Source organism: Saimiri boliviensis, chromosome 21 (assembly GCF_048565385.1).
Source record: "Saimiri boliviensis isolate mSaiBol1 chromosome 21, mSaiBol1.pri, whole genome shotgun sequence".
In the NCBI taxonomy this organism is placed as follows: domain Eukaryota; kingdom Metazoa; phylum Chordata; class Mammalia; order Primates; family Cebidae; genus Saimiri; species Saimiri boliviensis.
The window spans coordinates 8,980,820-9,122,713 of NC_133469.1; the positions used below are offsets into that span (position 1 = coordinate 8,980,820).

At 51.7% G+C, this 141,894-nt stretch overlaps 1 protein-coding gene and 1 long non-coding RNA gene across 2 annotated transcripts; one reads left to right on the forward strand and one right to left on the reverse strand.

The window, feature by feature from the left end:
• Positions 1–50,272: 50,272 nt before the first annotated feature.
• On the reverse strand, positions 50,273–60,739 carry LOC141582601 (uncharacterized). The gene is made up of 3 exons (XR_012515474.1): positions 60,590–60,739; positions 58,038–58,169; positions 50,273–57,940 (listed from the first exon to the last, which is right to left on the reverse strand). It is a non-coding gene; the product is annotated as an uncharacterized LOC141582601 (long non-coding RNA).
• Positions 60,740–65,828: 5,089 nt separating this feature from the next.
• NFAM1 (NFAT activating protein with ITAM motif 1) lies at positions 65,829–110,744 on the forward strand. Its single transcript, XM_003932803.4, has 6 exons — positions 65,829–66,017; positions 84,088–84,417; positions 87,476–87,588; positions 98,238–98,336; positions 107,021–107,110; positions 108,850–110,744. Exons 1-6 carry the CDS (start codon positions 65,897–65,899, stop codon positions 108,907–108,909), a joined length of 813 nt encoding a protein of 270 aa, XP_003932852.1. The 5' UTR covers positions 65,829–65,896; the 3' UTR covers positions 108,910–110,744.
• The last annotated feature ends 31,150 nt before the right edge of the window (positions 110,745–141,894 follow it).

Here is a 141,894-nt window from a genome sequence, read left to right on the forward strand (position 1 = left end):
ATCACAAAGCTGCCTCATTTGTTTTTATACTTGTGAAGTCTTCTGCTGGGTGACTATTCCACAGTTGTATTTATCTGCCCTCTACAGAGAGAATATTGGAATCTTTCCCACTTTTTGCTTTGCAGACAATGCTTCAGTGAGTAGCACAGTCACAGATAACCGTGAGATAACTTCCCAGAGGTGGGAGAGCCAGGGCAAAGGCTAAACACATTTGTCATTTTCTGCATGTTTCCACAACACCGGACTGTCTCATTTTCCTTCCCTCCTGCACTAGACAAGCCCACCTCCTTCCCCGTGGCCTTGGCAGATGAGAGTATCTGGCTTTTGAAAGTGTGTCAATTAGATAGATGAGAAATTGTATCTTATGGTGCTTATAATTTTTTTCTTTTTATAAATTGGCTTAATCATCTTTTTATATATTTAAGGATCATCTGTATTTTTAATGTCCTTTCTCTTCCCCCTCCCCTGGATTTCTTAGAACTTTTTTTTTTTTTTTTGAGACGAGGTTTTACTTTGTCACCCAGGCTGGAGTGCAGTGTTGCAGTCTTGGCTCATGGCAACCTCCACCTCCCAGGTTCAAGTGACTCTCCCTGCCTCAGACTCTGGAGTAGCTGGGATCACAGGTGTGTGCCACCATGCCTGGCTAATTTTTGTATTTTTAGTAGAGAAAGGGTTTCACCATGTTGGCCAGGCTGGTCTTGAACTCCTGACCTCAGGTGATCCACCTGCCTTGGCCTCCCAAAGTTCTGGGATTACAGGTATGAGCCACTGCTCCTGGCCTAGAACTTTTTCTTTCTTTTTTTTTTTTTTTAGAGACAGAGTCTCACTCTGTCACCCAGACTGGAGTGCAGTGGTGTGATCTCAGCTCACTGCAACCTCCACCTCCTGGGCTCAAGTGATTCTCCTGCCTCAGCCTCCTGAGTAGCTGGGACTATAGGCATGCACCACCACACCCAACTAATTTTTGTATTTTTAGTAGAGATGGGGTTTCACCATATTGGCCAGGTTGGTCTCAAACTCCTGACCTCATGATCTGCCTGCCTCAGCCTCCCAAAGTGCTGGGATTACAGACACGAGCCACCATGCTTGGCCTATAATTTTTTTTTTTTTTAAAGATGGGGTTTCAGCATGATGGCCAGGCTGGTCTTGAACTCCTGACCTCAGGTGATCCACCCACCTCGGCCTCCCAAAGTGCTAGGATTACAGGCGTGAGCCACCGTGCCCAGCCAATTTTTGCATTTTTAGTAGAGATGGTGTTTTGCCATGTTGGCCAGGCTGGTCTCAAACTCCTGACGTCAGGTGATCTACCTGCCTTTGCCTGCCACAGTGCTGGGATTACAGGCATGTGCCACTGCACTTGGCCTGAAAGTAAATTTGAAGGCATTTTTTGTAATTAATAAAGAAAACCCAAACAGAACCAGGCTGCAGCCAATCACAACCAGCCAACCAGCCATTTGATTATATAACTAGGGACCTCTTACTGACCCATATTCAAATAAGTTAAATGTTCAGCAGTAGCCGATCAGGTAGTTTCTTTGCCTTGTTTCTATGTTCAGCCTATAAAAAGTCACTGAGCTAGGCACAGTGTATCACGTCTATAATCCCAGCACTTTGGGAGGCCGAGGTGGGTGGATCACCTGAGAGCAGGAGTTTGAGATAAACCTGGCCAACATAGTGAAACCCTGTCTCTACTAAAAATACAAAAAATTAGCTGGGCATGGAGGTGGGTGCCTGTAATCCCAGCTATTTAGGAGGCTGAGGCAGGAGAATCACTTGAACCCAGGAGAAGGAGGTTGCAGTGAGCCAAGATTGCATCATTGCACTCCAGCTTGGGCAACAAGAGTGAAACTCCATCTCTAAATAAATAAATAAATGCAACAACAACAACAATAACAAAAACCCAACTCACTGCCGTGTTGCTGGGGTGGAGCTCGTACACTCCTTTTGGTTTGGTGCTTCCTGATTCATGAATTTATTCTTTGCTCAAATAAACTGTTACATTTATTTTGTCTAAAGTTCTTCTTTTAAGCCTGTGAAGGCATTTGGCAGCTTTGATCAAAGTTACCTATCAGCAGACATTAAGTAGAAATGACCCTTCTTAACCTGGGTGGGCTTCATCCAGTGAAGCCTTAAGAACAAAAGCAGGGCTGGGCTCAGTAGCTCACACCTGTAATCCCAACACCTTGGGAGGCAAGATGGGTGGATCACTTGAGCCCAGGGGTTCAAGACCAGCCTGGACAACATACTGAGATACTGTCACTACAAAAAAATACAAAAATTAGCTGGCATGGTGGTGCACACCTGTTGTCTCAGCTACTCAGGAGACATAGGTGGGAGGATCACTTGAGCCTGGGAGGTTGAGGTTGAGGTTGCAGTGAGCCATGATTGCACCACTGCACTCTAGCCTGGGTGACAGAGTGAGACTGTTTCAGGAAAAGAAAGAGAGAGAGAGAGACAGAAAGAGAGAGAGAGAGAGAGAGAGAGACAGAGAGAGAGACAGAGAGAGAGAGAGAGAGAGAGAAAGCATAGGTTTGTTGAAGAAGGAATTCTGCTTCAAGTCTGTTCAAGACTGTGACCTAGAATTCCTGCCTGAGTGTCCAGCCTGCAGCCTGCCTACAGATTTCAGACTTGCTAGACCCCACAATCTGTGAGCCAGTTCCTCAAAATAAACCTCAATCTCTCTTTGTGTGTATATATATATATATATACACACACACACACACGTATATATATACATGTATTATTGGTTCTGTTTCTCTGGAGAACCCGGAATGATTCAATTACCTACTCATCTTGCCATCTAGATCATGTGGCATATAATGGGGGAAAATGACCATTAAAGTTTTTGACAGGGCTTTGGGCTGAATTGCATGTGTCCACCCCCTCCCCAAATTCATATGAAGCCCTAATCCCCATTGTGATTGTACCTAGAGACTGGGTCTTTAGGAGGTAAGTAAGGTTAATTAAGTCATAATGGTGGGGCTGTAGTCCAATAGGTCTGTGGTTTTCTAGGAAGAAGATTGCTGTCTGTTCTCACTTCTCCCATGTGAGGAAGCACAAGAAGGCAGCAGTCTGCAAGTGAAAGAAGGAGTCCTCACCAGAACCTGACCCTGCTGGCACCTTTGCCTTGGCCCTACCATCTTTAGAACTGTGAGAAAATAAATTTGGGGTTTTTAAAACCCACTCAGTCTAGGGTATTCATTATGGCAATCTGAACTGACAGAGACAGACAGCAACATTTTCTGTCAGAAAATCTGGATTAATACATTTAGGATACTCAAAGAAAACACAAACTGAGCCAGGATTTTATAACTCGTCAAACTAACTTTTAAGTATAAAAATAGCAGATTCTCAGTCTGGATGCAGTGGCTGATGCCTGTAATCCCAGCACTTTGGGAGGCCAAGGCAGGTGGATCACTTGAGGTGAGGAGTTCAAGACCAGCCTGGCCAACATGGAGAAACCACGTCTCTACTAAAAATACAAAAATAGCTGGGCGTGGTGGCACATGCTTGTAATCTCAGCTACTCAGGGGGCTGAGGCAGGAGAATTGCTTGAATTGGGGGCAGGGCAGAGGTTGCAGTGAGCCCAGATTGCACCACTGCACTCCAGGCTGAGTGACAGAATGAGACTCTGTCTTAAAAACAGCAGCAGCAACAACAACAACAACAACAACGAAGATGTGCAGGAACCCAGAGAATATTGTTTCCAAAGCGTTTCCGGAGGAATTGCTAGAAAATGAGCTTCAGACAACCAGAGCGACTAAAAAGACATTGACATTAGCCTGGTGTGAACGTTAAACATAGGTTTACGTGGAGAACTAAGAGAAGATGAGGGGTAAAAGGGAGAGTATGGAGTGTAATGCTTACACTCGCCAACAACAGACACAGTAGACCTATAAACCAGGGGAGGAAATGGTGTGGGCATATGTTTACAATGTTTTTTTTTGCCAGGCTCGGTGTGGCTCAGGCCTGTAATCTTCAGCACTTTGGGAGGTCAAGGCCGGTGGATAGCTCGAGGTCAGGAGTTCGAGACCCCTTGCCAACATGGTGAAACTTCATCTCTACTAAAATACAACAATTAACTGGGTGTGGTGGTGGGCACTTGTAATCCCAGCTACTCAGGAGGCTAGGGCAGGAGAATTGCTCGGACCTGGGAGGCAGAGGTTGCAGTGAGCTGAGATCGAACCATTGCATTCCAGCCTGGGTGACAGAGCAAGACTCAGTCTCAAAAAATAATAATAAAATAAAATAAAAACTTTTTTGAACTGTTTTTAGTGATCATATGGAGTGGTAATGTTATATTTTTATTCTAAGAATGTTTTTGAACATGGGACAAAGCAATTAGTAATTGTGATTTTCAAATTTTATCATCCCCTGTCGCCAGATAACTGAATTCTCAGTGGAGGGAAAAGGAGTTACAGATATGAAACGGAAGAGAATGAGTAACATCCTGTCTCCTGAATTTGAATCAGAAGTATCAGTATGTTTCATGAGGCATCTTATCTTAAAAATTATATAAATTCACATATACACACAAACACACACACACCTTGTAGTTGTGTACTTTGAAAGAGTCTTAACAAAAACAGAAAGCCTTAATCTGATTAACGCTCTAGATGCAATGACCAATTTATAGAAAAAAACACACGTGTGTCAGGCGCAATTGCTCATGCCTGTAATCCCAGCACTTTGGGAGGCTGAGATGGGCGGATCACCTGAGGTCAGGAGTTCGATATCAGCCTGGCCAATGTGGTGAAACCCCGTTATCTACTAAAAATACAAAAATTAGCTAGGCGTGGTGATGGTTGCCTGTAATCCCGCTACTCAGGAGGCTGAGGCAGGAGAATCACTTGAACTCGGGAGGCAGAGGTTGCAGTGAGCCGAGATTATGCCATTACATTCCAGCCTGGGCATGAGCGAAACTCCGTCTCAAAAAAAAAAAAAAAAAAGAAAGAGCCAGGCGTGGTGGTTCAAGCCTGTAATACCAGCACTTTGGGAGGCCGAGGTGGGTGGATCACGAGGTCGAGAGATCAAGACCAACCTGGTCAATATGGTGAAACCCCGTCTCTACTAAAAATACAAAAAATTAGCTGGGCATGGTGGTGCGTGCCTGTAATCCCAGCTACTCAGGAGGCTGAGGCAGGAGAATTGCCTGAACCCAGGAGGCGGAGGTTGCGGTGAGCCGAGATCGCACCATTGCACTCCAGCCTGGGTAACAAGAGCGAAACTCCATCTCAAAAAAAAAAAAAAAAAAAAGAAAGAAAGAAAGAAAGAAAGAAACTTGTTAACCTATACCATAGGAATGTAATTAGCAAAATCCAAACTATGGGAAGCAATACAAATTAACCATTCCAAATGTTTCAGTATAAAATTGCAAGAGAGAAAAAAGAGATGCAGGGAGAAACCTGTAGATTTAAAGAGACTCTTGACAAGGTTTCTCCATGTTGGTCAGGCTGGTCTGAAACTCCCGACCTCAGGTTATCCACCCTCCTCTGCCTCCCTAAGTGCTGCTGGGATTATGGGCATGAGCCACCGTGCCTGGCTTAAAGAGACTCTTAAAACCAGGTGGTACTAACTATAACATTTAAAGAGACTATATTAATTTTCTATGCTATGCAACAAATTTCTATGCTATGCAACAAATTTTTCTTTTTTAAGTAACAAGGTCACTGAGGCTGGGGTGCCATGGAGAAGTCATAGCTCACTGCAGCCTTGAACTCCTAGGCTCAAGCCATCCTCTTGCCTCAGCCTCCTGAGTAGCTGGGACTACAGGCACACACCATCACACCAAATTCAACAGCTTCAAATAATGCTCATTGTTAGCCCGCAATTGGGTAGGTCTGTAATGGACTGAATTGTGACTTGTTCCCCCACCAAATTCATATGTTGAAGTCCCAGCTGCCACCACCTCAGATTGTCATCTTATTTGGAGATAAGGTCCTCCCAGAGGTGAACAAGTTAAAATGAAGACATCAGGCTGGGCCATGTTCCAATATGACAGGTGTCCTTAAGAAAGAGGGAAATTTGCATATACACATCCGTAGAGAACATCAAATAGAAATAATGTGGTTACTTATTTATTCAGACGAAGTTTCACTCTTGTTGCTTAGGGTGGAGTGCAATGAGGCAATGTCGGCTCACTGCAACCTCCACCTCCCAGGTTCAAGCAATCTCCTGTCTCATCCTCTCAAGTAGCTGGGATCACAGGTGCCCACCACTACGCCCGGCTAATTTTTTGTATTTTTAGTAGAGACAGGGTTTCACCATGTTGGCCAGGCTGGTCTCGAACTCATGACCTCAGGTGATCTGCCCACCTTGGCCTCCTGAAGTGCTGGGATTACAGGCGTGGACCACCGCGCCCGACCTCTCTCTGTGTTTTTACATCATCTTTCATCTGTGCGTGTGTCTCTGTGTCCAATTTTCCCTTTTTGAAAGGACACCAATATTACTGGATTGGGGCCCACCCTGATAACTTCATTATAACTTGATGACCTCTGTCAAAGTTTTATTTTCAGGCTGGCCGAGGTGGCTCATGCCTGTAATCCCAGCACTTCGGGAAGCCGAGGCGAGTGGATCACCTGAGGTCGGGAGTTGGAGACCAGCTTGGACAACATGGAGAAACCCATCTCTACTAAAAGTACAAAATTAGCCAGGCGAAGTGGCACGTGTCTGTAATCCTAGCTACTCAGGAGGCTGAAGCAGGAGAATCACTTGAACCTGGGAGGTGCACGTTGTGGTGAGCTGAGCTCGTGCTATTGCACTCCAGCCTGGGCAACCAGAATGCGACTCCATCTCAAAAAAAAAGTTCCATTTCCAAATAAGGTCATATTCATAGGTACTGGGTGTGAGGACTTCAGTGTATCTCCTTCTTTAAGGGGACACAATTCAAGCCATAACATGAGTATATGGGATTAATTATACTAATCCCCATTTTTTGTATATATTTGAAATTTTCCCTAATGGGGGTAACAAAACAAAATGCTTTCATATCCTGTTTTCCCCTTTCATTTCTCAGTTCAGCTCTATATCAAAATTACTTGAGGGTTGTCCCTTCTAATGGACCCTACACCCTCTCTGCCTGTGTCCTTTATTTTTGGACAGACTCTCACTCTGTTGCCAGGCTGGAGTGTAGTGGCACCATCTCGGCTCACTGCAACCTCCGCCTCCCCGGTTCAAGTGATTATCCTGCCTCAGTGTCCCAAGTACCTGGGATTACAGGTCTGTGCCACCACTCTGGCCAATTTTTGTATTTTTAGTAGAGACAGGGTTTCACCACGTTGGTCAGGTTGGCCTCAAATCCCCAATCTCAAGTGATCCACCCACCTCAGCCTTCCAAAGTGCTAGAGTTACAGGTGTGAGCCACCATGCTCAGCCCCATCCGCCTTGAACCTACCTTCAAACAGGCTCTTCCACCAGTATCTATCAGGTCAGGGCAGGAGACCAGACAGCAAAGTCATCCACTCCTGATTTCCATCTTCACAGAAACTGGGTGAAATAATACATCTCTGTTGTTTTAGGCCACTCGTTTTGTGCAATTTGTTATGTATCAATAGACATCAGTAGATGACTAGCAGTAACATTATACTCCATAAAACAAATGGCCTGGTCTCTTCAAAAACTCAACATCATGGGGAAAAAGGGATGTTGGCTATTTTAGATAAAAAAGGTTAAGGCCAGGTGCGGCGGCTCACACCTGTAATTCCGGCATTTGAGAGGCTGAGGTAGGAAGATTACTTGAGCCTAGTTGCTCAAGAACAGCCTAGGCAACATAGTGAGATCTTGTCTCTACAAAAAAAAAAATTAAAAATTAGCCAGGCATGCTGGTTGTGACCATAGTCCCAGCTACTTGGGAGGCTGAGGTGGGAGGATCAATTGAACCTAGGAGGTCAAGGTTACAATGAGCTGTGATCACAGCACCCCCACTCCAACCTGGATAACACAGTAGACTCTGTCTCGTTAAAAAATAAATAAATAAATAAATCGCAGGCATAGAGTCTCATGCCTGTAATACCAGCACTTTGGGAGGCTGAGGTGGACAGATCGCCTGAGGTCAGGAGTTCAATACCAGCCTGGCCAGCGTGGTGAAACCTCGTCTCTACTAAAAATACAAAAATTAGCTGGGCGTGGTGGTGCGCATCTGTAATCTCAGCTACCCACGAGGCTAGGAGAATGGCTTAAATCCGGGAGGTGGAGGTTCAGTGAGCTGAGATCATGCCATTACACTCCAGCCTGGACAAGAGTGAAACTCCATCGCAAAAAAGAAAGAAAGAAAAAGAAATGTGTTAACCGATACCACAGGAATGTAATCAGCAAAATCCAAACTATGGGAAGTGATACAAATTAACCATTCCAAATGTTTCAATAAAAAATTGCAAGAGAGAAAGAAGAGACACATGGGAAATCTATAGATTTAAAGAGACTCTTTTTTTTTTTTTTTGGTAGAGACAGGGTTTCTCCATATTGGTCAGGCTGGTCTCAAACTCCTGACCTCAGGTTATCTACCCTCCTTGGCCTCCCAAAGTGCTGGGATTATAGGCGTGAGCCACCGTGCCTGGCCTAAAGGGACTCTTTTTTTTTTTTTTTTAATTTTATATTTTAATGAAGATGGGGTTTCACCATTATGGCCAGGCTGGTCTTGAACTCCTGACCTCAGGTGATTCACTCACCTCGGCCTCTCGAAGTGCTAGGATTACAGGCGCGAGCCACCGCGCCCAGCCTAAAGGGACTCTTAAAGCAGGCAGTACTAACTAATATTCAGAGAGACTATATTAATTTTTAAAGTTATGCAACAAATGACTACAAGTTTAGCGACTTTTTTTTTTTAAGAGACAAGGTCACTGAGGCTGGGGTACCATGGAACTCCCTGCAGCTTTGAACTCCTGGGCTCAGGCCATCCTCTTGCCTCAGCCTCCTGAGTAGCTGGGACTACAGGCACACACCATCACACCAAATTCAATAGCTTCAAGTAACGCTCATTGTTAGCTCGCAATTGGGTAGGTCTGTAATGGACTGAATTGTGACTTGTTCCCCCACCAAATTCATATGTTGAAGTCCCAGCTGCCACCACCTCAGAATGTCATCTTATTTGGAGATAAGGTCCTCCCAGAGGTGAACAAGTTAAAATGAAGACATCAGGCTGGGCCATGTTCCAATATGACAGGTGTCCTTAAGAAAGAGGGAAATTTGCATATACACATCCGTAGAGAACATCAAATAGAAATAATGTGGTTATTTATTTATTCAGACGAAGTTTCACTCTTGTTGCTTAGGGTGGAGTGCAATGAGGCAATGTCGGCTCACTGCAACCTCCATCTCCCAGGTTCAAGCAATCTCCTGTCTCAGCCTCTCAAGTAGCTGGGATCACAGGTGCCCACCACTATGCCCGGCTAATTTTTTGTATTTTTAGTAGAGACAGGGTTTCACCATGTTGGCCAGGCTGGTCTCGAACTCATGACCTCAGGTGATCTGCCCACCTTGGCCTCCTGAAGTGCTGGGATTACAGGCGTGGGCCACCGCGCCCAGCCTCTCTCTGTGTTTTCACATCATCTTTCCTCTGTGCATGTGTCTCTGTGTCCAATTTTCCATTTTTGAAAGGACACCAATATTACTGGATTGGGGCCCACCCTGATAACTTCATTATAACTTGATGACCTCTGTCAAAGTTTTATTTTCAGGCTGGCCGAGGTGGCTCATGCCTGTAATCCCAGCACTTTGGGAGGCCGAGGCTGGTGGATCACTTGAGGTTGGGAGTCTGAGACCAGCCTGATCAATGTGCAGAAACCTTGTGTCTTAAAAACAAAACTAAACAAAAAGTATTTTAAAGTTGTTAAAATTAGTTTAAAAATGATTAAAAACATTGCATAAAATTACCTTCAGGTGGCTGGGTGCGGCGGCTCATGCCTGTAATCCCAGTGCTTTGGGAGACAGGCTACTCTGGGCCAAGGGTGCAGGAAGTGTAGAGACCACAGGGGAAGGTCCCTGGTGTCCCTGAAACTATATGCAGCCACCAAGGCTCTGGGGCAGAGCCAGCCAACGGAGGTGCAGGAGATGGGTCAGGGCCACCATGCCAAGTCAGGCACAGGCCACAAAGAGACATGCAGGCCATCAAGACATGACCTTCATCCTGTGTGAAATGGAAGCCATTGGATGGTTTTGAGCAGAACAATGGTGTGAGCATCGTTCTAACTGGATCCCCTGTCCAGGGAGGAAAGCGGGCTGAGGGGAGCCAGAGCAGGGGGTTGTTTGGACCAGTGGGGGCGCCAAGGTGGTCAGGTTCAGAATCTATTCTGTGTGTGTGAGAGATGGAGTCTTCCCCTGTTGCCTAGGCTGGAGTGCAGTGGCACAATCTTGGCTCACTGCAACCTCTGCCTCCTGGGTTCAAGCCATTCTCCTGCTTCAGCCTCCTGAGTAGCTGGGATTACAGGCACCTGCCACCACGCCCAGCTAATTTATTCTGCATTTTTAGTAGAGATGGGGTTTCATCATGTTGGCCAGCCTGGTTTCAAACTGCTGACTTCAAGTGATCCACCCTCCTCAGCTCTCTAAAGTACTGGGATTACTTTTGTAATCCAGAATCCTGAAGTGGAGCCAACAGGATTTGCTGATGGGTGTTATGAGAGTGGGAGCAGTCAGGGATGACCTGAGAATGCTGGCCCCAGGAGCTGGAGGAAGTGGTAGCCAGGAGCTATGGGCACAGCCAGAGCTGGCTTTGTTGACTTTTTCTCTAATGCTGATCAGCTGCTGACCTACTTTTCCTGAAGGTACATTGATATATCACACCCAGGGCCCACGGGCTTTGCTGGTCTGAGATCAAGTGCCCTTTCTCTTGAAGTGTTTGCATAATCTCTGCTTCAATGCACTGTAGGTGGTGTGCACGGTAGAGTTTTACTTTCAGGAGGAAATTTATTCCACAACTGTAGCTGCACGTCTGCTCAAAGATATTAACTTGCTGTGTTACTGACTCCTGGCATTCCTTATGACTGTATGGCTTTGAACTTCATCTGAAGCTTCTACACTCTGTGGCCTTTTTTTTTTTTTTTTTTTTTTTTTTTTTTTTTTTTAATGGAGTTTTACTCTTGTTGCCCAGGCTGAAGTACAATGGTGCGATCTCGGCTCACTGCAACCTCCAGCTCCTGAGTTCAAGCAATTCTCCTGCCTCAGCCTCCGGAGTAGCTGGGATTACAGGCATGCACCACTACTCCTGGCTAATTTTTGTATTTTTAGTAGAGATGGGGTTTCACCATATTGACCGGGCTGCTCTCAAACTCCTGACCTTGTGATCTACCCGCCTTGGCCTCCCAAAGTGCTGGGATTACAGGCATGAGCCATCGCTCCCAGCCACTCTGTGGCTTTGACTTGGCCCTCCTCTGCTACCTTCGATGATTCTCAGGGGCTGGTTTAATTACTTACCTCTTCTTCATACCTACCTACCTTTTTTCTTTTTTTTAAGACAGTCTCGCTTTGTTACACGGGCTGGGTAATCTCAGCTCACTGCAACCTCCGCATCCCAGGTTCAAGTGAATCTCATGCCTCAGCCTCCTAGGTAGCTGGGATTACAGGCATGCACCACCACGCCCAGCTAATTTTTTTTTTTTTTAATTTTTTGTACAGATGGGTTTTCGCCATGTTGGCCAGGCTGGTCTTGAACTCCTGGCCTCAAATGATCTGCCCACCTTGGCCTCCCAAAGTGCTGGGATTACAGGCATGAGCCACCGTGACCGGCTGTATGCCTTGTATTTTACCCAACCTACCCAGGACATTTTTTTTTCTTGAGACAGAGTCTTGCTCAGCCCCCCAGGCTGGAGTGCAGTGGAATGATCTCAGCTCACTGCATTCTCCGCCTCCTGGGTTCAAGCAATTCTCCTGTCTCAGCCTCCTGAGTAGCTGGGATTATAGGCACCCACCATCCTGCCCAGCTAATTTTTCTATTTTAGTAGACAGGGTTTCACCATGTTGGCCAGGAGGGTCTTGAACTCCTGACCTCAGGTGATCCACCCTCCTCAAAAACATTTTTTTTTTTTTTTTTTGAGACGGAGTTTCGCTCTTGTTACCCAGGCTGGAGTGCAATGGCGCGATCTCGGCTCACCGCAACCTCTGCCTCCTGGGTTCAGGCAATTCTCCTGCCTCAGCCTCCTGAGTAGCTGGGATTACAGGCACGTGCCACCATGCCCAGCTAATTTTTTGTATTTTTAGTAGAGACGGGGTTTCACCATGTTGACCAGGATGGTCTCGATCTGTTGACCTCGTGATCCACCCGCCTCGGCCTCCCAAAGTGCTGGGATTACAGGCTTGAGCCACCGCGCCCGGCAAACATTATCTTTTTAACATGCAATCAATATTAAAAGTATTGGAATGCTTTACATCTTTTTTCCCCTTTATGCCAAGCCTTCGAAATCTGGTATTTTATACTTATAGCACATCTCCATTTGGACCAACCACATTTCTTTTTTTTTGGAGTTTCACTCTTGTTGCCCAGGCTGGAGTACAATGGCGAAATCTTGGCTCACTGCAACCTCCACCTCCCTGGTTAAGTGATTCTCCTGCTTCAGCCTCCCGAGTAGCTGGGATTACAGGCATGTGCCACCATGCCTTGCTAATTTTGTATTTTTAGTAGAGATGGGGTTTCTCCATGTTGGTCAGGGTAGTCTTGAACTCCCAACCTCAGGTGATCCACCTTCCTTGGCCTCCCAAAGTGCTGGGAGTACAGGCGTGAGCCACTGTGCCCGGCCAAACTAACTACAGTTCACAACTTAATGGCCGCACGTGGCTAACTGCCACAGTTTCGCACAGTGTATTTCCAGGTACTTAGCTATCATGCACAGTCAGCATCCGTCTTAGCTGGAAGCTTGTTTGTAATGCAGAATCCCAGACCTACTCAGTCAGAATCTGCTTTTAACAAGATACTCAAGTAATTTACACACAGGTTAAAATGTGAGACGCATGGGTGGTTGGCCATTGTTTTTGTTCATTCTGGAAAGTATACTTGCGTTTTTCAGACTGCCTGTCTTAATTTTGGCTCTGAAAGCACAGTCGCTTCCACTATGATGGTATCTGTATCAGAGTCCTCCAGAGAAGCAGAACCAATGGGATATATATACAGAGAGAGAGATACAGACAGAGGTTCATTTATTTATTGAGACATGGTCTTGCTCTGTTGCCCAGGCTGGAGTGCAGTCAGGCAGTCATGGCTCACTTCAGCCTCCACCTCCCAGGCTCAGGCAATTCTCCTGCCTCAGCCTCCTGACTAGCTGGGACCACAGTATGTGCCACCATGCCTGGCTAATTTTTACAAATTATTTGTAGAGGCTGGGTATGGTGGCTCACGCCTATAATACCAGCATTTTGGGAGGCCAAGGCAATCAGATTGCCTGAGGTCAGGAGTTCAAGATCAATCTGGCCAACATGGTGAAACCCTGTCTCTACTAAAAATCCCACCCCCGACACCAAAAAAAATAGCCAGACGTGGTGGCATACACCTATAATCCCAGCTACTTGGAAGGCTGAAGCAGGGGAATTACTTGAATCAGGGAGGTGTAGGTTGCAGTGAGCCAAGATCCTGCCACTGCATTCCAACTTGGGTGACGTAGTGAGACTCCATCTCTCCATCTCAAAATATATATATATTTGTAGAGACAGGGTTTTCCTAGGCTACCCAGGTTGGTCCAAACTCCTGGGCTCAAGCGACCCTCCTGCCTTGGCCTCCCAAAGTGCTGGGATTACAGGCAAGAGCCACCATGCTTAGCCACCTAAATGATACTCTAATAAAGTTTAAAGACAAGGCAAAGAAATCCCCAAAATATGCACCCTATGCCCCCAAGACAACTCTCAAAAGTTCGGTCAGTGACATTGCCACTGACTTCACTGCAAACCCTCCCTGGGCTCCCAGGCCTGTGCAGGTGTGTACCCCGGCCCCTCTTGGTGGGTGGCCCACGTTTCTTGGTCACTGTATGGCTGTGGCCCCGGCAGGGGCCAGCGGTGTCCACATTCTGTGAGCCTGGGAGAGATGTGGTGCCCTCGGTATTGAGCAAAGATCCCCCCGTGTTTAGGGCTGCTGCTTCCTTGGACAAATGGTGAAGAGAGATGCTCCGGGGAGGTGGGTTGGGGGTGGGCATGAGTCCCATCGCGCCCCCAGGCCTTCACCCAGCGTCCCACACATTGGGACTCCTACTGTGGTCAATGCCACTGCCACCGTGACTGCACATTAGCTCGAGTGTGTAGCGCCATCACCCCCATCGGCCTCTGATTTCCTTCAGATCAGCTGCTTCCGGCTGAAGAGCTTTCTCATACTTCATGGGGAGGCCTCTGGAAAGGATTGCAAAAACAACAGACTAGCTCCATCTACCAAGATGGCGGTATGAGTGAGCACCAGGCCCGCCACGGCCCGAGCATCAGGAGGACAGGCTGGGGTCTTTCAGCTGTGTGGAGGAATAAGACCTACTGACACCAGGACTGGTGCCCAGCTGGGGCACTGGCTGCCAGCCGGAGAATGCGCACTGCTGGGATGCGAGTCTGTATGTGAGCAATCAATTGCAAGGCGGTAGCATCCTGCTTAAGGGCCCCTTCTAGACAGCCCAGACCAACCGTGCGGTTGGTTATTGTTGTTTATTTTTGTAGAGATGGGGTCTTGCTATGTTGCCTAGGCTAGGTCTTGAACTCCTGCTCTCAAGCAATCCTCCCCACTTGGGCTTCCAAAGTGCCGGGGTTACTGACACGAGTCACCACACCTGGCCTGCTATTTTTATTTTTTACTTTTTGGGATGGAGTCTTGCTCTGTTGCCCGGGCTGGAGTGCAGTGGCACAATCTCAGCTAACTGCAATCTCCGCCTCCCAGATTCAAGCAATTCTCCTGCCTCAGCCTCCCGAGTAGCTGGGACTACAGGTACCCACCACCATGCTCAGCTAATTTTTGAATTTTTAGTAGAGACAGAGTTTCACCATGTTGGCCTGGATGGTCTTGAACTCTTGACCTCAGGTGATTTGCCCATCTTGGCCCCTAAAGTGCTGGGATTACAGGTATGAGCCACCATGCCTGGTCCTGTTATATTATTATTATTATATTTTTTTGAAACAGAATCTCGCTGTGGCACCCAGGCTGGAGTGCAGTGGTGTGATCTCAGCTCACAGTAACCTTGCCTCCCAGGTTCAAATGATTCTCCTTCCTCAGCCTCCCAAGTAGCTGGAATCACAGGCATGCGCCATCACGCCTGGCTAATTTTTGTATTTTTAGTAGAGACTGGGGTTTTGCCATGTTGGCCAGGCTTGTTTTGAACTCCCGGCCTTGGGTGATCCTCCCGCCTCACCCTCCCAAAGCGGTGGGATTACAGGCATAAGCCACCGCACCCGGCCTGTTATTATTTTTTTTAAATGGTAGTTATCCATATAAAGTTTTAGAAGGAAGGTTGCAGGCATCTGTTTGATCCTAAATAGATCATCCTGCTCCCCTACTGCTGTCCCTATGGAGGGTTTGTGGCTCTGCTTTCAGCATAATTAATTCCTTTCCCACTTCACAGCTTTGGAAAGGACACAGTGGAGGCTGTTAGTATGTTGTTCTCCCAAAAGGTACCTGTAAAATCCAACACAGACCAGAAACAATGGGGAGTGAACTTTTATTGAAGACTTGCTCAGTGGTTGGTGGACCTCGTTTGCCTAAGTGTGTACTTTACAATCCCGTAGCCAGCCAGGGCAGGACCCAGGTTGCTGGTTTCACAGCAAGCCTAGGTGTCAGTAGAGGCACGTATATAGACAGCAGGATAGGCTTTTTCCTCTCTCCTTTGCTCCTGGAAAACTGCCTCAGCTCCAAATAGGATATTACAAACTATATTAATGGGTAAATAAAAGCTAGGAAAACTGTGCACCTTGGCTCATGCCTGTAAGCCCAGCACTTTGGGAGGCCGAGGCGGGCAGATCACAGGGTCAAGAGATTGAGACCAACCTGGCCAACATGGTGAAACCTCGTCTCTATTAAAAATACAAAAAATTAGCTGGGTGTGGTGGTGAGTGCCTGTAATCCCAGCTACCTGGGAGGCTAAGGCAGGATAATTGCTGGAACCCGGGAGGTGGAGGATGCGGTGAGCTGAAATTGCACCACTCCACTCCAGCCTAGAGACAGAGTGAAACTCTGTCTCAAAGAAAAAAAAAAAATTAGCTGGGCATAATGGTGGGCTTCTGTAATCCCAGCTACTCAGGAGGCTGAGGCAGGAGAATTGCTTGAACCCAGGAGACGGAGGTTGCAGTGAGCCGAGATCACGCCACTACACTCCAGCTTGAGTGACAGAGCAAGACTCCATCTCAAAAAAAAAAAAAAAAAAAAAAAAAGATAGGAAATAGGCAACACTGTCAATGTCTGACAAACGCTCTCTTTAACAGTGGTGCTGACCAGGCACAGCGGTTCACGGCCATCATCCCAGCACTGAGGGAGACTGAAGGGGAAGATCGCTTGAGCCCAGGATTTTGAGGCTGCAGTGAGCCATGACTGGACCATTGTGCTACAATATGGGTGACAGAATAAGACCCTATCTCTGAAAAAGAAAGAAAGAAAGAAAGAATAGGTAGATACGTATTCAGGACAAATGCCTATCGATAGCTATTCACACCTTGCAGCAGGGTTAGGAGTTTTCAGTTCCCACTCTCAGTAGCTTTCATCTTTCTTCACACCACCACACTGGCCTATCAGTCTTTTTTTCTGTGTGTGAGATGGAGTTTCACTCTTGTTGCCCAGTCTGGAGTGCAATGGCGCAATCTTGGCTCACTGCAGCCTCTGCCTCCCGGGTTCAAGTGAATCTCCTGTTTCAGCCTCCTGAGTAGCTGGGATTACAGGCATGCACCACTGTGCCTGGGTAATTTTTGTATTTTCAGTAGAGACGGGATTTCACTGTGTTGGTCAGGCTGGTCTCAAACTCCTGGACCTCAGGTGATTCACCAACCTCAGCCTCCTAACATGTTGGGATTACAGGCATCAGCCACTGTGCCCAGCCAAAGTCATTTGTATGTTTATTATTATTTTTTTCTTTTAAAAAAATTTTTAGAGACAGGGTCTTGCTACACTGCCTAGGCTGGAGTGCAATGGCTATTCACAGGCACGATCCCAGCGCACGGCAGCCTTGGACTTCTGGGGTTGAGTGACCCCCCACCTCAGCCTCCCAAGTAGCTGGGACTACAGGCCCATGCCACTGTGCCCAGCTTGTATGTGTTTTCTAGGGTCATCGATTCATTCAGCAAAACTGTGTCGAGCGCCAGTGGAGCAGCAGTGAACCTGCCCACGAGGCCCATGGCGTGAGGCCAGGTCTAAACAGAAAGGGAGAGCCATTTAGCGGACTTTCACGAAGTGAGGCCCAAGGTTTGAACAGAATGCACTGGTGAAAGGTTAGATCACAGAGCCCAGTGTGCGCTGAACTCTTAACCTTGTGGAGCAAGAAATGAGGGCCTCCAGGTATGAAATGATTTGCTCGCTGTCTCCTGTCTGCAACCTGCACATTTTTCCTCTAGACCATGCCTATTGTATTCTTGGTTTAATTTTTTAAAAAAGACTATTTTGGGGGAGTTTTAGGTTTACAGCAAAATTGAGAGGAAGGTACATTTATATGATTTTTAAGCCTTGGAGGAAGAGAATTTTTTTTTTTTTTTTTAAAGACAGAGTCTTGCTTTGTCACCCAGGCTGGAGTGCAGTGGCAGAATCCCAGCTCACTGCAACCTTTGCCTCCTGGGTTCCAGTGATTCTCTTGCCTCAGCCTCCCCAATAGCTGGGACTACAGGTGTATACCACTATGCCCAGCTAATTTTTGTATTTTTAGTAGTGATGGGGCTTCATCATGTTGGTCAGGCTGGTCTCAAACTCCTAACTTCAAGTGATTCACCTGCCTTGGCCTCCCAAAGTTTTGGGATTACAGGCGTGAGCCACTGTGCCCAGCTTCAAAGGTAATAATTTTATTTATTTATTTATTTTGGGACAGAGTCTCACTCTGTCACCCAGGCTGGAGGGCAGTGTCGTGATCGTGGCTCACTGCAACTTCCACCTCCTGGGTTCAAGTTATTCTCCTGCCTCAGCCTCCTGAGTAACTGGGATTACAGGTACACGCCACCATGCCCAGCTAATTTTTGCATTTTTAGTAGTTTCACTCTGTTGACCAGGCTGGTTTCAAACTCCTGACCTCAAGCGATCCACCTAGTTGGGCCTCTCAAAGTGCTGTGATTACAGCCCACCTTGCCCCACCCTCAAAGGTAATAATTTTAAATTGTTGAGAGTTGGTCCACATTTTCTGTGATTACACAATTAGTAGGCATAAGGATTCTGGAAAATGTTTCTTTTGTGTGTGAATATTTAAAAATTTTAAAACTCACAGATGCCTTGTATAGGCTGTATACTGTGCATGACGTGAGTGGGCTTAATGGTTTTCTCTCAAAGGTGCTTAGCAAATATTTTGCAACTGGTAGTGGGAAGCTCAGTTAGCCTTGGTGAGAATCTCGGTCTTAATTCACTTTGGGAGGCTGAGGCAGACAGATTAACTAAGGTCAGGAGTTCGAGACCAGCCTGGCCAACATGGCGAAATGCCATCTCTACTAAAAATACATAAATCACCCAATGCGGTGGTGCACACCTGTCATCCCAGCTACTTGGGAGACTGAGGCATGAGAATTGCTTGAACCCGTGAGGTGGAGGTTGCAGTGAGCCCAGATCATGCCATTGCACCCCAGCCTGGGCTACAGAGCAAGACTCTGTCTCCAGAAGAAGATGAAGAAGAATAAAAGAAAAAAAAAAAAAAAAAAAAAAAACAGAAAGGGGAATGAGCCATCGCAGAGAACAACTGTGTTTTGTGAATGGGTCCCAACAACGTCACTGCTGGGAGCGGGTGCCACCCGCTCAGCCCCTGCGGAGCTGGGGAGCTGAGAGGAAGGGGCACACGTGGCAGGGGGGCCCGGGCTGCAGGTGCGGGGCCTCATTTTCTTTCCTTGTAAAGTGAATTCCCCAAAGGGTTCTGCTGCTTTTGCTTGGCAGAGCAAGGGAAAATAAAGACATTTTAAATGAATTCCATTGTCTTTCCTGGCGACAGAGCAGCCTCCCCCAGCTTGTCTCCGTGTCTCTGCAGCCCTGTAAGAGCAGTTGCTCCCTTCTCCTCTTAAAACACTGCGATAATGAATAGGAAGAAAAAGTGCTTGTTGCAAAAGGCCGATTATTATAGGTCTCCCAGCATTCTGCATCCACCTGCTGAGGAAATCATGGCTTTGAGTGTGCAGAGATTTATTGCTATGCAAGTTCATTTGCAAGTGTAGAAGATAGGAACAGACTAATGTTGAACTGCAGAGGCAAAAATGGTAGAGTGTTTGAAGGGGTGCGGCCAATTCTCCCCCTAATCTCTCCTTCCCATCCCAAGGGCAGTAACATCCTGCATCCCTGTGGCCACGCCCTGCATAGCGCTGTGTAGCTGGCACATTTTCTAGGACTTGAGCTAACAGGAGCTTGAGGTCGTTGGGTATTACAAGCATAATGTGTAGGACAGCGCTCATTCAACAAGAGCCGCTGGAGAAGGAAGCCCTTCCAAGACATGGGTGGCCCTGAGCTTGAGCTTAGCTCAGGCAAGGTAGTAGATTGGAAAGAGAAGTGGAGGCAGGCTGGTTGTCTTCCTCACACACATGCTGTGGCCTTGAGGAAGCTCTGTAGACTCTCAGGGCGCCAACTACTTCCTTTTCCAAATGGCCAGTAGCCTCCTTGGGCTCCTTGAGTAGGGCCAAAGGCCACAGCAGTGAGGTTGGCTGGTGGGTGATTAAGTTTTAGGGCGTTCAAGGCAAAGCACCACACAGTGTGAAATACCATTGCATAGCATGAGCTTGTGTGTATGCCAATTCGTTGGCATAAAGATCAAGGCCAGGCATGGTGGTTCATGCCTGTAATCCCAGCACTTTATGAGTCTGAGGAGGGTGGATCTCTTGAGCCCAGGAGTTTGAGACCAAAAAATACAGAAATTAGCCAGGCGTGGTGGCAGACACCTGTAATGCCAGCTACTCAGGAGGCTGAGGCAGGAGAATTGCTTGCACCTGGAGGCAGAGGTTGCAATGAGCCAAGACTGCACCACTGCACTCCAGTCTGGGTGACAGAGTGAGACTCCATCACCAATAAAACAAAAAGTCGGCTAATTAGCACACTTCATTTCATCTTTGACCTTCATTCCCCCTTGCCACGTAACATAACATATTCGCGGGTTCCAGGGATTAGGACATGGACATCCTGGGGAGGCATTGTCCTGCTACCACAGTGAGGATGCTACTTTAATCAAGGTGGTCAGGGAGGGCTTCTCTGAGTAGCTGGTATTGAAAGGAAGATCTGTAAGCTAAGAACCAACCACATTAAGTGGCAGAAGAGCTTCTCAGGCAGCAGGAGTGTTTAGGAGCAGACGGGATCCAGAGAGGCTCCAGCACATGGAGGTTGCAGTGAGCCGAGATCGCACCACTGCACTCCAGCCTGGCAACAGAGCAACACATCATCTCAAAAAAAAAAAAAATCAGGGCCAGGCGTGGTGGCTCACGCCTGTAATCCAAACACTTTGGAGGCCAAGGCGGGTGGATCACCTGAGGTTGGGAGTTCAAGACCAGCCTGACCAACATGGTGAAACCCCGTCTTAAAAAAAAAAAAAAAAAAAAAAAGAATATTATTTTATCTTATTTTTTAATTGGCACATAATTGCACCTATTTATGGAACACACAGTGATGTTTTGATACATACAAGGTGTAGTGATCAGCTCAAGATCATTAGCATACCCATCTTGTCCATCATCTCTGTCATGTCTTTGCGCTGGAAGCATTCAATACCCTCTAGGTCTGAGAGTTTTTTAAGGATTGCCTTAGATAATGTGGGAGGAGGCTGGGCACTGTGGCTCATGCCTGTAATCCCAGCTCTTAAGGAGGCAGAGGCAGGATAGCTTGAGCCCAGGAGTTCGAGACCTGCCTGGGCAATATAGCGAGACCCCGTTCTCAAAAAAAAAAAACAAAACAAAACAAAAAAACAAGGATGATGTGGGAGGAACCAAACTCAAGGGCAAGAGGCCAGAGGAAGGGAAGCCTCTGAGCACTCCTAGGACCCCCAAGGATCTTGTTGGTAGACTCAGGAAATTGAGGTTGTCAGCCAGGTGCAGTGGCTCATGCCTGTAATCCCATCACTTTGGGAGACTGAGGAGGGTGGGTCACCTTAGGTCAGGAGTTCAAGACCAGCCTGGCCAAACATGGTGAAACCCCATCTCTACTAAAAATACAAAAAAATTAACCAAGTATGGTGGTGCACACCTGTAGTCCCAGCTGCTCGGGAGGCTGAGGCAGAAGAATCGCATGAACCGGGGTGGCAGAGGTTGCAGTGAGCTGAGATGGTGCCACTGCACTCCAGGCTAGGTGACAGAGAAAGACTACATCCCCAAAAATAAAAAATAAAAATAAGAAAAGAAGGCCGGGCGCGGTGGCTCAAGCCTGTAATCCCAGCACTTTGGGAGGCTGAGGCGGGTGGATCACAAGGTCAAGAGATCGAGACCATCCTGGTCAACATGGTGAAACCCCGTCTCTACTAAAAATACAAAAAATTAGCTGGGCATGGCGGCATGTGCCTGTAATCCCAGCTACTCAGGAGGCTGAGGCAGGAGAATTGCCTGAACCCAGGAGGCGGAGGTTGCGGTGAGCCAAGATCGCGCCATTGCACTCCAGCCTGGGTAACAAGAGTGAAACTCCGTCTCAAAAAAAAAAAAAAAAAAAAAAGAAAAGAAAATTGAGGGCCGGGCGCGGTGGCTCAAGCCTGTAATCCCAGCACTTTGGGAGGCCGAGGCGGGTGGATCACGAGGTCGAGATCGAGACCATCCTGGTCAACATGGTGAAACCCCGTCTCTACTAAAAATACAAAAAATTAGCTGGGCATGGTGGCACGTGCCTGTAATCCCAGCTACTCGGGAGGCTGAGGCAGGAGAATTGCCTGAACCCAGGAGGCGGAGGTTGTGGTGAGCCGAGATCGCGCCATTGAACTCCAGCCTGGGCAACAAGAGCGAAACTCCGTCTCAAAAAAAAAAAAAAAAGAAAAGAAAATTGAGGTTGTTATCAAACAGGAGGTGGTATGAGTGAAAGGGGAGTAGTGATATGGATACGGTTTGGCTGTGTCCTCACCCAAATCTCGTCTTGAATTGTAGCTCCCATCATTCCCCCGTGTTGTGGGAGGAACCATGCAGGAGTTTTCCCCACACTGTTCCTGTGGTAGTGAATAAGTCTCATGAGATCTGATGGTTTTATAAGGGGAAACCCCTTTTGCTTGGCTCTCATTTCTCTCTTGCCACCACCATGTAAGACCTGCCTTTCACCTTCTGCCATGATTGTGAGGCCCCCCTCAGCCGCATGGGACTGTGAGTCTGTTAAACCTCTTTTCCAGTCTTGGCTCCGAGACACAGTGACATGTGTATTTAGTCTTCTACCTGGTTTCCTGACACATAATTTCTAAAATCCTTGGAACCTCTGAAATGACAGTGTCATTTTGTATGCTAATGATTGGCTGGTGACTGGCAGCCCTCCAGGTGGTTTCTGGAGGAGGCCTGGTTACCTGGAAGACCAAGACAAGATTAGAGAATTGGGACTCTGAGTCCCACCCTTCTATCTCCCCAGAGGGAGAGGGGCTGAAGTTTGAGTTGATTACCAGTGGCCACTGATTTAATCAATCATGCCTACATAATGAAGCTTCCAAAAAAACCCAAAAGGACCGGATTCAGAGAGCTTATAGATAGCCAAACATATGGGGGCTTCCAGGAAAATGAACGGGAACACATCCACGTGCTGAGGGAGGCCTCCCAACTCCATGGGGACAGGAGCTCCTATGCTCAGGACCCTTCCAGACCTTCCTGTAGATCTCTTCTTCTGGCTACTTTTATATTTTTTAATTTTTTGAGATGGCACCTCAGGCTGTCACCCAGGCTGGAGTGCAGTGGTGCAATCTCGGCTCACTGCAACCTCCGCCTCCTGGGTTCAACCGATTCTCCTGCCTCAGCCTCCCGAGTAGCTGGAACTACAGGCATGCGCCACCATGCCCAGCTAATTTTTATATTTTTAGTAGAGATGGAGTTTCACCATGTTGGCCAAGATTATCTTGATCTCTTGACTTCATGATCTGCCCACCTTGGACTCCCAAAGTGCTGGGAGCCACTGCACCTGGCCAATAAAATCCTGTCTCTACTAAAAATACAAAAAATTAGCTGGGTGTGGCAGTGGGCACCTGTAATTCCAGCTACTTGGGAGGCTGAGTTGGGAGAATCGCTTGAACCTGGGAGGCAGAGGTTGCAGTGAGCCGAGATTGCACCACTGCACTCCAGCCTGGGTGACAGAGCAAGACTCCATACAAAGAAAAAGAAAGAAAAGAAAAGAAAACCTGAATACCAGCAATACCAAGATGCCATGGCAAAGTAAATAAAACTTTTAAAACAATGGAAAAAAAAAAAAAGAAAATAGGCTAATCTATTAGTAGAGATAGGAATTCAGGTGCACAGCGGTGGGTGGCACTCAGCGTTGGAAGGCTGCAGACCTCTCCAAGGCCACTCTGTAAGGAAGAGAAAGGAACATGACAAAAGTCATATGGTAGCTGAGAAGTATTTGAAAATAAATGATGAGAAATGGATAAATTCCTGGACACTTGCCTCCTCCCAAGCCTAAACCAGGAAGAAGCCGAAACCCTGAACAGACCCGTAACAAGGTCTGAAGTTGAGGCACCAATTAAGAGCCTACCACCCAAAAAAAGCCCAGGTCCAGAGGGGTTCACAGCCGAATTCTACCAGACATACAAAGAGGAGCTGGTACCATTCCTTCTGAAACTATTCCAAATAATCCAAAAAGAGGGAACCCGTCCCAAATCATTTTATGAGACCATCATCCTGATACCAAAACCTGGCAGACACTCAACAAGAAAAGAAAACTTCAGGCCAACATCCATGATGAGCATAGATGCAAAAATCTTCAATAAAATACTGGCAAGCCGATTGCAACAGCACATCAAAAAGCTAATCCACCATGATCAAGTAGGCTTCATCCCGGGGATGCAAGGCTGTTTCAACATACACAAGTCTATAAACGTAATTCACCACATAAACAGAACCAAAGACAAAAACCACATGATTATCTCAATAGATGCAGAGAAGGCCTTTGACAAAATTCAACAGTCCTTTATGCTAAAAACCCTCAATAAGCTAGGTATTGATGGAATGTATCTCAAAATAATAAAAGCTATTTACGACAAACCAACCGCCAATATCATACTGAATGGGCAAAAACTGGAAGCATTCCCTTTGAAATCTGGCACTAGACAAGGATGCCCTCTCTCACCACTCCTATTCAATATAGTACTGGAAGTTCTAGCCAGAGCAATCAGGCAAGAAAAAGAAATAAAGGTATTCAATTAGGAAATGAGGAAGTCAAATTGTCTGTATTTGCAGATGACATGATTGTATATCTAGAAGACTCCCTCATCTCAGCCCAAAATCTCCTGAAATTGATAAGCAACTTCAGCAAAGTCTCAGGACACAAAATCAATGTGCAAAAATCACAAGCATTCCTACGCACCAATAACAGACTTAAAGAGCGCCAAATCAAGAATGAACTGCCATTCACAATTGCCACAAAGAGAATAAAACACCTAGGAATACAACTAACAAGGAACGTGGGGGGAAACAGGGGAGGGACGGTGTGGGGTGGGGAGTTGTGGAGAGATAGCATGGGGAGAAATGCCAGATATAGGTGATGGGGAGGAAGGCAGCAAATCACACTGCCACGTGTGTACCTATGCGACAATCTTGCATGTTCTTCACATGTACCCCAAAACCTAAAATGCAATAATTTTTTTTTTAAAAAAAGAAAGAAAATAAATGATGGCTGGGTGTGTGGCTCACGCCTGTAATCCCAGCACTTTGGAAGCCCAAGATGGGTGGATCACAAGGTCAGGAGTTTCAGACCTGCCTGACCAACATGGTGAAACCCCATCTCTACTAAAAAATACAAAAATTAGCTGGGTGTGGTGGTGCATAGCTGTAATCCCAGCTACTCAGGAGGCTGAGGCAGGAGAATAGTTTGAACCTAGGAGGTAGAGGTTGCAGTGAGCTAAGATCACACCATTGCACTCCAGCCTAGGCAACAGAGCGAGACTCCGTCTCAAAATAAATAAATAAATAAAATAAAATAAAAATGAATGAAATGTTCCTGGAGACTCTGAAATATCTGACAGAAAGGGTTTTGGAGATGCTATTGTCGAACCTAAATAACAGATAGAGACTCTCTAAAGGAAAATGATACTTAGTTGGGAATGGTCATTGCAGTGGGAATAGGTGTGGTATATCGAGGGAGGTGAGGGAAGGCAAGAGTTAAAGGAAACCTTAGGAGGGTTTCACGAGTTATTTTAAGACAATTATCCTTGGCTTCAAGGATCAATCACAAGGACAGTTTCAGTCCAATACAGGACAGGCAGTCGCTGGGCAGATGCCCTCACAGAAGTGTTTTTCTGTGTAAGATTATGGTGGCCTTTGTGTAAAACTGCAGCTTTACAGAGAATTGTGTGACAGTTCTTGTTATCATCCATCCATGCATGAAAGCCTCACGTTCATCCCTGGCTCCATTTGTCAGGGTTTTAACATAACTGACTCTATTTTAATTTTGATGATATTTCCATTTCCCCTTTTGATCAAGATCTTTCTCCAAAAACAATGCTGATCGATCATTCTGTAGCTGGGTTTTGATATCACTTGGTGTTGGGAAGAACCAGTCCTAGGCTAGTCTGGTCCCAGGTTAGAGGGGGTGATTGGCAACTAGGAGTCAATGTCAAAACCCTTTTAGCCACATTTGAATAATAAGGGAGGCTTGGAGGGGGCGGCTCTCAGGCTAGATCTACCTGGAGTCCGTTGTTCTGTTCATTTTTGTTTGTTCTGTATTTTTGGGGGTCTCGTCTCAAAGCATTGGGTCAGCATTATTTTGTTAGGAGTTACACTTCTGCAGAAATCCGACAGGTACAAAGTTTAGAAAGAAAACTACAGAGGCCGGGTGCAGTGTCTCACACCTGTAATCCCAGCACTTTAGGAAGCTGAGGCAGGCAGATCACGAGGTCAGGAGTTCAAGACCAGCCTAACCAACATAGTGAAACCCTGTCTCTACTAAAAATACAAAAGTTAGCCTTGTGTGGTGGTGCATGCCTGTAGTCCCAGCTACTTGGGAGACTGAGGCAGGAGAATCGCTTGAACCTGGAAAGTGGAGGTTGCAGTGAGTGGAGATCGTGCCATTGCACTCCAGCTGAGGCAACAGAGTGACACTTTGTCTCAAAAAAAAAACAAAAAACAAAACAAAAAAAATAGGCTGGGTGTGGTGGCTCAAGCCTGTAATCCCAGCACTTTGGGAGGCCAAGGTGGGTGAATCACTTGAAGCCAGGAGTTTGAGACCAGCTTGGCCAACATGGAGAAACCCTATACAGAAAAAAATACAAAAATTAGCAGGGCATGGTGGCACATCCCTATAATCCCAGCTACCCGGGAGGCTGAGGCAGGAGAATCACTTGAACCCAGGAGGCAGAGGCTGCAGTGGGCCGAGGTCGTGCTACTGCACTCCAGCCTGGGCAAGACAGCATGAGTCTGTCTCAAAAATAAATAAATAGATAAACAAATAAAATGGTAATATGAGAACCCTAGTTTGCTTAATAGTTTTGAGCTATGAACCTAGACTTAAAGAGAATACACTGAATAAATCGAATGACCATGGAGCACTAGATGACACCTGCTGTAACCAAGTGGCTTGTTTTCTTATTTTGTGTATTTGGATCTCAGCTTCCCGGCCTGAACTTTATCCAGGTATGGCATGTGGTATTAGTAATAGCACAGACAGTTCCTTATCCAGCCAACAGATAACACAGAGCAAATTCATCATCTAGTATCCCATGACCGGGTTGAAGTAAAGCAAAGTGAGCAACAGTTCTATAAGGGATGTTGCCCGTCACCCACTAGGTGGGCTAAAGGATCTCTTAGGTCAGGTCCGTCAAGTTAGCAGCAGAAGCTACTGAGGGTGAAGTTTCAATTGCATCATTTTCCTGCCAAGTGAAAAAGGAGGCATAAGCAGGGAAAAATTAAGAGGGACAAGAGTCTCATAATGGGGTCTCGTGTTGTCTTGGGAAAAGCCACCCACAGCATGAAGCCACCAACTTCTTGTCCTGGTTTGCTGTTAGAATGTCTCTGGTCATGGCATTGGGCACTCTAGAGCCTTCTGTGTGGCCCTTATATCACACACAAGACTCACCCCTTAAAATGCATTTAGTTTCAGCTTATAGTGCCTTAGGAACAGAGCAATTCCCATTCTTAGTTTTCCACGAAAGCAAGTTGGATTGGAGGAAACAAAAAGAATTCAGGATCAGCTGGGTGTGGTGGGTCCAGCCTGTAATCCCAGCACCCTGTGCATGCCTCAAGCAGGGTAAAAAATCTTTTTTTTTTTTTTTTTGAGGCAGAGTTTCACTCTTGTTACCCAGGCTGGAGTGCAATGGCACGATCTCGGCTCACCGCAACCTCCGCCTCCTGGGTTCAGGCAATTCTCCTGCCTCAACCTCCTGAGTAGCTGGGATTACAGGCACACGCCATCATGCCCAGCTAATTTTTTGTATTTTTAGTAGAGACGGGGTTTCACCATGTTGACCGGGATGGTCTCGATCTCTCGACCTCGTGATCCACCCGCCTCGGCCTCCCAAAGTGCTGGGATTACAGGCTTGAGCCACCGCGCCCGGCCTGGTAAAAAATCTTTATGCTGTATGCAGGTAGATGTGCACAAAAATAGAACTAAAAATGGTCTAGAACCCTTGAGTCAGCAAGTCCCCACTCTTGCTAATGGCAAAAGAAAGAGGAAAAAGGGCCGGGCGCGGTGGCTCAAGCCTGTAATCCCAGCACTTTGGGAGGCCGAGGCGGGTGGATCACAAGGTCAAGAGATCGAGACCATCCTGGTCAACATGGTGAAACCCCGTCTCTACTAAAAAAAAAAAAAAATACAAAAAATTAGCTGGGCATGGTGGCGCGTGCATGTAATCCCAGCTGCTCAGGAGGCTGAGGCAGGAGAATTGCCTGAGCCCAGGAGGCGGAGGTTGCGGTGAGCCGAGATTGCACCATTGCACTCCAGCCTGGGTAACAGGAGGGAAACTCCGTCTCAAAAAAAAAAAAAAAAAAAAAAAAAAAAAAAGAAAGAGGAAAAAACACCACGAACATGCTCATCAAAGCCAATTTAGTCTCCAGTCTACAAAAACTCCCTTCCTCCTTAACACACCAAGATTGAAGTTCAAGTTCAGGTTCAAGTTCCCATTCTTAGTATTCCATTTATTATTTTATTATTAATAATAAAAAATATTAATACATTTAAGATAGTATCTGTCCGGGTGTGGTGGCTCACGCCTGTAATCAAGTGTCTCTCCCTGCTCCTTTCTGAGATGCTGTTGGGATGCAGGGGAGCCAAGGCCCCTCCTGGCTCCTGCCTCTCAGCCATGGCCAGGGTAGTTCCTGGGCCTTCTGTCCTGGTGCCCACGAAGTGATACCATCACGCCTTATTCTCAGGCTCCAGCCTCAATCTTCTGATTCATCGGGGCCTCGGCTGCTTTTCCCACTCCACAATGGAAAGTGTAGGATCTGGGAGGCTGCCTGCCAGCCCACCCTCTAGACCCTTTCCTGGGCATTTCCAAACCATGCCTGGGCAGCCAGTGTCGCTCTGCCACCATGCTCACCACATGCCTTGCCACCGTTTTTTGTTTGTTTGTTTGAGATGGATTTTGGCTCTTGTTGCCCAGGCTGGAGTGTAATGGAGCAATCTTAGCTCACCACAACCTCTACCTCCTCCTGGGTTCAAGTGATTCTCCTGCTTCAGCCTCCCAAGTAACTTAGTGCTACAGGCATGCGCCACCACGCCCGGCTAATGTTTTGTATTTTTGGAAGAGATGGGGTTTTACCATGTTGGTCAGCTGGTCTTGAACTCCCAAACTCAGGTGATCTGTCTGCCTCGGCCTTCCAAAGTGCTAGGATTACAGGTGTGAGCCACTGAGCCAGCCTGCCACCACTGTTTTAACCCCGAGGAGGGAATCAGGACCCTGACATCTGATCTGTATCTTCCTACTGATGGGAACTTCCCTAAGTCACATCTTCTGACCTTGTGCACTGCTTGTAATCCAAGTCCCAGATTCTGTTCTTTACCTCTTAAAGCAGAGCCTTTGGAATTTAGAAAATCTTTCTTTTCTGAAAGCTCAGTTTCAAGAGTATTAAATCACATCCACTCGGAGCCAGTCTTAATACTTAAAGGTGAAAAGGTCATTCTCATCACATTCCTATGATGAAAATCATAATTATCCTTGAGGCCAACAGAAGCTTCTGATTGAATAAGAGAAAGAAAAAAATATTAATACATTTAAGATAGTATCTGTCTGGGTGTGGTGGCTCACGCCTGTAATCCCAGCACTTTGGGAGGCCCAGGTGGGTGGATCATTTGAGGTCAGGAGGTCGAGACCAGCCTGGCCAACATGCTGAAACCCGGTCTGTACTAAAAATACCAAAAAAAAAAAAAAAAAAAAAAGTAAGCCAGGCATGGTGGTGCATGCCTATAATCCCAGCTACTTGAACACTGAGGCACGACAATCACTTGAACCCAGGAGGTGGAGGTTGCAGTGAGCCAAGATCATGCCACTACACTCCAGCCTGGGTGACAGAGACAGACCCTGTCTCAAAGGAAAAAAAAAAAAAAGAGAGTATCTCTCTTTTACTTGTAGCATAGCACTTACAACAAACATATTAGAATTGTTCCATATCTGTCATCCTAAATAGAGAGGAGTTACTTGAAGGAAGAGCAGCACAAATCGTTTTTTGTTTTGTTTTGTTTTGTTTTTGAGACAGTCGCACTGTGTTCTTCAGGCTGGAGTGCCTCAGCTCACTGCAACTTCTGCCTCCCGGGTTCAAGAAATTATCCTGCCTCAGCCTCCTGAGTAGCTGGGATTACAGGTGCGCACCACCATACACGTCTAATTTTTGTATTTTTAGTAGAGACGGGGTTTCACCATGTTTGTCAGGCTGGTCTCGAACTCCTGACCTCGTGGTACACCTGCCTCAGCCTCCCAAAGTGCTGGGATTACAGGCATGGGCTATTGTGCTGAGTAGGTATAAATCTTACTCACTTTTTATGTCAAGTCCTAAATATTGTGCCTGGCACTTTGTATGCCCACAGAAACTATTGGATAGATGGATAAATGAATGGGTGGGTGGATAGATGGATGGATGGATGGATATGTGTGTGGGTGAATGGATGGGTAGAAGGATGGGTAGATGGGTAGGTAGGTGAATGGATGGGTGGGTGGGTGAGTGGATAGGTGGGTACGTGGGTGAATGGCTGGTGGATGAGTGAATGGGTGGATGAGTGAGTTGTTGGCTGGATGGATGGATGAGTGGATGGATGTATGGGTGGGGGATGAGTACAAGGGTGGATAGATCAAAAATAAAATGAGGATAAAAGAGATTGGAGATAGACAAAGGAAGAGGTCATATTTTTTTTTCCTTGATGCCAACAATAAAAACTCTTAAAGCATCTCACATGTACCATGACTCGCACCCAGACCACAGGAGACTTCTTGCCAACAGCCATGTGAGTAAACCTCCTTGGATAGATGAGTAAACCTCCAGCCCCAGTCAAGCCTTCAGATGAATGCAACCCCAGTGGACACCTTGACTGTAACCTCATTAAGATCTTGAACCACAACCACCCAGACAAGCCATTCCCAAATTCCTGACCCACAAAAATTGTGAGATAATAAAAACATCTATTGCCTTAAGCCACTAAGTTTTGGGACACTTTGATATGCATCAATAGATCATTAATATACCTAGCAAACTTCTACCCATACCTCATTGGCCAAAACTGTGTCTCTTGGCCACCCTGAGATACAGAGGAAGTTGGGAATATAATATGGTAGTTGTAGTCATTTTAAAAGGACCATATTGGGCTGGGCGCGGTGGCCTATGCCTATAATCCCAGCACTTTGGGAGGCCGAGGCGGGTGGATCACGAGGTCAAGAGATCAAGACCATCCTGGTCAACATGATGCAACCCCGTCTCTACTAAAAATACAAAAAAAAATTAGCTGGGCATGGTGGCGCGTGCCTGTAATCCCAGCTACTCAGGAGGCTGAGGCAGGAGAATTGCCTGAACCCAGGAGGTGGAGGTTGCGGTGAGCCGAGATTGTGCCATTGCACTCCAGCCCAGGTAACAAGAGCGAAACTCCATCTCCAAAAAAAAAAAAGGACCATATTATTATCCTGAACAAAATCATGGTTCTATTCATAAGGAAATGGGGCAGAATGGATATTGGCTATGCTGTTGGCAGTAACAGCCAGAGGAGGTTGTATTTTAGCCAAACCTCACAGGGTGCAAAGGAGAGGAAGGGCATTTGGAGCTGAGAAAACAGCCTAATCAAAGCTATGGAGGCAAGAGAGTTCCTAACAGGAGCAGGGAATAGCTCCTAGTAAATTCTGGGTAAATGCTAGCCCATCATTATTAATATACATAAGCAGAGGATTCTGTAGAAAGGATTAGTATTTTAACCTAAACTGTAAATAAATATTGCATTACAGAATGAGGCATGAAACTGACTCATAAATGTGAGCTATCGTTCTTTCTGAATCTCTGCTCTAGCTGTGTTCAGTTCCTTCTCTTCATTCCTATCAAGTCCATGCTTTGTCTTGTGTTTGCTCTGCCGCTTTTGCCAGAGGTCTGCCTATTTCACAAGCCTTAAAGACCCAGCTGCAATTTTGTGGATCCTCTATTCATTTTTTCTTTGATTAATTTCTGTTTTTATCTTTTTTGTGGGGGGGGGGGATGGAGTTTCACTCTTGTTGCCCAGGCTGGAGTGCAATGGCATGTTCTTGGCTCACCACAACCTCCACGCTCCCAGGTTCAAGTGATTCTCCTGTCTCAGCCTCCCGAGTAACTGGGATTACAGGCATGTGCCACCACAACTGGCTAATTTTGTAATTTTAGTAGAGATGGGGTTTCACCATGTTGCTCAGGCTGGTCTCGAACTCCTGACTTCAGGTGATCCGCCCACCTAGGCCTCCCAAAGTGCTGGGATGACAGGTGTGAGCCACCACATCCTGACTATTTCTGTTTTTATCTTTATGATTTTCTTGTTTTCTTTCTTCTAGTTTTGTTTTTGTTGTCTTATTCTGTTCTTTTTCTTACTTTTAGAGTTGGATACTTAGCTCATGAATTATGAATTTTTTTTTTTTTTTGAGACACAGTTTCACCGTCACCTAGGCTGGAGTACAGTGGCATGATCTCAGCTCATTGCAACCTCTACCCTCCCAGGTTCAAGTGATTCTCCTGCCTCAGCCTCCCAAGTAACTGGGATTACAGGCACGTGCCACTGCACCCAGCTAATTTTTATATTTTTAGTAGAGGCAGGGTTTCACCATGTTGACCAGGCTGGTCTCGAACTACTGACCTCAAGTGATCCACCCACCTCGGCCTCCCCAAGTTCTGGGATTACAGGCTTGAGCCACCGTGCCCAGACTTTTTTTTTTTTTTTTTTTTTAAAGACAGGGTCTCACTCTGTCATGTCACCCAGGCTGGAGTACAGTGGCACAAACATGGCATGCTGCAGCCTCAACCTCCTGGGTTCAAATGATCCTCCTGCCTCAGCCTCCCAAGTACCTGGGAGTACAGGTGTCCACCACCATGCCTGGATAATTTTTGGTATTTTTGGTAGAGATGGGGTTTTGCCATGTTGCTCAGGCTGGCTTTGAACTCCTGAGCTCAAGCAATCTAACTGTCTTGGCCTGCCAAAGTATTGGGATCACAGGCGTGAGCCACCGTGCCTGGCTGAATCTTCCTTCTTTTCTGATGTGCTCAGTTCAGGCTATGGATTTTCCTCTGCATTCTCCTTTATTGGTACCCTTTGAGCGTTATCACACCGTGACTTAGCTTTCAGTTCTAAATATTTTCTGATTTCCCTTATGATATCTTCTTTAACTTTTATGTTAGGCAATCCATGAATTTAGAATTTAAAACATAGGGATTTAAAAAATCGTTTTATAATTTATCTCTAACTTGATTGCATTGTAGCCAAATACCAATCTATTTTATGTGCTGAGCCTGACGTTGTGACCTAACACATGCAGTCTAAAAACACTTTTTAAATTTCAGTCTTAAAATTGTTTCTTCAAAGACAACATGTACAATTTTTATAAAATTACCATGTGTGTTTGGAAAGATATATTCTCTAATTCTTGGGTATAGGAGTCTCTTATTACCCATTCATCTTTTGGAGAATATCTCCATTTCGGCCTGCTTGGTCTATCAATTCCTGAGAGATGGAAAGAATGCAGATGATGACTTTCTACTGTAATAACACATGTGGCAGCCATGGACCTATGCTGCTCAGCTTCCCCTTCAAAGGGACCTCCTGAGGGGAGTATGCTGGGCAAACAGCCTTCAGACCACCGTGGTATTCAAGCCAAAACCACATTCCTGTCCCTCCGACCCCAGTTACTCGCAGCCAGTGACTAATCACCAAGGGGCTACTAGGACCACAACTACCTAGTGTGAGCGTCCTCCTACGAGGAGTCACTGCTCGGAGACTCTCCATCTGTCTGGCCAAGCTTGCTCAGAGTCCTGCTGCAGCCTGAGGCTTCCTCCTTCCCTTCCTCCCTCCCTCCATCCTTTATAAGTCAGACCTGCCTTTGTGGCCTGAAGGTTCTCCTAGCCTGCAGCTTCTTTGCTTCTTTTTCTTTTCTTTTTTTTTTTGAGACACAGTCTTGCTCTCTTGCCAGATTGGAGTGCAGTGGTGTGATGTCAGCCCACTGCAACCTCTGCCTCCTGGGTTCAAGTGATTCTTCTGCCTCAGCCTCCCAAGTAGCTGGGATTACAGGTGCATGCCACCACACCCTGTTAATTTTTGTGTTTTTAGTAGAGATGGGGTTTCACCATGTTGGCCAGGATGGTATCGATCTCTTGACCTCGTGATCTGCCAACCTCAGCCTCCCAAAGTGCTGGGATTACAGGTGTGAGCCACTGCACCCGGCCTTGCTTCTGTTTTTTTTGAGACAGGGTTGCACTCTGTCTCCTAGGCTGGAGGGCAGTGGCATGATTACTGCTCACTGTAACCTCCACCTCCAGGGCTCAATATGATCCTCCTGCCTCAGCCTCCCAAGTGACTGGGACCACAGGCATGTGCCACGATGCCTGGCTAATTATTTTATTTTTTGTAGAGATGGGGTTTCCCTATGTTGCCCAGGCTGGTCTCAAACTCCTATCCTCAAGCAATCCTCCCACCTCGACCTCCCAAAGTGCTGGCGTTATAGGCGTGAGCCACCACGCCCAGCCCCTAGCCTGCTTCTGCACTCTCCCCTTCATCCTGGTGTATCTAATGTGTATCTAATCTAATCTCTTGTGTATCTAATGCCATCTTGGTGTTTATGTCTTGGAATCCAAACTAGCCCAGGGAATTTGTTCATTTCTCCTTGTAATTGTGACAATTCTTGACATATTTTGGGGTGCGCAGAAGTTCAACTTCTTATATATTCTTGATGAATTGTTTCTATTATTGTATATAACAATCCTCCTAATTCTTAATAACACACTTTATTACGTATCTATGCCCCTGAACAATACGTAGTATCGTTCTATATTTTTTTCAATTTTAAAGTTACTGTTTTGAAGTATTCCTCTCCAATTTATGTTTCTGAGATTTACTCATGTAATCAACTATATGTAAATACATATAGTTGCAGTTTATTTTTACTGCTTTACATTAATCTGTTGTCAGCATAAAACACAATGTATTTATCTCCTCTGCCACTGAAGAACAGTATTTTGTTTAAGATGGAGTTTCGCTCTTATTGTCCAGGCTGGAGTACAATGGTTCAATCTCGGCTCACCGCAACCTCTGCCTCCTGGGTTCAAGCAATTCTCCTGCCTCAGCCTCCTGAGTAGCTAGGATTACAGGCACACACCACCATGCCCAGCTAACTTGTATTTTTAGTAGAGACAAGGTTTCTCCATCTTGGTCAGATTGGTCTCAAACTCTTGATCTCAGGTGATCCTCCCACCTTGGCCTCCCAGAGTGCTAGGATTATAGGCATGAGCCACTATGCCTGGCCCTGAAAGGTTTTTTTAAATGTAAATATAGTCAGCTCTATCACTCATTTAATTTATAACGTGTACTTTTAGTGTCTTATTTAAGAAATCTTTTGCTACTCCAAGGCTGTAAAAATTTATCCTGGCCAGGCATGGTGGTTCATGCCTATAATTTCAGCAAATTGGGTGGCTGAGGATGACTTAAGGCCAGGAGTTCAAGACCAGCCTGGACAACATAATGAGACCCCATCTCCACAAAAACAGAATAAAATTACCTGGTCATGGTGGTGCACACCTGTAGTCCCAGCTACTCAGGAGGCTGATGCAGGAGGATCACTTGAGCCCACGATGTTGAGGTGGCAGTGAGCCTTGAATGCACCGCTGTGCCATAACCTGGGCAACAGAGCAACACCCTGTCTCAAAAAGAAAAAAAAAAAACTGATCACATTTGGGCCTCTGATTTTTTGTGTGTGGTATGAAGTTGGAATCCAGTTATATTTTCTCCCATTTGTAAAACAAATAGTCCCAGTATCATTTGTTGAATACTGCCATTGTTTTTAGACCCTAAGCAAATTGTTGTTGTTAGTACTATATGATGGGATCAATGGCTGCTTTGGTCCGTTCACCTTTTTTCAGTGTCTTTGCTCACTACTATTTCCATTTGGGAATTCCTTCTCAATATTTTTCACAAATTTATATTTTTTTTCAAATGCTGAAACCCAAGAAAAATCAGGGGGAAAGGATTAGAAAACTCTATGAGAATTAAGGCTTAATGGAAATAGAAATGTTTTTGGTTCAGGCCAGGTGCAGTGGTTCGCACCTGTAATCCCAGCACTTTGGGAGGCCAAGGAAGGAGGATCACCTGAGGTCAGGAGTTTGAGACCTGCCTGGACAAGATGGTGAAACCCCATCTGTACCCAAAATACAAAAAATGAGCTAGGTGTGGTGGTACGCGTCTGTAGTCTCAGCTATTAGGGAGGCTAAGGCAGGAGAATCACTTGAACCTGGGAGGCAGCAGTCGCAATGAGCCAGGATTGCACCGTTGCACTCAAGCCTGAGCTACAGAGTGAGAATCCATCTCAAAAACAAAAACAAACAAAAAAAAGAAGGCACCTTGCCCGCAGCTGTTGCCATGTTGTGACCATGGCCCTGTCTGCTGCTGCAAGACATTCTTGCAAATAAAATAATTATTAACTTGTCTAGATGCATTATATACTTCATGTAAATTCTGTCATATCAATGGTGCTCCAAGAACAAGTTTGGAAATCAAAATAAGTCTTGCTGGGCACAGTGGCTCGCGCCTGTAATCCCAGCATTTGAGAAACTGAGGTGGGCAGGTCATGAGGTCAGGAGTTCAAGACCAGCCTGACCAACATGATGAAACCCTGTCTTTACTAAAAATACAAATATTAGCCTGGTGGGGTAGCACGTGCCTGTAATCTCAGCTATGTGGGAGGCTGAGAAAGGAGAATCACTTAACTGGGAGGTGGAGGTTGCAGTGAGCCAAGATCATGCCACTGCACTCCAGCCTGGGCAACAGAGCGAGACTTCATCTCCAAAAAAAAAAAACCCAAAAAACAAAGTAAGTCTTAAAATTGGCAACTTTGACACATGAAGTACTGTAAACCTTGCTAGGAAATCCAAATGTTACATTATTTGAATATTGCCCAATAATGATCACTAGCTTTTCCCATGTTGTGATATGCCCTATAGGCTATATTTCTTTATAAACAGTATTAAGCTTCATGTTTCTTATTTGTTAAATACGTTTTTAGGTCATTGGGTTAAGAGTATGAATCATATTGGAAGCATTTTAGGAATAACTTATGATTTGGGGAGTTCCCAAGAATTCCTGGGAATTCTGATTGCTTAATTTCTGAATCGTAAAGTTTAATAACTGTCAGAATTTGGAAACAGCTTTACTCACTTGAGGCAATGCTGCTTACTTGAAAAGCACGTCATTGCTTCTATTTTTAGATTTTTTATTCCGTCAAAAGAGAACTGGAGTAATGTCATAATTTTTTTTTAGAGAAGGGGGTCTCACTGTTGGCCAGGCTCGGGTATGTGGCACAATCATGGCTCACTGAATCCTCAACCTCCCGGGCTCGGGGGAACCTCCTGACTTAGCCTCTTGAGTAGCTGGGACTACAGGTGCACACCACCACGCGACGGCTAATTTTCAGATTTTATGTAGAGATGGAATCTCACTATGTTGTGCAGCCTGGTCTTGGAACTCTTGGCCTCAAGTGATCCTCCTGCCTCAGCCTCCCAAAGTGTTGGAATTATAGTAATGAGCCACAACGTCTGGTTCTCCACTGCAGCTTCTTCGGTTGGTATAGCATAGTGTTCAAGAATGTGGGCTTCTAGCTGGGTGCGGTGGCTCACGCCTGTAATCCCAGTACTTCGGGAGGCTGAGGTGGGCGAATCACGAGGTCAAGACATCGAGATCATCCTGGCCAACACTGTGAAACCCTGCCTTACTAAAAATACAAAAATTAGCTGGGTGTGGTAGGGTGTGCCTGTAGCCCCAGCTACCTGGGAGGCTGAGGCAGAAGAATTGCTTGAACACAGGATGTGGAGGTTGCAGTGAACCGAGATCACACCACTGCACTCCAGCCTGGTGATGGAGAGAGACTCTGTCTCAAAAAAGAAAGAAAAAGAATGTGGGCTTCTGTAGCTACACTTTGACCTGTGACCTTGGGCAAGTTTTAAACCCCTCTGTGACTCAGTTTCCCCATCTGTAAAGGGAGTATGATAGTAACTGCACCCAGTTCTAAGGGTTAACATGAGAATTAAATAAATAAGAGGCCAAGTATGGTGGCTCAACCTGTAATCCCAGCACTTTGGGAGGCCAAGGCGGGCAGATCACCTGAGGTAAGGAGTTCATGATCAGCCTGGCCAACATGCTGAAACCCCGTCTTTACTAACAATACAAAAATTAGCCAGGTGTGGTAGTAGGCATCTGTAATCCCAGCTACTCAGGGGGCTCAGGCAGGAGAATCACTTGAATCTGGGAGGTGGAGGTTGCAGTGAGCCGAGATTGTGCCATTGCACTCCAGCCTGGGTGACAGAGTAAGACTGTGTCTCAAAAAAATAATAATAATAATTAAATAAGAAAAGGTCTCTAGAACAGTGCCTGTTCTACAGCAACCACTCAATAAATGAGACTTCCTATTCTTTTTTCAAGTCTTTTCTTCCCCTGGGTTGACTTTTCTCTTTCATAAAGTACCTTTTTACTAGTACAGAACTTCCAGTGAGCATGGAAAAAGGCCTCTATCTTCATTCTAAAATACATATATTTTTGTCCTCAACCTACAACAGTAATTTAACTAAGCATAGGATTCCAGGTTGACAGTTCCTTTAAAGACACTGTTTAGCCATCTTTGGAGATTTTGGGTGGGTTGAGAAGTCTTCTGTCAGCAGAATTGTTACCTGAAGGCCAGGTGTCTTTTTTTCTGGTTGTTCCTGTGGTTGTCTTCTTGTCTTTTGTATCTTACAGTTTTCTGTATTTTCAGTAGAGATGGGGTTTCATCATGTTGGCCGGGCTGATCTCAAATTCCTGACCTCAGGTGATCCTCCCACCTCAGCCTCCCAAAGTGCTGGGACAAACCATCAATTCGAGGTGATGGGAGCAGTGACAGAGGTAAGCCAGGATACTGCGGGACTCACCGAGGGTGACAGAAACTTCCTGGAGACAGCGAAGTTAGAGCTCGGCTTTATAGATAACTAGGAGTTGGCTGGGAGACAGTGGTGGCAGTAACATCCCGGTAGAAGAGACAGCTTGTGGAAGGTCACGGGCATCACGGAGCACGGTGGTGCCTGAGAGAAGCAGTAAGCAGTTTGGTATGGCTAAAGATTAAGGTCATGTGGAGGACCAGCTCCGGCAGGGTTTGGGTGCCCTACGGTTTTCTCCCTGTAATTCTCATGCACTTAAAAAGCAAACAAACAGACCAAGTGTGGTGCCTCATGCCTGTAATCCCAACACTTTGGGAAGCCGAGGCAGGTGGATCACCTAAGGTCAGGAGTTCGAGACCAGCCTGCCCATGGTTGAAACCTCAGCTCTACTAAAAATGCAAAAATTAGCTGGGTGTAGTGGTGTGTCCCTATAATCCCAGCTACTTGGGAGGCTAAGGCACCAGAACTGCTTAAACCTGGGAGGCAAAGGTTGCAGTGAGCCAAGATTACACCATTGCACTCCAGCCTGGGTGACAGAGACTCCATCTCAAACAAACAGCTTTATTGAGATTTAACTTACATATGGTAAAATGCACCTGCTTGAAGTATGCAAGTCCGTGGGTTTTAGTGTACTGACAGAGTTGTGTCACCATAACTAACTTCAGGACATCCCACAGAAAAGCCCTCTGGGCAGGGTTTTTGACAGGGTCACAGCCTGCCCAAATTATATCTCTGGTCAGTTTGGCAGCAGAGCAGAGACGGGCTTGAAGGAGACAATAAGGGCCTCATCAAGCCAAGAACATGAGCAATCACACAGCAGTGATTGTGCACAAGGGCTAAAAATTTATAGCAGTGGTGGAGGAAATACACTCCATCTCTTAGATTCTTCTTTGCCAGGAAAAGAATTAGGTTATGAAGACGCACGTCATTTTTTGCTGGCTATTTAGTGGTGGTTCTACAAATCAGTATTATGGATGATGTTGCTTATTTACAAAGAAAAAATGACAGATCGGCCATATCACAGCGAAATCCAGAATGCTGAAGTTTCTGCAAAATGGGAACACTACAGAGCACTGTCCAGATGTTTCCTGCAGCAAAACCCGAAGGTGGTGTGGACCAAATCCAGGGCACAGGCTCTGTCCTTGAAGGCTCTGCAGGGGGCTGCATTCACACTGAAGTGCTGAGTCACCCATGAATCCTGTGCTGTGAGGAGGGCTGCCTCTGTCCAGCGCAAGTCCAGGCTCCTTAGGGAGGAAAGGATCAGAGACAGGCACACCTTTGCAGTGGCTTTGCCGTCAGGGGGTCTGATTCAAGCCTGTTGCAGTGGTCATTGATCAGCTAGGTTTTTTTTTTTTTTTCTTTGAGATGGAGTTTTGTTCTTGTTGCCCAGGCTGGAGTGCAATGGTGCAATCTTGGCTCGCTGCAACCTCCACCTCCTGGGTTCAAGTGATTCTCCTGCCTCAACCTCCAGAGTAGCTGGGATTACAGGCATGCGCCACCAAGCCCAGCTAATTTTGTATTTTTAGTAGATATGGGGGGTGAGGGGAAAGAAAAAGAAAGAAATAGCCAAAAGAACTCTGGCTAATAAATAAATAAATAAATAAATAAATAAATAAAAGAAAAAAAGAGACGGGGTTTCTCCATGTTGGTCAGGCTGGTCTTGAACTCCTGACCTCAGGTGATCCTCCCGCCTTAGCCTCCCAAAGTATTGGGGTTACAGGTGTGATCCACTGCACACGGCTGATCAGTTAGGTTTTTAAAATTGCAATGAAGAAGTAAAAACAAAACTAAATTAAACTGGCTTTACCAATGCAAGGGACTCTAGTCTGACATCATATTCAACTACGGTCATGTGAAAAGCCTCTCTTTACAAAAGCAGAAATTCACGATAAAAATCTTACTAAATAAAGTGCCGGTGCATGGCTGTGTTAGCAAGAAAGAACGTAATATCCCCAGGGGCCAGAAACGAAGAGGGAGAAGCCAGAGTGGTGAGCACAGGGTTCTGTCCTACAGCCGCCTCCAGGAGGCAAAGGTTATCAGAGCCAGCAACCCAGGGGCTTTGGTTCTGGTGGCTGCGTTGAGACTGAAGGTTAAGATCTTCAGCTGACAGAATTAGAGAGTTGAAACTATGTCTCCTTGCAAAAGCCAGACTCCTCTGAGGGCAGATGTCTCAGTGAAAGACGGGCTAGAAAAAATCTACTCTCTGGCACAGGGAGATAACAAAAAGCTTGTTTATCATTGCAGGGGCATAGAGCAATAGCGACCTGGGGAACATGCTACAAAAGAATCCCTTGAAAAATCCAAGCCTCATGTCTGTACTCTGAGGGAGTCTGAGGTCCAAATTTGTACTCCATGCATGGTCTGGGATTCCTATGCCAAGAGAAGAGAATTGGTGCCAGGCTGGTGATAACCCTGGGCCACCTGGTGAAGCAGCTGCAGAATGGCTCTGGAGGGGCATTTTTACAACCCCAGCAGCAGGAAATTCCCATGCAAAAACCAAGCTCCCTGAAGATGAGCTCACAATCAAATCTCAGTACACACACGGAAAGCGGTCAGCAGGAGCACACGGACAGGTGCTGCACACAGAAGGAATAGAGGCCGAGACTAAGATAACAGAACAGCAGGCCAAAAGAGAGCATCGATGAGGATGCTCATGCCGATTCAAGGCCAAAATAAAATATTCAAGCTCTCAAGAAGATAGTGATACATCATGACACCAAGAACAGACAGATTCTTCTTTTCTTTTTTTGAGATGGGGTCTTGCTCTGTCACCCAGGCTGGAATGCAGTGGTTCAGTCTCAACTCACTGCAGCCTCTGCCTCCTGGGCTCAAGTGATCCTCTCACCTCAGCCTCCTGGGACTACAGGCACATGCCATCATGCCCAGCTAATTTTATTTATTTATTTATTTTGAGATAGCGTCTCAACCCGTCACCCAGGCTAGAGTGCACCTCCCACCTCAGCCCCCTGAGTAGTTGGGACTACAGGCACAAGTCATCAACCACAGGTTACTTTTTTTTTTTTTGAGACAGAGTTTCATTCTTGTTGCCCAGGCTGGAGTGCAATGGCACGATCTCCGCTCACTGCAACCTCCACCTCTCGAGTTCAAGTGATTCTCCTGCCTCAGCCTCCCGAGTAGTTGGGATTACAGGAACCCACCACCACACCCAGCTAATTTTTTGTATTTTTGGTGGAGACAGGGTTTTGCCACTTTGGCCAGGCTGATCTTGAACTCCTGACCTCAGGTGATCGGCCCACCTTGGCCTCCTAAAGTGCTGGGATTACAGGCATGAGCCACTACTTCTGGCCTTTTTGTATTTTTCTAGAGACAGAGTTTTGCCATTTGCCCAACCTGGTCTTGAACTTCTGAGCTCAAGCAATCCACCCAGCTCTGTCCCCCAAAATGCTAGGATTTCAGGTGTGAACCACCATACCTGGCTAGATGACAGATTTGAACAATATTTATGGACGAAATGACATGGAGTCTGAGATTTACCTCAAAATAATTCAGAGTGGGGAGCTATGGGAAGGAGCATGGACTAAACAAGATGGGATATAGGTCGATACTTGTTGAAGGTGAATGGTAACTACACAGGGCCAGGCACTGTGGCTCACACCTGTAATCCCAGCGCTTTGGAAAGCCAAGGTGGGAGGATTGCTTGAGCCCAGCAGTTTCAGACCAGCCTGGGCAACATAGTGAGATGCCATCTCTATAAGAAATAAATGAATAAACAACAACAAAAAAAAGGTTCATAAGTACATAGAGGTTTATTCCACTGTCTCTAATTTTATATACATTTGGATTTTCTATAATAAAAATTATGAAACAAACAAAACATAAAGCTCCAAGTAGAGCTTCTAGAAACAAACAATATCAATAATGAAATTTAACACTTAGGACAGGCTTACTGGCAGATTGGACACAGATGAAGAGAGAATTGATAAACTAGAAGATATGAAAAAATATATATCCAGAATGTAGAGAGAGAAATAGACAAAAAAATGTAAAAACTTCAGGAGAGACTGAGAGATTCAGACACGCAGAGAATAAATGGAAAGTTATGCTGCTTATTTAACGGGAATTCCAAAAGAAAACAAAAGGGGTCGGGTGTGGCGGCTCACGCCTGTAATCCCAGCACTTTGGGAGGCTGAGGTGGGACGATCACCTGAGGTCAGGAGTTCGAGATCAGCCTGGCCAAAATGACGAAACTCCGTCTCTACTGAAAATACAAAAATTAGCCAGGCGCGCTACAGGTGTGGTGGCGAACACCTGTAGTCCGCATCTCTATGACCTGTCTTGGTGCTTGGTACCTCCAAGATGTCAGTATTTGCTCAACTGGCCTCAGCTGATCTCGTGGGTCTCTCTATTGAGTATTGAGCCCGCTACAGAAAGCAGGTGTTCCAGCCGAGCACGTGGGCAGCGCCAGCTCACCTAGAGCTACGGAAACACGAGGTCCTAATTCCTTCCTCGCCCTCCTCTTTCGCTTTTTCTTAACCTCCGATTTCACAGTTACCAATTAGCAATTTGGAAGAACCACCTTCCCTGTCTTTCTGAAATGCATCTCTGCTAAGGTACCTTTCTCTTGGGTAAAAAACCAGGGGACTGCATGTACTAAGTGAATGGGGGAGGGGAGCCAATTAACATTCAGCTAAGAGAAAAAATGATTTCTCCTATCAGCAGTAAAAACTGACAGCTCTATCAGAAAATGAGCCGGGGGAACCACAAAGCCTGGCGAGGCAGGGCGGGGAGGGAAGGCGTCTGCAGGCCTAATCAGGAGTGATAAAGATGGCTAAGGGCACAGTCCACTACTGGGAGCCAGGGAATCACTCAGGCATCCAAAGGAGTTACCTCAGGAGGTGGAACCGTTGCCATCCACCTCGTCCCTCCTGTCTGATCCTGCCCCAGGCAGGAGCACCAGTACTGCTCAGGTTTTATACCTGAAACTTAGAGCTCTGACTCTCCTAACGGCCTCTCCCTGTGCACTCATTTCCTCTGACCTTATCATAAAAGGAGGCCACGTGACGTCTATTTATGGCAGCGGATGGTCTGGGGAGAGGAGGCTCAGTGCACCAATTCCAGGGCTGATGAAATTGCCCTGGCCCTCTGGATCTCTCCCCGCCATGAATGAATAAACAGGCTTGGGGGCAGGGTGGTGAAATCAAATTCCAGTGTTATCTGACATACAAGTTCCTTCTTGAGTACCACATAGGTAATTTGTTATAAATCAGAGCTTAAAAACCGGATCGGATTTCATTGAGCTCAATTCCATCCATTTAAGATGAGAAGACACCCTCATTCAGCGCGGAGGCGAAGAGAGTTAGCTTTTAAAAAAGTAACCACAGGCCGGGCGCGGTGGCTCAAGCCTGTAATCCCAGCACTTTGGGAGGCCGAGGCGGGTGGATCACGAGGTCGAGAGATCGAGACCATCCTGGTCAACATGGTGAAACCCCGTCTCTACTAAAAATACAAAAAATTAGCTGGGCATGGTGGCACGTGCCTGTAATCCCAGCTACTCAGGAGGCTGAGGCAGGAGAATTGCTTGAACCCAGGAGGCAGAGGTTGCGGTGAGCTGAGATTGCGCCATTGCACTCCAGCCTGGGTAACAAGAGCGAAACTCCATCTCCAAAAAAAAAAATAAATAAAAAATTAAAAAAATAAAAAATAAAAAAGTAACCACTTACCTTCTGCTTGAAATATAAGCGCATTTTGTTAAAAAAAAAAAAAAAAAAAAAGAGGATGCCAGTGAGATTGAGACAGCAAGTGATGGAGAGAGCGCTAAGACCAGAGGAGGTTATTTGTTTTAACTGGAAACAGCAAGAGGCAGTTTTCCGTCATGTTTTGTGTACAGTTCCAGGCCATGTGCCCTCTCTCATATATGATAATGAAACATAAAGACATGCGAACAAGTTCAGTGCCTGAGAGCATCGGCGCCTCCCTCGAGGCATCTGTGCGCCCAGCATGAGGATGTAGGAAAAAGGAACAGTCTCAGGGAGCCCGTGCAGGGATTTGATTTCTCTACACACTTGTCTTCAGCAGACACTAATGTGGGAATGCGGAGAGGTCCAGACCCGGCATCTTCAGAGACCATAGCTCCGGGGCTCTGGTTTTCTGAATCACTCCCAAATGCTTTTGAACTGGGATTTTTAAAAAATTAGGTTTCTTGTCTAAAATGTTCTACTTTTTTTGTGTTCTTAGTACAGGAGGTATAACGAGGCAGTTAAGTATTTAATACACAAGCATTTGGACTGGCACAGTGGCTCCTGCCAGCAATCCCAGCACTTTGGGAGGCTGAGGCAGGTGGATCACCTGAGGTTGGGAGTTCGAGACCAGCCTGGCCAACATGGCAGAACCCCATCTCTACTAAAAATACAAAATTTAGCGGGGTGTGGTGGCATACACCTGTAATACCAGCTACTCAGGAGGCTGAGGCAGGGAGAATGGCTGGAACCCGGGAGGTAGAGGTTGCAGTGAGCCAAGACTGTGCTGCTGCACTCCAGCCTGGGTGACAGAGTGAGACTCTGTCTCAACTAAATAAATCAGTAAATAAGTAGCACTCAAAAATTGGTTCTAAAGGCCAGGCATGGTGGTTTACTCCTGTAATCCCAGCACTTTGGGAGGCTGAGGCAGGCGAATCACAAGGTCAGGAGATCAAGACCATCCTGTTGAAACCCTGCCTCTACTGAAAATACATACAATTCGCCGGACATGGTGGCAGGCCCCTGTAATCCCAAATACTTAGGAGGCTGAGGCAGGAGAATCACTTGAACTTGAGAGGTAGAGGTTGCAGTGAGCTGAGACTGCTCCGCTGCACTCCAGCCTGGGCAACAGAGCGAGACTCCATCTCAAAATAAATAAATAAATAAATAGAGACTTCCTGCTCACAGGGAGGCAGACACAAAACAAGGCAAACAAGACAAACGAGAGCACTGCACTAGGCTGGGCGCGGGGGCTCACATCTGTAATCCCAGCACTTTGGGAGGTGGAGGCAGGATTGCTTCAGCCCGGGAGTTTAAGACCGATCTGGCCAACATGGTGAGACCCCCATCTCTACAAAAAATTAGCTGGGCCTGGTGATATGCGCCGGTGGTCCCAGCTACTCAGAGCACTGAGGTGGGAAGATCACTCGAGCCCAGGAGTTTGTGGTTACAGTTAGCTGTGATTGCACCAGTGTTCCAGCCTGGGCAACACAGCAAGACCCTGTCTCTCAAAAAGAAAAAAGAAAACAAATTTAAAAACACTACCCTGATCGGGCACAGTGGCTCATGCCCATAATCCCAGCACTTTGAGAGGCCCAGGCGGGTGTGTTGCCTGGGATCAAAAGTTTGAGACCAATCTGGTCAACACAGTGAAACCCCGTCTCTACTAAAAATACAAAACAACGACAAAATAAAACTAGCCAGGCATGATGGCCTGTGCCTGTAATCCCAGCTACTCAAGAGGCTGAGAGAGGGGAATTGCTTGAACCAGGAAGGTGGAGGTTGCAGTGAACCTGGGTGACAGAGCGAGACTCCATCTAAAAAACAAAACAAAACCCTGTGCTACGTGCCAAGGGCAGGCAGAAGGCAGGGAGGGAGATGGAGAGTTTTGGGAGGGGACACTTTTAGATGAGGTGGCTGAGAAAGGCCTCTTTAGGAAAGTAACGTTTCAATAAAGCCATAAGAGGTGCAAAGCCGTGAGCGTGGGTGACACAGACCCCACCTCCAGGACTGAACGTACCAGGACTGGGAGGAAAAGCAGCTCCCACTCAAGAAGGCGGCAGCGGTGCACGGAGGAAAACAACGCTGCAAAATTCACGTCTTACCCCTTGGAGCAGAGCAGGTCAGATGCAGCTTCAGCTGCTGGGAGCCGGTCCCCGGCTTGTGCCACCCTCCTCCCCGCCCCGGCCTGGAGTCCTGCAGCGTGACCCAGAAACAGTGCCAGCAGCCAGGCCTGAGGAAGTGGTGCCTGGCCGTGCAGACACGGCTGGTTGGAGGGAACCCTGGACAGGGCCACATGATGACTTTTCTGGGATCCTTCCTCCACTTAAAAAAAAAATGTAAAAACTGTATATTATGTCTGCATGGCTACAAAGATGAATCTAACCAGGCTGGGCTGGTTATAAATCATTCACAAGTTTTTTTCTGGTTTTAATAAAATAAAGACATTTTTGTGGGTCCACAGTGCCCTCAGACACGGTACCTGCTGAGCCGAATGAGGATGTGGGCTCTGCCTCTGGAGTTGGTGTCAGGAAGCTCTTGCTTCTTCCTTTGCAGGATCAGCAAGGGGTCACTCTGGCTTTTCCCATGGCAAAGAAACTTCCCATGGGCACCTGCACATACCCCAGGCCTCCTCTCTGCCAAAGCAGGAATTCCTGTGCCACCTCCTGGGGAGGGCAACCCAGCAAATGAGCCCCCTTGCATGGGTGGGAGTTGGTGACTGTTCTGTTTTCTGCAATAGTTCATGTTTTTGTTTTGTTTTGTTTTTAAAGACAGGGTTTCATCATGTTGGTCAGGCTGGTCTTGAACTCCCGACCTCAGGTGATCCGCCTGCCTTGGCCTCCAAAGTGCTTGGATTACAGGCGTGAGCCACCGTGCCCGGCCGTTTTTTGTTTTTTGTTTTTGAGGCAGAATCTCACCCTGCTGCCCAGGCTGTAGTGCAGTGGCTCAATATCAGCTCACTGCAATCTCTGCCTCCTGGATTCAAGCGATTCTGCCTCAGCCTTCCTAGTAGCTGGGACTACAGGTGTGCGCCACCACACCCAACTAATTTTTTTGTATTTTTAGTAGAGACGGGGTTTCACCAAGTTGGCCAGGATGGTCTTGATCTCCCGACTTCATGATCCATCCACCTCAGTCTCCCAAAGTGCTGGGATTACAGGCCTGAGCCCCCGAGCCTGGCCCTTTTCTTTTTTGGGGGATGGAGTCTCCCTGTGTCACCAGGCTGGAGTGCAATAGTGTGATCTCAGCTCACTGCAACCTCTGCCTCCTGGGTCCAAGAGATTCTCCTCAGCCTCCCGAGTAGCAGGGACTACAGGCACGCACCACTACACCCAGCTAATTTTGTGTGTGTGTTTTTAGTAGAAAAGGGGTTTTACCATGTTGGCCAGGATGTTCTCAATGTCTTGACTTGGTGATCCACCTGCCTTGGCCTCCCAAAGTGCTAGGATTACAGGTGTGAACCACCGCGCCCGGCCACAATGGTTCATTTTTTGCATCAACTTGACAGAACCACGAGGTGCCCAGTATTTGGTTCCACATTATTCTGCGTCTGTGGTGAGGGTGTTTCCAGCAAGATAAACATTCGCATTGGTAGACCGAGTAAAACAGAGGGCCCACCCTAGTGCGGATGTGCCTCATCCAATCCTACAAAAGCCTGAATAGAGCAAAAGACAAAGCCAAGTGTGGACGCAGCTGGTAGTCCCGACTACGCAGGAGGCTGAGGCAGGAGGATTGCTTGAACCCAGGTGTTCGAGACCAGTCTGGGCAACATGGTGAGACCTCATCTCTATAAAAAGCGTTTGAAAACTTAGCCAGGCATGGCACACTTGTAGTCCCAGCTACTCAGGAGGCTGAGGCAAGAGGATCATTTGAGCCCAGGAAATCGAGGCTATAGTGAGCCACATTCATACCACTGCACTCTAGCCTGGGCAACAGGGAAAGAGCCTGTTTTTTACCAAAAAAAAAAAAAAAAAAAAGTCCAAGCCCAGTGGCTCACTCCTATAATCCCAGCAGTTTGGGAGAGTGGGTGGATTACCTGAGGTTGGGAGTTTGAGACCAGCCTAGCCATCATGGTAAACCCTGTCTCTACTAAAAATACAATTAGCTGGGTGTAGTGGGGGGCACCTGTAACCCCAGCTGCACGGGAAGCTGAGGCCGGAGAATTCCTTGAACCTGGGAGGCGGAGGTTACAGTGAGCTGAGATTGTACCACTGCACTCTAGCATGGTGACAGAGCAAGACTCCATCTCAAAAAAAAAGAAAAAAGAGGCCAGGCGCGGTGGCTCAAGCCTGTAATCCGAGCACTTTGGGAGGCCGAGGTGGGTGGATCACGAGGTTAAGAGATCAAGACCATCCTGGTCAACATGGTGAAACCCCGTCTCTACTAAAAATACAAAAAATTGGCTGGGCATGGTGGCACGTGCCTGTAATCCCAGCTACTCAGGAGGCTGAGGCAGGAGAATTGCCTGAACCCAGGAGGCGGAGGTTGCGGTGAGCCGAGACCGCGCCATTGCACTCCAGCTTGGGTAATAAGAAACTGTCTCAAAAAAAAAAAAAAAAAAAAGAAGAAAAAGAAAAAGAAAAAAGAAAAAGTAAGAATTTGCTGTCGGCCTGACTGTGAGCTGAGCAGGTGCACTGGTTTTCTCTTGCCTTTGAACTTGGACTGCAATGGCACTGTCAGTGCTCCTGGTTTTTTCTGCTTGCTGACTGTAGATCCTGACTGCCAAATCTTCTCAGCCTGAGCTGGGCCAGGGCTCAGGGTAATTAGATGGGGCAGCTGGGGCTTCCCAGCAGCAATTTTTGGGCAAGTCAAGCTAAGACACCTCCTTGAGAATTGCTCTGCAGAGAACTGCCAACTCCAGGCAGTAAGAGGTGAAGCTGCCACACCTTTGCCTAATTCAGGAACACAATCTTTGCCTTTAGAAATTCTCTCTGCTGTTATGTTGAGGGTGGAATGGAAATAAATATAATGTTTCATGCAAAGCAAAAAAATATGATATAAGGATTTTGGGCTGGGCCGGGTGGCTTACCCCTGTAATCTCAGCACCTTAGGAGGTCAAGGTAGGAGGATCCATTGAGCCTGGGATTTTGAGACTAGTCTGAGCAACATAGTGAGACCCTATCTCTTTAAAAAGAGAGAGAGAGAGAGAGAGAGAGAGAGAGAGAGAGAGAGAGAGAGAGGACTTTAAAGTCTTACTTTGGCATTTACTATTGATTTCCAATCATTTGGGATTCAATCATCCAGTTTGAGCACCACTGAAGCCTTTTCTAGGCTGTTTTGATTCATCTTTTCATTGACACTAATCTTGGTACTTCCTAATATTAATGAAAATAAAAGGAAATGAGAGTGAAACAACAATTTTACCTTCCTCTATTAGCTTCTGAGGGAAAAGGCACAGACAAGAGAAGGCTGGGTGACCAGCTGGCATTCGCTTCCCTGTCAGGTGACCGTGACATCCCCGCATCGTGGAAAGGACCCTGAGAGCTGGCCGTGCCTGCGTCTTGGCTCACTGCAACCTCCGCCTCCCGGGTTCAAGCAATTCTCCCTGCCCCAGACTCCTGAGTAGCTAGGATTACAGGTGCGTGCCACTACGCCCAGCTGTTTTGTATTTTTAGTAGAGATGGGTTTTGCCATGTTGGCCAGGCTGGTCTGGAACTCCTGACCTCAGGTGTTCCATCAGCCTTGGCCTCCCAAAGTGCTGGGATTATAGCAGTGAGCAACGGTGCCCAGCCTTTTTTTTTTTTTTTTTTTTTTTTTTTAAGAGACAGGCTCTTGCCTTGTTGTCCAACCAAACCTCTTAGCAAGTCGGACTTACGGACCATTAGAAACCCAATCAGGAACTCAAAACCTCACTCCCAGGTATACACCCAAGAGAAGTGAAACTTACATTCACACAAACACTGGCACGTGAATGTTATGGCAGCTTACTGATAATTATTCGAACCTGGAAATCGCCCACATCCTTTACCTGGTGGATAGGTAAATACACCACACTCTATCCAGACAGCAGAACACTACTCAGCAATGAAAAGGAATCATATGACAATGTGAGTGAGCCTCAAGTCATGACGCTCAGAGAAAGAGCCTGGACTCACACGATCCCATTTCCAGGATTCACTGGAAAAGCAAAGGGAGAACAGAGCATGGTTGCTGGGGCAGCAGGGGGGTTCTGGGATTGATGGGATGTTCCCTGTCTTGACTGTGGTCATGGTGACAGGACTCTATGCATTTGAACTATATACCAAAAAAGTGAATTTTACTGTGTGTACCTTGAAACCTATTTAACCATTAAAAAATAAAAATTGAGGCCGGACGCGGTGGCCTATGCCTGTATCACCAGCATTTTGAGAGGCCGAGGTCGGCAGATCACAAGGTCAGGAGTTCAAGACCAGCCTGGCCAATATGGTGAAAACCCATCTCTACTAAAAATATAAAATTTAGCAGGGCGTGGTGGTGGGCGCCTGTAATCCCAGCTACTCGGGAAGCAGAGGCAGGAGAATTGCTTGAACCCAGGAGGCAGAGGTTGCACTGAGCCAAGATCATGCCACTGCACTCTAGCCTGGGCAACAGAGTGAGATGCCATCTCAAAAAGAAAAAGAAAAGAAAAGGGCACAGTGCTGAGCGTGGATTTCAGATGCCCTATTTCAGGAAACACAAACAAGTCCAGATTCTCCTGGCTGTGGCTCTGAGCTTTAGATGTTTGCAGAGTCAGAAGAGTGACAAAGGTTACAGGTGAGCCTGCGGGAGTAGACACCTTTGTGGAAGAGGGACTGGATGAAATGATTAGCTTTTTCTGTATAGGTTTTTGGATGATGTCACTTTGTGATCTCTATTTGCTGTGGCACCAGCAACCCTCACTGGGTCCTTGGCTCTGCCCTGTTCTGTTCTGCCTCCTCCTTTGCCAGTGGGGTTTCCGGGTTTCTATCCTGAGCTCTGTGCCAGGGTCCAACCCAGCAACCTGCAGCCCTGAGGTCTGTAGGTCCCCATGTGGGCACTCTTGACCTCCTAGGCTTCACCGATCTGCAGACCTCCTCGCCAGTCACTCATGAACTTGGCTGAGGCACAGCTTTTCAGATCCCCGGGGACCCCTCCTCTCTTCCCTCCCACGGGGTTCTTGTGAAGCTCGAGGGAGAAAATGGTTGACAAACGGTTTTGCGAAACTAGGATTGGTTACCAAATGGGGAAGCTTATTACTGAAGACACAGATGCAGAACATTCAAGCAGGGAGCCATCAATCTCCTCTGCTGTCAGGAAGGCTGGGGGAGGGGCGGTGGGACCCAAGACAGCAGGAGCGGGATGCCACCAAGTTCTCAAAGACCTCATCTACCCCAGCCCTTCCTGTCTGGCCTCCAGGCGGCACCAGATCTCCACCCAGTGTGTGACCCTCTGCCCAAGCATTCAGTGGACCACCCCCCAACACACACACACACACGCACACGCACACGCACACGCATCCCTCAGTGAGATTCGGGCAGAGGGGAAGACAGCCAGGGGCCGTGGGGACTCAGGGGTGAGAAAGGGGCTGGCAGAGAGCAGGGCGTCCACCCAGAGTCAGGTTCAGGGCCGCATTGATGTGTGGCCAGGGTGCAACACAGAATTCTGCAAGATTCAGAACATCCCTCAATCACCACATTTTCAGAAAATGGATGAAAAGCTGATCAAACAGACGTTTGATGCCAGGATGAAGAGGAGCTGGATCCTGCACCATCGAGCTGGAGGCAAAGTATGGGCTGGAGTTCCCCACAGCTGGAGCAGGAGTCCTCTGTCATCGTCTAGTCTGAAGCAGGAAATGCAAGAAGGCCCTTGGTGTCTCCTTCAAGCCCCAGCCCGAGCCCGAGCCCGGCTGCTGAGAGCCCAGGGTGTACGGGGGCACGTTCAGGCCCGGGCGACGGGACTCTGGGAGCTGGGCTTGCTGGTCCAAGCAACTTGGAGCACAGGCCAGTTTGCAGTTCAGCTCAGAATCCTGATTCAGAAAAACCACCACTTCTCCATGCCTGGGGAGATATGTGGACGCCCCAAACTGGGCTTCTGGGGCCACCCCAGCAAAACCCTAAATGACAGAATTGCCCAGATAGAAGTTGGCAGGCCTGTTAGCGAGACTAACCCCATACTCATCCATGCCCTCTTCTAGTTCACAGGGCACTTTTGTGGCAGGGGAATATGAACTATTCTTGCTAATGAGGATGGTGATGCTCACAGGACCCGCACTGCTTGTCCAACGCCCCACAGTTAGGAAGTGGCAGAGTGGGGCCTTTAACACCCAGATTCCTGCCTCTGAGTCCTGAACAGTTGCTTCAGAGGCTGAGCCTTCGGAGATGATAAAACAGGAGTTTGGCTGCTGAGCCCTCTTTGGGGCACTTTCTCTAGAATAGCCAAAAAGTGGTCCCCAGATGCCACTTGCTTGTATGTGCCTGCTACGCCAGTGCCATTCAGTAAAAAGAAAGTGTTTTGTTTTTTGCTGCTGAATTGTAATATGTAATTGCAATGTATGTACATAGTCATATGTTTCTGTAAAGTTTGCAGAGGTGAGACGTCAGTTAGTCACACTAAGCCAGCTTGGTGGCACACCACATGCCTGTAGTCCCACTGCTCAGGAGGCTGAGGTGGGAGGATGGCTTGAGCCCTGGAGTTCAAGGGTGTGATGAGCAGGGATTGCACCACTGTACTCCAGCCTGGGTAACAGAGTGAGACCTATCTTTAAAAAAGAAAAAAGACCCCGGTGAAGTGGCTCACAAAGTAATCCCGGTACTTTGAGAGGCCAAGGCAGGAGGATCACGAGGTCAGGAGTTCGAGACCAGCCTGAACAACATGATGAAATCCCATCTCAAATAAAAATAAAAAATTAGCCAGGTGTGGTGGTGTGCGCCTTTAATCCCAGCTACTAGGGGGGCTGAGGCAGGAGAATCACTTGAACCCAGGAGGCAGAGGGTGCGGAGACCTGAGACCATGCCATTGCACTCCAGCCTGCGTGACAAGAGCAGGACTCCGTCTCAAAAAAAAAAAAAAAAGAATCCAACCTGGGCAACATAATGATAGACTCTGTCTCTATGCATGTCTGTATATGAATAAAGTTTTAAAAAATGATAAAAATAACTTCAGTTAGTTTAAGTCTCTTTCCACTCTGATTCCCCTCGTTCCCCCTCCCGTCCAGTTGGATGGTGTTGGACTGGCTGTAGGTATTTTGGGAGAAGTTGGAAATAGTTCAGAATTCAGGGATATTTCATGTGGTTCACAGTTCTATCCATGCATAGCTCAGTCATTGCTGGCTGTCCGGGGGGACAGATGGCTTCCAGGAACACACCCACCAATGAATGAATGAATGAAGAATGAATACAATGATCATGACAGAAAAAGATTAAAATTTCTTGCTGATTTGGCATCAAATACTGACATCAACAAAGACAACATAAGACTCAGAACAGGTCCCTGTAATGAGAGCATCAAAGCCTCGCTTGGTAACCAGTGTGGTCTATCCAAAGAGCATTTAAGGTCAGGTCCCACAAGAGCAAACTTGACATAGCCATGCCCTGAACTCTTACTGCTACCATATAAAAGAAATGTGATCAAAGTTTGTATTTTCTCTATAGAAAACGGCATTACAAAATCCTTGATGTACAAGGAAGCGATCAGGTATAGAAAAACATAGGGAGGCCAGGTACAGTGGCTCATGCCTGTAATCCCAGCACTTTTGGAGGCCGAGGTGGACAGATCACCTGAGGTAAGGAGTTCGAGACCAGCCTGGCCAATGTGGTGAAACCCTGTCTCTAGCAAAAATACAAAAATTAGCCGAGCGTGGTGCGCACACCTGTAATCCCAGCTACTCGGGAGGCTGAGGCAGGAGAATCGCTTGAACCCAGGAGGTAGAGGTTGCAGTGAACCAAGATCGCACCACTGCACTCCAGCCTGGACCACAAGAACAAAACTTCATCTTAAAAAAAAAAAGAAAGAAAGAAAAAGGAAGGAAAGGAAAAGAAAAACAGGCCTGGAATGGTGGCTCACGCCTGAATCCAGCAGTTTGGGAGGCTGAGGCAGGTGGATCACCAAATCAGGAGTTTGAGACCATCCTGGCCAACATGGTAAGACCCTATCTCTACTAAAAATATAAAAATTGTCTGGGTGTGGTGGTGCACATCTGTGGTCCCAGCCACTCAGGAGGCTGAGACAGGACAATTGCTTGTACCGGGGAGGGCGGAGGTTGCAGTGAGCCGAGATTGCACCACTGTACTCCAGCCTGGGCCACGAAAATGACACTTAATCTTAAAAAAAAAAAAAAAAAGAAAGAAAAACATAGGGAATGCATTGGTGGTCAAGCGGGTGATACAAAACGCCCTGTTATGTTTCTGAGTGGCTTGATATTTACCAACCTTCTAAAATTTGTAGTGTCATTTGTATTCTTCTTCTAAGGGGCAGTCAAAACACTGTCACACCTAATTTTGTTTTTGTAATTGTGTTTGTGTCTTGCTTTTTTTTAAGGCAGAGTCTCGCTCTGTTCCCCAGCTGAAATGCAGTGGTACAATCATGGCTCATTGCAACTTCCACCTCCCAGGTTCAAACAATTCTCCAACTCAGCCTCCCGAGTAGCCAGGATTACAGATGTGTGACATCATGCACGGCTAATTTTTTGTATTTTAGTAGACAAGTTTCACCATTTTGGCCAGGCTGGTCTTGAACTCCTGACTTTGTGATCCACCCGCCTCAGGCTCCCAAAGTGTTGGGATTACAAGCGTGAGCCATCATGCCTGGCCAGTAATGTCTTTTTCTAAATCAAAATGACAAGTGTACAATCTCAGCCAATTAGCAAGGTGCTGGGATGAAGATGGGGCCTCACCCTAGCCTTGTCGAGGGGTCTTCCAAAACAGCTCCCTCCCTCTGGGCCACCCAAATGGGTCCCTGTGGGGAAGGAAGGGCCCTGCCATGAGGGAAGCACAGGGGGTTCCACATCACCAGACACCCACAAGATACCCATGTAGGGACAGGCATCCACATCCCAGGAGGAAGAAAGGGCCTCCTGGGGCCCAGAAGGGGCACAGCAGAGGGCATCCTGCAGCTGGCTGGCCCTGACCCCAGCTGGAAGGAAATGGGGGACCCAAAAGGAGCCAGGGGTTTCCCAGGAGCCGTGTGTCCATGGGGAGGGGACCACAGTTCCACCGACCTCCATCCTGGTTAGACCCCATCTGGGCACAGGGAGTGCAGGCTGGGCAAACCCCCCATGGAGAAGGGTCTGGAAGACACGCTGGGGGTCACACAGGACCAGGGATGTCTTGGCATGGAGAAGGGGAGGCTGTGGGGCCACAGATTCCCCGTCCACACCTGCCGGAGATGCTGGGGAGAAGGACCTGGTGACAACTTCCCAGGGAAAGGCCTGTTCACCAGGCCAGGCTGTGGCAGCGGGGACCACTGGGGGTGAGCGGCGGCCGGAGCCTCGGCGCCTCCAGCGAACCAGGGACCCTGTGGGGAGGGGCTGGCCACCCGGGAAACCGCTCCCTCCACCAGCCCTCCTGCTAGGCTTCGGGCCTCACCTGGGAACCCGAAGTGAAGGGAGAGGAGGGTCCGGCAGGGTCTTCTCTTTCCAGGTGCCCTCGGCGCTTGCCTGCGCCGCCATGGGGCTTCCTTAACACCCACAGAGTTGAACGAAAGGGAGAACCCAGATCCGAACCACCTGCCCTCTTTCCTCCGCCCACCAGTCAGCTCCTTCCTACTTAGGGCCAAACGCAGCCTCAGATTCTGACCTCCACACTCTACGAGTCGAGTCCGTGTGACCCAGGTCCTACTTATCTTCAATTAAATTTAGTGGAATCACCGAGGCGCCCTTTTCACCTGTGCGTTAAGAGAAAGGGCTCCACCTTCACGCGCTCATTCAGGAGATTCCCTGGCTTGGGCCTAAGTACCTACAAAGAGGAGGGGGGCCTTCAGCAGGTGGGGGGGGAATCGAGGGGCTACACTGAGCTCCCATCTAAGCTGGAAGCGCAGACACTCCCAGAGTCTCCCCAGGCAGTGTGGCTGATCCTAGATGACAACCCCAGCCCCACCTCCATTGGCCGCGTGGCCTTAAAACGGCTGCTTCCGGCCAGGTGCAGTGGCTCACGCCTGTAATCCCTGCACTTTGGGAGGCTGAGGCAGGCAAATCACAAGGTGAGGAGCTCGAGACCACCCTGGCCAACATGGTGAAACCCTGTCTCTACTTAAAATACAAAAATTAGCCAGGTGTGGTGGCGGGCACCTATAATCCCAGCTACTTGGGAGGCTGAGGCAGGAGAATCACTTGAACCCAGGAGGCGGAGGCTGCAATGAGCCCAGATCGTGCCATTGCACTCCAGCCTGGGTGACAGAGTGGGACTCTGTCTCAAAAAACAAAAACAGCAACAATGAAAAGAACCAGCAACTTCCCGTCTCTGAGTTTCCTTGTCTGCAAAATGCAGACATAATAGCACCTGCCTCACAGGGTGACTTAGAGAGAGGACTCAGCCAAGTGTCTGGCAAGGGTGATTCCTTCCCCACCTTAGGTCACCTCTTCCTCATCTTGCCCTCACCCTCATTCAGTGGCTATGCCCAGCAGTTGGTGGCCCAGTGCCCAGAAGGGGGTCGGAGGAGGCAGGAAGGCTTTGGGGACGTGGGACCAGGCCCTGACCAAGGGCCTCCCGCCCACTCCCAGGCCAGCCGCTCCTGGCAAGTGCCCGAGTCTCCGTCCCACGGGCAGCTCCGAGATGGCCTGGCCCCGTGCTCCCTGTGTGACACACAGTGAGCAGACACTGGGCGGAAAGAAAGGCAAAGGGAAGCCCAGGGGAAGCAGGGACTCGGGCACAGGCTCCTTGCCAGGCAGAAAAAGCCCCAGAACACTTACCTTTTGCCCCAGGGGAGTTTCCTGAGGAGGGGGGCTTCTGACAAGTGAAGGCTTCAGTCACCTGTGCCTGCTGGAAAGATCTTGGTCCTAGCCAGGCGTGGTGGGTCACACCTGTAATCCCAGCACTTTGGGAGGCCAAGGCAGGTGAATCACCTGAGGTCTGGAGTTCAAGACCGGCCTGGCTAACATGGTGAAACCCCATCTCTACTAAAAATATAAAAAATTAACCAGGTGTGGTGGTGGGCACCTGTAATCCCAGCTATTTGGGAGGCTGAGGCAGGAGAATCACTTGAACTCAGGGCAGGTGGAGGTTGCAGCGAGCCAAGATCGTGCCATTGCACTCCAGCCTGGGTGATGAGTGAAACTCCATCTCAAAAAATTAAAAAATATAAATCATGGTCCTGAGATCCAAAAGCGGTTTCTCCCTTCCTCTGATTCCATTCTGAAAATGGAGGGCAGGCTGGGATTATTGTGTATCAGCACTCCCCTGGGAGATTTCTGGTCCTAAAACAGCATCTCACCTGTAATCCCAGCTACTCAGGAGGCTGAGGCAGGACAGTCGCTGGAACCGGGGAGGTGGAGGATGCAGTGAGCCACGATCACGCCGCTGCACTCCAGCCTGGGTGACAAGAGCAAACTCCATCTCAAACAACAACAACAACAACAAAACACCCAGCATTTCTTTAGTGTTGCAGGGCATTTTGTACAGAACAGACCTTCGAGTCCAGTGACTGCAGGAAGTCTCTAACTTCCCAAAGAGCCGTTCCCACTCAGAAACCGGATTGTAAATGATGTGAGGCTTCGGGGAACCGCCCAAAAGCTGCTGAACTCTGAATGCCGCTGACAATCTGTACATGGGAAATGAAAACAGTAGAAATCGATACTAGTTGCAATACTAGTAATTTCTGAGCAGAAAAAATAAATGGTTTTATGCATTTGACTTCAGCTGCTGGAGAGAGCAAGGTAGTTTTCATCGGAGGAGGCCCAGGAGAGGGGGAGGCCTTCTCATTCTGCTTCCCTTGGGCCCCCTCCAGCCTCCGCCTCTCAGCCTGGATGGGACACCCTAGCCCCTTATCTACTCCTGGAAGCTTCTTATAAAGCCTTCCTGGGACAGGTTCACACCTGTAATCCCAGAACTTTGGGAGGCCAAGATGGGTGGATCACTTGAGGTCAGGAGTTTGAGACCAGCCTGGCCAACACAGTGAGGCTAAGGAAGGAGAATCACTTGATTGCGGGAGGCGGAGGTTGCAGTGAGCCAAGATTGTGCCAGTGCACTCCAGCCTGGGCGACAGAGCAGCACTCCATCTCAGAAAATAAATAAATAAATAAATAGAGCCTTCCTGAACACCTGGACCTTCTTGGTGGGCTCAGCCCGTCATGTTGGGATGTGACTTAGAGTGGATATCAGCCTACGCCCTACATGGCGGGCACCCAGCACAGGGCCGGCCCACAGCAGTGCCCTGGAGAGTTTGTTGGATGAGGGAATGAGTGACCTGAAATTCCTGTGGATCATCGAAGGGGCCTTCTGGACTCCTGCAAGAATTAGACGGGCTGGCCTGGGTTCTTTGCTATCCCTGAACCTAGGGCAGTCTGACTCTGACCCAGGTCTGCTCAGCTGTGCCATTATCCTTCCCAGCCCTGGGGCGGTGGAAGAGCCGGCCTAGCCACAGGGCAACGGGAACAGAAAGTAAGAGGCAGTGAGAATAGATGGCCAGCTGAGAGGAGAGGGCAGAACTTTCCTGAGGCCTGAGGCTGGTTGGGGGGAGCCCCCTGAGAATCCCCTGCAGCTGCCCTGACCCCTGCACCCGGCCTCTGGAACCTCATTGGGAGCAGCTCCAAGACCAGCCTCTAATTGCTCTGGCTAGTGGAGAGGGTGGCGGGGGATGGGGTGCTTGGAGGGCCTCGATTTCTGGCTCCTCCCCCGGCCCCTGCTGCTCCTCCCAGACCTGTCACCTCCATAAACTTCCTTATCCATAACCACACACTCCTCTTCTCCCCTTGGGGACCCTCCTTGTTCTCTGTGACTTTCCCAAACCCCCCTCCCCTCTAAAGGGACCTACACAATTGAGAGGATGAATAAAGATTAAAGGCAAAACAACTACTTTTCTATTTTTTTGAGACGGAGTCTCAATCTGTCGCCAGGCTGGAGTGCAGTGGCAAAATCTCTGCTCACTGCAACCTCTGTCTCCTGGCTTCAAGTGATCTTCCTGCTTCAGCCTCCCAAGTAGCTGGGACTACAGGCATGTGCCACCAGGCCCAGCTAATTTTTGTATTTTTAGTAGAGTCAAGGTTTCACCATGTTGGCCAGGCTGGTCTCGAACTTCTGATCAGGTGATCTATCCACCTGCCTTGGCCTCCCAAAGTGCTGGGATTACAGGTGTGAGCCACTGCACCTGGCCTAGAACAACTGCTTTTCTTTCAACATGTCACTGTTTGCAAAATGCTCTCACTTCCATTACTCTCATTGTTCTTCACTAAACCCTTATAAAGTCGGTATTTCACCCCCATTTTGAGGATGCAGAAACTGCCCCCCACTCCAACGCCTGAGGATACAAGGCTGTGGTGCAAACTGAAGTTAGCTCACACCAGATCCCTTGCCCTTCCCAGGAAAAGGCGCTGACCCTCCAAAGAGGAGGGAGAGGGGAGGGAGTGGGGAGGAATGAAAGGTTGTGGGCAGGCCGGGCGCGGTGGCTCAAGCCTGTAATCCCAGCACTTTGGGAGGCCGAGGCGGGTGGATCACGAGGTCGAGAGATCGAGACCATCCTGGTCAACAGGGTGGCACGTGCCTGTCATCCCAGCTACTCAGGAGGCTGAGGCAGGAGAATTGCCTGAACCTAGGAGGCGGAGGTTGCGGTGAGCCGAGATCGCGCCATTGCACTCCAGCCTGGGTAACAAGAGCGAAACTCCGTCTCAAAAAAAAAAAGAAAGGTTGTGGGGAGGGGAAGGCAGGGAGGGCGGGCAGGTGGGGGAGGAAGGCGGGAGAAGGAAGGAAATGGGAGGGTGGAGGGAGAAATGGAAGGGAGGGAGGGAAGGAGGGAGAACTGGGGGGGAGGGCAGGTGGGAGGGGGGAGGAAGGGATGGAAGGAAGGAGAGGGAACAAGGGCGGGCGAGTGGGGGAGGGAGGGAAGGAAGGTGGGAGGAGGAAGGGGGAGGGAGAAGTGGGGGGAGGGAGAAGTGGGGGAAGGAGAAGTGGGGGAAGGAGAAGTGGGGGAAGGAGAAGTGGGGGAAGGAGAAGTGGGGCTAGGGACAAGGGAAGGGAGTATCAAACCTGTCTCAGACTTGAGAAGTGCTTGTTTCTGTTCAAATGCGTATTTCCTGGCCCTGCAACTCTGCGGGGTGGAGCCAGCGTCTGCAGATTAGTGGCAGCCACACACACCCTCTGCCCACGGGAGACAGAAGCTCTGGTCTTACAGAACTTTGGAACTGTGGGTGAGGAAGCATGAATAGGCTCACGGGAAGCTAATTGCTTCCTTAATTGGCTGAACCCACGCTGGGGAGCCCTGCCCGGAAAGTCCCGGTTGCTGGAGGGATGGGACTGGTTTGCCTGGCGGCCAATAACCGGCTCTGCTGGAGGCTGCCCCGGAGGAGATAGTGCGGCTGTCCCAGAAGAAACAGCCTGAGGGGAAACGGCCGGGCCCCCCTGGGTGCCCAGGAAGGGATTTAAAAAGAGGCGAGCTGAGGTCCCGAAGCCGCCACGCCCTGCACCCCGTACTCACCGCCCCCGCCCCCACCGGCACATTCCTGGTTCTGCCTGCACCGGAGCCCCCCGGAACTCCCACCGCGCTATCCCACGGCCGCTCAAGCCTGTCCTGATCTTGCTGGGCGGTGACCTCAGGGCAGCCCGGGACCCCTAGAGGGGGAAAAAGGCTCACGGAGAGGAAATCTCAAGTGAGCGCGTTCCCATGTCTACCACCAGGTGGCACCATCAGCACAGGCCAACCCTGGGGCCGTCCTGCGTGGCCAGGAGGGGCAGGCGGTGGCACCGTTAATGGGGGACTTGGTGGCTCTGGGGTCTGAAGTCCGAGGGCCTCCTGGTTCTGTGCTCGTCTCTTTGAGGGACATGGTTGTGACAAGGGCCCGAGCCTCCCAGAACCTTGGCACATGGTGGACGTGGTGGAATAAATGTTGAAAATTGTGGCCAGGCGCCGTAGCTCACACCTGTAATTCCAGCACTTTGGGAGGCCGAGGAGGGTTGATCACTTCAGGTCAGGAGTTCGAGACCAGTGTAGCGAACATGGTGAAAAATCTATTAAAAATACAAACTAGCCAGGCGTGGTGGCATGTGCCCATAATCCCAGCTACTCTGGAGGCTGAGGCAGGAGAAGCTCTTGAACCCAGGCGGAGGTTGCAGTGAGCCTAGATCGCACCACTGCACTTCAGCCTGGGCAACAGAGCAAGACTCCATCTTAAAACAAAGCAAAACAAATTGTGCCACCTTTGGGTTTTTTTGTTTGTTTTATTTTTGGAGACAGAGTTTTGCTCTGTCACCCAGGCTGGAGTGGCTCACTGCAACTTCCTCGGATCCTCCTGCCTCAGCCTCCCGAGTAGCTGGGACTACAGGCACATGTTGCCACGCCTGGCAATTTTTTTGTTTTTATTTTTTAGTTGAGATAGAATTTTGCTGTGTTGCCTAGGCTGGTCTGGAACTCCGGAGCTCAGGCAATCAGCCTGCCTCGACCTCCCAAAGTACTAGGATCACAGGCGTGAGCCACTGCGCCCAGCCTCACCTTTGTTTTCTGTTTCTTCCACATCTTGAAGATTCCTGCTGGCGTGGCAGGGCTGACCTCCCAGAAACTGAGCATAGCAGGGGAGGTCTCATCATACCGTGGTATGTGTCCAGTAGGAAATCCCCGGTCCCAGGTTTGCCTCCAGTCCCCTCTGTGACCCGGAGCAGGTCATTCACTCTGTTTTTCTCTCTCACTAAATGGGTCAGATGAGGAGTATAATAACTGCCCTGAGTGAAGGACCAGGTGAATTACAAGCGAGCGCAGCAGTTAAAGCCAGCTCCCGGGAGCTGGGACCCTGGTTCCACTGCTTCCTTGCTGTGTGGCCTTAAGCAAGTGCCTTGTGTTCTCCGAACCCCAGTTACCTCATCTGCAAAGCAGGAGCAGTCATAAATGACACCTCCCATACAAGGTTTCTGTGAGGGCCGAAGTACATGAAAAGCCTTTAGAACTGTGTCTGGCATCAAACAAATGCTTAAGAGCCAAAAGTACAGGCAGCTGGAACTGAGAGGGGATTCTGGAGACGGGCCAGGCCAGGCTTCCAGCCCAAGCAGCCTGTGGGTGGATGGCCTGCAGGTGGGTCTGCCTGCTTCCGGTGGGGTCAGCACGACCCAGCTACGGGCCACTTCGAGGCCCAAGAAGGCCCCAGAGGCAAACCCAGCTGCTCCTAGGATGGAGGCTACCGTTTTGAATGTGGGGTGTTTAAGAGAAAGGATGGATCAGGCCCTCATACCCCGGGACCCTTTCTGCCTCAGCTAAGCCAGCTCAAAGCATCGTTCCGAGGGGCTCCTCCTGCGGGTCGGCTCAGCTCCTCGTGGTGCTGGAGTCTTTGGGGAGGAAGGAAGTGATTTCCACAGCCGAAGTGGGGAGCAGGGGAGTCCTCTTCCCACGGTACTTCTGCTTCCTGTGCAGAAAGGAACCAGGAAGAGCTGAGGACATCACCGTGTCCTGGCTGGAGGCCCCTCAGCCACCACTTGCTCACTGAGGCATTTGAAAATCCTGGAGGGAGGCCAGGTGCGGGGACTCATGCCTGTAATCCCAGCACTTTGGGAGGCCAAGACAGGTGGATCACCTGAGGTTGGGAGTTTAAGACCAGCCTGACCAACATGGAGAAAACCCTGTCTCTACTAAAAATACAAAATTAGCCATGCGTGGTGGCGCATGCCTGTAAATCCCAGCTACTCAGGAGGCTGAGGCAGGAGGATCGCTTGAACCCGGGAGACGGAGGTTGCAGTAAGCTGAGATCATGCCATTGCATTCCAGCCTGGGCAACAAGAGTGAAACTCTGTCTCAAAAAAAAAAAAGAGGGGCCTGGATGTGCTGCGGTTTTCTTTGCTCCCGAGGAGGATCAGGGCCAGACACGAGGCCCCAACAGCGTAGCCAGGGCTTCTGGGCTCCTCGCCAAGGCCTGTCTCTGCCTCTCCCTCGGAGGCTGCTTGGCTGCAGTGTCTCAGAAACTCCGAAATGAGCTGGGACCCTCAGCTGCCTCTTGTCCAGTCCCGTCTGTGCTCCGAAGCCCAGGGCCTGCCTGGGGAGGGTGCAGGCCTCCTCCCACCCCGCCCCCAGAGCCCCAGCTCCCCTGAGGCCTCCTGTGTGCCAGTGCAGTGTCGGGCACCCGCCTTCACGTCGAGCCTGGAGGAAGGCCTCTCCCTGCCTTACGATCAGTCATCCGCCCATTCATGCACCCCCTGGCCAGGCACAAGGAGGAGCGGGGAGGAAGACAGGCAGCTCAGGCAGGCAAGCATGGAAACCAGGTGTGCAGCAGGCTAGACCCAGACTCAGAGCTCCCAGGAGTCCGGGGTGCAGAGCTGGAGTGTGGGGGGCACCATCACAGGCCAAGGGGCTTGTTGTCTGAGAGGCAGGGGCAGCGAGCTGGCACCAGGGCAAGGGCAGAGGCCGCGCTGCGTTGGAAGAGCAGGCTCCCGTGTTCCGAGGCAGCTGGGCACTTGGCTGCTTCCCGGTGCCAAGTCATAACAAGACTTGTGGAGGCACAGACCAATGCTTTTCCAATGCTCCCTGTGTGCCCCAAGGCATTAACATCAGGTCTATCACCATGGCATTGAGGTGCTTAGACAACCTGCTACCCCCAGGAGCCGGGAGTAGCATGAAGCAGCCAATCTGTGTCTCGCTGTGACATATGAGAGAATGTATCATTGTGATGGATCAACAGTCAATATCACTGGAGTCCTCGCCCGCCCCCGGCGCGGTCGGAAACGTCTCCTGTTCTTACATCTTCCTCCCCCCGTGGGCGGCCCCTGCCCTCGCCAGCCTCCCATGCCCTTGGCGTTGGTGGAAATGTCTTTCTGCTTTTGTTGTCCATGTTTGGAACAGCCCAGGGAAAAGCACTTGTGTAAAGAACCGAACTGGCCCTCCTGATGTCATCACTGGGGGCTGCAGCCAGGCACGTCTGAGCAGGTGGCATCGGGTGGGAGAAGGCTTGGGCATCATGCAGCTGGCAGTTCCAATGCCCGCCCCATGGACCTGCTCTGATCCTGGGCACGTTGTTTTGCCTCCTGGGGCTGTGGTCTTCTCTTTTGTACAATTGGGATCATCATATTTATCTGGTGAATGAAGGAACACTTTAAAGAAGGGAGGTCAGTGCTTGGCACACGCTGAAACTCACATGTTCCTGCCTGCGTCCCCCAGGTACCAGGTGCCTCCAGCTCCACCACTGATCACCACACCCCAGCCCCTTTCCTCTGTCACTCCAGACACGCAGGCAGACGTGTGCGTGCCCAGTGTGCCGAGGGTGAAAGGCTCCAAGTCTGCTGAGGAAGGGGTCCGGGCAGCAAACAATTTCTGTCCCAGGCTGATGCTGCTAGAGAACAGAGGCTGTGACCTGCAGCCAGTGGGGAAGCAGCCCACGTGTCTTACATTGGGAGGTTGAGTGAGCTAAGGTTTAGGGAGGCCACAGGGAGGAGCTGATGTTAGAGATGGACCGGAGAGGAGGCAGCCCCTTGCCCTCTGCAGGGGACCCACAGAGACCTTTGCTGGGTGAATGATAGGCAGCCTGCCTTTCACACCCCCTAGGTGTTTGGCCCTCTCTGGCGCTGGGAACATGAGGCTCCTGCCCTTCACCCCAGCCTCCCTACCAACTCCCACCAAAAAACCTACTCTTTGGTCAATACGTGATTAAGGGATTCTCAGAATATTCTAGACAAGTTTGTGTGAACATGCTTGTGGTCATTTTAAAACTGTTTCAGGCCAGGTGAGGTGGTTCATGCCTGTAATCCCAGCACTTTGGGAGGCTGAGGTGGGCGGATCATGAGGTCAGGAGTTTGAGACCAACCTGGCCAGCATGGCGAAACTCCATCTCTAATAAAACTACAAAAATTAGCCGGGCATGGTGGCATGCACCTGTAATCAATCCCAGCTACTCAGGAGGCTGAGGTAAGAGAATCGCTTGAACCTGGGAGGTGGAGGTCGCAGTGAGCCGAGATCACACCACTGCACTCCAGTCTGGTGACAGAGTGAAACTGCATCTCAAAAAAAAGCGTATCAGAAGTGAGAGGCTAAACCAGGGCCCGAAGTTACTCATGGAGATCCCATGACCCCTCTGCATGGTCACCAGTGTCTCCTGGACAGGGCCCCAACTGGAAAGAGCCCAAAAAGGGGTGAAGCCCACTGGGGCTTGAACTGAGTCCGCACCCCCAGCTCTTCTTCGGCCCGTGTGGCCTGGACCTGGTTCCTCATCTGGTGGCCACCCCTGCTGGGCTGTTCCCGCTTTGCTGCAGAGCGGAAGGTTGGGGCTGCCAGGGAGGAGCTTCATGGGGAAAGCAAAGGGGAAGCTGTCAGCGCCAGCTGTCCCCTCCTGTGAACTAAAGAGTCGCCTTGGACAGGCAGGCCCCCGGATGGAGAGCCAGCCTCCGAGGTGGTGGGCGCTGCCCGGCTCCGCATGCCCTCCCGGGCCCCCCATGGCCCCCCAGCTCCTCCTTGGCCTGCTGCTGTTGCCCGGGACCCTGCAACTGGCAGGTATAACATCCATCCTTCTCTCTACTCTCTCGCTCCAGAACATCAGAGCGGCTTTCATCCAGCCCTGCGCTGCTAATTCCCAGGGACCTGTCTCTGGGGATTTGCTGGTTGTCATTTGAACGCTGCAGACTTCACAGGGGAAGCCTTCAGGGAATGAGAAGATGTTTAGCTAATGCCTCGCCAAGGTGGCTTTTAAAGGGGCGGGGGACAGCTTCCCCCCAGCATTCTGGACTCTTGGCCCTTAAACAAGGAGGGTGGGCGCTGTGTGGCTTGGGTCAGGAGCTCGGGCAGTGGGGAAGGACAGCTCCCCACCCGAGGAATCTAACGCGGCTGATGCGGTGGAGCCTGCATTGAACCTGGCAAGAGGCGGGGCCGCCCTAGGGGGTTGTCGCCAGTGTTGGCCAGGGAGAGAGGTGGATACCAGGGCAGGATGGGAAGCTGCTCCCAGAGGCACAGAACTGTCAGTCACTGGAAAGGTTCGCACCTCCCGGTTCCCGAAATGAAGTAGAGGCCGAGTGTTTTAGGATGTGAGCATGTGTCTTTCCAGGCCAGTGGTGCTCCTTTCCTGGTCCCAGGCTCTCAGAAGCTGTGTGGCCAGAATTCAAGCCAGGCTGTAGGGTAGGTGGCCTCAGGGCCAGTTCATCAGGCCAGGGAAGGGCCAGGAGGGTCCCATTCCAGGGATGCCAGCACCAGGGCTCAGTGAGTTCTGCCAGATTCTCTCTGCCCCTCCTTGGCAGGGCAGCAGCCAATCCCCCCTCTGGCCAAAGGGTGGCCTCCACTGTGGAGACCAGCTGCTTTCCCTTCTATTCTCTTAGAGTTGATGAGGTTTCCAGGAGCTGCCCCATCTGTCCTGCTGCACCCCCTCTCACTACCACGAATTAGCCTTTCTGGGGCCCTTAACAGGGCAGGCACTGGCCACCCTCACAGCACCCCTTGGGGCCACTATTTTCCTCATCTGCACATTTTAAGGACAGGGAAAAGGAAGCCCAGGGAGTCCAGTTCATTTGCTCAAGGCTGTTATAAGTAAAATTTTCAGTACCGCAAAAGAAGTAGCACTTGAATATAAATTTCCTCAGCAAGGGTACAGCTCAGCCGGGCAGGGTGGCTCATGCCTGTAATCCCAACACTTTGGAGGTTAAGGCGGGTGGATCACGAGGTCAGGAGTTCGAGACCAGCCTGACCAACATGATGAAACCCCATCTTACTAAAAAACAAACAAAAAAAATTAGCTGGGCATGGCGGCATACACCTGTAATCCCAGCCACTCGGTAAGCTGAGGCAGGAGAATCGCTTGAACCCGGAGGCAGAGGTTGCAGTAAGCCGAGATCGTGCCACTGCAGTCTAGCCTGGGAGACAGCGAGGCTTGGTCTCAAAAAAAAAAAAAAAGTGTGGCTCACAGATGGAACAACAGTGAGCACACACACAGATAAGGGAGGGAAGGGGTACTTACTCCTGACACAGATTGCTCTACTGCATCATTCCGCTATTAAATTCCCTTTTATAACAAGGCCTAGCCAGTAAGTATAGGCCAGGCTCAGCCCCAGATCGGCCTCAGCCCCAAGCTGAGCCCCTCAGCCAGTGGGCTCAGGGGCTCCCCTTACCTTTGCAGAGAATGTTCTTCCCCAGAAACATACCCTGGGGAGGCAAGGGCTGGCCTGTGCGAACCTCCCCGGCTAGAGCCAGAGCCCAGGACACCATCTCCTGTAATCCTGTGGCCGCCCCCCACCCACACCACAGACGGTTGGTGCAAACACGGCCAGACCCCGGAAATGCAGTGTTGGTGTCCATGTGTCTCAGCTCACTGTCATTCTTAATTTAATTTCTCCCCAATTCCCATCCTTTCCCTTTGGGTGGTTCATCCTCCCCAGAAGACACCCAGCGCACCCTGGTAACCAAGCGGTGGGAGAGGCTTTGGGGGTGCTACTGAGGAAAAGCTCTTTTGTCACAGTCTCAACTACAAACAAAAACAGATTCCCAGCGCCACCCCCTCCCACCCGCTATTGCAACAAACGTTATACAAAAGAGAAACTGTTCTTTCGCAAGAGGTGAAAACACCCTTACGGTGTCCTAGAGTCCCTTGGAACAGCAGACACCCCCACCCACTTTTTTTTTTTTTGAGATGGAGTTTCGCTTTTGTCACCCAGGCTGGAGTGCAATGTTGTGATCTCGGATCACTACAACCTCCACCTCCCAGGTTCAAGCGATTCTCCTGCCTCAACCTCCCAAGTATCTGGGATCCCAGGCACCCGTCACCACATCTGGCTAATTTCTGTATTTTTAGTAGAGTCAGGGTTTCAACATGTTGGCCAGGCTGGTATCAGAGTCCTGACCTCAGGTGATCCACCCTCCTCAGCCTCCCAAAGTGCTGATATTGCAGGCGTGAGCCACTGAGCCTGGCCCAGTTTGAATTTGAGCTCTGCTACTCACCCAGGCGCCCTGGGCGGATCACTCATATCACTATACCTCCTCTGTTAAATGGATGTGATAGCGCTGCCCGCCTCATAGCACATCCTGAGGACTGAGAGCCCAGCATGTGATTAGAGCTCAGTGAACATCAGCCACCTGCCAGCCTCGCCAGAGCCATGGAGACTTGAGATTGATGAGCCCACGGCCTCCAGCTCATCCGGGGTGCCCGCTCCTGCTCCCAGCCATCCTCCTCCTCCCAGTTGAGTCGGGACTTGGGCCTGCCCTCTGGCTTTTTGATCCCCCTGCAAAGTCTGCTTTTATCAAAGGCAGCCACTGGTGGTGTCCCCAAGAGGGGAATTGTTGGGGGCTTGGCTTTTCTGGGAGCAGCTGCAGCCCAGCTTCTGTGGGCCTCTGTGCTCCCTTTGGGGCTGGACAGACCTGAGTTCCAGGCCTGCCTTCTTCTGGTGACGGCTGTGGGACCTGAGACAATAACGTAACCTCTCTGCACCTAAGTGTCCTCTGCAAATGTCAGTCCCCTTTCTCTTTGTGGCCTTTTCAGAATTCTGGGCTGTATTTTTCTCTCAAATATCCATTGAGAAGGACCTGTTCTAGGCACCTGGAGTGGGGGAACCCAGAGGTGAACAAGCCACAGGCCCCACTCTCAGCCTAATGGGACCATGAGCCTCGGCGGAAGTTCCAGACAGGTTTGCTCTGGACCCAGGTGTCATCGTGCTCTTTGTTGTGTAAAAGATGTTCCAGGCTGGGCGCGGTGACTCATGCCTGTAATCCCAGCACTTTGGGAGGCCAAGACGGTGGATCACCTGAGGTCAGGTGTTCAAGACCAGCCTGGCCAACCTGGTGAAACCCGTCTCTACTAAAAATACAAAAATTAGTTGGGTATAGTGGCGGGCACCTGTAATCACAGCTACTGGGATTCTTCTGAAGCAGGAGAATCATTTGAACTCAGTGGCTGGGCTGGATTTCATTGTCGAGAGGTTGTAGCAAGCTGAGATTGCACCACTGCACTCCAGCCTGGGTGACAGAGTGAGACCCTGTTAAAAAAAAAAAAAAAAAAAAAAAAAAAATGTTTCAGGCTGGGAGCAGTGGCTCATGCCTGTAATCCCAGCACTTTGGGAGGTCAAGGCCAGTGGATCACTTGAGGTCAGGAGTTCGAGACTAGCCTGGCCAACCTGGTGCAACCCTGTCTCTACCAAAAATACAAAAATTAGCTGGGCGTGGTGGTGTGTGGTATTTGCCTGTAATCTCAGCTACTCGGGAGGCTGAAGCAGGAGGATTGCTTTAACCCAGGAGGTGGAGGTTGCAGTAAGCTGAGATCACACCACTGCACTCCAGCCTGGGTGACAGAGTGGACTCCATCTCAAAATAATAATAATAATAAGGCTGAGACCTCCTGCCTCCCTTCCCGCCGCTCTGGACCTCTATCTGGAAGAGCCCCTGTTTTTCATCTTTGTCTAATCCCAATAAAGGGTTTTCGAGGCAGAGGCAGGCGGGAGAGGTAGGGGAGTGCTGGGAAGGCTGCCGAGGAGTGGGGGCAGAGTGGGAGGTGCCTGAGGGAATGAGCGCTGAGAGCCCAAAGGCAGGGCCAGGAGTTGGGGGGAGAGGCTCAGCTGACCGGAGGGGAAGCCTGACACAGCCGAGGGATACAGATTGTCATTGGGCGGATCATAAACACCCCTCAGGTAGGGGTCCACACACCCTCCCAGCTGCTTCTGTCTCACTGCTTTCTCCTCTGTCATTGTGAACTGTCACTGTGAACTGTCACATAGAAAAACACCATGCTGCATGGTAAGCACTAGAAAACAAAGTCCCAGGTGACTCCCACCAGGTCAAGAATGAGAACATCCCCGTGGCTCAGGCATCCCGCCCCCGCAAAAGGTACCCCCATCCCAGCTGGTAGGGTGATCACTTACTGGCATTTCTTCGTAATTTTATCATTAGGACACATCCCTAAACCCTAAGGACTAGCTTCGCCTGTTTGTGAACTTTGTGTAATTGAAGGTTATGTATGTGTTCTCCTGTGACCCGCTTCTCTCATTCAGCATTATGTTTGTTAAGATTCATCCACTCCACTGTGTGGCTGAAGTTCGTTTTTGTTGCTATGGATAGAGCGAGGATTGAAACCACGGCCGGTGGGTAAACCCAGCCCACTGCCTCTCGTATGGCCTGTGAGTTATGAATGGTTTTTATATTTTTAAGTGGTTGAAAAAATCAAAAGGGAATGTGCGGACTCACGTGGCTTCTAATCCTTGACTCCCAGCACGGGGCTGGCACCCAGCAGCTGCTTAGGGAACGGTGACAATCAAGGATGAATAACGCCCTGAGCAGGGTGGAGACGAGATGCCACAGGAGGGGCACCTGGGGGAGGAGATGGGATGGCTAAGTGGTCGTCCTGGTAGGAGGTGGGGCTGGGGCAAGCCCCTCCGCCCTCCCTGAGCCCTGGCTCCTCTCCAGTGTGGGTAGGGTAATGAGAGCCTCCCTGTGTAGTGAATGGGAGCGAGGACACAGGCATCCTGGGGAAATGTGGACCCAGAGGCAGGATCTGACCCTCTGCTTGCTCCTTGTGGATCTAAGCGAGGCCGTACCCTAGTGGGGACATGGGCAATGGGACCCAGATGAGACTGAAGCCAGAGAAAGCGACCAGGTGAGCCTGGTGTGAGGGAGGAGAGGGAGATGGACATGAAATTGACAGGGAGGGCACCTGGCCTCCTCGTGAGGTCTGAGCAGCCTGGATTTGGGTCCTAGGAGCCTTTGGCCAAGTCACCGGAGTATGTTGAGCCTCCACCAGCCCCCCTGTCTGGGCGCTCAGCATCCTCCCAGGCAGCAGCAGAAAGGCACTTCCAGCACCATGATGCCTCAGGGCCTGGCACCTGGGACCCCTCAGGGAGGGTCTGTGAAGTTTTGGCCCTGGGGATAGGGCTCGAGGCACAGTGCTCACCTTCGGTCCTGGGTAGTGGGTGACCTGCCCACCAGGCTCCTCAGGGCCCAGCCACCGGCCCCGCCTACTCCTCTGCACCCTGAGACTCAGGTCCTTGCAGGCCAAGGGGCTAACCAAGGCCTCCGCAGTCCTCCTGCAGGCAAGGGGAGATTCACTGTCCCTGGACACAATCAGGCTGCAGCCCCGAAGTCGCCTTTGCCAGAACAGAGCTCCTGGAGGGCCAGGCCCTGTCTGAGCTGGTTCTCTGAGGCTGTGTCCAGCATCCTCCGTCACAGAGGAAAGGCTGCAGAGTCTTGGCTGGGACGTGATGTGCTTGGCTTCTGCGGGTCTGTTTGGTGAGTGGCTGCACCTGGGGGCTTCATTCTAGGGCTTGGGGGCTGTGCAGGGTGCCCAGAAGAGGTGGAAGAGGCGGAATGCTGATCCTGGCTGAGTTCGCCTTGTACTCCACTGCACGTGCTGGGGTGGAGGAAGGGCAGGGCCTGGGCCACATCTGTGCTTGCTGCTGGTGAGCCCGCGGTCAGGGGTCTGCAGAGCATAACCGCAAACAGCCTGACTGCCATCAGCAGGCCCCTAGCCCCGGTGCACCCAGATGAGACCCTCCTGAGCCCTGGGCTACTTCCTTCCTGGGCTACTGCTCCTTATGGCGGCCACACCCACCTTTGAGGCTGGCTGGAGGCTGAGGACTCCCTGTCCCTGGAGAAGCCAGCCACGCCCACTGCCCTGAGACTTTGCTCTACACTGCTCGCTGGATCCGGAGGGTGTCCTCTCACTTGCCCACCTGGTGATACCCAAGCTGTCTGTCAAAGTCAAATTCATAGGCTCTTCTGTAGTACCCCCTCTGGCCCCCTCCTCGCCCCGAACCAGCTCAGTTCCTCTCCCTCTCCCCCGAGGTGTCACCTGTGGTCCCGAGCACACAGGCGCTCAGAGGTACGTGGGCATGACTGAGCTCACTGGAGGCACGTGAGGCTGTGGGCAGAGCCGAGGAACAAGCATCCGACTTTATGAGGCAGGCTGTGTGAGAAAGCTGGGGAAGTGCAGACAGCGCACGCAGGCTCCCGAAGCCTGGGGATGGAGGTGGAGAGGCGGAAGGTCAAAGAGCGGGTCTGCAGGATTAGGGGTGAGGCCAGACACCTCAGGACCCACCAGCATCTTGGCTAATCTCCTCGGTGGCAGCAGAGCCAGCCAGCTGAAAGCATCCCGTGGTGGGCAGGAGGAGGCGGGACGGGGAGGGAAGTGGGGAGCTGGCAGGGCGGAGGAAGTCGAAGGGGAGGGAGGGGAGGGCAGGGGAGGACGGAGGACTGGAGACGTTGTGTGCCTGGAGGCTCAGGGATCTTGGGGGAGGTCAGGATAAAAGTAAGCTCGCCAAGTTGTCCAGGGAAAGGAATGAGTGTGTTGACAGCCAGAAGCATGTATATTTTAAAAGGAGGCTAAAGTTTAACAGATCCCACAGAAGGAATCACTAATGTGAGGGAGAGTTTCAGGGGCTGAGGGAGACCGGAATTCTAGTATTTCTCTTGTTCTTGTCCTAAAATGCAAATGTGGGCTGAGTGTGGTGGCTCACGCCTGTAATACCGGCACTTTGGGAGGCCAAGGCGTGCGGATCACTTGAGGTCCGGAGTTCAAGACCAGCCTGGCCAACATGGTGATACCCCCTTCTGTGCCAAAAATATAAAAAATAAGCCAGGCATGGTGACACATGCATGTAATCCCAGCTACCTGGGAGGCTGAAGCAGGAGAATTGCTTGAATCTGAGAGACAGATGTTGCTGTGAGCCAAGATTGCACCATTGCACTCCAGCCTGGGCAACAGAGCAAGACTCTGTCTCAGAAAAAAAATATATACATAGATAAATAATATACAAACATGATCATATGACCTCCCAATTTCAAAGCCCTTAGCCAGGTGCGGTGGCTCACACCTAATCCCAGCACTTTGGGAGGCCGAGGCAGGTGGATTGCCAGAGCTCAGAAGTTCGAGACCAGCCTGGGCCACACGGTGAAATCCCATCTCTACTGAAATACAAAAAGTTAGCAAGGTGTAGCAGCGTGCACCTGTAGTCCCAGCTACTCAGAAAGCTGAGGCAGGAGAATTGCTAGAACCCTGGAGGCGGAGGTTGCTCTGAGCCAGGATTGCACCACTGCACTCCAGCCTGGGCAACAAAGTGAGACTGTCTCAGAAAAAAAAAACCCTCAGAGGCTCCACCAGGTTTCCAGGGCTGTGTTCTAACTGCTCCGCTCTCCGAGGCATCCTTCTCAGGATGTAGCCCCCTCCCAGACACAAATCCTTCCTTTCAACTCCACCAAGGTGCACTGCTCATTTCAAGGATTTGAGAAGCTTCACCTGAGAACTTTCTTGCATTTAAAACCTCCCTCCACACCCCTCCCCCAACTGTCTGCCTCCTGCTCTTTCTTCCAACTTCAGCTTCCTAAAGGGGTGGGGAGAAAGATAGCAAAATGCTCACAGCTGTGAGGTCTGCGTGGCAGAACTGTTCCGCTGAATAAGTTCAGCTTGCTTCTTGAGATTTTGCTGTCATTTCTAAAATGTCTTTTTTTTTGTTCGTATGTTTGTTTTTTAAGAGATGGGGTCTCAGCACGTGTGGTGGCTCACACCTGCAATCCCAACACTTTGGAAGGCTGAGGTAGGCGGATCACTGTCTCAGTGGTCAGAAGTTTGAGACCAACCTGGCCAAGACGATGAGGTCATGATGTCAGGAGTTCAAGACCAGCCTGGCCAATGGGGTGAAACCCCGCCTCTACTGAAAATATGAAAATTAGCTGGGCATGGTGGCACGTGCCTGTAATCCTGGCTACTTGGGAAGCTGAGGCAGGAGAATTGCTTAAACCCTGGAGGCAAAGTTTGCAGTGAGCTGAGATCGTGCCACTGCTCTCCAGCCTGGGCGACAAAGTGAGACTCCATCTCAAAAAAAAAAAAAAAAAAAAGACAAGAGGAATGGGGTTTCACACTGTCACCCAGGCTGGAGCGTGGTGGTGCAGTCATGGCTCACTGCAGCCTCAAATCCCTGAGCTCAAGTGATCCTCTCACCTCAGCTCCCAGAGCAGCTGGGACTGCAGGCACTACCACCTTGCCCAGCTAATTGTAATTTTATTTATTTATTTATTTTTCCAGAAACGGGGGCTTGCTATGTTGCCCAAGCTGGCCTTGAATTCCTAAGCTCAAGTAATCCTCCTACCTCGGCCTCCCAAAGTGCTCGGCATTTCTAGAATTTCTAGTGAACATGTTTCACTTTGTTACTAGGAGGTGGACGGGCCTTGGCTTTCAAAACAGGCCAAAAGAATTCTAATTTAAAGAACAAGTCATGACCCACCCTCCAGGGGTTGCCTTTCCAGGAACCCCTTGCACCTCCCACGCTGAGCTGCCCTCTGCCACCCCCAGCTCTGGCAGCCCAGGGTGCTTGCTTTCTCCTACTCTTTCTGTCTCCATCAGTCAGCTCCCTTCCTGGTGGCAGGAGCTGGCCCTCCTTGGTGAGACTTTGAATGGACACACACTCCCTGCTGAAGGAGGCACCCTGGGGGGCTGTTTTCCTCACTTCATTTTGCCCACTCCAGTTCAGAGACAGAAGCAGACCCCACCCCCACCCTTTCGGCCCTATTGCCACCTTCCACCCCATCCTGATGCCCCACTGAGGGTAGAGAGGCGGATATGAAAGGAGAGGCTGAGTCCCCTGATGACCCAGGCCGCACACTCCAGAGTTGGAGTGACTTGATCTTCTTTAGACCTTCTTTTTATGTCTGTTTGTTTTTGTTTTGAGACAGAGTCTTGCTCTGTAGCCCAGGCTGGAGTACGGTGGCATGGTATTGGCGCACAGCAAACTCTGCCTCCCGGGTTCAAGTGATTCTCCTGCCTCAGCCTCCGGAGTAGCTGGGACTACAGGCGTCTGCCACCACGTCCAAATAATTTTTGTATTTTTAGTAGAGACGGGGTTTTGCCGTGTTGGCCAGGTTGGCCTCAAACTCCTGACCTCAGGTGATCCGACCGCTCACTTTTCCAAAGTGCTGGGATTACAGGCATGAGCCACAGAGCCCGGCCTGGACTTTCAAAACAGGTGAAAAGGAGGCCACTGCTGTAGAGACGCCAATAGACCCTTGTGAGGCTTATTCCCGATCCAGACCCTGGACATTCTGCACTTGGTCTGTGTTTCCGAGTGGCCACTGTATGCCCTGATTTGGGGGTCTAGAGGCATGAAAACGAGCTGTGGACGGGCTGTGGAAATGGCCACATCTTGATGCATCTCTGTAATTTGGAGGTGCTGAAAGATGTGACAGGCTGTCCAATGGCGCCATTCCAAAGGCGACGATGCTAAAAGCTCTGAAATAGTCTCGGTTCAAAGGTTGCCTTCCAAGGCCTGCGACGTGCCCCTCCCTCGCCAGTCACTCAGCCACACGCCTTCGCATTTGAGGCCTGCGTCCTGCCCGCCTGCTCGTCTGTGGCATCCTGGGAGCCATGCTTAGGCACATGGCTGGGGCTCTGTGATTAAACCGCCAGCCCCAATTGCAGCCTTTCAGATGGGCCTTTAAAATGGCACAGCTCTGAGAGGTGCCAGAATTAAATTGGAGGGCAAACTCCATCCCTAAAATAAAGACCGTGGGAACTGCTGCCTTCTGTAGCTGGGCAATCAAAGTGTTTTCCTTTAAAATCGACCTAAGTCGGAATGGATACCTTTGATCAGCGTGTCCGGGTCCTCACGCCCTTGGCTCACAATGCTCGCTGGATGCCACGTGGGGATTCAGTTCCATGCAGGGGGAGCCAGGACGGAAGCCCTGACCCATGGCTTGTGATGAGAGGAGCCTCGGCAGCTGGAGCAGCGGGAGGGACTGGGGAGATGGCCGGTGGCAGATTCCGAGGGTGAGAGGAAGCCGTGGAAGCATTTTCTTTTTTCTTTTTAGTTTTTGAGACAGTTTCACTTTTGTTGCCCAGGCTGCAGTGCAGTGGCTCGACATCCGCTCACGGCAGCCTCTGCCTTCAGGGTTCAAGCAATTCTCCTGCCTCAGACTCCTAAGTACCTGGGATTACAGGCACGTGCCTCCATATCCGGTTAATTTTTGTATTTTTAGTAGAGACAGGGTTTCACCGTGTTAGCCAGGCTGGTCTGCAACTCCTGACCTCAGGTGATCCACCTGCCTTAGCCTCCCAAAGTGCTGGGATTAGAGGCATGAGCCACCTCACCCTGTCACAGAACCAGTCTGTAGAGGGTTTGTGAGGTCTCTTCTGTTTGGGAAGCTGCAGGCTTTGCTGGAGCTGAGGGAACAGTCCCCCGGTGCTTAGGGCCATTTCCAACTAGCATTGCCCCCAGGCTGCTGCGTGTTGCTGGCCCTGTCTACTTATTATATGACCCAAATTTAAGGCAACAGCCTCTGAATTTCTGACTCCCTTTAAAAAAGTATATTTCTTTCCAGGCGGGGCATGGTGGCTCATGCCTGTAATCCCAGCACTTTGGGAGGCTGAGGTGGGTGGATCACAAGGTCAGGAGTTTCAGACAAGCCTATCCTGGCCAATATGGTGAAACCTGTCCCTCTAAAAAAAAAAAAAAAAAAAAAAAAAAAAAAGAAGAAGTGTATTTCTTTCCTTTGAGAATTTTTTCTCTTGCTTGCTTTGAGGGGTTTGTTTGAGATAGAGGTTCGCTCTTTTACCTACGCTGGAGTACAGTGGTATGATCTTGGCTCACTGCAACTTCCACCTCCCAGGTTTAAGCGATTCTCCGGAGTGCCTGGGATTAAAGGTGTCCCCCACCATGCCCAGCTAATTTTTGTATTTTTAATAGAGACAGGGTTTCATCATGTTGGCCAGGGTGGTCTCAAATTCCTGGTCTCTGGTCATCCACTCACCTCGGTCCCCCAAAGTGCTGGGATTACAGGCATGAGCCACCACACCTGGCCTGTTTGTTTTTTGAGACAGGGTCTCTCTCTGTCACCCAGGCTGGAGTGCAGTGGCATGATCATAGCTCAATGCAGCCTCAAATTCCCAGGCTCAAGTGATCCTTGAGTAGCTAGGACTACAGGCGTGCCACCACACCTGGCTAATTTATTTATTTATTTAGTAGAGACAGGGTCTTGCTATATTGCCCAGGCTGGTCTTAAAGCCCTGGGCTCAAGAGATCCTCCCACCTCAGCCTCCCAAATTGCTGAGATTCCAGGTGTGACCACCACATGCAGTCTGAGGTTTAAACATTGTTGTATAGTATGGTATAGTTTAGTATAGTATAGTATAGTATAATGGTTAACAGTGGTGTGGCAGGCGCAGTGACTCATGCCTGTAATCCCAGCACTTCGGGAGGCTGAGGTTGGCGGAGCACCTGAGGTCGGGAGTTTGAGACCATCCTGACCAACATGGAGAAACCCCGTCTGTACCACAAATACAAAATTAGCTGGGCATGGTGGTGCTTGCCTGTAATCCCATCTACTCGGGAGTCTGAGGCAGGAGAATCGCTTGAACCTGGGAGATGGAGGTTGTGGGGAGCCTAGATCACGCCACTGTACTCTAGCCTGGCCAACAAGAGTGAAACTCCGTCTCAAAAAAAAAAGAGAGAGAGATAGTGGGGTTACAGACTCAAAGGGACCCAGCTTAAAATCCCATGTCTACCACCACTGTTTGGGCAAACATCTTCCCTCCTCTGAGACTCAGTTTTGTCATCTGCAAAAGGCAACAGCATTCCCAGGGGACGTTGGCTCTTCTGATCACATAGCAGAACAGTAATGCCTGAGAGTCTGTGCTGTGCAGGAAGCCAGACACCCAGGAGTGGCTCAGGAAGGAAGCGAGCAAGTCCTGGAGATAGACGGGGGACCCCAAAGCCCAGGAGAGGAAGGAGTGGGTAAGACATCCCCGCAGCTGGGATAGCACAGGTGACGAAGCCCGACATCTACGCGGAAGTAGGTGAGTGAGGGCCAGAGAGCGGCCAAGCAGGGCTGTGCAGGGCCTGTGAGGCAGGAACTGGATCCTCCCGGCCAGGGACTTTCCATTTCTTTAGCAGTGGCCCAAAGTTAAGAGATGCATGTTTTAGCGTGACCCTGTCTGAACCCAATTGTATGAATATAACCGAAACCAGAAGGTCACAAACAGTGCCTTTACTACGAATGAAATGCTTCGTGTTCTATTTTTTTTAATTGCTTGTCTTGACCCTGTAAATTGATTTCAGACTCCTTCCTGGGTCTCCTCCAGCAGGGAGCCTCTGCCGGTTCAGGCAGGGCAGGAGCGGGATGAGTTTGTGGATCACTAGGGGCTCAGAGCCACAGAGGCAGCCCTGGTTGGGCGGGAGAGGGGGCGGGTTGGGAGCTGTTGAGGTGGAGGGGTGGGGGGCGTGTGCCGGCGGCGGGCAGGTCTGATCCTGAACATCAGTGAGCCACAGGAAAGCTGCCAGGTGGACACACAAAGACGTGGGGGCGCATCCCACCAGGGACTCACTCAGTGTGGGGTCCCTGTGCCAGGGGTGGGAGGATGGTTAACTCCACCCAGCTCTCAAACCACAAGTTCAAGCAGCCACAGATTCATAAGAAGAACTGGAAAAGGAAGGACTCAGGTACCCTCAGGCGGTTGGCAAAGTCTTTCCCAACAAGGGTGGGAGAAGAGGAGCTGGAAGCTGTGGGCAGCGGGCTGTTCATGCCCAGAGCCCTCACATACCACACCACTGAGGGGACTTCAGCTGGGCCAGGCCAGCACCCAGGATGGGGATGGTGCACAAGCCTGGGTCAGGGACAGGCCCCTGGGGGTCCTGCTGCTCCTGGACCATCAGGGCCTGTGTCCCTTGTGCTGAGGGCGTGTCATTTAACCACGAAGAAGGGTAGGGTATGTCATTTAACCCGGGCTTTCCCAAACCCCCAAATTTGCCTCTTTTTTTTTTTTTTTTTTTTTTTTGTGAAACAGAGATAGCTCTTGTTGCCCAGGCTGGAGTACAGTGGCTTGATCTCGGCTCACTGCAACCTCCGCCTCCTGGGTTCAAGCTATTTTCCTGCCTCACACTCCCAAGTATCTGAGTCTATAGGCGTGTGCCGCTACACTGGCTAATTTTTTGTATTTTTAGTAGAGATGGGGTTTCACCATGTTGGCCAGGCTGGTCTTGAACTCCTGACCTCATGTGGTCTGCCCACATGTGCTGAGGTTACAGGCTTGAGCCACCACACCCAGCTGGCATTTGCCTTTGAAAATCCTCAAGGAGGACTCCCTGCCTCATTCTTGTTCCCTGGAGAAAGGCAGCCTGGCCCTTGGCAAGGAGCTGGGTTCCAGGTCCAGTGAACCCCGCCACAGCCCCTAAAGGTTGGCATTGTTGCTCTCCCTGTGTTGCAGGGAGACACTGAGGTCAGAGAAGTTAAGCCGCCTGCCCAAGGTTGCACAGCCTGGAAGTGGCCGAGCCAGGAGCTGAATCCAGGCCTGTTGCCTCCAAAACCTGGGCTTTCCCAGATGCCTGCACTCATCGCCCCTGTTTCTGGCCAGGCCCAAGGCTTCCTCACAGTGTGGGAGAGACTTCCCTGGAGCTGCAGGGAAGTGAGGGATGGGGGAGTGTACCGCCCCAAAACACAGTCTCCGGTATAGCGGCATAGCAGGGTGGGCAGACGGAGCAGGATGCATGGTGCTGCCCAGATGACATGTCTGTGCTTGCAGCCATGTGGGGGTGGGGAGCCACAGGGAGGAGCTGAAGGCTCAGAACAAATAGCCAAGCCCTGGGGTGGGGCCCTCCCAGACACCTGTGGCAACCCTGCCTCTGGTGGCCCTGCTGCCCTCCTGCTCGACCCTGCTGCCCTGCTGCCCTCCTCCCCCATGGTCCTCAGCCGGGTGCCCTCTCCCCTCTCCCTGTACCATCCCGTCCACATTCACCAGGCTGGAGAGGCTCCTATCCGGAAAACTCCCCAGGAGCCAAACTCTCCCTGCCCCTGCAGCCTTCCCTCCCAGCAGGGCAGAACAGGCCGGGGAGTTCACACCCTCACCGGCCCCTCCTCACCCTCTGCTCCAACTCTGCCCTCCCCAAGTCCCAGGGGAGCTCCTTGCAGCCACCTCCAGGCCCTGCTCTCCACCGGGAGGGCAAATGGAGAATCCTCCTAAGTTCTCTAAAAGGTTGGCATCCAATCCATTCCCTGCACAGAAAACTCCTGGGGCTCCTTGAGACGCTTCCTCCCTGCGCCCCAGGGCCAACCCCAGCTTCACCTGCCCCAGGTCCCTGGGACCTGGAGAATGACCAGAAAAGCAGCGGGAGCAGGTCCTAGGCCCTCTAGACACCTTGGTGTTGGAGGGCTTCTCCCTGCAAAACCTAGTTCCTCCAAGTCAAAGTACTATGGTCACCGGAAGTCACACGAATCCCAGTTCTTCACATCTCTAACCCTGTGTAACAGACGAAACTTCAAACTCTGACGCTGAAGTGGTTCTCCATGTCACCCACGTCCTGTGTGAGGGGGAGGGGCGAGGTCCCTCTTCTCTTTCCTGCCCAGACCCCCTCCTTGTTCGTCCCCACTGATCAAGCTGGTGGAGGTGGAAAAGACCTGCCGCGTCTGTCAGGCGCGTGGGAGGCTGGCCCTGGGCTCTGGGTGCTTGTAGAGTTGGCCTCAAGTCCCGTGGGGCATGGTCATGGCCTGCTCAGGACCCCCATGGAAGTGCTACAAACCAATGACAGCTGAAAAGCATTTGTGGACTTGGAAATGACCATGACACCTATCTTCAGCACTGAGCCGTCATGGGGAACCGCTTCTAGTTGGCAGCCAACCAGGGCCTGGACCCTCTACGGCCTGTACCCTGAAGGGGCCTCTGGGAGGCACGGGTCCAGGAGATGGGGTGGGAGCTGGGCAGTTGCAGGGGTCCAGCTCAGGGGTACTGACACCCAGTGAAAGGAAGGCTCAGGGGAGGCAGTGAGCCGCATCCAGAGGCCAGAGCCTGGAGGTCTTGGCAGTGCCTGCAGACTTGCTGTCCTCTCCCTGGGTTTTTTGGCCTGATGTCTCCAGACTGTCTGTTGTTATTGATGGAGCTGGTCAGAGACTGCTTCCTCTCTTCACTTTTTAGAGACAGCAGTTTCATCAGAGGTCTGACGTTTTTGCTTCAAAACCTCGCCTTGCTGTGGCAGACCTGAGCCAGAGCCGAGCGTTTTCATGATCCTAACACTCTGACCTTAAAATAACACATCCCAAAAGAATACAGAACAATGGCCATCCGATTTTATAGATTTCCCTGGAATTATAAAGATCGGCTTAATTGTGATAGCAGAGTTCATCGTTTTCTAGAAGGATACTTCAGACGGGGAGAATTTTTAAAGACAGTCGGTCTGAAGTCTTCCTGCCCAGGAGGAACAGGAAGGTTTCATGGTGCTGACTGTGTCTGTCCCCCCCCTGGAGTGGCCTCTTAGCTACACCGTGAGGAGGAGCAGGAGGCCCCGGTGAGGAGACAGAGGTCACAGGTCGAGGGGCCCCCAGGATAGGGGCACAGAGGGGGAATTGGCCTGTGAGTGTTGTGTGGGGCTGCAGGGTGGGGTCGGTGGCAATGTCATTTGTGGTTCACCCCACCCCTCTTGTCTCGTACAATTTTTTTTTTTTTTTGAGACGGGGTCTTGCTCTTGTCACCCAGGCTGGAGTGCAATGGCACAATCTCGGCTCACTGCAACATGAGCCTCCTAGGTTCAAATGTTCTCCTGCCTCGGCCTCCCAAGTAGCTGGAATTACAGGCTCCTACCACCATGTCCGGCTAATTTTTGTGTTTTTAGTGGAGATGGAGTTTCGCCATGTTTGGCCAGGCTGGTCTCAAACTCCTGACCTCAGGTGATCAGCCCGCCTGGGCCTCCCAAAGTGCTGGGATAACAGGCATGAAACACTCTGCCCAGCCTGGGGGCGTCTCTTTTAGTGGCTCAATAAGAAGCTCAAAATATCAGCGTGGCTAAAGTTTTGAGTGATTAACTGAAACGCGGGGCCGACTCCGTGTCTGTCCTGCATCTTCCAGAAGGCTGGCCTCCCTTTGGGACGCCCCTCCCAGAGCTCTGGCTCAGAGTTGAACTGAAGAGACCTGGGAAGAGTCAGCCTGGCCTCACTCCAGCCCCACACCACAGGCAGCGCCCGCACCTCACTTTCCCCAACAAAATAAATCTTGCGGCTCCTCTGAGCATCTCAAACACACTATCTTCTCCCAAGTAACAAACCAGCCTGCATGTTCTTGGCTGCTGGCTGCCGACCTCAATTTAGAACTGTCTGCTGCTCAGCTGCTAGAGAAGGCAGGGCCTGGAGCGCCTGGGAACGCTGAAGCTGAGGGCCCTGAGCAACTGAAGTCTGGGGCAGAGGGTGGCTGCTGCCCCCAGCTCAGGATCCAAACAGCATCTCAGAGGCCTGCAGCAGGGGTTAGAGGCCCCCCAGGGAGGGCTGTTGCTTTTCGAATTTTCAAACTGTTTTCTAAAGTGCCTCTGATGATTGGAGGGGAGGGGTGGCTCCTGCAAAACTGGCCTTGTCACGGTCGGTTGACATCATGATCACAGCCAAAATGGTCCCACGTGGAGCACCTCTGCATTGTTGGAAAAACCACTCTCAGGATGTTGCCTGTTACACTAGATAAAAACCTAACTGGCTGGGCGCGGTGGCTCATGCCTGTAATCCCAGCACTTTGGGAGGCTGAGGCGGGTGGATCACCTGAGGTCAGGAGTTCCAGACCAGCCTGACCAACATGGAGAAACCCCATCTCTACTAAAAATACAAAATTAGCCGTGTGTGCTGGTGCGTGCCTGTAATCCCAGCTACTTGGGAGGGGAGGTTGCAGTGAGCTGAGATCACGCCACTGCACTCCAGCCTGGGCAACAAGAGCGAAACTCCGTCGCAAAAAAAAAAACCCAAAAGCAAAAACCTGACAAATCCTTCCCCAGTCCAGGAGAGGTTTGTGTCTCCTGCCACCTGTGTGCCCTCTTCCCCTGGCACGGGAGAACTGTGGCTACACCTGTCTCCCTCCCTGTCTATCGCCAGGAAATGCTTGGGCTTCTTTCTTTTGTTTTCTTGCCTCCTTCTTTATTTCTCATCCATCACCAGCTTTCACTCTTCTCAGGCCTGGGCATTTATTCCACGTGGCCTCTTGGATTTCGGGAAGGAGGAGGGTTAGGAGAGCAGGCTCTGGTGTCTCCCAGCCCTGAACGCGGTTGGAGCTCCACTCTCTACCTGCTGAGGGATCAGGAGCTAGGTGCCTCAGCTCCCTGCGCCTCAGACTCTTCCCCTTTGTAAAACAGGGGCTCTCATTTTGCCTAGGGGTATATTAGGAGAGGCAGAGCGGTGTGCGTGATGCGCCTGGCACAAGTCCGACACACAGCCAGTGCAGGAGAGGCAGGGGCTGCAGCTGCAGAGGTGGGGGCACAGGAGGCATGAGACTTGTCTTTTTTTTTTTTTTTTTGAGATGGAGCTCGATCTTGTCACCCAGGCTGGAGTGGAGTGGCATGATCTCAGCTCACTTCAACTTCCGCCTCCCAGGTTCCAGCGATTCTCCTGCCTCAACTTCCCCAGTAGCTGGGACTACAGGTGCCCACCACCATGCCTGGCTGATTTTGTATTAGTAGAGACCAGGGTTTCACCATGTTGGTCAGGCTGGTCTCAAACTCTTGACCTCAGGTGATTCGCCTGTCTCGGCCTCCCAAAGTGCTGGGATTACAGGCGTGAGCCACCGTGCGTGGCCACAAGCCTTGTTTTAACCTGCAAGTGGGTGGGACTGAGGCAGCCTCAAGTGACCTGTCATTCTCTCCCTTTGCTTCCCCTCCAGGAGGACAGTCAGTGACCCACAGCAGCCTGCCCATCATGGCCTCCCTGGCCAACTCACCTGTCTCCTTCACCTGCAGGGTCACCTACCCGTACACCCCCCAATTCAAGGCTTTCACAGTCAGCTACTTTCACGAAGATCTCCATGGGCAGAGGAGCCCTGAGAAGCCAACCAACTGCCACCCTGGACCGGGCACAGAGAACCAGACCTACACCCTGAACTGCCTGGTCACCCTTGTGCCGCCAGGCGCATCAGCCACTGGCACCTACTACTGCTCTGTCCACTGGCCACACACCGTGGCAAGAGGCAGCGGCACCTTCATTCTGGTCAGAGGTGAGGCTTCCTCTGTGGCTTTTCCGGGAGCGAAGGACCCAGAGATTTCAACCAGCAGTTTGGGACTCCAGATCAGAAATAGAGAACGGGGCCAAGTGTGGTGGCTCATGCCTGTAATCCCAGCATTTTGGGAGGCCAAGGCGGGTGGATCACCTGAGGTCAGGAGTTTGAGACCAGCCTGGCCAGTATGGTGAAACCCTGTCTCTACTGAAAACACAAAAATTAGCTGGGTGTGGTGGTGGGTGCCTATAGTCCCAGCTACTTGGAAGGTTAAGCCATGAGAATTGATTGAACCCGGGATTTGGAAGTTGCAGTGAGTGAGCCTAGATTGTACCATTGCACTCTAGCCTGGGCAACAAGAGCAAAACTCTGTCTCAAAAAAAAAAAAAAAAAAAAAAAAAGGAAAGGAAAGGAAAGCCGGGCACGGTGGCTCATGTCTGTAGTCCCAGCACTTTGGGAGGCCGAGGAGGGAGGATCACCTGAGGTCGGGAGTTCGAGACCAGCCTGACCAACATGGAGAAACCTCATCTCTGCTAAAAATACAAAAAAAAATTAGCCAGCATGGTGGCACGTGCCTGTAATCCCAACTACCCAGAAGGCTGAGGCAGGAGAATTGCTTGAACCGGGAGGCAGAGGTTGCCGTGAGCCGAGATCGAGCCATTGCACTCCAGCCTGGGCAACAAAAGCGAAACTCCATCTCAAAAAAAAAAAAAAAAAAAAAAAAAGGCAGTGGCTCAAGCCTGTAATCCTAGCACTTTGGGAGGCTGAGGTGGGTGGATCACCTGAGGTCAGGAGTTCAAGACCAGCCTGGCCATCATGGTGAAACCCCATCTTTAAAAAAATACATAACAAAAAACATGGAAATAGAGAATGGTTTGCCTTCTCTGCCGGTGTTGGCAAAGCAGGACCGAGCCTTTTCAGGGAGCCCCGGCCTGCAGCTGTGCCAGGGCTCCACCTGCGTATAGAAAGGGAAGGCCTGGCTTGCAGATCGGCCCCTAGATGCCTCTGGAAGGTGACCTGAGAGAGCTCACCCGGGCCCTTGGTCTCAGTGAGCATGGGCATCATGGTTTGGTGGACTTCTGTAGAACTAGCCAGGTGCATGTATGTACTTGTGGGGGCCTCGTGTATGTGAGCACTTGGCTCATGTATAATATACCTTTAGAGGTACAGGTTTTTAGTTTTCATCACGTTTTCTTATTTTTATTTATGTATTTATTTATTTTTTCTGAATCCAAGGTAAGATATTTTATTTATTTATTTTTTTGAGGCAGAGTCTCACTCTATCACCAGGCTGGAGTGCGGTGGTGCGATCCCAGCTCACTGCAACCTCTATTTCCCAGGTTCAACCAACTCTTCTGCCTCAGCCTCCTGAGTAGCTGGAACAACAGGCGAGCGCCACCATGCCCGGCTAATTTTTTGTATTTTTAACAGAGACAGGGTTTCACCATGTTGGCCAGGATGGTCTCAATCTCTTGACCTTGTGATCCACCCACCTCGGCCTCTCAAAGTGCTGGAATTACAGGCGTGAGCCACCACGCCTGGCCATCTTTTTTTTTTTTTTTTTTTTTTTTTTTTTTCCTGAGACGGAGTCTCACTGTGGCACCGAGGCTGGAGTGCAGTGTTGCGATCTCAGCTCACTGCAACCTCCACCTCCCGGGTTCAAGCATTTCTCCTGCCTCAGCCTCCCAAGTAGTTGGAATTACAGGCACACCCCATCATGCCTGACTAATTTTTATATTTTTAGTAAAGATGGGGTTTCACCATGTTGGCCAGGCTGGTCTTGAACTCCTGACCTCAAGTGATCCACCTGCCTCGGCCTCCCAAAGTGCTGGGATTACAGGTGTGAGTCACCACAACCAGCTAGTTTTCATCACATTCTCAAAGGAGTGATGACCCCAAAAGTTATGAGGGAGCCCCTCACTGAAGCCCTGATTCTCTGACCTACCTCTGCGATCCCCTGGAAGGAGCTGGGGCCTTCCAAATCCCATAGGCCTAGGTTTGCACACCTGTCCCGCTGCTTGCCTGATGTGAGCTTGGGCCTGGCCTTCCTGGCAATCCTCTGCCTTCCAAGGACTTGGATGAGGATGAGGGAGATGGTGCCCATACGGGCTGGTGGCTGACTATAGGCGGTGCTGGGGAAATCACCATGTGCCTGGCACATGGCTGGCACTCCGTGTGTTTTTGCCAGCCAGATGGATGGATGGATGGGGTAAAGGGGAAGGAGGAATGGATGACAGCAGGAGGGACCGGAGGATGGCACAGGGAGGGCTGGACCTCACCTAGCCCTGGTGCAGCGCCCCAGCCCGTCAGTCCCAATATAAACCCACCTCCTTCAGCCCTAGCCACATCCACCCCTATTATCAACACCTCACACCAGGAAAAGAAGAGACCCCGAGAGGGGAGACAACTGGCTCAGAGCCCTACAGGCAGCCCTCAGGGGAGCCAGGTCACTGGGGCACCGGGAGAGCAAACGAGGTGGTCCCTGTCCTTACAGAGAATCAAGGCAGTGAACATGAAAAGGGCCAAGGCGAGGCCAGGTGCAGTGACTCACACCTGTAATCCCAGCACTTCGGGAGGCCGAGGCGGTTGGATCATCTGAGGTTGGAAGTTCAAGACCAGCCTGACCAACAGGGAGAATCCCCATCTCTACTAAAAACACAAAAATTAGCCCAGCATGGTGGCGCATGCCTGTAATCCCAGCTACTCAGGACGCTGAGGCAGGAGAATCACTTGAACCCGGGAGGCGGAGGTTGCAGTGAGCTGAGGTCCTGCTTCCAGCCTGGGCAACGAGAGTGAAACTCCATCTCAAAAAAAAAAAAAAAAAAGGCAGAAAGAGAGAGCGGGGGGTTGGGGGGGGGAAGAAAAGGAAAAGAAAAAAAAAGGGCCAAGGGGAACAATGAGGGCCCGAGGCTCAGATCCCGGGGGCCCTAGTGGGGTGTGGAGTGCGTCAGCAGGGGAGCATGGAAAACAGCGTCCTGGGTGAGGGAGAATATCAGGTGGGTGTGCCCCACCTTCTCCTGGGTCTCTGACCACTCTGCTCCCCTGCCCTTCCTCCCAGACACAGGGTACCGAGAGCCCCCGCAGATCCCTCAGAAGCTCCTGCTCTTTGGCTTCACCGGCCTCCTGAGTGTCCTGAGTGTTGTGGGCACAGCCCTGCTGCTCTGGAAGAAGGTACGCCATGAACACTCACAGCCACGCAGCCCCTCCACCCCACACACCACAGGCTGGGGGCGCCTCCAGGGAGCAGAGAAGCTGCTGTGTCCTTGCCTGGTGAGGGCACATTCACATCTGTAGCAGGTGGCCCTGGTGGCCCCTTGTACTGGAACTGAGGGCACCTCTCCTGTGCCACTCCCTGCACTGCCATGGGGCCCCGTTTGATCTCGTTGCAGGAAATCGGGGCTCTGCAGGCTTTTCCGGGTCATGGGTCCCGCTGAGAACCTGAGAGTTGGGTTCTCAGGTAGCAGGGCCTCCTGCCTACCATTCCAGCTCCGCAGATTAGGGAATCCCTGCCCGGGTGTTTTGATCCCAGGAGGCTAGAAGGGAAGAAGGGGCTACCAGCTACTGGCACAGGTGCCCTCCCAAACACCCTTCCACACGCCCTCCACCATAGCTCCACAGAGAGGCTTCTTCCCATTTCACAGCTCTGGAAGGTGAGGCTCAGAGGTTGTGATTTACCCAGGGTCAATAGTAAGTGTGCGGCAGAGTTGGGGCTGGAATGCAGAGTGGGGTAGCTGGGTCCAGCTCCTTACCTGGACAGTTCCTGCTCACACTGCAGGTGGCCCCTGCCTGTGGAGGGAGCCTCTCTGCTGGCCCCCCATGCTCATTGTTACCCAGCCCTGTGGATTCCTCTTCAATGCAGGCCCGCCCTTCCTACCTGGTAGCAAGTACCAGGAGGCCAGAGGCCAAGGCAGTCTTGTCTGAGGGCTCCATGCCCAGCACATGAGGGTGCTCAGGCAGCGTGCTGAAGGAAAGGATGCAGTACCCGCTGGGTTTTCCCAGGCTCAGGGGTGCAAAGATGGCAGGTCAGGGCTCCTCAGAAGCTGCTGTTAGCAGCTCAGGCTACTGCTCCACCCTCCGGGAACCTTCTGGGCCAAGCCTGAGGGCAGCTGAGTCAGCAACAGCCCTGGGTGTGAGGGGAGGGCAGTGGCACCATCACCAGGGCCTTCCTGGGTCAAAGAAGGCTCAGCCCCTGCATCCAAAGGCCAAGATCCTACCACACCCAGAGACGAGCTCTCTTCCATGGGAATTCATGTGCTCATTCATTCAGCAAACACCCAACATCTTCAACATTCCAGGCCCTGTTCTAGGCACTCAGGATGAAGCAATGACCAAACTGGAATCCTGAAATCTCCATTTCTGAGGCTGGGCACGGTGGCTCAGGCTTGTAATCCCAGCACTTTGGGAGGCTGAGGTGGGCGAATCACTTGAGGTAAAGAGTTCGAGACCAGCCTGGCCAACATGGCAAAACTCCATCTCTACTAAAAATACAAAAATTAGCTGAGCACATCAGCAGGTGCCTGTAGTCCCAGCTACTCAGGAGGCTGAGGTGGGAGAATCACCTGAACCCGGGAGGCAGTAAGCCGGAATCATGCTACTGCACTCCAGCCTGGGTGATAGAGCAACACTCCATCTCAAAAAAATAAAGAGGCTGGGTGCAATGGCTCACGCCTGTAATCCCAGCACTTTGGGAGGTTGAGGTGGGCAGATCGCTTGAGGCCAGGAGTTCAAGACCAGCCTGACCAACATAGCAAAACCCCGTCTCTACTAAAAATACATAAGTTAGCTGGGCATGGTGATGTGTGCCTGTCCTCCCAGCTACTCGGGAGGCTGAGGCAGGAGAATTGCTTGAACCCAGGAGGCAGAGGTTGCAGTGAGCTGAGATGGCATCACTGCACTCCAGCCCCTGGGCAACAAAATGAGACTCCATCTAAGAAAAAAAAAGAAAGTTTCTTCTGATTGTGGTTTTGAATTAAGGAAAAAGAAAGTAAGAAAAGAAAAGCTGTTTTTATTAAATTGATATTCCCACTGAGGCGAGACAGACGATGAACCACCCAGTGAATAGGTCATTTAACTCAGATGGGATAAGTGCTGGGGGAAACTCAGCCTGGGAACGAAGAAGCACCTGGAATGAAGCCAGGCAGGTGCACACCGGGCCGGGCGTGTTCAGCGGGAGAACAGTAGGAGCAGGTGCTCTGAGGCAGGAGCTGCAGCGGGGCTGAAGTGGCTGGTGTAGCCTGAGCTGAGTAGAGGGTTGGGAAGTGGAAGGAGGTGCGGCCAGGTAGGGGCATTGAAAGGACTTTAGCCCTTACTCTATGTGAGACAAGAGAGGGGCTGGGATCGGACCCAGATTCTAACGGAGCCTCTGGCTGGGTGAGGGACACCCGGTGAGGAGCTACTGCAAAGTCCAGGCAGAGGAGACAGGAGCCGGGACCAGGGTGGCCTCAGGGAAGCGGTGAGTGAAGTGGGTGAAAGGCTGAGTGGACCCAAAGGGACTCGGCAAGGAGGTTTGCTCTGCTCTCTCCGGGGTGGGCCCGAGCCTGGGGGCGTCTGGATCTGGGCCTGGCGGGCAGGTGTCTGGTGAGCTGTGGACTGGAAGAGCGGGCGAGGAAGCTGAAGGTCACAGCTTGCCTGAACCACCGCCAAGTGTCAGGCCTGGGACTGGAGTCCATGCTTTAGTTTCCCATCCTTGTCTTTAGGCTGAAGATGTCATTGCTTTTCCCAAGAAGGCTCTGAGGTGCTCAAAGAGCATGAACTTGGCCGTGTTCACCCCCAGTTGCGTCAGGGGCTGCGTGTCCTGCCCTCTGTGAGCTGGTGACTAGGTCAGGGCCTCAGCCACGATGCTGGCTCCCCTCCTTCCTGTGGGACTGACCCTGGCGTGACTGGTCCTACTTTGACCTTGCCCTGTTGATGCGCTTCAGGGTGAAGTGAGCCGCAGGCCCTGAGTACCACTGTGAAGTCCAGGAGGGCTCTGGGCTCAGCCTTGACTCCAGCCCAACCAGAGAGACCAGCTGAGCCAGGAAGACCCAAGATGGGTGGGAACGCTTCCTTCAGCTTCCGTGAAGCCAGGGTTAGGATGGAGACCCGCCGACTTCAGGCCGCCCACCTCCCTAAGCCAGCACGGCGGTGTATCTGCCACGTGCCCAGCCTGGGCCTTTCTTGCACACCCCCGACTCCCGCCCTCAATATATTCCCTCCCTCTCTCCTTCTGCTTTTCCCATGATGATAGCAAGTAGGATATCTCTCAATTTCTTCACTACTGAGCAAACCCCAGGCGCTCAAAACGAGGCCAGCGGAGGAGCTGGGCTGTGGACACAGAAACTGGGCTTCAGGCACAGGTGACAAGGGACTCTCCCTGCCTGCGGACCCCCACCCAGGGTTACAGGAGTGACCCACACAAGTACCCTCTGTGTACACGAAGCACAGCGGGCAAGCGGCAGAACAGGGCCAGGCGAGATCTTAACCCTGAGTCCCCCACTTGCTGAGCAACCCCAGCTCGTGCCCTACAAAGTTGGGACCGGACCATAGGGACTGAGTCATGGTATCAGTAAAGGAGGGGGCAAAGCTCAGAGACATGGGCTTGACTTCTGGTCCCAGCTTCCTCGCCGCCGCCGCCGCCGCCGCCTCCTCCTCCTCCTCCTCCTCCTCCCCCCCTTCCTTCCCCTCTTACTCTCACCTCCCTGCCTGTGCTTCCAGGAATGTCTGCAAAGTGTCTCATGTGTGCCATCACTAGGCTAAGTGCCAACAGGGTGAGAGTAAGCCCTCTTGTCAAGTTGGGCCCTCTCTGAGCCTCGGTTTTCTCCTCTGGAAATGGGGGTACAGATAGACCCTGCCCACCAAGTGAACGTGGAAGGAGAGCACTTTTTTTTTTTTTTTTTTTTTGAGATGGAGTTTCACTCTTTTTGCCCAGGCTGGAGTGCAATGGTGTGATCTCGACTCACTACAACCTCCACCTCTCAGGTTCAAGTGATCCTCCTGCCTCAGCCTCCCAAGTAGCTGGGATTACAGGTGCCCACCACCATGCCTGGCTAATTTTGTATTTTTGGTACAGATGGGATTTCACCATGTTGGCCAGGCTTATCTCAAACTCCTGACCTCAGGTGATCTGCAGGAGAGCACTTTTGAGGCACCAGTTGGGTGTCTGACGCACAGTAGGAGCTTCCTGCTGCCTCCACATCCCCTGCACCTGGGGAGGACAGTTGAGGTGGGAGCCTGGGCTGGGAGGGAAAGAGAACCCGGAGCCCAGAGCTGCTGCTGCGTTTGCATTGCTGAAACAGCCCTGAGCCCCCAGGTTCGCTGTGGATGCCCCTGAGGGCCACAGCAGGATGGGGAAAGGAGAGAGTCCAGGAAAAAGACGTTCCCTCCAGGCACGGAGGACCCGGGAGCACCTGTGGTGGTGAACAAATGAATCGAGGCTGGAAACAACCAACTAGAAGCGGCGGAGGGTGGACCGGAACTGCAGTTGGCAGCTTTGGGACAGTAAGGACCAAGGCAGAGCAGAGTGTGCGACCCTACTGGGCTGAGTCTGGAAAAATGTCTTTGCCTCCTCGGGGACAGTGCCTGCAAAGGCCAGGCAGGGAGGGCACGGAGCTCACACCCCCGGGAAGATGGGAGCTGGAGGTAGCAAGAACTGAAGACCCATGGAGGCTGCCAGGAGGGGCTGGGGCAACAGGGATGGGGTTGGAGCCCAGGAATGGATGACCCACAGGTGGCACCGTCAGCCCTGCCCGCAGGCCCTTCAACAGCAGAGGCCTCCTGGGCCCTCCTTGTTCTCTGTGTTCCAGCACCTGGGATGCCTCCTGGAGATCTCCTTCTTGTGTTTCTGGACCCAGCTCCCGTGTCCCCAGCTCAGAGAGGCCCTCCCGGACCCCATGGCTACTTCTCTGCCACCCCCCTTGCCTCTGCCCTCATCATCTGTAGGTCCCCTGATCTCTTATTCCGTTTCTTCCCCAAGGCCAGCTCTGCGAGGCTGGATGCCTCTCAGCCTGTTCCCTGCCACACGCAGCCCCAGCCTCTAGTACGCGGCCCCCTACGTAGTAGGCCCTCCATTAACATTTGCTGAAGGGCTTACCATTTATAGGCCTGTTTCACACCTGTCATTAAATTCATTCATTCAGGCCAGTTGCTCACACCTGTAGTCCCAGTACTTTGGGAGGCCCAGGTGGGCTGATCACCTGAGGTTGGGAGCTAGAGGCCAACATGGGAAAATCCCACCTCTACAAAAAATACAAAATTTAGTCATGTCTATAATCCCAGCTACTCAGGAGGCTGAGGCACGGGAATTGCTTGAGTCCAGGAGGCAGAGGTTGCAGTGAGCCAAGACTGCACCACTGCACTCCAGCCTGGGTGACAGAGTGAGACTGCTTCTCAAACAAACAGAAATTCATCCATTCATTCCTTAAACTGATGTTAGCTGAACACTTTGTATGTGTCAGGCCCTGTACAGAGCTGGGAACACAGAGGGAGTACAGCAAGCTAAACTCTCAGTCAGCTGGGTAGATCAGCTGTTAGGCTGTCATGACCCATTCAGGAAAAAAGGAAGTAGAAGTCAGCAGGGGGCTTAAAAGCACAGACTGGCTCAGTTTCAGCTCTGAGCCTCCACTCAGTTTCAGCTCTGCTGCTTACTAATTTCTGTGAGTGTGGGCTGGGTGCCCCAGGCTTCAGTTTCCCCAGTGGGGATGCCAAGCAGAGGAGCCATGTCATGGGGTTGCAGAGGGGCGGGTGTGGCTCTAAGGTGCTTTGAGCACGAGGAGAGGTCTCTCTCTCGGGAGGGAAGTGATCGCCATGATTCCCACCATGAGAGCAGGTTGGGGGGCTCTCGGCTGGCTTGAGGGGTCAAAGTGGTCCTCGCAGAGCAGGCGCTCCCTGCAGCTGACCCTCCTCCTCTCATGGCATTGGACGCAGCAGGCCTCCCGCCTCACAGCACACTCCTGCTCTTGGTTCCAGGACCCCCTGCCCTCCTGGTTTTGCCCCACCCCACAGGCAGCTTTGCTAGGTCACCCTCATCTTGGTGACCTCTGGCCTCTGGCGCAGCCGGGGCCCTTCCTCCGAGCCCTTCGGTTCTCTGCCTATGCTCCTGCGGCAAAGGCTCTGCTCTGCGGGCCCATTCCCCGTCCACAGAATCTGCTGCTCAGACCCCTCCCCAAGCTCCAGACCATGCTCCACAGCCCCTAAGGGGCCTGAGGGCACCGCCACCTCATGCATCCAGAGCACTGCTGATTGTCCCCTAGCCCTCTGTGTCCCAGCAAATGTGCTCCAGGGCTCAGGGTCGAGCCCTGGAGTTGTGTTCGCTATTTTCTCTCCCACCCACCCCTCGGTGAGCCCTGCATTCAGGCTGTCCAGGATCCAGCCCCTTCCCTGGGGCTTCCTGGGCATCCAGGGCTCAGGGTTCCATCAGTGTCTGCTGCCATGCCCTGGCTTCCATCTTTTTTTTTTTTTTTTTTTTTTTTGCAGAGTCTCGCTCTGTTGCCCAGGCTGGAGTGCAGTGGCAAAATCTCAGCTCACTGCAACCTCTGCCTCCCGGGTTCAAGCCATAACTAGGATTACAGGCGAGTGCCACCATGCCCAGCTAAGTTTTGTATTTTTTTTAGTAGAGATGAGGTTTCATCATATTGGTCAGGCTAATCTCGAACTCCTGACCTGGTCATCTGCCCACCTCAGCTTCCCAAAGTGCTGGGATTACAGGCGTGAACCACCACGCCTGGCCCCTGGCTTGTCTCTATGCTGTCTGTCCTGCCAAAGCATAGCCCTTCCCGGGGGTGGGGGGTTGGGGAACTGAATGTCTCCAGTACCTGGGGAGCCTGGCATGCGGTATGTGCTTGTGGAAGGAATGACAGGATAAATGCACATGAGGACCTGGAAGACAAGCCAGAAGTGGCCGGAGTGTGGGGTAGGCAAGGCCACATTATCGCTCCCATTTTACAGAGGAGGAAACTGAGGCCTGACAGGCTTCCTGAGCTGCTGATGGCAGCAGCCCTGGTGTGCAGAGCTGGATCTCAGCCCACGCCTGGTAACTCCCTGCCCCACCACTGTCTACTAGGGAGGGAGACTTGGGCCACAGAGAGCTGGATGCGGTGGGAGAAGCCACATTAGTGATTCATCTGAAAACCACAGTTGAAAGGGCAAATGCTGGCCCCGAGGACAGAGCACTCGGTGGGCAGGATGGGCAGGGATGGGCAGGATGGGAAGGGGTGGGCAGGGAGCAGAGCAGCCCTGCCCCCATAATGGAATGGCGCCCATCTGTTTTCAAGAAGGCTCCCTCCCTGTTCCACGGGACCCCTTGCCCCGGCCCAGCCTCCCCAGCACCCCCAGGAGGCCTCTTTCCTGGAGATCCTGCCTCCTCCCCTTGCCAGCCCCAACCTACAGTCTACCCCACATCTGTGGCAGCAGAGGGAGGCTTATACAATGCCAACTGCAGCCACTTTCTTGTCCTGGTGGCCCCCACTGCCCTCCGGGTGGACACCGTGGCATTTGGCCTCCCGTGGCCTGCGCTGGCCTGCGGCTCACCTCCTTTCCGTCTGACTGCATACCTCTGTGCATCCCTTACACATCGTGACACTCCTGCCCCCAAGCTGTTCACCATGCCTCAGACACCTTCTCAGACAGGGAGAGCTTAGAAATTCCTCCTGTGTTTTCAGAAGACAGCGCAAGATGGCCCCGAGACGTCTGCGGCAGTCCCCTGCAGACCTGGGGCCCCTTCCTGGGGCCCTGCAGCAGCACTCATCTCTCTGGCAGCCCCAGCAGTCTCACTGACAGAGCCTCAAGGCCAGGCCTGGGTCTCTGTCACCACGGGGTCCTCCATGCCTAGCCCAGGCCCAGGACCAGGGAGGGACACCGGCAGCTGAGCTCTAGGGACCGTGCTTTCCAGCCCCGGCAGGGCCAAAGAGCTGAGCCCAGGTCAGCCTCGCAGGAGAGCCACTGCCCGTGAGCTCACAACCTCAGCCCTGGCGGTGTCCAAGCCGGCTGGCTCAGGGAGGACACAGACACCAGGTCCCCAGCTGCCCAACAAGAGGAGGCACCAAGGTGCCCTGGGGTGGAGCACAGTCTCTGACTATGACAATGCCCTCAAGAAGCAGGTGGTGCAGGGGAGGGGACGCTGGCTTTGAGGACACACATCTGGGTTTGATCCAAGGACAGCTCTTTACCAGATGGACAAGCCTCAGTTTCCCCCCTCTGTTTTGCTTTATTTTGTTCTGTTTTGTTTTGTTTCTGAGAGTCTCACTCCTTTTGTCCAGGCTGGAGTGCAATGTCTCGATCTCGGCTCACTGCAACCTCCGCCTCCCAGGTTCAAGCGATTCTCCTGTCTCAGCCTCCCGAGTAGCTGGGATTACAGACGCCAGCCACCATACCCAGCTAATTTTTGTAATTTTAGTAGAGATGAAGTTTTGCTGTGTTGGCCAGGCTGGTCTTGAACTCCTGACCTCAAGTGATCCACCTGCCTCAGCCTTTCAAAGTGCTAGGATTACAGGTGTGAGCCATTGCACCTGGCCCCCTCTCTGTTAAATGAGCAATTCCATGCCCACCTCCTCAGGCTGTTTTGAGAATTAAATGAAAATAAGGACAAGTCCCAGCAGACTTCGTAAACTATCAAGTGCTACGCAGACGCCAGCGCTTCTCTGAGTCTGAGAGGCTTACACGTTCTAACAAAGCAGAGGAGTGAAAACTCCAGCTCCAGTCTTGTCAGTATCTTGGTGAAACATAGACCTAGATTCAAATCTTGCCTCTGCCACTTCCTGGCTTCGTGGCCTCGGCAAGTCACCTGCCCTCTCTGAGCCTCCTCTCCCTCAGGTATAGAACCGAGATGATGGGAAGACTCGCCTGCAGGTTTGTGGAGAGGCCCATGAGAGAAGGCAGGTCAGGTGTTCAGAGCCCTACCTGGCTTCATGCTCTGAGCCATTATGTGCTGTGACTGGGGGTGGCGCCGGCTTCTGCCTGAGAGTTAAGTAGCTCTCAGCAGCTAATCCTGCAGTAAATGGGCTGGGGTTTGGCAGGAGGCCAGGGGTTTTAATTAGCTCCTGCCCTGAGATGAGGCAGTTGTGGCTCCACTGTCAGCAGGGACAGTGTGGTGCCTGCAATGAGCGGGGCCATCCAGGCCACCTCCCTCTGCCTCCGAAGGGCCGGAGGGCCGCCTGCACCGCCTCCTGACCTGCCCAGGCTTCACCTTCCCAGCAGGCCCGGCCCAGCCTCCGCCGTGACCATTAGCGCTCCAGGCAGCAGCCAGCAGACGCTTTCTCCAGCGCAGCTCTGACCTGCTCCCACTTCCAGCCCTCAGTTATTTCTTACCCTCTTCATGCATCCTGCAAGGCCACTCCAGCCCCTCCTGGACAGGCTTCCCTCTCTGGCCACTCTGACCTTCTCTCTTTCTCATTTTTTTTTGAGATGGGGTCTTGTTTCGTCACCAGGCTGGAGTACAGTGGCGTGATCTCGGCTCACTGCAACCTCCGCCTCCCGGTTCAAGTGATTCTCCTGCCTCAGCCTCCCAAGTAGCTGGGATTACAGGTACTCCACACCATGTCTGGCTAATTTTTGTATTTTTAGTAGAGAGGGGGTTTTGCTATGTTGGCCAGGCTGATCTTGAACTTCTGACCTCATGATCTGCCCACCTCAGATCATGATCTGCCTCCCAAAGTGCTGGGATTATAGGCATGGGCCACCGTGCCCAGCCTACACTGACCTCTAAGTTGCTCAGGACCACCAGGCCTTGGCACATGCTGCTCCCTTTACCAGGGGCTCCCTCCTCCCTCTCTTGCTAAATGAACTTGCCCTCAGGATTTCACCTTCAATATTGCTTCTGCCGAGTGGGGCATTGGCTTCCTCCTCATGTGCCAGAGGCTCCGTGACCTGCGATCAGCCCCCATACCATGTTTTGGCAAAACTGCTGGTTCATCCTCTGTCTCTTCACTGGCCCCTGAACTTCAGGAGGCTAGGGACGGTGCCCACTTCCTCACACTGTGTGCTGGTTGACCGAGGACCTCCTGAGCGCCACCTCCCTAGCACCAGGCACCTACTCCCCGTGCTCCCCTTGAGTCTTTGCAACAATCTCACAAAGGAGGGTTATTGCTGAAGAAACCAAGACCTGCCACCAGGCATGGTGGCTCATGCCTGTAATCCCAGCACTTTAGGAGGCCAAGGCAGGCGGGTCACCTGAGGTCAGGAGTTCAAGACCATCCTGGCCAACATCGTGAAACCCTGTCTCTACTAAAAATACAAAATTAGCCAGTCATGGTGGCATGCACCTGCAGTCCCAGCTACTTGGGAAGCTGAGGCAGGAAAATCGCTTGAACCTAGCAGGTGGAGATTGCAGTGAGCCAAGGTTGCACCACTGCACTCCAGCCTGGGCAACAAGTGTGAAATTCCTTCTCAAAAAAAAAAAAAGAAAAGAAAAGAAAAGAAAAAAGAAACCAAGGCCCAGAGAGGGGAACTGGCTTGCTCGAGGCCAGAGCCAGTGACAGCAGGGCAGGACTGGACACCTGGCCTGGCCGGCGCCACTAGAGACTCACCCACGAGAGCCGGCTTGGTCCCTGGGGCCCTGCCGCACTGGCACCGGGCCCAGCAGCTTGCGTCGCTACAAGCCAGGTGCTCCGTCCAGGGAACGCACCTCGTGTGGGCCTTTTCCATTTCCTGTGTCTCCAGGTGCATGAGTGGCTTGATGCAGGTCTTGGAGGCATTTGCCATGTTTCACTGGAGAGGGTGAGTGGGAGGGACGGAGTGATGAATCTCTGTGTGGCCTCATGACAATCTGCCATCCCTTCCCTTGGTGGGGTCTGCACGGGGAGGAAGATGGGAGCCACTCATCCCTGGCCCTGACTCCTTTCTCCCTGCAGAGGCAGATGCAGGCTCCACAGAAGGACCCCACCAGGAAGTGCCCAGCTCTAGGATCTGCCAGCAGCCCGAAGCAGCCTCCTGCAGAATCCGTCTACACAGTGAGTGCGGGGCCCAGGCTCCCTCCACCTCTCTCAGGCCTGAGGCAGGGTCTGATTCCCTGGCTCAGTCCTTCTCTTTCTTTCTTTCTTTCTTTTTCTTTCTTTCTCTCTTTCTCTCTCTCTTTCTTTCTTTCCTCTGTCTTTCTTTTTTTTTTTTTTTTTTTTTGAGACAGAATTTTGGTCTGTCACCCAGGCTGGATTGCAGTGGTACCATCTCAGCTCACTGCAACCTCTGCCTCCCGGGTTCAAGAAATTCCCTTGCTTCAGCCTCCTGAGTAGCTAGGGTTACAGGCGCGTGCCACCATGCCCAGCTAATTTTGTATTTTTAGTAGAGACAGGGTTTCACCATGTTAGTCAGGCTGGTCTCGAACTGCTGACCTCGTGATACGCCCACCTCTGCCTCCCAACATACTGGGACTACAGGCATGCGCCGCTGCGCTCGGCCCCCTGCTTTAGTCTTATACCAGCTGCATGACTTCTCCTAGCCTCAAGTTCCTCATCTGTAAAATAGGGACAATTCCCACCTCGTGGAATTTCTGTGAAGCTGAAAAGAGACGACACGTGCAGGCCCCCGGGAAAGCATACGAATGCCAGGTGCCCCCCACGCCCTGTTCCCCTCCTTGACACAGCCCCTCATTCTGGAAAAAGTGAGGGCACAAGCTGGTGAGGATAAAGAAAGCTCCTTCATCTGACCAAACAACTGTCCCCACTTCCTCCTGTTTTTATTGCACAAACAACACAAATCACAAAAAGAGGAAGAGATCAGGCGCCATCCCACGCCCTTAACACACCGGTGACTTTTAACTATTTGCTCTCTCCCCTCCTGGCACATGCAGACACTGTCGCCATCGCAGCGGCAACACAGGTTGGGACCCTGTTTGCTCCAGGCCGCCCCAGCCCAGCCCAGCCGGCCAGCACGCGGCCCTCGGGCCAGTAGCTGGGGCTCGGGAGGGCGGGGAACCCCCTTCTTGCTATGCTCCTTTCAGCTCCATGAACAGCATATGCTCCCAGCAGAGCAAGTGAAGAACAAATGCCACCCAGTGCCAGCTGGGGTCCCCATCCCGTGAGATCTGGCACCGCCAGGTGGGCTCCCCACTCTGCACCCGGGAGGCACAGAGCTCTTCTGGGGCCCTGCAGTTTCTGCAGGTGCACGCTCCCTGGCTGCTGGGCACTTGGCTTCTCCTCGCATGTGCTGCCGTTTCTGTCCCCACAACATCAACTCACTCTAACTACGCCACCGAACTCCACACAGAGGACACCTTGTCTGCTGAGGATGGGGCGGGTGGCATCCAGGCCAAGGAAATGTCCCTGTGGGGCAGTGCCAACAGTTAGTTCCAAGTGGAATACGGCATTTCTCAGAGGGCTCTCAGCCTCTCCGCCCTGGGGAATTTCCATCAGCCATGGCTTTGCACGTGGCCAGAGCCTTCCTCATATTCTCTGCTGTCTCCCAGCATCTCGTGGTGGTGGTATTTTCCCTACCAGGGATTCTGGTGTCAACTGTTAGATGAAAATATTTTCTCTCTCTCTCCCTCTCACTCTCACTTTCCCTCTCCCCCAGCATACACATATGTGAAATATATATATATATATTTGAATATATATGAAATATATATATATTTTTCTTCATATATATATATATATATATATATATATATATATGAAGAAAATAACCAGCATCCTAATCCCATCTTTTTCCAGGATAAATGCTAGTAACATCGACTAATATATTTTCCAGTATTTTTTCTATAAATATATACAAAGAAACCCATACACACTCACACATCCTTCTTTTTTAATTGGAGTAATACAGCAATTTTTTTCATGAACATCCTTCCACACGAATAAATATCCTTCTATGAGATTATTTTTAATAGAAGAGCTCTTTTGAAAAGCAGAACTCCCTTTTTGCCTGGGTTTAGAAGCTGCCGGGACTCAGACTGACTTCTCTGAAGAGAGCTACCTGCTTGCAGGGTTGCGAGGCAGCTTGGAGAGGAGAGGTGGTAGGACTTTGCTGAGCCCTTGACATAAGGCTCTACCCACTGGGATTGGACCTGGGCAGAAGAGAATGGCATTCACAACGATGATGATGATATCAAGTACCATTTATTTGTACCTTCTGTGTGCCAGGCAACATGGCAGGACTTTACACCAGATACATTTTATTGACCCTCTTAATAAGGCTTTGGGGTATAGGTGTTGTTCCCATTGTCACTACTTCAATTTATTTTTAAAAATTTTGACCTATTCAGGCCGGGCGCGGTGGCTCAAGCCTGTAATCCCAGCACTTTGGGAGGCCGAGGTGGGTGGATCACGAGGTCAAGAGATAGAGACCATCCTGGTCAACATAGTGAAACCCCGTCTCTACTAAAAATACAAAAAATTAGCTGGGTATGGTGGCGCGTGCCTGTAATCTCAGCTACTCAGGAGGCTGAGGCAGGAGAATTGCCTGAACCCAGGAGGTGGAGGTTGCAGTGAGCCGAGATTGCGCCATTGCACTCCAGCCTGGGTAACAAGAGTGAAACTCCGTCTCAAAAAAAAAAAAAAAAAAAAATTTTTTTTGACCTATTCTTTGGGAGGCCAAGGTGGGAGAATCACCTGAGGTCAGGAGTTTGAGACCAGCTTGGCCAACATGATGAAACCCCTTCTCTGCTAAAAATACAAAAATTAGCTGGGTGTGGTGGTTCATGCCTGTAGTCTCAGCTACTTGGGAGTTTGAGGCAGGAGAATCACTTGAACCCAGGAGGCAGAAGTTGCAGTGAGCTGAGATCATGCCATTGCACTCCAGCCTGGGTGACAGAGGGAGATTAAATAAATTTAAAAATAAAAGAGCAAACTTGATTAAAAGCATGAATTTCGGGTGGGTCAGAGAGACCCACCAAAACCCCCATCCAAGCCTTGTTCTTTTGCTTACTGGTTCTGCTACTTAAACTTTCTGAGTCTTAGTTCCACGATCTACAAAATAGGGTTAACAGTACAATCCTGGTTTACAGCTTACAAACATGCTGTGACTTCATCCGTCTGAAATTCCTTGAGCCCGCCTCTCCCTCCAGCTCCCTGCCCTTTCTCCACAGCACTTTAGAACAGTGTTCCTGGTGGCTCAAGCCTGTAATCCCAGCACTTTGGGAGACCGAGGCGGGTGGATCATGAGGTCAGGAGTTCGAGACCAACCTGGCCAATATAGCGAAACCCCATCTCTACTAAAAATATAAAAAATTAGCCAGGTGTGGTCACGCATGCCTGTAGTTCCAGCTACTTGGAAGGCTGAGGCGGGAGAATCACTTGAACCCGGAGGCGGAGGAGTTGCTCCACTGTTGTCAGGTCCCTCTCGCCTGCAGCCCCTCTCCCTCTCCTTTCTGTTCCTCTCTGTTCGCTTACAGCCCTCCTCTTCGCCAGAACCTTCCTTCTCAGTCATCACTGACTCCCATCGTTAAACCTATGGGCAGCTCTCCTTCCTCACCTCCCTTGATGAATCAGCAGCATCTGACACCCTTGAGCTCTCCCTCCTCCTCAAAACACTTTCTTCACTTGCTTCCAGAACATTCCACTCTCTCCTGATCTTCCCCGGCCTCACTGCCATGCCTCCTCGGTCCCTTTCACTGGTTCCTTCTCCAGAACCAGAGGAAACCTGACCTGCAAAGATTGGAGTAAATGTTGGAACCCATCCTTCCACCCCTCTTCTCCCATCTTCACTCCCTCCACTGGGTGACCTCATTTAGCCACAAGGTTCTGAAGACCGTCTACATCCTGACAACTCCCAACTTTATATTTCCAGCCCAGACATCACTGAACACCACAGTCAACCCCACTTGAATGTCTAAATGGCATCTCTCTCAAAGCAAACTCCAATTTTTCTTTTCTTTTCTTTTCTTTTCTTTTTTTTTTTTTTTTTTTTTTGAGACAGAGTCTTGCTCTTGTAGCCCAGCCTGGAGTGCAGTAGCGAGATCTCGGCTCACTGCAACCTCCGCCTCCCAGGTTCGAGTGATTCTCTTGCCTCAGCCTCCTGAGTAGCTGGGATTATCGGCGCGAACTGCCACACCCGGCTGATTTTTGTAGATGGGGTTTCGACATGTTGGACAGGCTGAACTCCTGACCTCAAATGATCCACCCACCTCAGCTTCCCAAAGTGCTGGGATGACAGGCATGAGCCACTGTGCCCGGTCTCAAATTCCAATTCTTTACCCCTCTGAGTGCCTCTTCCCCCGTCTCGTCGTTGCTGCGCCATCCTTCCTCCATCCCTCGTTGCTCACTGGAAATGCTGAAGTTGTTCTCTCTGTCTGTCTTTCAATCACTGCCCATATCTGATCCATCAGCAAATCTTGCTTCAAAATGTATCCAGAATCCAACTCTTCTCACTGCCCCAGCACTAACAGTGGTGAGAGCCAGTCCCATTTCTTGCCTGGAGTCCTGCCGTTGGTCTCTAAGCAGCTGGTCTATTTGTATCCTCTCCCCTCCCCGTGTCCCCCTACCCCACCCCCACCCCCACCCCTGTTCGTTTTCCACCTGGCAGCAGCCAGTGACCTTGCTAAGCCATCGACAGATCATGGCCCTCTGCTCAGAGCCCTCTGAGACAGAGATACCAAGATGGGTTTAGACGAGCAAGGGTTTGTTTGTTTGTTTGTTTGTTTGTTTGTTTTTTGAGACAGAGTCTCACTCTGTCACCGGGCTGGAGTGCAGTGGCTCAACCTCAGCTCACTGCAACCTTCACCCCACCAGGTTCAAGCAATTCTCCTGCCTCAGCCTCCTGAGTAGCTGGGACTACAGGTGCCGCCACCATGTCCAGCTAATTTTGGCATTTTTAGTAGAGATGGGGTTTTACCATGTTGGCCAGGATGGTCTCAATCTCTTGACCTTGTGATCCACCCACCTTGGCCTCCCAGAGTGCTGGGATTTCAGGCATGAGCCACCGCGCCCAGCCTGCTCCCTGATTCTTTCAGCTCTCTGCCTGCATGGGACCTTTCAGTGCAGCCTTTTTCCTGACTTTTCTTTCAGAATTACAGCCTCCCTCCTTTCCTGTCCCATCCCAGCCTCCCCATCTTCCTTCTCTGAGTGACTCCAGTGTCCTCATGGGCACCTTTTACCGAAGTGATTGTCAGTCTGGAGCTTCCTCCTCGTCCCACACCAGCCTGGCATCTGGCACACAGTAGGTGCTCAGGGATCACCCACTCTATGATGGGCAGAAGCCTGTTCTTACCTGCCAGGGTGTCTGTGGTTCCACGGGGCCTGGCACAGGGAAGGGGGGACACCCAGTAGCAGATGTGAGGTGTCAGGATGTGGTCTGCATCTTCCTTCAGCAGTGGTGCTCAGAGCCCCCACCCGCCCAGCAGCTCTGTCCCAGACCTGCCCAGCCCGCGTCCTTGATCTTGCTCTCAGCCTCCAGTCCCTCCTGCTCCCGCTCCTGCTCTGAGCTGCAGCCGGAGGGATCTTTTTAACACACAGCTCTGGTGCCTGGTGAGGAAGGTCTCCAGGCGCTCCCCATTGCCAGTGCCTGGTCTAGAGTTGAATTGCTTCTCCAAGGAGTGTACTCCTTCCCGAAAAACACCCCGAATCTCACCCGTCACCCCCAATGTCCAAGACCCTCAGACTAGGTCCAGGCCCAGGGATGCTAACCTCAACTCTGGCCTCAGCCTGCCTGGAGGAAGGCCTTGCTGTTGACTTCACATGGATGACATGTGCTTGGATGACAACTGGGGTCAGCACCATGGCCCACTGGGCAGCAGGAGGCAAAGGGCCTGGAGTGCCTGGATCCCAGACAAACAGCTCCGGCCCAGCCCAGTCCCCACCCTTACCCCAAAGCCCCTAGCCTAGCTCAGCCCAGCCCCAGCCCCCAACCCCCAACCCCCAACCCCCAGCCCAGCCCCACAAGCGGCCCCCTCCAAGGCCTGTGCAATCTCCCAGCAGGCAAACCTAATGGAGGGCCAGGAGGGGATGGTTCAGGGGCTCGGAGGGTGTCCTGTTGCCAAGGCGGCACCCTGCGTTTCACAGCCTCGTGATGCAGGGCAGACCCTGCATATAGATGCACCCCAGCAGGTCAGGACTTGTCAAAGGCTTCACTCAGCAGCTGCTAACTGGTGGCCACCTCCACAGCCTCCCCTGCCCTCAGCCCGGCAGCTGCTCCTGCCCTGCCTGCCTCACCACTGCTTCCTTGCCCACTGGCCTACTCCCCCACTGTGTGGGTCAGGGGCCAGCAGGGTTCCAGGGAAAGCTGGTCTTCTCTGGCCGTGCATCGCCTGCCCTCTCTGGGCTCATGTGTTCTGGGCAGCCTGGCCAAGCTGGACAGGAGGGAGAGAACCACCTGTGGGTCCCCAGACCTGCTCCTCTGCCAGGACGCAGGCAAGGAGGCTGCTCCCCTCCCTTCTCTCTGTGACCAGAAACATCCAGCTCAGAGAGACTGTCAGATCTCAAGACCTCAAAGGGGTCTGGGCCTGAGTGGGTGGAGGGTGGAGAGCACAGGACCACAGAGGAACATTCCCATCCTTGGTGCCAGGGGAGCCGGGGTGCCTGGTGCTCTGGGCAGGTATGAAGGCCACACAAGCCAGGACAGGCCTTGGAAGTTTCTCCCCACTGGAAATGGGGCTTCTTCCTGGGGCAACCCTAGTGCCTTTCCTACAAGGAGGCAGGCTGAAAGCCCCTCTCCCAGACCCAGCCTATTTCTGGCTCAAAGACCCCTTGAACTCGTCCCCAGGGCCACCCCACCATCCCCGTGCCTGATGCCCTTGAAGTGAGGGTCTCCCAAGTGCCAAATGGTTTATTGCTTGGATTTTCATGCCCAGCTGCCTCTTGGCGCCTGCCTCCCTCCCTCCTCCCCTCCCGCCTCCCGCCTTCCTCCTGCCTCTGAGCACCACCTGTCTCTCCAGCCTGCCTCAGCAACCCCTGCTTGCCTGTTGCCAGGGAAACCGCCTCCTTGGCAACCAGCCGGCATCCATATGACATGTGCACTCAGGAAGGAAAGGCTTCTGCTCTTGCTTAGGCTGTTGGTGGGCTCTGCCGTGAAGCCCAACAGGTTCTGAGGAAGGGTCTGTCTGGTCTGTGATCCCAGAGAGGGGAGGTGGGCAGGCATCATGCCTCTCTTGACCATTCAACAGCAGCTTATAAAGCACCTACTACTTGCCTGCCTATGTGTGGGACTCTCTGTGCACAGTATCTCATTTAATCATGCATTGAGCCTGCAAAATAGATGTGATTATTCTCATTTTATAGACATGTAAACCGAGGCATGGAGAGGTTAAGGGGTTCCCTTTGGCCAGCAGAAGTCAGAGCCGAGATTTGAACCTACGCTTGTCTCATTTGAAAGCCCCAGTTCTTCTTTTTTGAGACAAAGTCTCTCTGTTGCCAGGCTGGAGTGCAGTGGCATGATCTTGGCTCACTGCAACCTCTGCCTCCCAGATTCAAGTGATTCCCCTGCCTCAGCCTCCTGAGTAGCTGGGACTTACAGGCGGGCACCACCATGCCCAGCTAAGTTTTGTATTTTTAGTAGAGACAGGGTTTAACCATGTTGGCCAGTATGGTCTCAATCTCCTGACCTCGTGATCTGCCGGCCTTGGCCTCCCAAACTGCTGGGATTACAGGCGTGAGCCCCGGTGCCCTCCCAAAAGCCCCAGTTCTTTCTACCACCTTGAGCTCTCTGATCAGGCCTCTCTTAGCTAGGCCAAGAGTGAGTGGGTCCTAGGACACCCGACTGACGGGGAAGCTCCTCACGATAGCTTGTTGGGTGCTGCTCCCTTTGTGCCAAACACAGCTGTGGGATCAGGAGCCCAGAGACAAACTAGGCATGGACCCTGCCCTCAAGGGGCTCCCAGTCTGGTGAGATGCTGGTGGGAGCAGGATTCTGACATGATCCAGTACAGGAGCCATGGGGCCCAGGGCAGGGCCTCCAACCGCAGCTGAGCTCAAAACTCACTTGGGCTTCCTGGGAGGAGGCTTGGGCTGTGGAGAGCCCGTGGTCAGAGAGTGGATGGCGGGAGCTTGAGATCTCCAGGGAGGTGTATATGGGTGATGGCTACATACCAGGTGGCCCGGGAAGGGTGGCTGAGGAGAATGAAAGGAAAGTGACAGGCAAGGGGGCTGAGGGGTGTGCTGAGAACCAGGGCTGGACTCTGGAGTCCCCCAGCAGGGCACCAGCCCAATGGCCAGGGAGTGTGACCTCAGTGGGTGCCTGGTTATCCTTGAGTACAGGCTGGTGGGAGGGAGTTGGGTAGAGCCAGAGGGTGCGGGTGGGTGGGAGGACCCTCACGGGAGCCTGGGCTTTGAGCAGGGGCGTGAAGGCAGAGGTCAGGGAGGCATCCTATTGGAGCAGTGGCCACAGGTGTCATTGCAGGGGCCTGCTGGCTGCCAAGCCCTTGAGAGCCTAGGGACAGGCAGGGACAGCAGGAGGAGACCTGGCCCTTCCTCTGGCCAGCCTACTGGAAGCCCGGATAAAACCTGCCAGGTGGAGCACAAGGCTTTACTGGAGTCCTAAAGCGGGCTTAGGGAGGTGGCAGAGAACAGAGAGGGGTCAGCCCTGTACAGGCAGGGAAAGGGTGAGGTGACTCTGGGAAAGGGGGTGGCAGGTGCAAAGGTGTGGCCAGGCTCCGCCCTCTCCTGGGCTCCCATGGCGGAGTGTATAACAGGCAGGGAGGCCAGCTGCTGGGGCCGGGGACTGCCCTTCTGCACACCTGCCCCTGATCTTGGCACCCTGTCTCTTGCAGGCTCTGCAGCGCCGCGAGACGGAGGTCTATGCCTACATTGAGAGTGAGAATGGCAGCCCACCCACCGCCACGCACAGCCCGCTCTCCAAGGTGCACAGGCGCGGGGCCGCAAGCCTGGCTTCTCACTGCATCTGACCCTCCCATCATGGGTGAAGTGGGGGGCAAATGGGACATGGAAATGAGCCACCTGCTGTGGAATCTCAGTCCTCTCCTGGTGGCAGCTGGCCTGCTGGTTAGGACTGGAGGGTAGTTCCTGCTCCGTCCCTTAGCCACTGTGCAGCCCTGGGTGAGGCAACTTACTTCTCTGTGTCTGAATCTCCCTGTGTGCAGACTGAGCCACCTAACCGTACCCACATCAGAGATTTTCAGTGAGGGTAGAAGGTTGTGCTGAGGGAGCTGCCTGGGACCTGCTGTGCCCACGCACTGTGAGCCAGTATAACTACCACGGGCACGGTGTCCACACTGGCCAAGCACAGAGGGTGTTAGGCTTCTAGCTGCCCCCAGGCCAGTGTTGGCTCAAGTCTGGAGCTAGAGTGTGAGCTGTTAGAAGCTGGGCTGCGGCCAGGCGCGGTGGCTCAAGCCTGTAATCCCAGCACTTTGGTAGGCCGAGGCGGGTGGATCACGAGGTCGAGAGATCGAGACCATCCTGGTCAACATGGTGAAACCCCGTCTCTACTAAAAATACAAAAAATTAGCTGGGCATGGTGGCGCGTGCCTGTAAATCCAGCTACTCAGGAGGCTGAGGCAGGAGAATTGCCTGAACCCGGGAGGCGGAGGTTGCGGTGAGCAGAGTTCACGCCATTGCACTCCAGCCTGGGTAACAAGAGCGAAACTCCGTCTCAAAAAAAAAAAAAAAAAAAAAAGAAGCTGGGCTGCGGGTCAGGGCTCTGCAACAGTCATGATAGAGCCTCAGGCGTATTACGCACCATACCTTCTGTCTTAAACCTGTTTGCTCATCTGTAAAGTGGGTGAGCAATGCTTTCCTGCAACACCAACTGCTCCTGAGTTCAGATGTGTTCCAAGTTGAGTGACATCTGCGTCAGAGCTTTCAGCACTGTGAAGTGTGAGGTGTCATTCAGCCAGGACAGCAGCTCATGGGCACCTTGGAGCACCCATCAGGGAGGGTGGGCAGCTGGCACTTGGCCTTCTGGCCTTGGCTGGCACTATTTGTTAAATTGCCTGTTCTCGTAGCCCTTTCTATACTCAGCCCTCAACTAGACCCCGAGTGAAAGCAGGGTTTCCCCTAGCCTAGGACCCCCAGGGATGTCTGGGCCATCTCAGGCAGTGCCCACCCTGTGCCAGGCCCTGGAGTGCTGGTCAGGAGAACTAGGCATGTCCCTGGCCTCTGGGAGCCACAGTCTATAGGAACAGGTCACTGACCCCATGGACAAACAGTGGTATTTGTAGCCCTCTTGTGAGGGGTGGTCTTCTGGGAGGGACCAGCCAGGGCGGGGAGTGGGGAGGGGGTCCTGGGACCCTACCATGAGCCGGTAACCAGATGAATAGGAGGCAGTCGGAACAGGTGAGTCTATGGGAGGAGGCGCATCCTAGACAGAGGGCAGAAGGCTGAGGGCAGAGCTGTGGGGGAAGCTCTGAGGCTGGAAGGGGAGGCCCATGTGGCTGGAGGGCAGAGAGCAGGAGTGGGTGCAGCATAGTGGGGGAAGAGGCTGGGAGGTGGCCTTGGAGACAGAGGGCAGGCCCTCCATCCAGGCTACACAGGAAGTGATCTGTTGCCCTCTGGCTAAAACTAACTGCGTTCAAGTTCATTCTTTTCCACCTAACGGTCATTTTCTTTCTCTCTCTCCCTCCCTTTCTTCTGTTCTATCCAGGAGAGACTGCATAGATTCGAAGATGACGACGAACTTAACCTGGTCTACGAAAACCTCTAGAACAGGCTCCACCGCCCACAGAGCTTGCCCTGGGTCAGAGGACCAGGCAGCCCCTGCCACCAAAGGACTAGACCTAAACTGGGAGAAAGGCCCCCAGGGACACCCCATCATCTCACCCTCACATTCAAGGCCCTTTCTGCCTTGGCTGGCCCCACTCCCCCTATTCTGTGACTCGGCCACCAAGGGTTTCACATCTTGGGGCCTTTGCCAAGGCTGTTCCTTCTGCCAGGTGGTCCCTTCCTCCCTTGGCCCAACCAGCAAAGTGCTCCTCAGTCTTCAAGGGGTCTCCTGGGTGCCACCCTTGCCCAGGGCCCTGCTCACCACCTCTTGCTGACAGAGCAGCGTGCTCTCTTGGCACCAGCCTGCACCTCGGCCAGCAGGGCAGCCTCTGAACTGAGGGGGGACCCGGCAAGGGCCTCTTAGTGCTGTGTTGGGAGCCGAGGCATGGAGGGGCTGGGGAGCGGCTGCTCAAACCCCCACCTGCCCAGCTGGACCAGAGGCATGAGGCAGCCACGCAGGGCTGGCTGGGAGGTCTGCTGGATGGACAAGGACGATGGACCCCTGCAGAGGCCAGACTGGTGTCAGGGACAGATCTAGAGGTCTAGAACACAGCTGGCTGGGGACCTGGAGCAGAGAGGGCTTGGGTACAAGCTGGTGAGGAAGCAGATTCTGGCGTGTTTGGGATGAGGGCAGAGGGACTGATGAGGGAAGGAGGGTGCTGGCTAAACAGGAGCTAAAGGCCGGGCGCGGTGGCACACGCCTGTGATCCCAGTGCTTTGGGAGGCCGAGGCAGGTGGATCACGAGGTCAAGAGATCAAGACCATCCTGGCCAATATGGTGAAACCCCGTCTTGACTAAAAATACAAAAATTAGCTGGGCATGACAGTGTGCGCCTGTAGTCCCAGCTACTCGGGAGGCTGAGGCAGGAGAATTGCTTAAACCGGGAGGCAGAGATTATAGCGAGCTGAGATTGCACCACTGTACTCCATCCTGGCGACAGAGCGAGACTTCGTCTAAAAAAAAAAAAAGGAGCTGAATGGATAGCCTGAAGCTCCCCCTCCCCTAAAGGTCCCCATTCCCATTGGCCTGTGTCATCTCCTTGGTCACCCTCAGGCCTTCCCCACAGCCGGGCCTCAGCCATCCCTCCTTCCACCTAAGGTGCAGTGCCCCAAAGCCCCTTCTGTCTGGCCTGGCCTGTGCCCACCACCTGTGGTGTCATCCAGCCCTCCTGCTCTGTCTTTACCTGCTATAAGCCCAGCCCTGGTCTCCTGTGGATTGAGGTCCCAAGTGGTCCAGCTGTGAGCATGCATGGCGAGGAGGGCTTTCGCAGGCTGGCAGAACCAAGTGGCAAGGCCCTTGCTCCCAGAGGCTGGATCTGAATGCACTCGGGGCCTGTGTGAGGTGAAGCTGGTAGGTGTGCATGGCGGCCTCCCAGGCTCCTGGCTCCACCAGCCTGAGGTGGGGGCGAGGGCCAGGGCAATGGGGGGCAATGCTACTCAGGGTGCAGTGAGCCGCCTCAGGAAATCCGGAGCCAGCAACACAAGGAGAGGGCTGCCGCACTGGGCCTGCCTCCTCCACCTCCTGGGCCTCTCTAATCTCAGCTCCCAGACCCTGGACCCTCCAGCTGGGACTCAGCCTTTCCCAGTGTGTTTCAGGGGTAGAGAGGGGAGCCTGGAGGGAGCTTTACTACTGTGCCCTGGCCCGGGTGTCATCAACACGGCCTCCTGCAGCTGCCCTGCCCCCCACAGACCCTGATGAAACCCACACCTGGCCTCGGACCCCCCTGATGCACACTGCATGGTTTTTGCCTCACTTGGAATAAAATTCCAACTCTTCCCTGTGTCCTAGGAGGTTCTTGGGGGCTGACCATCACCCCTCTGGTGGATGTAGACATTGCCAGCATGGTGGTCAGCTGCGCTTGGTTCAGGGCAAGGCTGGGAGGCAGTGGGTGCTGAGGTCTTCAGTGAGCAAGGAGAGAGGCTGGGAGAAAGGGGGGGGGAGGAGGGGATAGCATGGAAGGACAGGACCCTAAAGGGCTTTGACCCAAGGGAGGGTGGGGCAAGAAAGTTCCAAGATTTCTGTGGGCGGCAAAGAGGACTGAACACCTGTTCTGAGCCCCCAGGACTGACAGCCTGCAGAGGCGAGCTGGCTCAGGGCAAGGGGTGGCAGTGAACTTCAGGGTGGGAAGTGCAGGTGGCAGTGGGTGCCGGGAGGAAGAAAAACAGAAAGGGGACAGAGAGGGCATGAATGTGAGCTGCTGGGGTGCAGGCTTGCTTTCCACTTGAAATGGGTGGAGGAGAGAAGAGAAGAAAACTGCTTTTGAGAGCATCACCTGCTCCACCCCCGACAGCCTTGTGGCCTTGGCAAGTCCCTGACCACCTGAGCCTCGGTTTGCAGTGATAGTCAAGACAGCTCAGGCCAGGCGTGGTGGCTCCTGCCTGTGATCCCAGCACTTTGGTAGGCCAAGGCGGGTGTATCACTTAAGGCCAGGAGTTCAAGACCAGCCTGGCCAACATGGCGAAACCCCAGTTCTACTACAAATCCATTTGCCTGGTGTGATGGTGGGCACCTGTAGTCCCAGCTACTCGGGAGGCTAAGGCAGGAGAATCGCTTGAATCCGGGAGGCAGAGGTTGCAATGAGCCAAGATGGCCCCACTGCATGCCAGCCTGGGCAACAGAGCGTGACTCTGTCCAAAAAAAAAAAAAAAAAAACACAAAAAACTGCTCAGTGTCTCTCAGAAAGGACAAATGGGGACTCCCTGGCTCCCTAGCTCAGGCAGAGGCTCAGTGGTGTGCATTTCCCTCAAGATTCGTCCCTCCGAAGAAACAGGCTGCTGGGGCAGTGCAGAGGGTGTAAGTGACAAGCAGGCTTACCTGGGAGCTGGGGCCCGGGCTCTGCAGCCATGCCTGTAAGGAGCGCCTGCGGGGTAGCACGATCAGGGGGACAGGCCAGGGCTGCCCAGAGCTGGGGGTGGCGGCAAGGCGAGCAGAGAGGTGAACAGAGGAGGATGCTGGCTCAGCAGGAGCTGAATGAATGGGCCTGGAAAAGAGCTGAGAGTGGGGTGGGGGTGGCTTGAGCGGAGTAGCTGAGGCCCAGGTGAAGGGGAGCTGAGGGCCTTCCAGGAAGGACGGATGTGAGCAGTCCTGAGCGGGATGGGCTTAGGGTGGGGAAGGGAAGCCCCAGGCAGCCCCTGCAGGCCTCTGCCCCTCTGCCCACTGCCCCCTGTCCTGGTGGGATTTCCCACCATCTCCCCGCCCAGCCTGCCCCACCCTCCTAGGTCTCTCCAACCTTGCCCTCTGCAGACACATCTCAGCCACGTCTGGCACCCCCAGACTTCCCTGCCTGCCTCTAGGAAATTGACCCCTTCAGTGGGTTTCAGCCTCATCAAACTCCCCTCTGCTCGGCTCCTGCTCTGTTAGCACTTGCTTGAGAAAATCATCCTGGGAAACCAGCCTCTGGGAGCAGGGGCCTTGCCCCTCAGTTCTGCGAGCCTGCCAAAGCCCTGCTTGTCTTGTGCTCGAAGGCGGGGGCCCAGAACCAAGCTAGGAGGCCACTGGCTGCCCTCTGGGACCAGGGAAGCCTGGGGCCACCCTAGCAGGGGGCCCAGGGACTTCTTTTGGAGGTCAGTCTGTGGCCAGCGTCTACCACCAGCCCAGAAATTGAAGTGGGCGTGGGAAGCGGTGTTCCCTCCTCAGCAAACATTTCCAGAGGATTCTGGCAGCAGAGTTTCCATGGGAACATGTGCTGGTTCTCCGCTGAACCCGGTGGGGCTGGGGGTTCCCTTCACAGCCAATATTTCGGACCTGAGCCTGGTAGCCTTGGCCAGGGTGGGCAGTGCTCTCTGGCCACCCACTCTCACAAACCTGAACTCAAGTTACAGGCAAAACCTGCTTTTCCTTTTTCTTTTTTTAAAAGCACATTCTAATTTAAAGGCCACGTTCCATTCTAAAGACGCCTCTGGGATTTCAGAGATGGATTTTTGTGTAGTTCAATAGTTTTCTTGGCAGACAGCTTATGCAGGAGGGGTGGCTCAGTCCAGCCAGGATGAGTGGCATCGCTCCGTTTCCCCAAACACCAGGGGATGTCATTTGCCCACCTGAGGGGCTTCCTCAGTCTTAAGCACAAGGCTGTGGTCAGAATGATGGCCTCAGCCTTGACTGAGCACGGGTCAGGCCAGACTCTCTGCACTTGCTGTCAGCGTGTGTGTTGTGTGTGTCTGGAGGTGACATATGTGGGTGACACAGGCATATGTTGCAGTAAAACATTAAAACTACAGCAAAGTGGAATTCCCCCGATGCACCTGCCACCTCCCAGCCTCCCTACCCCTCCCCTCTGCAGCAGTAACCAACCGGGTCATTTGGGAGTGTTCTCTTCGTTGCTGCTTTGATTGCATCTAGGCGCATACCTGTGAACATGGGAAAGATGGAGCTTCTGCACAGCCGCGATGGACTCATTATGTAGGTGTTGTTTGCACTCGCTTTGTTTATGCAGCCCCACGTGGTGGGATGAGACGGAGACGGAGACGGCACACAGGAGCTGCCAGACTCCAATTACAGCAAAGGATCCTGCAGGACAGACGGATCCTAATGTAATCAGGCCCTTATTGAAGGCCTTTTCAGTTGTTTATGATTTTTCAACCTCAACACGTAAGTGGCTGGCTGCAGGGGATATCCTTGTACACACACATCTGCAAAACTTTCTCCATTGGAAATGAGAAGGGATTCCTAGGGCCCAGGGCATGGAAGATTCACTGTTTTAACAGTCACTGCCAAATTGTCAGCCCTGAAGTTGGACTGGTTAATATTCCTTGGACTCTTTATCTAGAATATCTCATTTAATCCTGAAAATAGGTTGGGGATGGTGGGCAGGGGCGATCTCCCCATTTTACCAAAGCAGAAGTTACTGCTCAGAAAAGCTGACTGGCTCCGGGTCACACAGCCTAGGAGGAGCAAGGCTGGGCTGCTTTGACGGGTGTGCAGTCCTGCTGTCACCAAGGCCGGGTTGGGGAGGGGATGGATAGGGGATGGGGGAGGCAGAAAGAGCCACTAAGAGATGTGGTGCCCCCAGGACTAGGGAAGCCCATAGAAGGACAGATTTCCTTCAGTGATGGGCTGGCCTCCTCACATTCCTCATACCCAGTTTCTCAGAAGTGTGTGTGTTGTGTGCGTGTGTGTGTGGTGTGTGTGTGTGTGTGTGTGTGAAGTTGGGGGAGTCCTCCTGCCTCCCAGTAGTCTATCTCCTTGGGGAAATGGAGGCAGGTCCTTAGAGATGCAGGGTTTGGGCCTTCCCAGCAGCCCACACCCGCTGTGAGGCCTGGATCCTGGCAGCTGGAATGCTCTGATCCTGTCTACCCTGGAAATTCCCAGGCACAGCATGCCTGGAGGTGTGAGCCGCCTCTTAGAAGCTTTATAATCCAGGATAATGCTGCTGTAATTGGCATTGTTTTGCCTTTACAATCCTCTCATTACCTGAAAACGAACTTTGCAAATGGCTGCATCTGGAGTGGGTTTTATTTTTACCACTTTGTGGACCTTGAGGGACCAAGAAGTGGTGGCACTTTCTCTGTCTCCCCCTTGCCTGCACCATCCCCATCCCCCAATGAGCTCCCCAGGCCCAAGTGGGCCAGATCCTGGCCTTGGCTCAGGACACAGCCCTGTACCTTGCTCCCTGCCATGGGCTGATCCAGGGAGGTCTCTTCTCCCCAGATGCCCCTTCTGTCACCCATTAAGTCCACCCATAAGAGCCTCCCTCCAACCCCTCCTCCTTCTAGCCATTCCCAGTCCAAACAAGTCTCACCTGATCTTTCTATAGCACACATCTGACCACATCATTCCTCCCTCAAAAGCCTGCCATACCTTATGGTTACAGTTACTTCATTCCAACAAAGGGGCCACTATCATTTAATGGGGAAAGAACAGTCTTTTCAGTAAGTGGTGCTGGGAGAGCCAAACCTTTACATGATCCCTACCTCACACGCTGTACCAAATCTTTACATGATCCCTACCTCACACGCTATATCAAATCTTTACATGATCCCTACCTCACACGCTATACCAAATCTCACAGTGGCTTCCACTGTCCACAGGATTGCGGCTCAACCTCTTAGTTTCACATTCAGGGCTCTTTCCACTTCTTCACTCTTTTTTCTTTTTCTTTTTTTTTTTGTTTTGAGGCCCAGGCTGGAGTGCAATGGCATGATCTCAGCCTACTGCAACCTCCACCTCCTGGGTTCAAGCAATTCTCCTCCCCCAGCCTCCTGAGTAGCTGGGACTACAGGCCCATACCACCATGCCCAGCTAATTTTTTTGCATTTTTAGTAGAGATGGGGTTTCACCATATTGGCCAGGCTGGTCTCGAACTCCTGACTTCAAGTAATCTGCCCACCTTGGCCTCCCAAAGTCCTGGTATGAGCCACCATGCCTGGCCTCTTTTTGTTTGTTTGTTTGAGACAGGGTTTCTCTCCCATCACCCAGGCTGGAGTGCAATGGCATGAACTCTGCTCACTGCAACCTCTGCCTCCCAGGTTCAAGCAATTTTCCTGCCTCAGCTTCCCAGGTAGCTGAAATTAGGGGTATGTGCCACCATTCCTGGCTAATTTTTTGTATTTTTAGTAGAGACAGGGTTTTACCATGTTGGCCAGGCTGGTCTCAAACTCCTGACCTCAAGTGATCCAGCTGCCTCAGCCTCCCAAAGTGCTGACAGACATGAGCCACCAAACTCGGCCATCCCTTCATTCTTTTAACAACATTTGTCCTGCTCCAACTATGTGTCAAGCCCAGTGCTGTGGCTGGAATAAGAAATGGACAGTTCTGTCTTCAGTCTACCAGCTCATTTCTGATCGGCTCCTGCTGGCCCAAAGTCACCCTCAGCTCCACTGTCCATAGCTGCTGTTCTCCAAGATGCTGAGCTCCCCACTTCTAAGCCTGGGCTCCTACCATTCTCTCTGCCCTGAGGCCCTGCACCCTATTCTTTGCCTGAGGAATTCCTGCTCAAATGCTACCTCCAGCCAGGTATAGTGGCTCACACCTACAATCCCAGCACTTTGGGAGGCTGAGGCAGGTGGATCACCTGAGATCAGGAGTTTGAGACCAGCCTGGCCAACATGACAAAACTCCATCTCTACTAAAAATACAAAAATTAGTTTGGTGTGGTGGTACATGCCACAGATATTGGCCACAGAGCAAGATCCATCTTTAAAAGAAAAGCTACCTCCACCATGAAGTCTTTCTTAAAGCCCCCTCCTGGCCCCTCCTGCCCCCTCCCACACCAAGCAGTTTACTCAATCCTCTTATTGCTTTGACCTCTTCGAGCTGAACCAGTTCACACACGTCCAACTCCCCCCAGAATTCCCAAGCGTCCCCAGCATAGCAAACACCTCATCTGTCTCTCTTTGTCTTTGCCTGACTCACAGTATCGGCTTAGGAGCTATTTGCTCAAAAAATAAAGGAATCTCTTTCTTTGCTGGTGATTCAACACCTGTTTCTTAGTGAAAAACGGAGAATTTTTTTCGATTTCCAGGAAGTGATCTTTAATTCGTATGTGATCCGTTATACATATGTGAAAATTGAGACAGACATGTTGCTACACCCGCAACATCAGGAGAAGCAAGGCAATGAAAAGCGCAGGCTCTGGAAGGCCAGCAGCCTCCAGGAAGGCTGTGTGCTGAGCTGTTGGAGGCGAGGCCAGGCACAGAGGAAAGGCAGGCATTCCCGCCCCCGCCCCCCTTGGATTCCTGGGTGCCAAGACTGTCGAGGGGCTCTGAGGACATGTGCCTGCTTCCGAGGTCATGAGCCCTGTTAGGGTGGTTCTGCTAATTGATCCCGGAAGCCCTTGTGACTGCCAGGGGATGCCTCAGCGGACTCAGCAACGTCCTGACCGATACCTGTCGCCTCACCAGATGGCCTCCCACCTGCCTCAGCTGCCTCTAGGCTGGGCCACATGTCCCTGATCATTTGGGGCCTGGGACTCCCCCAAGTAGCCAGCAGAACTGAGCCAGGCCGGGGGTGGTGGCAAGGGGGTGTGGAGAGCACTGGGGAAACTCCTTTCTCTCTCTCGCTAGTTGATTGGATGGTTTTCCAAAAAATTGTTTTCAATGTGTGTGTGGTTTTTTTGTTTGTTTGTTTGTTTGTTTTTGAGACATGGTCTCACTCTGTTATCCGGCCTGGAATACAATGGTGCGATCACAGCCCACTGCAGCCTCAACCTCCTGAGCTCAAGCAATCCTCTGCCTCAGCCTCCCAAGTAGCTGGGACTACAGGTGTGCACCACCATGCCTGGCTAATTCTTTGTAGCTTTCATAGAGACAGGATTTTGCCATGTTGCCCAGTTGACTCTCAAACTCCTGAGCTCAAGCAATCCTCCCACCTTGGCCTCGCAGGTGCTGGCATTACTGGTATAAGCCATTGCTGCTTAGCCAGCATTCAGCATCCACGCCACCCACCTTCCTCCAGCAGCTTCACAATCTCCTGCCCCCTGTGGTTGAAGAACCCCGGCATGCCATGTGACAGGGGTGGAGCCAGGAGAACTGCTGTCTTTCCTGACCCACTAGGACAAGTCTGTGCAGCTGAGTCCCAGGGATAAGGATAGGATCCACATCCAAGTGACCAGTTCCAGAAATATAGATGGTCATTGTGGTGCTCAAGACACCCCTGCCTTCTTCCTGGGTTCAAGCCTGGAGTTCAAGATTGCAGAGAGCTTTAGAACTGCTAATGGGGGCCAGATGTGGTGGCTCACACCTGTAATCCCAACACTTTGGGAGGCCAAGGTGGGTGGATCACCTGAGGTCAGGAGTTCAAAGACCAGCCTGGCCAAATTGGTGAAACCCTATTTCTACTAAAAATTAAAAAATTAGCCAAACATGGTGGCATGCCCTTATAAATCCAGCTACTCAGGAGGGTGAGGCAGGAGAATTCCTTGAACCCGGGAGACAGAGGTTACAGTGAACCGAGATCTTGGGTACAGGGATTTTTTTTTTTTTTTTTTTTTTTAAATGAGGTAATGGAAATGTTCTGGAATGCAACTGTACTGATGGTTACACAACCCTGCCGATATGCTAAAAACCATTGAATTGTACGCTTTAAAAGGGTAAATTTTATGATATGTGAATTACATTTCAATAGAACAAAACAAAAATAAACAAAAAAATTGCCCTACTTCAACACCTTCTGTGTCCCTGTTCATTACACTTAGGACAGAGCACACACACACACTTCGCTGAGACATGGTTCGGCTTCTTCCTCTAGCCAGCCTGCCCTGCCCATCCCCTTTCTCACCCTTCCTCCTCTCCCCCTACAGAAGGGCCCTGCGGGGGCCTCTTTTAAAGTCCAGGCTCTGGCACGTATGAAACTCCCTCTACCTGTCGGACAGTTAAATGCCTATTGAGTTTTTATCTGGCAATAAGCAGACACTGATCCCATTTCACAGATAAGGAAACTGAGCCTCAGAGAGATGTAACAACCCGCCCAAAGTCAACTAGCTGGCAGATGCTGCAGCTGAGATTCAGGCCCCAGCAGCGGCTTCAGAATCCATGATCCGAACCACTTTACTTGGTGGCCTTCTGTGGTAGGCTGAAGAGTCCCACCACCACCAAGATGTCCACATCCCAATCCCTGGAACCTGTGAATGTTACCTTATATGGCAAAGGCTCTGCAGATGTGGTTAAGGATCTTGAGATGGGGAGATTATCCTGGATCATTACAATCACAAATGCCCTTTTAAGAGGGATGAAGAGGGAGATTACAGACCAAAGGCAGAAGGCGGTGTGATAATGGAAGCCGAGAAAGAGGCCTGAAGATGCTACACTTCTGGTTTTGAAGATGGAGGAAGAGGCCATAGCCAGAGAATGGAGCCCCAGAAGCAGGAGAGGGCAAGGAAATGGATACTCCTCAATACCTCTGGAGGGAGCGTGGCCCTGTGAACACCCTGGTTTCTGCCTGTTGAAACTGATTCTGAATTTCTGGTCTCGAGAACTGTAAGAGAATAAATGTGTGTTGTGTTGTGGGTTTATAAATTTTTTTTTCTTTTTTTCCTGGCTTCTCCAATAGGGATGACATATGTTGTTTTAAGTCACTAGGTTTGTGGTGATTGGTTACAGCAGCCATGGAAAATGAAGACACTGGCCAGGCGTGGTGGCTTATGCCTGTAATCCCAGCACTTTGGGAGGCTGAGGCAGGTGAATTACCTGAGGTCAGGAGTTCGACACCAGCCTGGCCAACATGGCGAAACCCTGTCTTTACTAAAAATACAAAAATTAGCCTGGTGGGCACACCTGTAGTCCCAGCTACTCAGGAGGCTGAGGCAGGAGAATCGCTTGAACCCGGGAGGTGGCAGTTGCAGTGAGCCGAGATCGATCGTGCCATTGTACTCCAGCCTGGGCCACAGAGAGAGACTGTGTCTCAAAAAAAAGAAAGAAAGAAAGAAAGAAAGAAAGAAAGAAAGAAAGAAAGAAAGAAAGAAAGAAAGAAAGAAAATGAAGACACTTTGCCTCCTAGAAGAGCCTATTCTGCCTCCCAGGCAGGGCCCCTCTTTGAGAGGCTGTCCTGCCTCCCATCCCTGTCAGTGGCCCACCCTGTTTTGTGCTCCTTGAGGATGCTTCCTCTGACCCTGGAGTGTGCCTCCATCATGACCTCCGTGCTCACCCTGACCTTGGGGCTCTTCTCTGGCGCCCAGAACTGACCTCACTAGGCTGGAGTCATCCTCCAGTTGCCCAAGGGCAGGCACCAGCTCTGGGGCAGCGTGGAGGAAAGTGAGGCTTGGAGGCAGGCACTGAATGCCCAAGGTCAATCAGCTGGCAAGAGGCAGAGCTGCAGAACGTGTGGCCAAGAGAGGGCCAGGGCACCCAAGCCAAAGGGCTCGTGAGGAGGCCACACTGACTGCCCACTGCTTCTAGGTTCCAATCCCAGCACCCATCTGGGCCTGCATAGAATCGGACCCTTCCTGATGGGCTCAGCTTTAGGAAAATCTGATAGCAAATTCCAAACCAATAAGAGCAAATAAATGAGGGGTGATTACCGACAATAAGAGAGTATACACTGCGGGATGCCTCCAAATCGCATCTCCTCCAGTACGTTTTAAGTGCTTTATAGGTCATTAACTACTTGACAGAGAGAGCCTGACACTTAAAGCAAAGAATTTGGCGCCTCTGCCAGGGAAAATCAATCAGAAATGAAGCTAGAGCACCAGTGGCGTTCAGATGTAGTGGGTGGGCCGATGGGATTCAATTTACACAGAATTTTAAGACCCTCTCCATTGTGTAAAGTAAGGCACACTGGTATTTGATGCCATTTATAAATCCCAAACTAGAATTTAGAGACACTTAACCTCTCCCCTGCCATTTGTGTGTGTGTGTGTATGTTAATGAAATATTTCAAAGACATGGAAAAGTACAGAGATGAGCTTAAGCGTCTAAGTCCCTCATCTGACTCTGTCAAATAAAACATTGCAGCTATGATTGAAGCACCCATTTTTTTTTTTTTTTTTTTTTTTTTTAAGACAGACTCACTCTGTCTTCCAGGCTGGAATGCAATGGTGCAATCTTGGCTTGCTGGAATTGCCACCTCCCAGGTTCAAGCAATTCTCCTATCTCAGCCTCTCAAGTAGCTGGGACTACAGGTGCGTGCCACTATGCTTGGCTAATTTTTACTAGAGAATGTATACCACCCAGCCCCACTGATTTTTTTTTTTTTTGTATTTATAATAGAAATGGGGTTTCACCATGTTGGCCAGACTGGTCTTGAACTCCTGAGCTCAGGTCATTCATCTGCCTTGGCCTCCCAAAGTGCTGGGATTACTGACGTGAGTCACCCTGCCTGGCTGAAAGGTGCACCTTTAAAAAGTGGGTGCTTCAGAGGAGCACAGTGGCTCATACCTGTGGTCCCAGCACTTTGGGAGGCCAAGGCAGGAAGATAACCTGACGTCATGAGTTCAAGACCAGCCTGGCCAACATGGTGAAACCCCATTTCTATTAAAAGTACAAAAAAATTCGTGGGGCATGGTGGCACACTCCTGTAGTTCCAGCTACTTGGGAGGCTGAGGCAGGAGAATCACGTGAACCAGGAGGTGGAGGTTGCAGTGAGCCAAGATAGTACCACTGCACTCCAGCCTGGGAGACAGAGTGAGACTCCATTTCAGGAAAAAAAAAAAAAAAAAGTGCACCTGTTTTTTCTTCCTGCTTTTTCAAATTCTTTCTGTCTTCTGGCTCTGCCTTGTCAGGGAGACCTAAGCTGACCACCCACCCCTGCCCAAGACATCACTCCTTCCTCTGAAATCAGAGTGCAATTACTGCCTCTTTAATTACCTTGGCAATTAATCACCAGCTGCTTATGAAACCGCTTCTATTGTCTTTGTCCATCTTGGGATGTGGGTGGGAGTAAGAACCAGGCTGGAAGAGGGAGGATGGGCGGGCAGGCAGGGCCCTCTTCTGGCACCAGGCTGGGCAGGGTCAGCTGAGAAGGCCTGATGTCCAGAGGGTCAGCTGCCTCCCAACTGTGTTTCAGCAGCTGCCAGGCATCAGGATCTGTGGAAGCCCAAGAGAATAGTGGGCAGTGATGGGGGCATCCACCTTGGGCAGCCTTGGGGCCTCTGCTCTTCCTGTTCTTTTCTAATCAAAATGTTCTTTACTCATTGAGCCTTGTTGAATTGTGTCCCCTAAAAAGATATGTTGAAGTCCTGACCGCCAATACCTGTGAATGTAAACTGATTGGGAACATAGGGTCTTTGCAGATGTAGTCATCTTAAGATGAGGCCATACCAGATTAGGATGGGGCCTAAATCTAATGACCGATGTCCCTGTAAGAATGCCATGTGAAGAGAGATGCAGGGAGAACTCATTCACCACACCATCAAGCCAGCTCCTCCTCTTCAGGTCTCAATCTGGCTGCCTATGGGAGACAGATCTCAGACAGCATTTTTCTATTTGATTAACCCTTCCCTGCCCAACTCCAGGAGTGGCTCCTACACCTTCCTTTGTCAGAGGAAGCCCTCTCCCCCATCCCATTTCATACACTATCTCTCAATCAAAAGGATCTACTGGGTGGGGGTCCAAAGAATTCCCTGCCCCCTCAGAGAACAGCATCCGGCATGTCAGTCTGCTTCATGAGCCTCCCCAGGATTTCTGCAGAAAAATGCCCCAAACTGTCAGAGTGGGTAATGAAGCCTGGTTTGAGCAGACTGCTTCAAACTTCCCCTGCTATGGGGGCACATGGGGAGGGGGGTGGATTCCCAGGAAGGGAAAGAGCCCAGCAGGTTGTCAGGAATTTAACATGGAAGCTGAGGCTGTGTCATTGATACTGCCAGGCACAGTGCTGGATATAGCATGTTCAAGCATGTTCACTGAAATAACACTTTACATATATATATATATATATATATATATATATATACACACATACATACAGAGTTTCTCTCTTGTCGCCCAGACTGGAGTGCCAGTGGGATGATCTCAACTCACTACAACCTCTGCCTCCCTGGTTCAAGCGACTCTCTGCCCTAGACTCCTGAGTAGCTGGGATTACAGACGCCCCCCCATCATGCTCAGTTAATTTTTTTTTTCTCTTTTTTTTTTTTTGAGACGGAATCTTACTCTGTCATCCAGGCTGGTGCAGTAGCATGATCTCGGCTCACCACAACCTCCACCTCCTGGGTTCAAGCAATTCTCCTGACTCAGCCTCCTGAGTAGCTGGGATTACAGGCACATGCTACCACACCTGGCTAAGTTTTGTATTTTTAGTAGAGACAGGGTTTCACCATGTTGATCAGACTGGTCTTGAACTCCTGACCTTGTGATCCACCCACCTAGGTCTCCCAAAATGCTGGGATTACAGACGTGAGCTACCATGCCCGGCCAATTTTTGTATTTTTTAGTAGAGACAGGGTTTCACCATGTTGGCCTGGCTGGTCTCAAACACCTGACTTCAGGTGATCCACCCACTTTGGCTTCGCAAAGTGCTGGGATTACAGGCGTGAGCCACCATCCCTGGCCGAAATAACACTTTTTTTTTTTTTTTTTGGCCACCCAGGCTGGAGTGCAAAAGGTGCAATCATAACACTGCAGCCTCCAACTCCTGGGCTCAAGTGATCCTCCCACCTCAGCCTCCCAAGTAGCTGGGACTGCAGGTGCATGCCACCACGCCCAGAAAACTTTTTATTTTTTATTTTTTGGTAGAGATGGGGTTTCGCCATGCTGCCCAGGCTGGTCTTGAACTCCTGGGCGCAAGCTCTCCTCCCACCTTGGCCTCCCAAAGTGCTGAGATTACAGGCGTGAGCCACAGGGCCTGGCAGTAGTAACCTATCTTCTGCTCTAACACAATGCTCTTGATAGACGGGAAACTGAGCTCTGACACTGCACAAAGCATCGCCGTGTAGAGATCTGAGATCCAGTGATGCAAGCATGTCCCAGCATCAGCTCAATCATTCATTCCCAGGTGACTGAATTTCTCTGCACCTCGGTTTCCTCATTCTTGGGAGAGAAGAGTAATATCATCTCCTAGGTATGTTGCTAACATAATAGATAGCTCTAAACACCTGGATGCTTATTTTCCACTAATTGATTCCGCTAACGCGTTTCGAGCACGTACTGTGTGCCAGGCCCTGGGAGACAGTGGTGAGCAGTACGAACCCCATGTACCGATCTCCAGGTGCTGTTTGGTAGAGAAGGACAAGTAAATGCGGTTGTCACTTGGATGGTGTTATAATACGGACAACGGAAACAGAGGAAAAGGCCGCTTCAGGAAGGTCCGAAGGAGCAGCGGCCGCCACGAGAGAGAAAAGGCAAAGAAAGAAATCCACAAACCCCCACCCTCAAGGCCTAAGTCCCTTCTTTGTCTCAGCCAATCAGACGTCAGCATTGCCGGCCGACCGACCAATCAGGAGCTGGAACAGGAGCCCCCCAGTCTCAGGCCCGGTTTCTAGCGGGAGGGCGGCCGGAACAGGAGCGCCCCGCCCCGGCCCCGACCACGCCCCGCCCGCCCCAGACCACGCCTCGCTCGCATCGGCCCCGCCCCAGACCACGCCCCGCCGGGACCAGCCTAGCTCGCCGGGAGCCCCGTGGCCACCGGCCGGCCACGGGACCGTGTTGTCCTGAGGGCCAGAAAAAGGGAGGAGCGGGTGGAGGGACAGCCACGTGGCCGCAGGAGGATTTACAACATTTTCTTTCGCCATCGACGGTACCGTAAAATATGTGAGCGAGGCGGCGGCGCAGCCAAGACTGGAGCGTGAGGGCGCGGGCCAGGTAAGCAACCCTGGCGACTTCGCTGGGGACGGGACCGGGGGGGCGACCGCGGGCACCAGCCACGCGCAGCGGCTCCGCGGGGTCTCTGCCGGGTCCGCACTCTGAAGGGTCTCGAGAGCCACGGGTGGTGCAGGCGCAGCCCTCGAGCCGAAGCATCTCCGGTGACCCGGGGCTGCCGAGTCAGTGTAGACCAGCACAGGTGGTCAAGGCGCCTCCGAATCCGGGGGTGGTCGAGATGGATCCCCAAGGCCAAGGTCGGCAGTCCCGGGGACTTGCCGCTGGTGAGCCTGTGGAGACGTGGACCCGTGACCGAGGCACCCTCCAGCAACCCGGAGGCAGGTGAGACCGTGTAGACGCGCGCTTGTGGTTGCACCGCGAGCAGGTGTAGACGCGGGCGGGTTCCGGACGCGGAAAGTTTTCCGGAGCGCGCTGAGCTGGCTGGCGGGGAGGAAGGGTCTGGGTGCAGGCGGAGCCGCGCCTCCCAGGGGCGAGGTGCACAGCTGGGGCTGGGACGAGTCCCACCTGTGGGGTCTCCGCCGCCTCCCAGGGCGGAAGCTCCTTGAGCGAACTCCAAACTCCAGTCTCAGAGGCTGGAATTCGGGTGCCCTTTTCCTCGGGAGCTGTAGAAGCTGCAGCTGAGGCAGGAGAGGGATTTGGGGCGACAGAGAGAGACCAGAGGGGGCTCATTTTGAGTCTTTTAGACGGGATCACCAAGCTCCCACTCTGTCTCTGGCTCCGGGGAAGCCTGGGAAGTCTCCACCTCACTTGTGAGGAATCTGAGGGGCGGAGAGGCCAATTTGGCACCCGTCCCACGCTGGTGATCAGACCCAGGGACTCAAACCCCATTTGTCCTGGCTCCTCTTCTCCTTCCACCTCCGCCTCGGTGAGGAGAAAGGGTGCCAGCCATGGGGGTGGTGCACGTGAGACCTGGGGCTGGGGCGCAGGGAAGCCCTGGATTGAGACCCTCGGATCTGCTGGGAGTGGAGCCCACTCCCTCTCTGTGGCTCCCGGTGGCCCCGCAGCACTGGGTGAGGGAATGTTTGGAGGAGGGAATCTGGTGGCAGAGAGTACTGGGCAGGGGGTGTAGTGCCCACCTGCTTCGTGCCCAGGGGTGCGGTGCCTGGAGCGCAGCGGGTGGGGCGGTGTAGTTATGCGACACTTTCTCCTCTAGGGGAAGGAAGACCCCCTACCGCAGCCTCTGCCACAGGGAAAGGGCGGAAGTGTTTCCCTTGGCTAGAGGAGATACCCACCTTTCTAGGGCGGTTCTTGGGAAAGTTCAGCCTCATCTCCCATCACCCTCTGTCCCTTTGCCCCCGTTCCTACTCCCACATCCTCCTGTCCTGGGATTCCTCCCACTACAGGGCCTTCTGCACATGTCATTTATTCTTTTGATCAACAAATAGTGGCAAATAGTTGGTAAAGACCAGCACAGAGGGTCCGGCACACCTACTACGCACCGGGCATGCGCAATTCAGCTGTGACTAAGGCCCCACCTCTGCCCTCACAGGGCTTCCAGACCAGGGCAGAGACATAGGTGAACAGACAGTGGAGAAGGGGACCAGGGGAGGGGAGGGGAGGTGACCTTAGGAGGATATCAGAGAGGGACTCTGCAAGGGGGACAGTGAGTCAGAGCGATTAACACTCCCCATCCCTGGGGCCCCAGCACCAATGTCGCCTCCTCCAGGAAGTCTTCCCTGACCTCCCTGACTTGGCAATTCCACTATGATAGACTCTCATAGTATGGGGACCACCCCCTCCATGGACACTTTTATGCCATTAATTGGTCAATGTTTAGCTCCCCCTATCAATTGTAAGTGCCACGAGGGCAGGACTCAAATCTCTTCTGGGTGGATGGTAGGCAAAGTGAGTAAAAGATGGTTAGGATTTCCCCAGAAAAACAGGAGCAGCTCAGCCAGGTCAAGCATCCAGATGGCAGAAACTTTTCTTTCCCCTTCCCTGGCCCAAGTCCTGGGCTCCACACCCCATTTGCCGTTCACAGAAACAAAGTAAAAGAAACCAACAGGCCTTGTGCAGGGAGAAGGCCTGGCACGGCCTGGCCGCTGCAGTGCCAATGCTGGCCGGCTGGAGGGAGAGTGGACCAGCCAGGGGAGGCCTGGCACAGGCGCTTGTCCTGTTCCCTGAGCTCAGACCTGCCGGCCCGCTCTTTCTTCCGTCCCAGTTCTTGAAGACTTGTCTCCTTCAAATGCTGCTCTGGGAGAAGGTGGTGGCCGACAGGACACCCAGGGTAGCTGGGATACAGGACCACAGTGACTGCCCGGCCTCCCCCATCCCGGTGGGCAGGGCCCTGGGCAGCACCACTCTGACCGAGTCCGGTCTCCGGGCCAGCAATTGCTGCTTAGTTGACCCCACAGCTCACTGAAACCTCACCTGAAAAGTAGGAACTTGGCTCAGGGGAACTGACTCTTTTTTTTTTTTTTTTTGGTGTGGTTTCTATATGCCGTGAATCCTCCCTTCCCTGGCTCCATCGGACCCATGTGCCTGGCACCCTTCCTGGGGCAGAGGAAGCCCTCGCAGCTGCCTAACAAAGCTTCTCTCCAGTCTCCCACCCCGCCACTGCCCCACTTCAGGTGCTTTGAGCGGCTGCCACTCCAGGCTAGAGAGACAGTCAACCTGCTTTATTCAGGCTCTGGCGGGGGTGGAATAAAGCAACCTCCCCACCCACCCACCCGGCCAGCCAGCCTCCTGCCTGGATGGCTTTAAAAAAAATTAATTTGCAATGATTTACTCCCTTCTCTTCTGTGGGGATCAGCAGCATTTAAACATGTGTTTAAATCAGATTCACAACTCAACTCCGAATTAAACCTCACCTGTCTCCCCCACCCAGCAGAAAGAACACAGGATTCAGAATCAGGTGACTAGAAGTTCAGGCCAAGTTCTGCTAAGGATGAGCTGTGTGACCTTGGGCAAATTACTTAAGCTCTCTGTGCCTCCACTGGCTCCTCTGGAAATTGAGGTTAAGGATAATCCCTCCCTCACAGAGTGTAGCACAGATTAAACGAGATCAGTTCAGGGGAGCCCTGTGCAGTGCCAGACCTGTGTTTTCTGTTCCCTTGCACTGGCTGTCCTGCTAATTAGCCTGGTGACCTTGGGTAGGCCATTCGGCCACCCCTGGCTTCAATGTCCTCATCTGTAAAGCCTGGGGCGTTGTGGTAGGAGATGAGAGCACAGATACCCCACCCTTAGCCCCCAGCTGCACCCCCACGTCTTCCTGCCCTCTCCCCAACTTCTTTCTTGTTATCTGAGCACTGGGTTTTAACTGGCGATGGCCCCACCCCAGCTCCCTCTCCTCCTGGCTCTTGGTGAAGTCTCAGGGTTGCAGCCCTGAGGGGCCTGCAGTTCCTGGCTTATTTTCAGGGGCAATTAGCTGTGATGTCACAAGCCTAGGAGGTGGCCTCCATGGGGCAGATGCTTAGCCAGGCCACCAGGAGGTCAGGACCCTGCTCCGCCTGTGACCTGTGGGGCTCCCCAGGCTCCAGGGGTCCCCGTTGCCAGTCTCGGGGAGGCAGAGCTCCCAGGCAAAACCATTTCCATGTCTGCACTTGATGGCTCCTTGCAGCCCAGGCTGCGTGTAAATGAGTTCTACCCTGTGCTTTTGTTGGCAACTGTCGGCTCCCTGGAAGCGAGGGGCTTTGTCAGGAAGAACAAAGCTGTGCGGTGTCTTTCTGATTTGGGGGGAAGCATGCCCCTGGGGGAGGGCTCCGCGCTGCTCAGTGTCGATCTTCCAGCCCTGGTTCTCAGACTTGCTGGTTTTGTTTTGGGTTTTTAAGTCCTATGGCTTAAGAGTCACATATGTTTGTGTGTGTGTGTTGGCTGCGGGTTTTTTTTTTTTTTTTTCCTCCTTTTTGGCTTACAGAGCATATTCTGTGGAAGCTAATTCCAGGGACTGAACTTCTCACATCACTACTTCAACAGCTTTTAAAAATCTGGACCTAGTTACTCCTGTCATCCCTGTGTAAAGATTGAGAAAAAAAAAAAATCCCAAACCCAAGGGTAGGCAGCCACGAGGATGTACAGCTCCTGGCAGTGTGCGCTCCACGGAGACCTGAGGTCGAAGCCCAAATGCTGAGTACCTTCTGGGAGGCGGGAGGATGGTCTGCTCCATGCCAGACATCTGGATATTGAGAAAACATCTGGGTAGCTGGGGTTTTCAGGTTTCTGCCTGACATTTAATATCACAAACATTGAGCTTGCTCCTGTTCCCCGCCAGCCGCGCGGCTTCTCCTCCCAAACACACCCAGCCCCTTCCCCTGCCTTCCCTGGTAAGAAACGTCCATTCTTTCCAATTCCCCAACGTTTTCCCCCTACCGGAAATCTGATGGGCTTATGACATCATGGCTGGCTGCTGAGCGATGAAGTGGATGCCACAATGAAATCCAACATATCGGATGGATTCTGAAATCGGTTTCCCTCCAGCTATAGTAACAGGCGTTACATCTGAGCTTTGTTTAAAAAAAAACCACACACACACAATGAAGTCTTGCCCTGTATTAAATGTAATTTTCTTAAAAACAAGCAAACCTTTGGACATCATTTTATTTTAATAGAAATGCTGAGTTTTATGAAACTAAAGTGGCTAATAAATCGGACCTGAAGCTTTGTGAGCATTCCGTTTCTGTTGAGTGTTTGTGTCCTTATTCACTAATAAAAGAGGAGCTAGGAATGGTTTATCTCTCTTCATTATTCAAATGAGATAGCTTTTTTTTTTTTTTTTAAGGCCAATAAGATTCACGGGGTAAATTGCTGGTTTATGTTTTTCCAGGAATCCATTTTTATGGAGCGACCCTGGACCTCACCGGTCTGTAGACACGGTATTCCCCTTTGCTGGTTTTCTTGGCTGGGGAGCCCTTAAGAGGATGCAGTAAAGCTTTTCAGCCTCCTGGCTGGGCTCAGGGGATGGCTGGTTGTCAGTAGGGTGGGACCAGGACCCGTGGGCCAGGCATTTCTTGGGATGAAAAACCTCTTTGAAAGAAGAGGGTCAAGAAAGGGACACAAGTAAAGGGACCGGGGGCTGGGCTTGGTGGCTCACGCCTATTGTCCTAGTGATTCGGGAGGCTGAGGAGGGTGGATCACTTGAGGTCAGGAATTCCAGACTAGCCTGGCCAATGTGATGAAACCCCTACCAAAAATACAAAACATTAGCCAGGAGTGGTGGTAGATGCCTGTAATCCCAGCTATTCGGGAGGCTGAGGCAGGAGAATTGCTTGAACGCGGGAGGGAGAGGTTCCAGTGAGCCAAGATCATGCCACTGCACTCCAGCCTGGCGAAAGAGACTCCATTTCAAAAAAAAAAAAAAAAAAAAGGAAGGCTGGGTGAGGTGTCTCATGCCTGTAATCCCAGCACTTTGGGAGGCCAAGGCGGGCTGATCACAAGGTCAGGAGATCGAGACCATCCTGGCCGACATGGTGAAACTTCGTCTCTACCAAAAATACAAAAATTAGCTGGGCGTGGTGGCACGTGCCTGTAGACCCGGCTACTCAGGAGGCTGACGCAGGAGAATCGCCTGAACCCAGAGACGGAGGTTGCAGTGAGCCGAGATCACACCACTGCACTCCAGCTTGGTGAGAGAGCAAGACTCGGTCTCCAAAGAAAAGGAAGTAAAGGGACCCGGGACATGAGGTCTCAGAGGGGAAATTCATTTTCTTCCTCCTCAAAAGAGAGCAAAGATCTCAGAAATAACTCCAGGCTGAGGAGGCCTCAGTATTCACCTCGGAAGTAGGCTTGGTTGCAAGGAAGTACGAGATTCCGTGTGTTGTGCCTGCCAAGCCCCCAGCATGAGGAAGTCCAGACCTGGGCTGAGGACCCAGCTGCTCCAGGGGCAAGCTGTGGGGCCCTGGGCAAGTCACACCACCTTTCCATTTCTTTCCCTGAAAGTGGGCGCGATGGCCCTCCCCCTGCCTGTTGGGGAACAGTAGTGCTGCATGTGTCACACGATGCCCAGCCCCCCTCAAAGGGCCCCGAGGCCATTTTCATAGCTGGGAGCAGCCAGTGTGGATTCTGGAGTTGAATCCCCAGCCCAGGCTTGCATCCTGGCTCTGTCACATGCTATCTGCAAGACGACATTGATCCGTGTGACATTCGCTGTGCCTTGGTGTCCTCACTTGTCAAACAACAATAATAATAGGACCAGCTCACATGCGAGGCTGCTGTGAGATGAACAGCCTCAGAAGGCCTGGAATGACCAAGCATTAGCTGTATGAGTGTGCCCGGGGCCCAGGAGGCAGGTTGCTGGCTAGGACCCTCCGGTCCAGGATGGGAGCAGATGTACCAAGCCAAGCACAGGCGGCAGCTAATCAAGGATGGATGGGAACATCTACTCCTCTCTCCGCACAACTTTCCATGACTCCAATCGCCCAAAGAGAATGAAGCCCCCTCGTTTTCTGGGCCCCAGGCTCCTGCCCCCCAGGCCTCATGTGCTGTCCCCCTCTCCCCGTGCTCTGTCCCCCTCCCAGGCAGCTTTGGATGCAATGCTAACGGACAGGTGACATTTATGGAGCACCTGCCTTCATGTTGTTCCGTGCAACTTCCGTGGATTAATTCACTTGATCCCCACACAAACCCATGAAGGGGGACAGCTAGTGTCCTGTCAGCAGTGGAGGCCTCAGAGGTGAAGTGTCTGGGTCACAGTCCCAGAGCCCAGATTGAAACCAGGTTGGGCTCCTGCAGTGTCCACTTAACCTCGGCTCCCCGGGGCCTTCCTCCTCCACTTTCCGGCCTTCCCAGACGCCCATCGCCATCTGCCAAGATTTCCACCACCTCGCCCAAGAGGCCTTCCCAGCTCCCCCCCTACAGGGCCACCCGAGAAATGCTGGTGGTGCCCCTGTGTCCCTCAGGTGTGGCTCTCTGTGATTGGGCCCCTTGTCCACCTCTCCTGGAAGCTGGGATCTGGGCTGTGGCCAGCAATGTGTCCCGTGCAGGCCTGATGAGCAGGTGTTTACTGAAGACCTACCATGTGCAGGACATGGGGACTCATATGGCAGGTGCCCGCACCAGCCTGGACTTCTAGCCCAAAACCTAGAGCTGTCCAGCCAACAGCTTGTGCCACCTCTCCATGTGGATGGCCAGTGGGCAGGTCCACCTCAGCCGGTCACAAACCCTGTCTCACGTCCATTTTCCCTTCATTTGCTCAGGCCAAAAGCCTTGGGATTATTCCTGACCCTTAGCTCCTCTTCTGCCTCATATCTCAGCAATCCACCTTCCTTCCACCGGCACTGTCCACCTGGATGGCACAGCAGCCTCCTCGTGGGTCTCCCTGACTCTTGCCCTCTGGAATTCATTCTTCACATGGTAGCGGCGTGGTCCTGTTGGAACTTTAGTCAGCTCCTGCACGCCTCTGCCCAGAGCCCTGCAATGACTCCCACTCATTCAGGGTCAGAGGGCGCTGTCAGTGGCCCCAACTTTTTCCCTCTCAGACCTCGGCTCCTGCCCCCCAACTCACTCTCCGATCTTGCTGTTCCTCCAATGTGCCGTGTGCGGTCCTGCCCCAGGGCCTTTGCACACACTGCTCCCTCTCCCCAGCATACTCTTTCCTCTGATATTTCCATCACTCCCACTTTCACTTCCCCCAGTGCTCTGATCAAATGTTACCTGTGGCTGGGCACCGTGGCTCATGCCTGTAATCCCAGCATTTTGGGATGTAGGTAGGAGGATTACTTGAGCCCAGGAGTTTGAGATCAGTCTGAGCAACATGGCAAGACCCCTTCTCTACAAAAAATAAAAATCAGCTGGGCGTGGTGGTACATGCTTAGAGACCCAGCTACTCTGTAGGCTGAGGTGGGAGGATTACTTAAGCCCAGGAGATGGAGGCTGCGGTGAGCTCTGATAGTGCCACTGCTCTCCAACCTTGGTGACAGAGCAAGACCCTGTCTCTTTTAAAAAAAAAAAAAAAAAAAAAGTGATCTGCTCAGAGAGACCTTCCCTTATGACCCTCCCCATCCTTCCTGCTCCCCGCCTCGCCTTTTTTTTGGGACAGAGCCTCATTCTGTCGCTCGGGCTGGAGTGCAGTGGTGAGATCTCAGCTTACTGCAGCCTCCGTCTCCCAGATTAAAGTGATTCTCATGCTCCAGCCTCCTGAGTAGCTGGGATTACAGGTGCTTACCACCATGCCTGGCTAATTTTCGTTATTTTTTAGCAGAGACAAAGTTTCATCATGCTGGCCATGCTGGTCTCAAACTCCTGACCTCAGGTGATCTGCCTGCCTCAGCCTCTCAAAGTGCTGGGATTACAGGTGTGAGCCACTGTGCCCAGCCCCTCCCCCATTCTTTGCTCTCGTTAGTGCCTATGCCACTGGCCCTTGGCTTGGACATGTGCATACGTGTCACTAGAATGCCACCTTGGTCAGAGCACTGCCTGTCTTCCCACTGCTGTATCCCACATCCCCCACACAGGGCAGGTGCTCAATAAACATTTGCTGAATGAAAGGACAGCCGAATGGGTGCCGTGCAGGGACAGCCGGTGTCAAGCACCTGGTCCATCCTCGACAGGTTCTGCGATGACATGTGTAAGCAAGCCCCCTGAGAGCCCTCATCTGGGGAAGGAGACAGACTCAGCTAGAAATCACAAATGGGGCAGAGTGGGGTGGCCTATGGGAATGGACTCAGAAGAGGAGATGGTCCAGCCAATCAGGGGGAGCTTCCCCAAAGAGGGGGCATTGCCAAGTGAGCTGAAAGGTGAAGAGGAATTGGATGGGGAGGGGGCTCGGGTGGATAGTGTGCTCCAGGGGCTAAGGACAGGGTTGGGAGGACAGCAAGAGTAGGGGCCTTAAAGGTCAGTAAGATCCAGGTGGGCAGAGAGAGGGCACCCCCTGTCACCCGAGATTGGGATTATGGAGTGGGCAAAGGCCCTAAGGTGGGATGTGTGTGGGGCTGGACTGGGGAAGGGCTTCAGTGCCAGGAGGAGCAGCGGAGGCCTGGGGTGGAGTCTCAGCTCTCACTTTCCAGCTGTGTGATCCTGGACACATTGCTCCCTGTCTCTGGGCCTCAGTTGTCCCATCGGTAGACTCCTGATCACGTACAGGCCTCCCCGATACCGTGCCCTGCCTCACGAAGAGGGAGAGACTTAAGCTTGCAGGGCTCCAGGGGAGAGAAGTCTGCCAGGAACAGCACGGTGAGCAGGGGGAACAGAACGTGCCAAGACGTGGCCAGGTGCAGTAGCTCACGCCTATAATCCCAACACTTTGGGAGGCTGAGGCAGGGGATCACCCGAGGTCAGGAGTTCGCAACCAGCCTGGCCAACGTGGTGAAACCCCGTGTCTACTAAAAATACAAAATTAGCTGGGCATGGTGGCGGGCGCCTGTAATCCCAGCTACTTGGGAGACTGAGGCAGGAGCATCGCTTGAACCCAGGAGGCAGAGATTGCACTGAGCCAAGATTGTGCCAGTGCTTAGCAGCCTGGGCAACAAGAGTGAAACTCTGTCACAGACAAAAATAAATAAATAAAAGAGCATGCCGAGACGTGAGGCCCTTCTCCTGAGCTGCATTTCTCCAGCCCCTCCCTCAGTGCAGAGGCAGGTAGAACCGTGACGGGGTGGCCTGGCTGTCCCCAGCGGGGCCCAGGCCTGGGACGGGCTTGGCTCTGCACTCAAAGTGCCACTCCAACTTGGCCTCACACACTGTAGAACCCCACAGCCCTGGGAGACAGGACCTTTCTCCAAGCTGCAGACGCCAGGCTGAGAGCAGAGAGTAACCAACAGCTACACTAACACGTGGCTGGTAAATCTCAGACAAAGGACTTGAACCCAGGCCTGCCTGGCCCTTCCTGCTGTCCTTTAGCAAGACTGAGCCACATCCTCTGGGAGGGCCAGGTCTGGGAAGAGGCTGTAGAGTGCAGGTGAAACACCCACTCACCACGGGCTCACGAGCCATGGTCCCCACCCCGTCCCTCCCATGGGCTGCCCTGATCACAGCCACTTCCTCCTTTGGGGAAGGTGAGTTGGGTCCCTGGAAGGCCCTCTGAGCCTCTCCTCTTGTGCAGCTTCTCTGAGGACTCAGGACGCTCCTGGAATATTCTAGGTTTATTAAAGCCCTAAAGCCTCACAACCATCCCTTGCGGCAGGGGCTATTGTAACCCTGTTTTAGAGCAGGGGGAGCTAAGGCTCAGAGAGGAGCCACCCAGGAGAGGCATGCTGGCTAATTGGGGTGTCCTGCCGTGCTCAAGCTCTGAAGGCTGTTTTGGGGACAGAGTGCTCAGCCCTAGGGTGGGAGTTTCAGGAGGCTAATTTCAGTCTCCACTGAGAAGAATTTTCTTTCACACATGCCCACAGGTGGGGTCTCGGTAGGAGTGAGCTTCCCATCACTGGAATTCAAATAACCTCGGCCTGTGGGGCAAGAGCGATGAAGGTCAGAGGTGCTGCCGGACCGAGCAGTCCAGGTATCTTTGACCTCTCTCCAGGTTTGTTTGTTTGTTTGTTTGTTTGTTTGTTTGTTTGGATAAGGAGTCTCACTCTGTTCCCCAGGCTGAGTGCAGTGGCGTGATCTCAGCTCACTGCAACCTCCACCTCCAGGAGTCAAGTGGTTCTCCTGCCTCAGCCTCCCTAGTAGCTGGAATTACAGGCGCCTGCCACCACACCTGGCTAATTTTTATCTTTTTAGAAATGGGGTTTCACCACGTTGGCCTGGCTGGTCTCGAACTCCTGACCTCAAGTGATCTGCGTATCTGGGCTTCCCAAAGTGCTGGGATTACAGGCGTGAGCCAGCACAACTGGCTGAAACGGGGATATTAATATCCAGCTGTCAGAGACTCTGTAAAGCACCCAGCCCCTTTCTGGCCCAAAGAAAGTATCTAGTAAGTGCCACTGTCACCTACTGGGCCTCTGAATGTCTGCTCTAATAGGTCTCAGGGAAGAGTGGGAAGGGGCCACCTCCAATAGCCCTGCCCCAGAAGGGCAGCCCCATGGACTTCCACTGCCTCCTTGTCTGTGGAGGTGATGTCCAGGCTGAGGGTGACCCAGCCCCAGATGCCTGCCTCCCCTGTCAGCTGGGCGGGGCTGTGGCCAGCTCCTTGAGTAACTGGGAGGGCTACAGTGAGTTACTGGAGAGCAGGGCTCTCGCCCCCACCGACACTGGCCCCAGGAGAGGCAGGGCTCACTCAGTAACCTTGCTGCTCTTATCACAATTCCACCTGGCTAAGCCCAGAGCCTCCATGCCCTGCAGAGCCTGCTGGCTCCCTGGCTGGCAAATGGCAGGGTGGGCTCTGTCCTGGGGCTGCAGTCCACTGGGATTTGCCATGCACCTACTCTGTGCCAGGGACTTTCCTTAATCATTCCTGAAGTACAATCTCATTCACAGGAGAGAAAGCCAGGATTTAGCTAGAGCAATATGAGGGCCAGGGCTCTCACCCAGGGCTGTGGGACTCCGAAGTCAGTGAGCATTCTCTGTCTAGATCCTGCCATCCCCCAGGTGGGCCAGGGGAAGGAGCACTGGCTTTGGAGCCCTGGACTGTGAGAGGGGGACCCCAGGCTGGGCAGGAATACAGAGCCAGGCACAGACCCAGGCACAGCCCTCACATGCTGGCACGTTCTGTCCTCCCTGCTCACCATGCTCTTCCCGGCAGACTCCTCGCAACCCTCGGTGTCACCCACCTGTCTGGGGAGTCCCATTGGCCTATTTTCAAATCTTGCCCTGTCACCCACCACTGAGCCTGGAGCGGAAGAGGACAAGAGGAACAGCATGCAAACAGGGAACCGCATAGGCAAAGGCCGGAGGCTAAGAGGGCCTTCGAGAGCCGCAGCAGCGAGGAGCAGAGCTGGGATCTGGGCAGGGGGAGGGGCCTGGGTTGAGCTGCCCATCCCCTGCTCCGGGCCTTTGTCCGGGCTGTCATCCCCACCTGGCCTGCCCTTCCTCTTCTCCTGTCCAAGACTTTGTGCCTCTAAGGCCCTACTCACTAGCGTCCTCTGTGAGTCCCTTCCTGAACTCCCCTCAAAGCTGCTCCTTCCCCAGTGCTCCCACAGCCCCCAAGTGCCACCCTGATTTGAGCAGTTAATGACCTGCCTTGTGCAGGTTTCTGTCCTGCCTGAGTGTGGGGATGACAGCCTTGTTTCAGATCCTGGCTCTGGCCCTTGTCCACTGGATGACCCTGAACAAGTTCCTTGGCCTGTTTCATCGGCAAGAAGATGGTAGCAGCTCCCCATGTGTAGCGTTCTCTTGGGGATTAGATGAGGTCATGCTTATAAAGCAGCAAACTACACGGCCCTGGAAAGGCAGGCAGCTGCGACACACATCCATGCATGTCGGCATTATCACTCTGACGTGCGAGTCCCTTGAGGGCAAGGTCTCATGTCTGGTTCCTAGCTCACAATAAGGCCAGATCAGGGCTCAGGGATCACTGAGTGACTCTAGAATGAAAGGACAACTCATTCTAGCAATAAACTAAATGGTGATCATTTATTGAGTGTGTACTACATCTTGTTTTGTTTTGTTTTTGAGACGGAGTCTCCATCTGTCGCCCAGGCTGGAGTGCAGTGGGGTGATCTCAGCTCACCGCAACCTCTGCTTCCCGGGTTCAAGTGATTCTCCTGCCTTAGCCTCCAGGGTAGCTGGGATTACAGTCGTGTGCCACCATGCCCAACTAATTTTTGTATTTTTAATAGAGACAGCGTTTCATCACGTTGGCCAGGTTTGTCTCAAACTCCGGACCTCAGATGATCCACCTGCTTTGGCCTCGCAAAGTGCTGAGATTACAGGCATGAGCCACTGGGCCTGGCCGTGTTTTATTCTGACCACCCTGTCACATGGGAATTATTAGGCCCATTTTGCAGATCATATAATTGAGGCTTAGCAAGACGAGGCCGCCTGCCTAAACTGCAGTGAGTACTGGAGCAGTCGGGTGTTGCACCTGGATCTGGCTGACTTTGCTGTTCCATATGCTGGTTAACATCCTGTTCCGTTACACCCCTTGTAGAATGGTCCAGAAGCCCCCTTTTCTCCCTCCTGGGTGCCCTTCCCATCTCCAGGCCACCCCTTGGAGTTGCTGGGGTGAGGAGTGCGGATTTGTGGACCCCATGGTGATCTGTCACTACATGAGTCCCTATGATACACACATGTCTATGCCTGTGTGCACACGCAAACACACATGCACACGCACACATCTACAACAGCTACCCACACACTCACAACCTCTGGGGCTGACAAGTTCCTCCAGGTCTCCAGGCCTCCAGGTCCTCCACATCCACGGCCCCACATCAAGTCCCTGCGCAGTGCTGCAGTGGGGCTGCCTTTGGCCTCAGTTTCCCAGCTGTCAGCACCCACGGGGTGGGATGGGGCTGGGGGACTCCCCATGCCCACACAGTGTCCTGGCCAGCCAGCACGCCCAATCTGACTTCATCAGGCAGGGGCATGGGGTCGAGGGAGGAGGCAAAGACTCGGCCAACCATGTGACTTCTCAGCTCCTTTCCTCATTTGCGCAATGGCCCCCATGACCTTATTGTGCCCACTCTGTCTATCTGGCCAGGCTGGATTTGAGGCTCAAGTAAGAAATGAGTGTGGAGAAGTAAATGGCGGAAGAAATGCAGTGTGGTGGTGGCTAGGAGTGGCAGTCAGAGGAGTCCAGGCAGGGGGGGTGCACCTGTGCCTGCTGGAGAAGTGGCTGTGTTCATGGTTCTGAGCCCGGTGGAGAGGGGCCAGCCCAGGATCATCTTCTGTTGAACTCAACTTAACTTTGATTTTTTTTTTTTTTTTTTTTTTTTGAGACGGAGTTTCGCTCTTGTTACCCAGGCTGGAGTGCAATGGCGCGATCTCGGCTCACCGCAACCTCTGCCTCCTGGGTTCAAGCAATTCTCCTGCCTCAGCCTCCTGAGTAGCTGGGATTACAGGCACGTGCCACCATGCCCAGCTAATTTTTTGTATCTTTAGTAGAGACGGGGTTTCACCATGTTGACCAGGATGGTCTCGATCTCTTGACCTCGTGATCCACCCGCCTCAGCCTCCCAAAGTGCTGGGATTACAGGCTTGAGCCACCGCGCCCGGCGAACTCAACTTAACTTTGTATGCTTCCCACGGCTGTGCCTGCCTGGCAGCCTTCAGTAGGGGCAGTAAAGTGGCACGTAGCAGGCTAGAGCAGCTGGGGGCCAAGGCAGCAGGTGGGACAGCATGGGGCCCAGGGCAGGGCAGGCCAGCCCAGGAGGAACAAGCCTGGACCTCAGATAGGTTGGGTTTTTTTGGTTGTTGTTTATGTTTTCTTATTTTATTTTATGTATTTTTATTTTTTTGAGATGAAGTCTCACTCTGTCACCCAGGCTAGGGTGCAATGGTGCAATCTCAACTCACTGCAACATCCACCTCCCGAGTTCAAACAATTCTCCTGCCTCAGCCTCCCGAGCAGTCAGGATTATAGGCGCATGCCACTATGCCCAGCTAATTTTTGTGTTTTCAGTAGAGACAGGGTTTCACCATGTTGGCCAGGCTGGTCTCGAACTCCTGATCTTGTTATCTGCCCGCCTTGGCCTCCCAAAGTGCTGGGATGACAGGGGTGAGCCACCGCAGCTGGCTGAGTTTTGTTTTTTCATTCACTCATTCATTCATTCTGCACATGTCTTTGGAGCATCTAATGTGAGCCTTATAGGCCCCATGCTCTGTGCTGGGGACGCAACAGTGGTCAAGAAGACAAAACCCCTGCCCCCATGGAGACCACATTCCAATGGACAGAAACAGACAGAAGACATAATAAGGAAGCAACATGTATCGTGACCAGGAGTGCTAAGGAGAAAAATAAAACAGGGAAGGGTACAAAGGGGATACATTTGTTATTTTCAATGATAAGTAGATGTCCATGAAGGTCTCATTGATAAAGTGGCATCTGGGCAAAGATGGGAAGTGGGTGAGGAGGTGAGACGGTGGCTCTGGGGGAAGAGCATTCCTTCCAGGCAGAGAGCAAAGGCCCTGAGTGGGGAGCGCGCCTGGCACGGTCGGTCGGGGAGGAGCAGGAGCCAGTGTGGCTGCAGGGAAGTGGCAGGGAGGAGGTGGCAGATGAGCTCAGAGAGGAAATGGGGACCAGATGGTGAGGCCTCCTGGACGCACCATGTAAAAGGATCCCTCTGGCTGCTGAGTTGAGAATGGACTGGGGGAGGGGCTGGGGCAAGACAGGGCTCTGAAAATAATCTAACAGGATTTGCCGATGGATTGGATGGAGGACAGAGGGAGAGAGCAGAGGCGTCAAGGATGACTCCCGAGGGATCTGGTCAATTTGCCTGGAAGGCCAGCTGGGCCTACAGGCTCAGCTGAGGCCCTCAGGGAGGCTGGAGGACAAGGACGCCAAATGGCCAGACGCCCATGGCCAAGCGGGGGCTCCAGCCTGGCAACCCTACGGATTGGGAAGCTGAGGACCTCTTGCACCCCAGCAGCTCATGGGGGCTATGTGGATCCGATACTGGCCTCTCTGAGCTCTGGACTAGGAGCTGGGTCTGAAGTGGCCTTGGGCAGCCAGGTGTAGTGGCTCACACTTGTAATCCCAGCACTTTGGGAAGCCAAGGCCAGTGGATCACTTCAGGTCAGGAGTTCGAGACCAGCCTGGCCAACATAGTGAAACCCTGTCTCTACCAAAAATACAAAAATTAGCTGGGCACTGTGGTGGGTGCCTGTAATTCTTTTTTTTTTTTTTTTTTTTTTGAGACGGAGTTTCGCTCATGTTACCCAGGCTGGAGTGCAATGGCACGATCTTGGCTCCCCGCAACCTCTCCCTCCTGGGTTCAGGCAATTCTTCCGCCTCAGCCTCCTGAGTAGCTGGGATTACAGGCACACGCCACCATGCCCAACTAATGTTTTGTATTTTTAGTAGAGATGGGGTTTTATCACGTTGACCAGGATGGTCTCGACCTGTTGATCTCGTGATCCACCTGCCTCGGCCTCCCAAAGTGCTGGGATTACAGGCGTGAGCCACCGCGCCCGGCCGGGTGCCTGTAATTCTAACTACTTGGGAGGCTGAGGTAGGAGAATCGCTTGAATCCAGGAGGTGGAGGTTGCAGTGAGTCAAGATCGCGCCACTGCACTCCAGCCTGGGAGACAGAGCAAGACTCCATTTCAAAAAAAAAAAAAAAAAAAAGTGTTTTTTTTCCCCTCACATTGTTGCCGTCTGCAAGTCACTTTGATTTTGGCTCCCGGATTTCTCCAAAGTATGCCCCTCCCCTCCGCTGGTGCATCCTCTGCCCAAGGCCATGGCCTCTATCCGGCCTCAGGCTTCCAGCCTGGTCCTTCCCCTGCAGAACAACCAAAGGCATCTTTCTAGAACCTGAGTCCAGCTCGCCCTCCTCCTCCTCGTCCTCATGGCTTCCTGATGCGCAGGGTGGATGTCCACTCCCCTGACAACTCACCCCTCCTCAACACCATCAACCTCACCCTGAGCTGCTTGTCCCTGCTCCACACATTTGGCTAATGTTGACTGTGCCCCCACTTCGTGCTGGCCCCACGATTGTGTCAAAGGTTGGAAATTGGGAGAGGACTGAGAATCATTCACAAGGGTGTAGGGTCAGGCAATGATGCTCTGTGGACCAGGACGCTGAGCTGAGCTCCAGAGGCTGGGCAGGAGGAAGGAAAGAGTGTTTCAGGGAGAAGGAACAGCCAGAGGGAAAGGCCAGAGACAGGAGGCCCCTGGACCCAGCGGAGGAAGCAGCATCTCCCGTCCACATTAGCACACCCACTGCCTAGCATCCCTGCCCCCACTGTGTCTCATTGTCCCAGGATGGTGGCTTGGGAGGGGCAGGGGTTGAACCTGGGCAGGGAGCAGGGCGGCTCCCAGGGCCCTCTGGAGTAGACTGTGGTGTAGGCACTCTATTTTTTGAAAAAACAGTTTTATTGGCCAGGCATGGTGGCTCACGCCTGTAATCCCAGCACTGTGGGAGGTCAAGGCAGGAGGCTTGTTTGAGCAAAGAAGTTTGAGACAGGGTTGAGCAACATAGTGAAACCTCTTCTCTACTAAAAGTTTTGAAAAATTAGCCAGGTGTAACAGCACATGCCTGTATTTCCAGCTGCTCAGAAGACTGAGATGGGAGGATGACTTGAACCCAAGAGTTCGAGGCTGAAATGAGCTGTGATTGCACCGCTGCACTGCAGCCTGGGGACAGAATGAAACTGTCTCTAAAAAAAAAAAAAAAAAAAAAAAAAAAAACAGTTTTATTAAGATAAAACCCACATACCATGTAATTCACCTTTTAAGGTATATAATTCAGTGGTTTTTAATCACCACCACTATCGAATTCCAGAACATTTAAATAATCTCCAAAAGAAAGCCCGTATCCATTAGTAATCACTCTCCAATTCCCCCTCTTCTCCAGCCTCTGGCAACCATGAATCTTACTTTCTGTCTGTATGGATTTGCCAGTTTTGGACATTTCACACGAATGGAATCGGAACAATATGTGTCTGGCTTCCTTCACTTACCATAATGCTTTTTAAGATTGTTCATGTTGAAAAAAAAAAAAAAAAAAGCCGGGCGCGGTGGCTCAAGCCTGTAATCCCAGCACTTTGGGAGGCCGAGGCAGGTGGATCACGAGGTCGAGAGATCGAGACCATCCTGGTCAACATGGTGAAACCCCGTCTCTACTAAAAAAAATACAAAAAATGAGCTGGGTATGGTGGCACGTGCCTGTAATCCCAGCTACTCAGGAGGCTGAGGCAGGAGAATTGCTTGAAACCAGGAGGTGGAGGTTACAGTGAGCCGAGATCGCACCATTGCACTCCAGCCTGGGTAACAACAGCGAAACTCTGTGTCAAAAAAAAAAAAAAAATAGATTGATCGTGTAGTAGCATGAAT

Bases quoted from the DNA above. Each gene is read 5' to 3' on its own strand.
- NFAM1 (XM_003932803.4), top strand. From the start codon at position 65,897: ATGGAGAGCCAGCCTCCGAGGTGGTGGGCGCTGCCCGGCTCCGCATGC. The intron at 84,418-87,475 runs GTGAGGCTTCCT...CCTTCCTCCCAG, and splicing joins CACCTTCATTCTGGTCAGAG to ACACAGGGTACCGAGAGCCC. The intron at 107,111-108,849 runs GTGCACAGGCGC...TGTTCTATCCAG, and splicing joins CGCACAGCCCGCTCTCCAAG to GAGAGACTGCATAGATTCGA.